A 144,179-nucleotide genomic window follows, 5' to 3' on the forward strand; every position below is an offset into this window, starting at 1 on the left:
ATAAATCTTCAAAAACTCATGTCAACCTTTTTCATTGTCGACCATAGCCATGTCAGTGTTTTGCATGTGCCATTTAATCCTGGGGCTGCTGCGAATTGCGGGGGGGGGGGTGCCGCGAATCGCAGGAGGGGGGTCGCAGGGGGGGTGCCGCCCCGAATTTCGGGAGGGGTCGTGGGGGGGTTCTTTTTGCAGCGAATCGCGGGAGGGGGGGTCACGGGGGGTGTTTTTGCTGCGAATCGCGGTAGGGGGGGTCGCGGGGGAGCGGGTGTTTTTGCTGCGAATCGCGGGAGGGGGGGGGGCGTGGGGGGGGGGAGGTTTTGCCGCAAATCGCGGGAGGGGGGCGCTCACCTGGTGGCTGTGGAGTAGCAGTGCTGGGCAACATGGGAAGGCAGTGGGTGTCTGGCACTGTCTGTGGGCTCACTGGGCTGGTTCTCTGTCACATACCTCCCAACATGACCATCTCCAGGAGGGACACAATGCTCTGTTTCTAGACTTCCCCTTAATGTATGATTGCCATCACCTGTTTTAAACAGGTTAATTTCTCAGAAAGGTGTTCAGCACAGATGAAGGCAATCACACATTAAGAGGAAAGTCCAGGAACAGAGCGTTATAGACACAGACACCCACTTTGAGTGACAGATGTAGCCAAATATATAGGAGATATGTGATTAGTGTCTTTGCGATGTGCGGTGGGATATACCGCAGTTGTTTGCTACATCATGCCCCAAAATCGGTCACCGTTGCAACTACAAAGGAGGTCACTGATAAAGGAAACGTTCTTTGTAATGTATTTTTTCACATAACAAAACTTCTGTGTCACTATTCTGCAGATACCACAAATATGATTGGAAGGGTAACTTCCATCATCTCTGTAACCCACAGCATGGCTGCTATGCAACTAGAAAAACCTCAGTAGATACATCCCATGTGGCTTCCGCCAGCCAAACCCTGTAAATTCAGCCTAGTTACATCAGTTTAAACATCCTGGCTGGCAGCCACCAGCAGATATGTAATTGCATGCACCAGCGTGCGGAATACACAACTCAGGGAGCTGAATGAAGCTACAGACGGGGCAGTGTGACTCACACAAACCTCCAGGTACCAGTGAGCAAGGGGAGGGAATATAGGGAGGAAATGTACAGGGGAGAGGCAAGGGAGGGGAGGGGAGCAGACCTATGAGAAAACTGACAGCCACATAGAAAAAAATAGTCTCTTACTATTTCCTTGACTTATCTATAAGGTTGGAGTTACAGGGCAAGAAAAGTTAACTTTGCAAAAGCTGTAGTGTGTGGATCTAATCTTCACCGGCAAGGTAAGCCTGAACTCTTATTCTACATAACCAGGGTAGAGGTACAAGTGCACTTACACGCTTGTTAGGTCTAGTGCAGTAATCACTGTGACTATGTCAGAACTCTCTGACTGTCACTGAGCAGCGATTCCTATCATTCCTAACCTGTCTTCCAGCAATCTACCTATCCATGTGTACGGTATGCTGGTTACCGCTCTGTGTATGCAGCACACTTGCGGTTACTCTGCTAACAGCAAGACTTGGATGACATTGCGGAACAGCTAATGATTTACTTTATTAAACACTTATTTTTTGTTTATTCGGCACGATCATGTTTTGCGGACTTGTACACTTTTTTCATTTGCTAATACTATCAGCAGAGACAGAACTCAGGGAGGCAATGGAGTCATCTGCCACCGGGACCCTGCTCCCAAGGGGGCACCTCTTCTTCCCTTCGAGTTAAATCCATTAATTGAAAGCCATTGATATTGCATTCTGTGGCTGAGTTCTGAAATATGTATGTTCTCTTTCCCGCTCTCCCTCTATCTCTCTCTGTATGTATAGATATATATTTCATAACAGACATATATAAATACATTTTCTATATACGGCTGCAGTAGACAATTGCTGGTATTATTATGCACAAATGTGTCTTTCTCCAACAGCAAGCCTTGGTACTGCATCTGTTGTGGAACTATAAGCCCCAGCATGCCCTACCAAACAAAAACAAGGCATTCAGTAGTTAAGCAACAGCCGAAGAGTCGCAATATATCTGCGCTTGTTGCATTTGTGCATCACAAATAGTAAGGGACGGTTATCGGTGAACCCGTTTACTCATAGGGGAAATTTATTAAGATGCGTATTCTACTTCACATTTGATGTTGCTATAGGCAACCAATCAGGTACTGTCTACTATCTTCTAGAGGATGCTAAATAAATAAGAAGTCGATTCTGATTGATTGCCCATAGCAACATCACATGTGAAGTAGAATACACATCTTAGTAAATTTCCCCCATAATCGGTGCCTAAAATGTAATTAAAATAAGACATCACTCATTATGTGGTTCTGATGCAGTACACAGTAAGAAAAACTCTTCTTAAAATGTTCTTCACCGGAACTAGGTCATGGGTTCAATTCCCACCATGGCTCTAGCTGTGCGGAGTTTGTATATTCTCCCCGTACATGCGTGGGTTTCCTCCGAGTACTCCGTTTTCCTCCCACAATCCAAAAATATACTGGTAGGTTAATTGGCTCCCAACAAAATTAACCCTAGAATGTCTGTGTGTGCGTGTACATGTGGTAGGGAATATAGATTGTAAGCTCCACTGGGGCAGGGACGGATGTGAATGTTCAAATATTCTCTGTAAAGCGCTGCGGAATATGTGTGCGATATATAAGAAACTGTTAATAAATAAAATAAACTACATGGAAGAATAATTACAGGGGTTTCATTGGTGCCGGTCATTAATATTGTAGCACCTTTCAAAGGACAGTGACCTCGCTGAATCTCTGGCATTGCACATTATACCGGTGACATTGAGCAGCAGCCACTGTAGCAACTTAAGCTGGAGGGTTAATATTTACATATTACACAGTCACATTGTGCTGTGTATACATGAGAGCAGAAATTCCCATGGATAAGACGAAGGAGGCGGAGGATCCTTCTTGTTGAAATGTTTTTTTTTTCCTGGCATCCGTGATAGGTTCGCTCTCAGTATGGTATAATCCGTACGCCTCCTTGTATACAATGCCTGGGTATGTGAAGGAAAAGCAAGCGCCTGAGCTTGTTTCACTAACATCTTGCATGATAAACAACTCCTGTTTCCCTTCCCTTGTACAACAGACACTGGAGCCATTGAACTTGCTCTCCCTTGGGTTTTTGCACAGCCCTGTGATAACAATTTAGAGGAAAAACTTTCACGCCCCCACTCATTAAACTTCAAAATTCCACTAGTCCCAAATATGGACAATCTGAGCGCGTGAGCCGAAAATAAAACTAGTTGCTTGTGCCTCGTCGTTAACCCTTTAGTTGCCCTCTGAGCGTTGGGAGGAGTATAAAACTGAACAGTGATGTAAAGACCAGTGTGTTCTTCTCAGACAGAATAATTATTGTCTGCTACAAGACTGCCTGTGTATGTATATGTATATATAATATATATATAAGTCACTAAAAACCATACCCTTCATCGCAGTTATACATACACTGGGTGATGCAGAACTCTGACCATGCGCATACCACCGTGACTTGCGTGGCTTTTTGCTGCACCTGCCATGAATATGCCCTTTGACAAGTATGGGCTAGGCAGCGTTATAAGCATTGCAATTGCACTTACAGTATATTTGTAACCAAAGTTGCAGAACTGAGGTGGGATGGGCTGGGGTGGGCTGGGTCTCATGTACCCAGTGTTCGGTGTATTCGCACATATATGCCCCTTGCAGACATTTGTGTAAGTGAAAATACTATTTTTTTAGGCTAATTTTAGCAGCTGGTGAAATATAGGTATAACCTTACAGGCTGTGAGTTTGGGGATAAACCAAAAACACAGTCTGCAGAAACCCCAGCGCTCTTTAATATAGCTCTAGTGGAATCAATTAGTAGTAGCTGCTGCAGTTCACACCTGTGGGGATTGCCTATACCCACAAAGTTTAGTACTAAAAAAGAAAAAAAGAAAGGAAGTGGTGTGCTCTGCGCTGCTAACTATGGGGTTTATTCTAGTTCATTCTTTCTGACAAAATCCTTCTTAGATGGACAAAACCATGTGCACTGCAGGGGGGGCAGATGTAACATGTGCAGAGAGAATTAGATTTGGGTAAGTTATTTTGTTTCTGTGCAGGGTAAATACTGACTGCATGATTTTACACTTCAATATAGATCTTTTGAAGAAAAACCCCACCCAAATCTAATTCTCTCTGCACAAGTTACATCTGCCCCACCCGCAGTGCACATGGTTTTGTCCATCTAAGAAGGATTTTGTCAGAAAGAATGGACTAGAATAACCCCCTATATATGGTTTGTAGAAATACAGATATTCAATAACCAACGTGCAAAGATGAAGCGGACACACTGCTTTAGAAAAGTATAAATTTTACTAGGTGATTCATCGCGCCCTACGGGCGCTCTTCACACCGTCGTAAGGGGCTGCGCCCCCTTAATTTGTGAACGTTTGTATATGAGAAATATGGTTAGAATTGTATGAAAGATGCCCTGTATTGCAACTTAGGTGTCCGCGAATCGCGGGAGGGGGGGTCGCGGAGGGTGCCGCGAATTGCAGGAGTGGGGGTCGCGGGGGGTGCCGCGAATTGCAGGAGGGGGGGTTGTGGAGGGTGGATGCTGCGAATCGCGGGAGGGGAGGGATTGCAGAGAATCGCGGAAGGGGGGTTACGGGGGCGGGGGTTGCGGCGAATCATGGTAGGGGGGGTCGCGGGGGGTGTGCCGTGAATCACGGGAGGGGGGGTCACGGGGTGGGGTGCCGAGAATCACGGGGGGGGTGTGTGTGTGCCGTGAATCGCGGGAGTGGGGGTTCCGGGGGGGTGTGACGCGAATCGCCACAAGAAAAAATCAACACAGAAAGGTCAACACATGTAAATGTTGACAAAGTGTGGCACTTCATTGGTGTCCATGTCGACACATGAGAATGAATATGAAAACATTCAAAAAATGAAAAACAAAACTTCAAAAACTCATGTCAACCTTTTTCATTGTCGACCATAGCCATGTCAGTGTTTTCCATGTGCAATTTAATTCTGGAGCTGCCGCGAATCGCGGGGGGGGTGCCGCAAATTGCGGGAGGGGGGGTCGCGGGGGTGGGTGCCGCGAATCGCGGGAGGGGGGGGTTACGGGGCGGGGGTTGCGGCGAATCATGGGAGGGGGGGTCGCGGGGGTGTGCCGTGAATCACGGGAGGGGGGGGTCACGGGGTGGGGTGCCGAGAATCGCGGGGGAGGTGTGTGTGTGTGTGCCGTGAATCGCGGGAGTGGGGGTTGTGGGGGGGGGTGTGGGGTGTGACGCAAATCGCCACAAGAAAAAATCAACACAGAAAGGTCAACACATGTAAATGTTGACATAAGTGTGGCACTTCATTGGTATCCATGTCGACACATGACAATGAATATGAAAAAATTAAAAAAATTAAAAATAAATCTTCAAAAACTCATGTCAACCTTTTTCATTGTCGACCATAGCCATGTCAGTGTTTTGCATGTGCCATTTAATCCTGGGGCTGCTGCGAATTGCGCGGGGGGGGGGGGGGTGCCACGAATCGCGGGAGGGGGGTCGCAGGGGGGGTGCCGCCCCGAATTGCGGGAGGGGTCGTGGGGGGGGGGGGTGTGACGCAAATCGCCACAAGAAAAAATCAACACAGAAAGGTCAACACATGTAAATGTTGACATAAGTGTGGCACTTCATTGGTATCCATGTCGACACATGAGAATGAATATGAAAATATTCAAAAAATGAAAAAAAAAAACTTCAAAAACTCATGTCAACCTTTTTCATTGTCGACCATAGCCATGTCAGTGTTTTCCATGTGCAATTTAATTCTGGAGCTGCCGCGAATCACGGGGGGGGTGCCGCGAATTGCGGGAGGGGGGGTCGCGGGGGTGGGTGCCGCGAATCGCGGGAGGGCGGGGTTCACAGGGGTTCCGGTGGGGGGTTGCCGCGAATTGCGGGAGGTGTGGGGTCACGGGGGTTGCCGCGAATCGCGGGAGGGGGGGTTGCGGGGGGGTGTGACGGGAATCGCCACAAGAAAAAATCAACACAGAAAGGTCAACAGATGTAAATGTTGACATAAGTGTGCCACTTCATTGGTGTCCATGTCGACACATGACAATGAATATGAAAAAATTAAAAAAATTAAAAATAAATCTTCAAAAACTCATGTCAACCTTTTTCATTGTCGACCATAGCCATGTCAGTGTTTTGCATGTGCCATTTAATCCTGGGGCTGCTGCGAATTGCGGGGGGGGGGTGCCGCGAATCGCAGGAGGGGGGTCGCAGGGGGGGTGCCGCCCCGAATTGCGGGAGGGGTCGTGGGGGGGTTCTTTTTGCAGCGAATCGCGGGAGGGGGGGTCACGGGGGGTGTTTTTGCTGCGAATCGCGGTAGGGGGGGTCGCGGGGGAGCGGGTGTTTTTGCTGCGAATCGCGGGAGGGGGGGGCGCGGGGGGGGGAGGTTTTGCCGCAAATCGCGGGAGGGGGGCGCTCACCTGGTGGCTGTGGAGTAGCAGTGCTGGGCAACATGGGAAGGCAGTGGGTGTCTGGCACTGTCTGTGGGCTCACTGGGCTGGTTCTCTGTCACATACCTCCCAACATGACCATCTCCAGGAGGGACACAATGCTCTGTTTCTAGACTTCCCCTTAATGTATGATTGCCATCACCTGTTTTAAACAGGTTAATTTCTCAGAAAGGTGTTCAGCACAGATGAAGGCAATCACACATTAAGAGGAAAGTCCAGGAACAGAGCGTTATAGACACAGACACCCACTTTGAGTGACAGATGTAGCCAAATATATAGGAGATAATTAAATGCATTAGATAAAAAACAGACAATTCATAAAAATAAGCATAAAAATAATTTTAGCAGCTGGTATAGGACAGGAAGGAGTCCATGCTGATAATGATGACTTGTAGTAGGTATCCGATGCCATCAGGTGTGGTTGGAAGAGGTATCGCTGCTGCTTATTTGACGCAGCAGTGATGCAGTAAATTTGGTATGCATTAGTGATTTGCACTGCATCCCAGACAGCAGCATCGGATCACCTGCGTCATCATAGCCCCGGCTGTTTGTCCGCCGCAGTTCCTACAAAGAGGCCATGAAATCTCATTTTTTTAAAAGGGGATCCTGGCCTTGGTGCTCCTCCAGAATGGAGTGGAGCTTGATTGACAGGCGACTAGCATTTGTGGGTGGCACCTGACCATTGGGAGGGAGATAGGGAAGTCAGCCCTGATCTCCTCATGGCCTTCGCAGCGCTGAGTGAGTCTAGACCTATTTGGTGGCTGCGAACAGGGGGAAATCCATTAGATGGGGAGTGATTGCAAATGGATTTCCCTCTATGTGCACAGCTGCAAGCGCATTCACAGCCCAGCGATCATGTCTGAATCATGTATAGAGGCCATTGCTACCTCCTCTCCACCTCCAAATGACAGCAGACGGCCAATCACTGACAGCCTGCAGCTGATCTTCTACCAAGATCACGGGACCCATACTACACATGTGCAAAGTACCAAACACATAAATCAGGTCACATACTGTATACAACATGTGCAAATAATACACAGCTTTTCTATGCCCACTTATTTTCAGCAATGTATGCCCAATTTTCTGCCAACTCCACATCGGCAGTATTATGCCCATCATTGCAAAAAAAAACCATCTGCCCCCTGCTTGGTATGTAGTTGAAATTTTAGTACTTAACACGTTTAATTTATTTATCATTTATTCACATTTATTATTGTTGCTATTTGAGTCCTATTGTTGCTACATGTCCTAGCTTTGTTGCTATTTGTATAAGTTTAGATTAAAGGTCCATACACACTGGGCAACTATGCCCAGCGTGTATGGACAGCGATGACCGCTGTCATCGCTGGGGGGGGGCGAAGCCACTCAGTGCATACACAGTGGGGGGAGGACGGCTTTGCATTATGTAGTGCTATGCAAAGCCATCCACAAACCCGCTCAACTGCTGGTAATACCAGCAGATGAGCGGCTTTCCCGGCGATGATGCGGGAGCGTGCAGCAGCGCTCACCGCTCATTGCCGGGCCATACACTCAAAACACCAAGTTTGAGCAGATTATAGCCTAGCAGAAATGGGCACAGTTGGCATTGAGGAATCTACACTCATACAAGTATAGGACCTCAGTTGTGCAAGTTGCAAAAGGCAACATCTTACAGAATAGGCTGTGAATAAGTAATGGCACACTAGCACAGTGGTGAGCAATGCTACTTCGTACAGAGTTGGTATATTCCCCATTATTCACCTAGTTTTCCACTTTTCTCCAGATTCTTTGTTTCCCACAGTCCAAAGTTAATCGGTGTCTGGCTAGAATCTGACCAGGTTTTGTGTTTGCGCCTTTGAAAGGTGAATTAGATTATAAGCTCCCAGGTCTGTTGCTGCACCGTGCAGCAGATTATGGTAATGTATGTATGCTGATCATACATGCAGCTGCAGACCCCCTTATATCAAAAGCTTTAACAATTAATATTGTGCTGGGAGGTAAACAAGAAATCCGATTAATTATGGATGCTATCTTTAGAATAATTAAAAATTGTTTTGTACATGATAAAATATCATCTAAAGCTGGCATGAATTATACATACAAATATAGTAATTAATTTGAAGAGACTGATGTCATTTGTTGGCAGAATAAGCAGAAGATATCTGGTAATTAGTGTACAGATAGGGGCTAATTCAGATAGCTGGAGCTATCACTGCTGCATAGTAATGCGGCAGGAGGCATCTATTAGAAGTTGATTGGTAGCAATACCTCCCAACCAGTGGCGGTTTTTACCTATGGGCTGCAGGGCTGCAGCCCCCCCAGGTAAAATTCACCACTGTTCTCTGCCTAAGTGAAGCCAGATGCAGTCTGTGATACTGCACTGCCTATTGGAAGTCCGACCTGCCAGGTACCCAAGGCAGTCCCATTGGGAGGGGTTCCCTCCCTCTAGGACGCCTCTAGGTTCCCTCCCTCTAGGACGCCTCTACATGGGTTGCTGATGATTGGCAGCCCATAAATATCGAGGACGATGCTGCACATGCACCGGACCTTTGACCCAGAATATGCCTCTGGGGGCTGCTGCAAAAGCAGCCCATAGAGGCTGGGGGCTGGCGCATGTGTAGTACTGAGGAAGCTACTGCGCATGCTTCGACCCCCGCGGCGGGAACCAGTACCGACGGCTGGAACAGGGACTCTGGGACTGTGATTGGTGGCGGTAGCAGCAGGGATGAACACAGCAGCAGTAGAGGGGGGCCTGCATCGTGGCAGCCCCCCTCCTCCGCAGAGGTAAGAGTCGGCACTGCTCCCAACTGTCCTGTTTGCCGCAGGAACGTCTAGGTTTTTGGCCAGCAGTGTCCTACGGCGGGGGGGATAGTTTGGAGTCCCTGCTGCCACAGGTTTGTCAGCGTGAATGTCATTTGCACGGCATCTCCAGTGCAGGGCGGGATCAGGGGGGGCAAAAACAGGGGACATGGCTACTCGGTAGCTTTGCCCCCTTTTTGGACCGGCAGGTCCAACTTTTAAAGATGCCAAAGTTGGAAAGTATGCAACAGTCCTGATTTTTGTGGGACAGTTATGATTTGTGACTGTCCCACTTTCCCACCCTTGGGCAGCAGTGTGTGGTGGACAAAACAGTGGGGAGACCCATACTTGCCTACCCTCCCGGAATGGCCGGGAGGGTCCGGCAAATCGGGTCACCCTCCCGGGAAGGTGGGCAAGTCTCCCGCATTTTCACTTCAGCCCCGGCTCCCCACTTCCCCGAGATATAAAACCCTGAATTCCGTGCATCCGCGGGGAGGGGGCAGGGCTAAAATGTCGATTTGCATAATTTCACGTCATTTTAGCCCCTCCCACCATCCATGAACCGGCAAATTTTTGCAGCTGCCAGTCATGGGGCGTGGCTTAGTGACGTCAGCCTCGCCCCACCCCCAAAACGTAGCCTCTTCCCACCCCCCTCTCACTCCTCTCTGGGCTTCTCGCGGAGAGAAGTTTTAAGAAGTCGGCAAGTATGGGGAGACCCGCTGTCCTTCGGGTGAATTGATGGTGTGCGCTCCACTGGTTTTGACCTCCAAGCGCTAGTACTGTATATTGATTTTTATAGCTTTTCATGTGCTAAGTAAACAGGAAATGGTGCAGATAAGAATGCTCATAGGAAATAAATGATAAAATGAGCCTCCTTTGAATATGACACAGATCTGCTTTGCTTTATAGTGATGGTATGGGTTTACTCTTTCATTTCATAACAACAGTCTGTATGATGATACAAGCTCAGCTGCAGACCCCGTCAAAACCAAAGCTTTAACTACTAATATAGTGCTGGGAGATAAACAAAAAATTTAAATAAATTATGGATGCTATCTTTAGAATAATTAAAAATTGTTTTGTACATGATAAAGTACCATCTAATACTGGCATGAAATATACATAAAAATAGAGTAATTCAATGATAGAGACTATCATTTGTTATCAGAAACACTAATTTGTGCAGATAAGAGCGCTCATAGGAAATATATGAAAAAATCAGCTGCCTTTGAACATGACACAGATCTACTCTGCTTTATGTGATGGGTTTGCTCTTCTATTCCAAACCACCAGTCTTTATGGTATCGCTGTGTTGTCAGGGTGAACTCATCATTGTCTGCTACCAGTAGTAACCTATGGCCAAAAAAAATGTGCTCCAACGTGGTTTCAGTTGTTAGACCCCTGTTATAGCTGCTGCGGCACCTCTTTGCTGACTAATTGGCTTAATGTAGATAAAGGCTACAGAGTAACTGCCAAGTGCTGAGGCTAAAGGCTGAGCTCATTGTGGGATTAAACTATGTGCTTTGATCTTTCGTCACAGGAACACTGCAAAGACAGGCAAGTTACGGGACCAAAGTAGGATATTCAGGGGTGGGGATCAGCTGACAGACAAAGTCCAGGTCGACAGTCATTAGGTCAACAGCAAAACGTCGACATGTACAAGTTCGACACGAGAAGTTTTTGGCTGTCAATGTGGACAAATGAGCATGTGTTAGTTAGTGCACCATATACCTCACATGGCTCAGTTTGGGCCACTACCATTCCAAAGTATGTAAAAAAAAATTATAGACACCCCCCTATTGTACAACCTATTGTGTAATGGTTAGCATGGTTAGCATTACTGCCGCACAGCACTGAGGTCATGGGTTGCATTCTCACCATGGCCCTACCTGTGCGGGGTTTGTATACTTTGTACATTTCCAAAATATACTGGTAGGTTAACTGGCTCCCAAAAAAAGGAACCCTAGTGTAAATAAAATTGAGTGAAAATGTATTTTGTGTATGCATGCAAATCAATTATTTAGGTCACAAACCCCCCCCCCAATGTAAAGGGGACTGGTGCACAACAAGAAATAAGAAGACCCATGTGCAGTGTCTAACTAGACCCCCTTATCTATATTTGGCAGTGCAATGTACTCTGAGAAGGGATGGCCATCGACCGTCGATGATTATACATCAATGGTTTATAGCCGATGTTGAATAGTTTTGCAATCAATGGGGGAGAACCGGATGGTTTCCCACCATTGATGTCAAGCTTAAACAAATAGTTTAGTTGGTACTTTCCTAGCACGGCGCCCGTCGGGTTGATCGCATGCCTTAAGTTCAAGGTACTTTTTCGATTTTCTGTCAATCCCTAGTTTATTTGCCGGTAAAAGAGAAAATCGCGTTGATCGTCCGACGCAATCAACGCGATTTTCCCATAGAGAATATTGTTAAATGATTTAGTTAAAATCGCGTTGATCGCGTCGGTCAACGCGATTTTACATAGGGAACAATGGGAAATGGGCCAATATGGCCAATTTCTCATTGTATATGGTTATAAAGTATGGTTAATGCCCCCCCATTGTTAATGCCACCCCACTCTTGACGCCAACCCGAAGCGTGGAGAGCGCAGCGAGTACGCATCCTCCGAACTTTTCATACCCTCACTATCCACGTCGGCGTGGAGTCGATCTTATAAAGTGTGGCGAGCGCAGCGAGCCACCGAGCCCGAAACGTGGCGCGCGCAGCGAGACCCGCTTGGTGCCGCGTATACCTGTGAAGTTATGCGCGTCCCCACGCGGGGCTCGCTGCGCTCGCCACGCTTTGGGCTCGGTGCCTCGCTGTGCTCGCCACGCTTTGGGCTCGATGCCTCGCTGTGCTTGCCACACTTTATAAAACCAACTCCACGCCGACGTGGATAGCGCTCGCCACGCTTCGGGTTGGCATCAATAGTGGGGTGGCCATTTCACCCATCAGGGGGGGTTTGCTATTAAAATGGAGGGTTTGGGACTTTTTACATTGAAATCAATGTAAAATTGGGTCTCAGGGACCATTTTACATTGATTCCAATGTAAACATCGCGTCGATCGCATCGCATACGATTTGGTTGGCATGTGATGTGATCGACGCGATTTTTCCAACCCGATCAATACTATCAAAATCGCGGGCGCCGTGCTAGGAAACAAGTACCGTTTAGTTTTGCTTTTTTCGTCAACGGGCCGGGAAACAAAGCATAGCTTCGCCCCCGACATCCATGAAGCCCTGCCCCCACAGGCCAATCATTTAAAGAAACTGGATGACCATCGATATGTAAAAACATTGATGGCCATCCATTGCATAGCAATACACTATCGACAGCCAGTTGCCATTGATGGCAACCATCAATGGCAAAGACAATGATGGTCATCGCTAACTCTGAGCACTAGGGTCAAGAGGAGACCCTAGAACTGTCCCAGAGTCTAGTGCTCACATGCAGATCTACGTGAAAATGGTAGCCCTAGTGGTTTCTACAGCACTGCTGCTGCCGATGCGGAACTCTGAGGGTAATTACTGAAGCAATGGGTTAAGGATGTACGGTGCGGCCAGGTGCCCGTATGCACCGCACACACTGCACACATTGTAGATATACCAGTGACAGGAAATGTGAAGGGATACTTCCTGTAAATCATGAACATTTGATGTTCAGGGATGATAACAGAGTACATGCATTTGTAAATACCGCCTAAAGTAATATTATCACACTGAGTAATAGATTTCCTCATACTTCATCATGGCGTGAGGTATGATCCCTGCCGTCCAGCTGTCACTCAGCCATATGAACAAGCAGCTGCAGGGAAACAAACATTTTCAAAGCATGAAGTCTGGTGAGCGCCACACATTTCATGTCACATGGTAACGAAGTAAATCGATCACCTGTTTGGCTGCATAATAAGAATTCCAGTTGTCAGAACCTATCTGCATTTTGGTAACTGCGGGTATTTAGCAGAACAGAAATAATAACTGTTGATTCATAGATTGCTCGAACCATATAAGCTCACACAACCCGACATAAGTGCCCTCATTACTTGCATGTCCCAGCATTCACACAAAAGCTTCAGACATCTCTGAAATGTTAGTCATGTACAATGGCCTGTTAAGTAAGAAGGTTGAAATGTAACAAAAAACTTCATTTACCATCATCATCTTTGGTTTTATAATGCACTTCACATTCCTCAACACAGGACAATCAGCATACAAATCACCCAAAAACAAAGGCAGCATAATACAGTAGTACAAATATACAGGTACAACTACAAGTGTAAATCATACAAGTACAATTACAAGTGTAAATCAAGTACAAGTACAATTACAAGTGTAAATCATACAAGTACAATTACAGGTGTACAGTTGCAATTGGTAGATATACAAATACAATTTCCATGAGCACAAATGAAACATAAAAGGTGTGGTGTGGAGTTAATTGTTTGCTAATTGTGAGTTTATGCCGTGTACATGCTCCAAAACTGAGGGCATGCTCTGTCCAGCAAGAAATGGCTCCCAAACTGTATACTCTTATTTTATTTATCCGAATAAATAGAAAAGGAACATTTTTAAAAACTGGTGTCAGTCTAATGCCCTGTACACACAGGGGGCTATACTGGTTGGTTCGCTCAGATGCGAATTCGCATCCTTGCAAGTCAACCAGATCCCGCCTTGCAAATGGTGGTACGCCGGCCCACTAGTCACACGGCTTGAACGTACGAATGGCATGGGAATGGATGTTTTACATACAGTAAACGTCCATTCGCAGCCTGCGGGGTAACACCCACATCATTCGATGGTCGCCGACCATCAAATGATGTGGAACATGCGCTCAAATCTATGGTTGCTCAGTGCAACCTTAGATGTGCGTACACATTCTGAGGGAAGTGGGCGGGCACCCGCATCATTGGGCCATTAGCATGAGAACACCCAGCATTCTCATGGGAACGCCCATGAAATGCTGGGGATTTCCATATGCTAATGACCCACCTGCCGCCCCCCGCCCTCCGTTTGTTCACCTTGGCCGCACGCACCACATGCGCAAACCACAAAAATCGGCCGCGTAGGAACGAATGCTGCCCTGCGAATGGACCTGAATAAGGTCCCCGGTGCAATCCTGACTAGTTTTCAATTAACTACGGTCAAAATTGAATTAAAATCAAAAAGACGTGAAACGGTTTTCAGCCGCATTAGATTCCTATTCAATCCCGTTGCATGGCCCTGCGGCATCTAAATCAAATAGAAAAATAGACTGTGCAGGCAAGACTATAAAACACGGATCTGTCAATCTAATGCTTGTGTCGACCGTCCAACCCTGTCGACCTTAGCAATGTCAACATTCAGTGGTCGACCCAATGCATATCGACCTAATGACCGTATTCCCCAGAGCCAGACAGGCCAATTGTCACTACTGGCAAATGCCAGAAGGGCCGATGATCAGGTGGGCTGATTTGTCCATCCAGGGCCTACTGGCATTGCCTACCGATTGGCACACAGAGAGAGCTGCTGGACTCGCGTCAATCGGATCCACTAGAGATTATCCATGTCCCTCACTCCTGCATGCCAGTATCATAGTATGTAACTGGGACGTGCGCATGCGACTTCAACGCGCGAGCGCCCAAACGCCAGGGCCGATTCGGAGGCCCAGTCCGTCCCTGGTATACCCTGGAAAATATCCTCCATTATGAAGTAAAACATGATTATCACATCTCTAACTGCTGAATGTTATTAAACAGGGACAGCAACATTTCTCTGTTGTAGAACTCAGCGCTCGTCTGGCAAGGTATTCTGCACTTGTAGTTCTACAGCAGCTGAAGACCCGCAGATTGCTGACCTCTGGATTAAGCATACTGTACTCTGGATTTCAGAAAATGAGATTTTACTATAAGTTTAACTAACGCATTCCATTAAGTGAGAGCAGGATCAATAGAGATGAAAGTCAATGTATGCATGCACCATACCTCCAGCATGCCATTACAGGCCTGGCCTAAAGGCGGAGGAGGTAACTGGGGAAACAGAGACTTGTGTTTTCTCATGGATTAATGTAATCACTAATTGCTCAATTTTGTGAGTCCTTCCACTCATTCCCTTGCTCAGTGTTACATATAATTGGCTCATAAACTTCCCCGAGCACATACTGTACATTTCACTCTTGCTGTGCCGAGCGGCGTCCTCTCTGCCAATTCCTAATTCCTTTAGTAACAATGGCTATTTTTGCATGAGCCACACAGAAAAGTGCCAACGTACTATTCCTCTGCCCTGCAGTCTGACTTCTTCCACTGTAACCTCCCACACACACGTCTCTGCCAGTAACAACTGCAGCCTCCCCTCTAGCACAATGTACAACGCTTATATAAACTTGTGCACACAGCTCAACTTTTTTTGGCAAATTGCTCTGTTATTGGAATGCACATTTACTGCATATACAAACGATGGGACATGGCCCCCTGTCATATGGTATAGTCAGACTGGGTGAATGCAGCATGCAGCACATCTGGCATAGTGATAATATATACCATTGTATGAGAACAGAGGAGGTAGGTTGGTGTGAATAAGTAGGTCGGTTTACAGGAGCATGAGAAAGAGAGGAGAAAGGAGCAAAAGAGACAACCTAAACTCACCCATGGGTGCCTGCTGGGGGAAAACAAACTCATTAAAGTGCTTATTTATGATTGGGGACCTCTGATAATTAAGTATCAAGTTGTGGCAGAAGTGAAACATGATTTGTGTTAGTGGACTTGATGAACTCCCAACATATCTGGTGCTGACCTTGGAACCCTGGAAAAGGGGTGGGGCATATTGGCAAGGGGGCAGGGACTTGTCACACCCATCACTGTGGGGGGGGGGGGGGGGGTGGCCAACACTCTCAGTAATGCTGGGCTTCCTCCAGGCTCTACCTGCTTTGTGAATAGATGCACTTGCATGAACTGAAGGCAACTGAGGTATTGGATGCACACTGCAGAGCCAGGAGAGGCAGATTTAATCTTGCCATAGGATAGAGTGTGGGTCAAGGAATCAAAGCAATCTGAAATTTGCTGAAATACTGTACGGTCACATCAGCTACCTAGTAATGATGGGCCATTTCTTACACAATATGGAAACCAGCATTTCTAAATGCATAATAGTCCCATAAGTGATCATCAGTTGGCCCATAAGGGTCATTTAAAAAATCATAAATTCTTTTACGTTCCGAATTGGCAGATAGGTTGAACTTGCCAAAAAGATAAAGATGGTAAATTGGGTAGAATAGAATGTAAGTACGGATTATGTGGGTGATTCAGACCCGCTAGTAGCGGGAGAATTTGCTCCCCTGACCGATTTTCAGGTTTCACACACACGCAAATATGTGCAAACCCTGGGAACGATTGGCTTTGGCGAGTTTCACACTAGGGGGTAAGCAGAGGGCGGCAGCAAGGAAATGGCCAGAGATTTATGGGCGAACCCCTGAGGATGTAGGCTCGTCGATGCCTGCTTGGATCATACGACTGATGACAAATGACGTGACGTCAGCTCCCGCCCTGAATTCGGCCGATAGTCCAGGCTTTCTTTTTCTTACTGAACAGTGGAAAAATCATTCGATGGTGAGCGACCATCGAAACTATTTGTCTCCCGTTCAGGTGCAAGCGAGCGAATGTGTATGCAAATGCATCAGCTCGCATGCCAGGGAACGGATTCGGCTGGTGGGAGGGGTGGACGTTTGGCGGGGCGGTGGCAGCGTTTTCTGAATCACCCCCTAGGTTCAAATGTGCACCTCGTATTTCACTGGAATATAAAATAATGGGATGATAGTGAAATAAAGCAGAGGAGAAGTAGACAAAGCTTCATTCTCAGTCCTCAGTTCTGACCTCACCATAGCGATTGTATTGTAATGGTCAGATTGTCTAGGTGTGCTGTCCTCACTATGGATACCATTTATCACTCAATATTTAGTATCACCCTAATGTATCAGGAGGGATACTCCGATCCCTGCTCCGATCCCTCCTGCACTGCCGCCAGCCGTATCCCCCATAGGGGGACAATACATTCAGGTGATTTTACAATGCGATCATAGGTGGTAATATTCCACCCTGATCGCATTGTAAATGTGATCCTTGATAAATGGGCCCCTATAACATATCTACTTGCGCATCTAGATGTGATAAATTTATATATGTATGTTGTTGGCTTTATTCCCATAATTTCTTCTCATTCAAAATGCCCCTGCTGGCAATTTTGTCAGCGTTTGTATCACTGATATGTTTTATCAAGGACAAAAACTAGATTAAGTTTGGTGTATTAAAATATTAAACAGATGTCAACTACATGGATGTGGGGAGTTTTTATGACGCACTGTTTTTTGTTTTCTAAGCAGCTCTTATTTGAATTTCGTTGCTATAGGTTTTTGATTTGATAAAAGCGCTATGATATAAAACACTAAATGATGTAACTACAAAGACAAATGATTAAAGAATAAAAGAATAAAAGTTTTAGGAAGAAAAGAACATGCGGAGTGAAGAGGCAAATGAGTGAACACCTGTGGAAATAAAACTTGTTCATGTTTACACTCCTTCTGAGGAGTTTTTGAAAGAGTCCCGGTTCCTGTACTTTCCCTATCTTACCCTTACTGAGCGGGATTCCTCAGACTTGCTGTCCGCTCAAGATAATGGATTTCTGCCGCTGGATGCGGTGGTGCTGGTGGGACGCGGTCTGATGACATCACCTTGATGTCTGTGGCACTTGGGTAAGGGAGATGAGGAGCAGGTCCAGGTGTAGATATTGGGAGTTTTCAGCTCCAACGCATTTCGTACCTCAAGGGTACTTTTTTCCTTGAAAGATAACTAGTTCCTGGTGTATAGGAGACAGACACTTATTAAGATGGACCAACATACACAGATTTAATTTGCCCAATATTGCTGTTAATGACATTGAAGCTAAGTAACTCTTTTGGGCATTTTATTTGTTAGCAGAGAAAAAACGGATGTACCACCATCTGCAATAGAATTCTTTATTTGCCAGTATTGATCAGGTTTCTCTCACCCTTATGTATAATTTAGTCTTACTTTCATGTCCATTCGAACCTCAGGGGATGCTATTGCAGATAACTTCCCAATCCAGCAATGATGTGTGTGTGTGTGTGTGCGTGTGGGTGTGGGTTTTAAAAGACAGCAAAATAAGAGGGTTATTCAGAGTTAATCACTATTGTGTAAATTCGCAGTCCTGCTGATTATCAAAAGACTGCGCATGCGAACAGACCAACGTTAGAGTGACTCCTGTCGTGATCTCCGCCAGCCATCAGCCCCCGCCACCCTGCCCCGTCCGCTCAGAATGGGGCGTGCACGCACGAGACGCTCGCATGCCCCATTCTCGGCAATGGACCACCCGAGCTTTTGAGACGCTGGTGCATCCGCTGGCCCGCTCACCGCCACCCTCCACCAGAGCTCGCTAGCTAATTAAATCTGGTGAATACAAGAGCGGCTCCATCTGTAAGTAATAACAATTAATAATATTCAATAGTCATTTGTGTTGCTCGATATTGAGCACAAAAAAATAAATATTATTCTGTGTTGTAAAATGTGTTCATCTAAGTAGTGGTTAAAACTGGGCCCTTGGGACACCACACATGTCACGCTTCCCAGGTCACCCAACAGTTGCACTTTGTATCACCACCAGTCACATTTTAAAAATCCACAGGGGACGTGGAAAACATGAACCGAGTTTGAGAACCTGTGATCTAGAGTTTACCGAGTTTGAGAACCTGTGAACTACAGTTTACCGAGTTTGAGAACCTGTGATCTAGAGTTTACCAAGTTTGAGAACCTGTGATCTAGAGTTTACTGTATCCCAGTGATTACTGCTCAGAGTGCACCAGTGCTGACTTCCAGTGGCAGATACTAGAGGTCTAATAGAACTTCTAGCGTCTGTCTCCTAGAAGGTGGCAATAGGCTGATCATGCTGCAACCTAGAGAACCCCCCCTCCCAGGAACCAGCTCTCTAGGTTGTAGCCTGATCAGGCCTTAGGACCATAATAAGCATGGCTACAAGTGAGCAGGTCTATGTGTACGCCAATTCAATTTATTGAAGGCAAACAGTGGGTGATCTCAGTTTAGCAATTATTCTGACTTTTTCTCTTATTGTCACTCCATTGATCTATAGACTATAACTTACCTATTGTTGCTTATTGCTATAATTAGGTTACCATAGCTGCATCAATAAGTAATTGCCTCTTTCCTAATATAACACATTTACTCTTATCTTCTCAAGGCAAGTTTAATAAAGTCATTTAACCTTGTGTATTACTGCAAAGCCTAAGCATTATTAATGACCTTGTGCCTATTATAAAGACTCTATTCAAACGGCTTGTAAGGATCACAATAAAGCAGCCCCTTTATCTTCTCTCTTGTACATTGTGATCCATTCAGGTTAATGGACAGTCACCAGCTTCCGTCTAATGCAGCTTTGTAACATATTTGTATCTTGCATCCAAAGTGTTTCCCTTTGACTGAACACAGGTCGCTCATAAGCGTCAATGCTTACCCATACCCTTCCTATGTTCCTTGATATGTGCTTGTTTGATTCCTCTGGGAAAATTGTATTTTCAGTAAGGATTTTCAGATAAAAGTACTTGTACAATCTACTGTAGCCAGGGCTTAAAATGTTCATGCAGAGGTGGGGAAACTCATTTCTCTATGCCACCTAATTACCCCCCTCTCCCCATTAGGCAGAGACAGTGCCAGCAGTAGGGTTTTTGGCATCCCCCTGCAAAGTAGAATGCTTTTCTGTGAGAATTACTGTGCAGGGCCAATGTAGAGGTAAACATGTTCCACCTCACCATTAGAGGTGGTGGAACTCAGTTCCACCCCGTTGTCCCTCACTTTAACCCCTGACTGTAGCCATGATCAGGGCTGCCATCTGGGGGGTGCTCTGGGTACAGCTGTCCCGGGCCCAGACTCTCAGAGAGTGAAGGGCTTGTGTCCCTTATTCTGCCCACTGCACCCCCACCCCACCCCCGACTGCCTCTGCGTTGTGCTGCCTGCACTCTTAGGCCCTTATTCAGAACTGATCGCAGTACAAATTTGTTCTCAAAATGGGCAAAACCATGTGCACTGCAGGTGGGGCAGATGTAACATGTGCAGAGAGAGTTACATTTGGGTGGGGTGTTTTGAAACTGAAATCTAAATTGCAGTGTAAAAATAATACAGCTAGTATTTACCCTGCACAGAAATAAAATAACTCACCCAAATCTATCTCTCTCTGCACATGTTAAATCTGCCCCACCTGGAGGGCACATGGTTTTGCCCATTTTGAGTACAAATTTGGGTACTCTTTACCTAGAACGGCACCCACGATTTTGATCTTAGGCATCGCAAGGTAAAAAATCACATCGGTCGCATTGCATGCGGCCAAAAAAATTGCATGCGATGCGACTGACGCGATTACCGCGATTTTACATAGGGAACAATGTTAAATGGCCCAATTGACCCGATTTTACATAGGGAACAATGTTAAATGGCCCACAGACCCCAAATAGCCACCCTGAAGTGTGAAATGTCCCCCCCAATTGTTAACGCCACCCCACGATCAACGTCAACCCGAAGCGTGGAGAGCGCAGCGAGCCCGCGAGGGGCGGCGATACGCGTCCTCCGACCTTTTCATACCCCCACTATCCACGTCGGCATGGAGTACCCGCGAGGGGAAGCGGATACCTTCACAGGTATCCGCGTCCCCTCGCGGGCTTCACAGGTATCCGCGTCCCCTCGCGGGGCTCGCTACGCTCGTCACGCTTCGGGCTCGGTGGCTCGCTGCGCTCGCCACACTTTCTATTCTCGACTCCACGCCGACGTGGATGGTGGGGGTATGAAAAGGCCGGAGGACGCGTACCGCCACCCCTCGCGGGCTTGCTGTGCTCGCCACGCTTCGGGTTGACGTTGATCGTGGGGTGGCGTTAACAATTGGGGGGGCCATTTCACACTTCAGGGTGGCTATTTGGGGTCTGTGGGCCATTTCACATTGTTCCCTATGTAAAATCGGGTCAATTGGGCCATTTAACATTGTTCCCTATGTAAAATCGCGGTAATCGCGTCGGTCGCATCGCATGCGATTTTTTGGCCGAATGCGATGCGACCGATGCGATTTACATTTTAACATGCATTTCTATGTAAAATCGCAGCCATCGCATCGGTCGCATCGCATGCCATTATAATGGCATGCGATGCCCGCGATGGGCGCCGTTCTAGGTAAAGAGTACCCAAATTTGTACTGCGATTAGATCTGAATAAGGGCCTTTATTTTATTTGCCACCACTCCCCAAGTCTGCACCATGTTGACAGTTTGTTTTTTTCTTTTATTTCGTGTTTCTCTTCCTTTTTGGAAGTTAAACAGTTTTCTCCTTTAATATCTGTCTCTGCTGTGTGTCTTTCTTTGACAGCCTCGTCATTGATATTCATTGACATTCCTAATGGCGCATGGCCTATGAGTTATGTATCACTGAGTGTAACATGCACTTGTGCGCGTCTCTTTGAATGGCCAAACAGTGCGGTTGTTAAAGTAATCAACTAATATATACGTTTAAGAAGGCAACGTGTATGAGTTTTGGCCATATTGACCAATACTGTTCTGGATATTGGGTTTGTTTTGCCTGTCTTTGTTCAAAGTGGCAGCTGTACATGTCCTACCTAGATGGTTAGGCTAGTAGAATAATATAAATTATGCCATCCAAAATTAGTCATTTGGAATTCAACATATTTTTGTCCATGTCATGATCTAGCCCATAACATTATTTATTAATGTCCTTTATTTATCTGGCGCAAAAAGAGATGTGCAGCGCCCAATTACAAGGTAAATAAACAAATAATCAAAACAGTAACTTACAGTTGAATACAACAGAGAACAAGTACAGGGTACATAACCATAGCAGGAAACTGCAGGATTTGGTGCCATCAAAGATGGATTAATAAGAGAAGAAAAAGCACATGAAGAAGGAGGGCCCTGCTCATTAGAGATTACATTCTAAAGGGGAGTGGCAAACAAACAGGGGTGACCATTCACCTACTGTAAATCGGGAAACTCCACCCCCTGCAACCAGGAGGCAGTTGGTGCTTAGTTATTTATGAACCAGACACCTATACACATTTCTAATGTACTCATTCAACGGTGTCACCTGATTACCAATAAATACACTGTTTTCTATTAAATAATAATAAAACACCATAAAATGCATTCATCACTGCTTTTAGGCCCCAAATGTATGTTGAATAAATAAAAAATACACAAACCTACATAAGCTTAGTTTGTTTACTAAGCCTTGGAGAGATAATGTGGACAGCAATAAAGTACTAACCAAACAGCTCCCAACTGTCATTTTTAACATGTCAGTTAGGAGCTGATTGGCTGCTACTTTATCTCCGTCTGCGTTCTCTCTTTCCAAAGCTTAGAACATCGACCTCACAGAGGTAATACTTGTCTGGATAAATGGATTCTTCTGTGATTAACGAGCAGGACGATCGATCACTGTTACCTCGGTGATTATGTGTTATTAGACCGTAAGATGTAATGTGGTTTTATCATTATGCAGAATACTGGACCACAAGTGACATAACTTAATACGATTTCCCTGGAATGCAGAACAACACATTTCAATGCACGGATTAATGCAAGACCACGGCGCTGAGGTTACTCAATGCTGAATGTTAATGGGAAACCAAACCTACTGAATAATAACAACTACTAACAATGTTACACTATCAAGATGTTACTACAGTTAATTAGTTTTCCAATTTGCATAACTTCACCTCTAACCCCTAAAGAGGTGCATAAAATCCTTTGCGTTACTGCTGTAGCTTATGTGACAGATTAAGACAAATGTATCTTGCTTCGTGCAGTTCAATTTTACGCTGCATTATGCTAACCTACAGTATATGACTCAACTGAACACTAGTTACTCCCCACATTTACTCAGCATGGCTAATAGGAAAGACAACATGTGGGTAGATTCATTAAATACCATCATGAAATATACTGAAGTATTCAAATGAGTAATAGAATGAATCATCATCTGGTTGGAGGGTTCATCCACGGGCCTGATTTTGCAGAACTGTGAGTTCCACATCCTGCTCCTTTATTTATCATCACAAAAAAATAAAATATAAAAAGTTATTAACCCTTTGGGTGCCAACCTCTCTGTGAGAAATAAGCAAAAAGTTGGTTAAAAATGCCAGCGTCGCTCACATTTGTTATATAAATTCAAATAAAAAATGCTGTGTAAATAAAGATTACTGTATGTGGGAAACTGAATAGGATGAGAGATTCACAAAGTGAGAGATTTGGTAAGAAATCTCCAGTTTTTATAAAGCGGCAATCATTTACACTGCAAAACCAGTTTGATTTTGAAGTGTAAATGATTGCTGATTAAAAAAAAAAATGGACATTTTCGGTACTTTCCTAGCACGGCGCCCATCTCATACCATCGCATATCGTATTTAGTGGTGTGCGATGCCTGCGATGCGATCTTCCCATTAAATTAACAGGAGTGCTTGTACAATGAAATATCGCATAGCATTGCATACCAGCAAATGGCATGCGATGCGATTTTTTATTGTACAAGCACCCTGATGGTTAAATGCACCTCCATTGCCAACGCCACCCCTACTATCAATGCCAACCTGAAGCGTGGCGAGTGCAGCGAGCCCGCGAGGGGCGGCGGTAAGCGTCCTCCGACCTTTTCATACCCCCACGTCGGCATGGAGTTGATTTTAGATAGTGTGGCAAGAGCAGAGAGCCCGAAGCGCGGCGAGCGCAGCGAGCCCCGCAAGGGGACGCGTAATACGAGCCCAAAGCATGGCGAGGGGATGCGGAATACATGTAATGTAATCCGTGTCCGCTCGCCACGCTTCGGGCTCGGTGGCTCGCTACGCTCACCACACTATCTAAACTCAACTCCACACCGACGTGGATAGTGGGGGTATGAAAAGGTCGGAGGACGTGTACCGCCACCCCTCGCAGGTTGGCGTTGGTAGTGGGGGTGGCGTTGACAATGGGGGGTCATTTAACATTGTAAGCACCCATCAGGGTGCTTGTACAATTAAAAATCGAATTGCATCGCATGCTGCTATATTGCACTTATATAGCGGCATGCACTTCGAGCAAAATTGGGGGCGCCGTGCTAGGAAACAAGTACCGACATTTCTTTCACTTTCTGATTCTCTTATCCTATTCATTTTCACCAACTATTTCCTATTTAAGGCAAATATTACAGGTCATTTTGATGAATAAAAAATGTCTGCTTGGCAATTTTCACATCAATTTTGACAAATTCACTTGGCACTCAAAGGGTTACTCAATTTCACAAAAAACGTCCACCTGTCAATCTCCCTGCGTATGGCCAGCACCTACTGTAAAAGACGGTGCTGGCTTTCATCACAGGGAGACTTTGCGCTTGTGCACCACAATCCCTGCAAATTCACAGCCCGGCAATGGGGTCTGAATCTGGCTCATAGTATCAGAGCCATAAGTGTGTGCAGGAGCAGGCAAAGAGGGTGCTGGAACAGTACACACACTTCTTCAATGTACCAAAGAACAAGATTGCTCCTTGATAATACAGATAGAGCCAGCCTTGTTATTGCCGCCAGCACACAAGGCGCTCCTATTGGCCGCCTAGTGGCACCTAGCAGCCAATCAAGAGTTGCTAGGCCTCTAGGCAGCCAATAGCGCTATTTGGGGGGTGAAGCCGTAGAAAGTAAACAAAGCTTTCTGCGGCTCTACTTAGTTTGTTCTTTATTCGCGACCTGTTGGTTGTATTTTTTGCCAAGTCCCCGGGATGCCTATATGGACCCAAAAGGAAGTGATCTACACCAGAGGACCCTGGTTTCCTTCCACAGGTACCAGATGGATGATAGATAACGGGTTATATTCAATTCCAGTCCGAACTTCCGTCTTGTTGAAAAGACGGCAGTTTCCAACTAGAATAGGTTGGAAGCAATTCCGACCTATTCAATTCTAGCTGATTTTTTTACGACAGGTAGGAATATTCTGACCTGATGGAAACCAGGTGAATTGGCGGAATAGCTGTCAATCCACATGCTGTTGTTGGAAACGGGGCCAAATCTGGTCAAAAGTTGATGCAAGTGAAAGGTCAAAATGGTTATAGTTGACACATGAAAAAAAGTTCAACTTGAGGGGCGAAATGTAATAGGGTGCGATTTTTAGACTAAAAAAAAATCGCACCAAATCGCACCTTTAAAAATCGCATTTTTTGCCGCGAATTCGCATATGTAATGAGATGCGAATTAGCGGCAAAAAATGCGATTTGCCGCGATTTGCCGCGATTTTTAGTCATGAAAATGTGCGCATTTTCAGTCATGAAAATGTGCGCATTTTCATAAATGCGATTTTGTTCCAAAAAAAAAAAGGAAAAAAAAAACGGCGTGGGGTCCCCCCTCCTAAGCATAACCAGCCCCGGGCTCATTGAGCCGGACCTGGTTCCAAAAATACGGGGGGACAAAAAGCATAGGGGTCCCCCGTATTTCTGAAACCAGCCCCGGACTCTTGGACCGGTCCTGGTTCCAAAAATACGGGGGACAAAAAATCTGGGGGTCCCCCGTATTTTGAAACCAGCACCGGGCTCCAACAGCCCGCGGTGTCATGCCACAGCCGGGGGACACTTTTTATACAAGGTCCCCCGGCCAAAACATGAGCACCGTGGCTGGTCAGCCTTGGACGGGGTACCTGGAGGAGTGGGGACCCCCCCAATAAAGGGGTCCCCCCCCCCCAGGCTTCACCCGTCCAGGGCTGAAGCCCGGGGCTGTCACCGGCGTCCGTGGCCAGTGGACGCCGGCCTGATAGGGTTAAATCCATCATACATATCATTACATTGCTTTTTACTGGCGAACTACAAGTGCCAGCAGACCTCCCCCGCATGCTGGGACTTGGAGAACCACAAGTCCCAGCATGCGGGGCATTAATGGGCCCGCTGGGACTTGTAGTCCACCTGTAAAAAGAATGTTTATAAAAAACACACACACAGAGAAGTACAAGTTTATTACACACACACACCTCAATTTTACACCAGCATACTTACCATTCCTGGATCCAGCGCTGGTCTGGCTGCTTCACAGCCGGCTCCCCCCGCACTGACAGGCAGCGGGGAGAAGCGGCTGTCTCCGTCGCTTCTAACAGCCTCTGTAGCGCTGTCCGAGTGCTACAGAGGCTGAGAGCGTGATTGGCTGAGCTACAGTATGCGTCTCCATGGAGACGCATAGCTCAGTCCTGATTGGCTGAGCTATGCGTCTCCATGGAGACGCATACTGTAGCTCAGCCAATCACGCTCTCAGCCTCTGTAGCACTCGGACAGCGCTACAGAGGCTGTTAGAAGCGACGGAGACAGCCGCTTCTCCCCGCTGCCTGTCAGTGCGGGGGGAGCCGGCTGTGAAGCAGCCAGACCAGCGCTGGATCCAGGAATGGTAAGTATGCTGGTGTAAAATTGAGGTGTGTGTGTGTAATAAACTTGTACTTCTCTGTGTGTGTGTTTTTTATAAACATTCTTTTTACAGGTGGACTACAAGTCCCAGCGGGCCCATTAATGCCCCGCATGCTGGGACTTGTGGTTCTCCAAGTCCCAGCATGCGGGGGAGGTCTGCTGGCACTTGTAGTTCGCCAGTAAAAAGCAATGTAATGATATGTATGATGGATTTAACCCTATCAGGCCGGCGTCCACTGGCCACGGACGCCGGTGACAGCCCCGGGCTTCAGCCCTGGACGGGTGAAGCCTGGGGGGGGGGACCCCTTTATTGGGGGGGTCCCCACTCCTCCAGGTACCCCGTCCAAGGCTGACCAGCCACGGTGCTCATGTTTTGGCCGGGGGACCTTGTATAAAAAGTGTCCCCCGGCTGTGGCATGACACCGCGGGCTGTTGGAGCCCGGTGCTGGTTTCAAAATACGGGGGACCCCCAGATTTTTTGTCCCCCGTATTTTTGGAACCAGGACCGGTCCAAGAGTCCGGGGCTGGTTTCAGAAATACGGGGGACCCCTATGCTTTTTGTCCCCCCGTATTTTTGGAACCAGGTCCGGCTCAATGAGCCCGGGGCTGGTTATGCTTAGGAGGGGGGACCCCACGCCGTTTTTTTTTTATAAAAACACTTTTACACATTTTTATTAACAGAACCATGCACAGATCTCAATGATCTGTGCATGGTTCTGTCAAATTCGCCTGTCAGAACCTGGTCTATTTTTTTTGCGATTTTTGGTAACATTTACCAAAAATCGCACCCTATTACATTTGCGAGTTGTATACTTTATAATGGGAAAACATCTGGATGCGAATTGAAATGTGACTAAAAATCGCACTTCTAAAAGTGCGATTTCGCGGTAAAAAGTGCGATTTTTTACCGCGATTTTCAACCTATTAAATGTGCGATTTTCGGAAAATGTGCGATTTCGGCCGTTTTTGACCAAAAATCGCACATGTCTAAAAAATCACACCCTATTACATTTCGCCCGAGGTTTTCTTTTCATTTTTTTTTTTTTCACTTTCTCATATTCTTCATTTAAAAAACATGGGCTCCGTTTGGGAATGGTATAAGTATTCCAAGCACAGCGAGGCACCCAGCCCAAAACATGGCAAGCCAAGCAGTATTTTAATTGTGCGCAGGTGTCGTAAAAAAATTCATGTCAACCTTTACATGTGTCAACCTTTTCCATGTCGGCCTTTTGGTGTCAGCCTAGACATTGTCATCCACACCTATGTAGAAGGATCTAGTAGAAAATACAGAAGCAGGGTAATAATGTGACACCCACACAGTGTGCTGTATCTGTGGCTGAATTCCGTTAAAAGTGTCCTTCCTGATATTGGCCCTTATTCTGATTGACGCGGACTTTACCGCATACTTTCGGATCGCGTCTTTACGGCGTCTGCGCATGCGTGGAGAACGCAACGCGCATGTGCCACGCCTTGACTCGGTACCAGTTCGGCCAAATCCCGTCCAGAACTGTTCACCGCTATCATTCGGGAAATAGGGGCGTATTATGGGCGTCATGCGGAATGACACATGGGCGTAGTTTCAAAGTGGGCAAAACGGGGCGGAAACATGGGCGGACACGGGGGAGTACACTTATGTTGGGGGGCGTACATTCGGAAACCACTCCGAATGCACGCGATCAAAAAGGGCAGAAATGTGCGGTGTCCACAAGTGTACTATTGCTTTGCGGACACCACTCGTTCATGCGGTAGGCGAACGTACGCCTAATGACTACAACCATTAACACCTGAACCCAATAGAATCTACTCCTTTACTCATTACTCACTAATAGGCCGCTTGTCAGTGCTTTAATTGAAACCATTGCTGCTTCAAGGAAACCTTTCTAGTCCCCCACATATGCTGTACTTGTCAGACACTTTCAAACTGCTAACAATGGACATGACAGAATATTAATACTATCAATACACATGTGTATTTGACATGTTCTCATGAAACCACACATTTTGGGTAAAGTAAACACATTTATTTATATTCATGTCACAGTCAATGCCAGTGTGATGCAATGACCATAAAATAATACATACAAACAATAAACAACATGGCAGGAATGCAGCAAAATAAATAATAATACAAAACAAATATAATTGCACACAGATGGACTCCAGCACCTCCTATGTGCCACTGCACATGCAGCCAGTGGGAAATGAGGAGGCTGCTGGCCCTTCTACAGCAGGGCAAGCTGCACCTGACCATTCAACAGCAGGGCACCCTACACCTGGCCCTTCTGCAGCAGGCCAACCTGCAGCTGGCTCATATGCACCATCAGCAGAATCATTTGGAACACAACCGGGGACTTCACAAGATAGTACCATGGCCATCACTTCAAGTACAGCTGACAGTAATGGCAGGCAAAAGAGGGCAACAGGGGAACCACAAAGGACATATGAAGCAAGGGCTCATCTGGTTACCCTCAGCACGTGATTGGACACAAGAAGCTGACACACACAGCACAATGGAAGATTTGGGAACACATAACGGCGGAGATTAATGCAGCCACAAGTTCATTTCCGACCACGTTTGGCCTTGGTAGGCTCCTTGGCCTGTGCAGCAGCTCTTCGTGGACGGCCAGATGCTGGGGCAGGTGGAGCAGATGATGTGGAGGGGTTGGCTGGTCTACCCCTCCTGCCAGCAGGGAGTGTTGCCGGTGGTAATGCACCAGAAACGGATGACATTAGGACCCTGTTGCTGGTAACCAGCTCCACCATAAGCTCATTATGGTGGAGGAGGAGATCATTTTGGCGGGTGGCTTGCTCGGCCAGCACCTGAGCACTTGCAGCCATGGCCTGATGTGACTCAGCCATGGCCTGCATGCTCGCAGCCATGGACTGCTGGGTGCTGACCAAGCTCGCCAGGATCTCCTCGGTCCTACGCACCCGTTCTGATGCCAAGTCTCCCTGCTGGTTGATGTCCCCAAGCACCTGGGCCAAGGCGGCCAAATCGGCTTGGGCCGATGCCTGCTGCTGCACAGGCCTACCTCTGGGGCCAGGTGGCACGGACTCCTCCACCTCCTGAGCAGAGTCGTCACCAAGCGGTGGGGTGTCTGTGGGAAAAGATAAACCCAATTAGGAGACATTCTACGATAATTACTTGCACAAGTTTATGGCATGACCAATATTTACCTTCCAGAAAAGACGCAAACACTTCAGCTGGGGCCTCGCTATCCATCGTGCTCACCCCCCTGATCTCCTCAACTGATATACAGCTCTCGGCCATCACCTCCAGGGGGGTGAGCTCTAGCCCTGATGGCATGGGCCCGGCCCCAGATGTCTGGCTGTGTTCCCACCGCTTGGTCATCTTCCTCTTCAGGTTGGTTTTGAAGTCCTGCCACCTGCAATGTAAGTTGACATATTAATACATGTCACTCCCAATGTTAGCTGTTGCAGCCATTGCTCTGTGCTACATATTACAACATGTGATTAATGTCCCATATATAATATTACATGCAACTATGATATCAACCGTTACAATACACATTCACAATCACCCTACTCTAACTCTCAACGAAATAACATGGCAATAATGTATGTGTATCGTAACAACCTCACGGCCCATTTGCTAAATGCATCTAAGCATCAATTCAATCATTACTTGGCTATTACTGGCCACATGTATCACAAAACAACTTGCCTCTTCTTCACATGGTCCGTCTCACGAACTTGTGGCGCTACTTCATTAATCTCTGCCGTTATCTGTTCCCAAATCTTCCATCTGCGTGTGTGTGTCAGCTTCTCCGATGGACACTCAATCCAATCACGTGCTCGGGGAACCAGGATGGCAAGCTCCTGTGCTTCATATGCCTTATTTCTTGTAGTTGGTTCCTCTGTTGCCCTGGCTCTCCCCTTGCCACGTCCTTGGCCACGCCCCCTGTCACGTGTCGCTGCACTTGAAGTGCTGGCCATGGTACTACCTTGTGAAGTCCCCGGTTGTGTTCCAAACAATTCTGCTGATGGTGCATATGAGCCAGCTGCAGGTTGGCCTGCTGCAGAAGGGCCAGGTGTAGGTTGCCCTGCTGTAGAATGGTCAGGTGCAGGTTCCCCTGCTGTAGAAGGGCCAGCAGCCTCCTCATTACCCACTGGCCGCATGTGCAGTGGCACATAGGTGGTGCTGGAGTCCATCTGGTCAAATAGTTGCTGCAGCACTGGGTCCACCTCTGGTTGTGATCCAGACATGTTAGCAACAACATTGTCACCTTCTAATACACCTTTATATACTGTTTGTGTATCCTGTTTGGCGGACATCAGCGGCAGCTGCGTTCCGTGCGTGTGCGTACGTCGCTGTTTTTTCGCGCCGCATACGGTGGCTGAAATTCCATTGTGTAAAACCTGGCGAAAGTTCGACATGAAATACTGGTCACCAATGCTAACATTGCATAGAATCTTCTGATACACCTGTGACTATTGCACAATACACATGCTATTTGCTAGCATGACATGACATTTGATTCATGACTACTGTGGTATTGTGGCGTTTTAGTGCAAGCTAAAAGTAGCCCAATCCCTTAGAGAATCCAGGCCACAAGTCATGCAATACTCATCTCTACTGTTATAGACCACACATGTGAGAGCCCTATAAATAGTGACTTCCTGCTAGAATCATTTGTCTCCAGATCTGGACTTGTCAGGGTCTAAGGTAAGCTCTTCCATGCTCCTTGTAGATATGATATCCATTAACAATGTAAGTGTATGAATGTATGCACCATTGCCTCACTGACTACAGATTGTTGGGCCAGCAAAGTGGGTGTATCATTATTGCAACATGTCACATGTTCACTATTTCACTCACAGGTCTTAAACCTGTGTGGGTTCATCTATTGCAGGACAACATGTCCCAGCAATAGATGAAATGTCTCATAGTACATGATGTCGGCAAAAAATGCTGACACCTTTATCTGTGTGTTTTGGACGGTGTGTATTGAGTTCATATTATTGTGTCATCATTAGAGAGTCAAATGGATCTGCGGGATTTCACGGGGCGGCCATCTATTGTACGTATTGAAGGCTACAAATCTATTTGTAGTGGGATATGCCCATTATGTGCATAGGTGCATCAGTATTTATGTTCATTTCTTTATAGGTTGCTGAAGCTATTATGCGCTACATGGAGAGGAGGCTAAGGGCACTTGCGGCTCTCCCCACTCGTCGGCCAAGGAGGCCAGGACGTGCTAGAATCTATCGCACACGGGTGACTCTGTTTGCTATGCCCGATGATGAGGTACTTACTAGGTACCGGTTACCGCCACATGTAATTCTGGATCTGCTCACCTTAATTCAGAGCGATCTGGAACCTCTACACGGGATCACGACAGCAATTCCGCCTCACACACAGCTGCTGGCGGTGTTGCATTTCTGCGCCTCAGGATCATTCCAACAAGTAGTGGCAGTACTTGCTGGAATATCTCAGCCGGCCTTCTGCCGAATCCTGAGGCGTGTGACGTCGGCCATGTTCAGGCGCAAGGGGCACTTCATGGCCATGACATTTGCCACCGAGACCCTGCGCAGAAGCCAGCAGGCCTTCCATCAAATTGCTGGCTTCCCTAATGTGATAGGGGCTGTGGATGGCACCCATGTACCATTTGTGCCTCCATCTCGAAGTGAGAAGATATATAGGAACCGCAAATTGTTCCACTCACTGAACGTGATGGTGGTATGTGGCCCATCCATGGAGATTCTCGCCTTCAACTCGAAGTTTCCCGGAAGTGCCCATGACTCTCATGTCATCCGACAAACCGGGATATGGCAAAGACTCCAAGAGCTGGAAGGCCGTGATGCGTGGGTTCTGGGTGACTCCGGTTACCCATGTACGCCCTCGCTACTTACGCCGTACAGCTACCCAGCACCGGGCCCACAGGAGGCATTCAATCGGGCGCATGTTGCCACCAGGCAAGTGGTGGAGCGCTCAATTGGCCTTTTAAAAGGTCGATTTAGAGTGCTCCACCGCACTGGTGGTGACTTACAATATGCGCCTGAAATGGTGTCGAGGATCGTGGGCCTGTGTATATTTTTCCACAACATTGCTGTGCGGCGTGAGATACCCTTTGATGAGTGGGAGGTACCATCTGAGCCGCAAGATCCGCCCATGCGCCCATCCCGCGCCCCTGAATGCCGGAGGGGATACCAGCTGCGGGACTCTGTGGCGCAAAGATACTTCAGGTACATGTTATCGAGTTGACAGAACACACCAATTATTGTAAAAATCACCTCTTCAAATAAGTACAGTGTGTTAGTTGTCAGTGTTACAACACGAAAATTAGCCAGCCTGCCCTCCTAATGGCAAAGAAATAGGAGATATTTATCATATGTGCTTAGTTTTGGGGGAAGTTAAATATAGGTGCTAATTATTATACCTTGTTCAAGGGATCTTATGTGTTTGTTATATCTTCATTATTGTAGTTGATACTATCCCTGATGACTGGTGAGTACATTGATTTATTCTGTAATGTGTTTGGGATTTTTTCATGTGTTGATGTCTGATTTGTTTGCAGATATATATATATATATATATATATATATATATATATATATATATATATATATATATATATATGATATTAGAATTCATTCACATGTTTCAACATTTCAAGGAGCAGGCAGCCAGGCAGGCAGGCAGGCAGGCAGGGCTGGTGTATAATGCTGGTCTCAGGATACCTGCAAGTGTGTGTATGTGTCTTTTACACATAAATGTACGCATACACATAGATGCATAGAGTAAATAATGCTAAGTACAGCTAGGCGTTGCTAAGCTATAGCACGCGTTGCTTGGCGGAGCGAGGCGTCATTGGATTTGCTAAGTGCATACACACTGTGTTTTATATATATCAGATTTGTTCATTGCCATACATCAACACTACTGTTTTGAAGGCATGCGAATTTGTCACCATTTGTGTTGGCGCAGAGACGCTGTTCATGTAAAGATGAACAATAAAGTTATTAACACAAATAACTGTGATCAACCAATGCCACCACCTGATTGGTTGATAGATGCCATTGTCAACATGGCGGAGACACGAAGGGCAGAACCCTTCACACATGCGGAGCTGAGGGTTCTTGTCTCCGTCATGGAGACAAGGCTGGGCCGTGCGGGGCCGTTTATCACAAACCGCCATAAGCGAAGGGCCTATGCTGCGGCAGGGCGCCGAATTTACGCCCGCACTCGGGTGCGGAGGTCCCTCGGGCAGCTTGAGAGGCGGTGGTCGGACCTCCGCAGGCGCCAGCCCCAGCTGCTCCATCAACTCAGGAGCGAAATTGCTGATTGTGAGTATTTTAGCTATGAAATTTCGCACTTACAACATAGCATATCATGAAACACATTTTATTGTTTATATAAGTGGGTGTCCATGGGTTTAAAAGTCCATAGACTGTTATGTGTGCTTCTTCCTGGTTAACATGCAGTCATGTGGCTTTTATATGTAATGCCATAGCATTGAGGATTCTGATGCATACAATGTGCCAGATCTAATATGTGTTACACATTGATAAATGCCTGGGTTGTAATGTGTGAACAAATTACTAACAATCACATAATAATTTACATGTCACAATTTGGAATCCATTAACAGTAAGGAGCTACTTTCCTGCATCGTTTGCCATCATTATCACCCTTCCATGTATGTATTGTTATGGATTAATACATGTGCCCCAATGACCCGACATTGACCATGATGTTTTTTTCTACCACACAGCACGAGCCCGAGCCCGACAGGCCCGTGAAGAGGCGGAGGCAGCCCTGGGCCAGGAGGAGGCCCAAGACCCGGAGGAGGAGGTGGCGGCAAGGGTGGAGGAGGAGGAAGTGGAGGAGGAGGAGATGGTGGTGGAGGAGGAGGAGGTGCGTGAGGAGGTGGTGGAGGAGGATGTGGAAGCGGAGTTGGTTGCGGAGGAGGAGGTGTTGGTGGCGGAGGAGGAGGTGGAGGAGGAGGTGGTGGTGGTGGTGGAGGAGGAGGAGGAGGTGGAGGAGGAGGAGGTGGAGGAGGAGTTGGAGGAGGAGGTTATTGTGGCAGAGGAGGTGCCGGAGGAGGGGGCTGAGGAGGCCACGGTTGCCCCGGAGGAGTCTGATGACGAGGGGGAGGAGGCGTGCCAGGCCCCGGAGTACCAGCAGATCGGTATGTTAACATAATGCATCATTAATGAAGTAGTTGTACTGGTATTTGTTATGTAGCACTGGTGATAACAAATTTTTGGCCCATACTATTCATATAGACCCCAAAGTGGGTAGCTACAGATACAGGTACGGCTTAGATGGGGTGTCCAAGGCATCCCTTTCATCCAGGACACCTCTGAATTACACAGGTTTGTGGGATGGGTTGGAGCTCCATTTTGACTGCCACATAACCGTTGTAGTTAAACAGGATCCTGGAGTAAAGGGATGAGTGGATCATTTGTGGATTAAATTCACCTGCTGCAAGTGTTGATTATGACCCATCAAATAGTGGAATCTATATTGTTGGTGAATGTTATTTCTAAACTATAGGATGTATGCTATAAATGGAGTATGGGCCGGCCTACCTTGGAATGGAGTCAGAAGTTGCCAGTGTCCCAGGAGCCTCCTCTACCTAAACACCCCCTGTAGTTCAGATTGTTTTTTTGCCCTCACAGAATTGTAGGTTGGTTTAGACAGAATTATGATTTTGAGGATGTGTACTGTGCATTCCTGACATTTGCATAACTCCCATGCCACGAACCATCACTGAACTTAGACTGAGCAGATTGTGACAAGTTCTTATTGACGGAGGCCATGACATGCTTGTCATTGGTTAGTCATGGGTGGGTTGTGACTGAGAAGAAACAATATGACTGTTATGTCTTCTGCAGAGTAAAGGGTAGAGGCCAAAAAAGACAGTATGTAGTAAATAAGTTAGCATGTATGTATATATGTATGTGTCATATCTATTTATCTATGTGTGTCTCTATCTCTCTACATAGATAGATATATATATATATACACACATGTCACCTAGCATTTGTGCAATTTATGTCGCAGTATGTGAAATGTATGCATGAATAACATGACTAATTTTTGCCCCTTTGACATGCCCACAGATGACACCACACCGGCAGATGAGGGGGTGCGTGGGGCCGTCCTGCGAGCGGAGCACCATTTGCGGCTCCTTCAAGCAGACCTGCAGGACATCCGTGATCTCCTGCTTTAAATTATTATTTGACATTTTTATTTTTATATGTTAATGGTGTTTGTAAATAAAATCTTTATGCAAGTTCACAGTTGTTGGTTTTATTTGCACTTTAAATAGTATATGTGTAGATTGTTTATAACCTTTTACCCAGGGTGTAATACAAACCATTGCACTTACATTGCTGTAAGGGTTAATGTGTGCAATGCATGTGTTAGGCATGCTTGTAAGGATATATTGGAATCTAATTGATTCCAATTCCAAATAAGCTGTTTTTTATGAGGATAGGTAATTGAATAAGTGGGTCATGTGATGTATTGCAGAAGATACTTCATAGTGAGTTTTTTGGCGTAAATACTCCGCTTACGGGCGGTAGCACCGCTTGCCTCCCGTTTGGATGCGGTATTTCCGAGCATACTCTGTAATACTCTGTAATACCGTGCAGAATCGGAGTGTTTCTCCCGCACACGCATGGTTTGTATGTCGTCCGTAAACACGCCCTGTTCTTAAAGAGTGAGTCCGTCCGAATGCGGAGGACACGTGGGCGTTTCTACGGACGACGGCCGCATGCGGCAAAACACCGTGGCGTGCGGACCGCTCCGTAAGAATGCGGGAATATCCGCACAGATCAGAATAAGGGCCATTGTTATCCTATCAAAGGACTCTGCACAAATACACACCCACACACAACACACTGCTGGGATTGTTGTACAAAAAGCATCAAAAATTCATGTTTATTCATCAGTGATATCTACATTTTGTCAACAAAAAATATTATTTTCAAATAAATTGCATGGCACAAATCTCATTTAGGTCACAAGACGATCTACTAAGACGCACAACATCATATGATGTTTGTTGGAGTCGGGCCTAGACATAATGCAGACTCGCTGTGACCTTGCAGCTGTGCAGAGAATATCAGAGTCGCTCAGACTCCCTATGGCAGAGAAGAGGAGATGATCGCTCCGGATTTCTCCACCTCTGCTCTATTGCACTATGTAGTACTATAGCTCAGATTAGGGATGAGAAAAATAGTGATGCCTTTAGAACAGTAAGGCAGTGGTTCCCAACCTGGGTGCCTCGGGATGTTTGCAATGGTGCCTCCGGTAGGGGGTCCACGACCAAAACTACTTATTTATACTCAAAAGTGATAGGAAAAAAACAGTCCTGGTAGCTGCCAATCATAAATGGTATGGACAATTAGAGCCACCGCTATGTTCCCCACCACATAACTGAACCTGAGGGGGACAGTTACGCACAAAACTTTATTTTTAAAATTTATCCAGAGGAACATTTTTAAATCGGGGTTCCTTGAAAAATGCTGATATTCTAGGACGCCCTGGTCCAGAAAGTTTTGGAACCACTGCAGAAAGGGGTTTCTTTACTAAGATGGGAGGTCTACTGAAGATGGGATGTTGCCCATAGCAACCAATCAGATTCTACCTCTTATTTATTTAGCACCTTCTAGAACAGGGCTGGGCAACACCAGCCCTCCAGATGTTAATGAACTACACATCCCAGGATGCTTTGCATTAGTTTTGCTATGTGGCCATGCTGAAACTGATGCAAGGCTTCCTGGGATGTGTAGTTCATTAACATCTGGAGGGCCGGTGTTGCCCAGCCCTGTTCTAGAAGATAATAGTCCTGATCGGTTGCCCATAGCAACATCCCATCCACCATAAAACTCCCATCTTAGTATATAAACCCCTAATTGGCAACTCGCAGATCACATACTGTAGTCCTGTAGATCTGATTCCACCCTGCTTACAGGGCCCACCTTAGCTCTTACAGCCCCCTACCATCCCCCGCTGAGGAACCTGAGGATTTCAGTGCTGTACAACTCCACACAGAAGCACCACAACCCTGTTTTTATCATTGATGGGGTGTGGCCAACATCCCCTAGCAGCTGGGCAGCCCCAGCTCCCTCCCTCCTCCCTGGACTGAAGCGATGCTGTGCACAGGAAATATTCAGTTTCTTGGCAGTTTCTCGCATAGAATAGCCTTCATTTCGAAGATTAAGAATAGTCTGTCGAGTTTCACATCAAAGTTCTCTTTTTCTGGCCATTTTGAGAGTAAAATCGAACCCACAAATGTGATACTCCAGATACTCAAATAGTTCAAATTAAGGCCAGTTTTATGGCTTCTTTAATGAGCAAACCCATTTTCAGCTGTGCTAACATAAATGCACAAGAATTTTCAAGGGTTTTCTATTCATCCAATAGTCAGTACCATGAAAACACTGGAGTGTTGGTTGCTGGAAATGGGCATCTATACACCTATGTAACTATTCCTAAAAAAAAAAAAAAACAGACGTTTGCAGCTTGTGTCATTTACCACATTAACAATGTATAGAGTATATTTCTGATTAATTGAATGTTATCTTCGTTGTAAAAAAACTGTGCTTTTCTATCAAAAATAAGGACATTTCTAAGTGACCCCAAGCTTTTGAATGGTAGTGTATGTCTTAAGGTAAATGCAAGATGGTTTTTTATTCCATAAAAAATGTCTCTCTAAAATCTCCCAGCTAACTCGCAGAAATCTCCACATTTCCAAAATCCTTCAGGCTCCTACATTTAGCCTAATGTGTTAACTTGTCCGAGGACAATGTTCGACAGCAGTGTGTGTGCTCACATGTGCCTGTGGTACATTGACCTTCTCTCAGCTCACCAGAGGTAGCCGTATCTCAGGGAGTCTATCACAGAGAATCATCACAGCCTTGGTAGCCCTCCAAATAGTGATTAATAATATAATAATGTCAATGCTCATGGAATAGACTACAGATATGGAAAATATAAAATCTGCAGAATGTTGTGTATAGGGTTCACCTAGCAATTACATCTACTACCATGGGAACTGATTGCAATCTTAACTGTTCTGTGCATGGGGCCCAGGAATAATGCTCAGTAGACATGCCAGGATATCTCACGCACAAACATATTTAAAAAATAATATCTAGATGACCTGTATATGTCTTTAAAAGCACAAGCACCATATTTGGGTTGTCAAACTGTGGACCTGACAAATGGTTCTGTTGCCCATAGCAACCAATTAGTCTCCATGGGTAATAGGGTTTGCTGGAGGTGCGAGAAGCCAGAGGCTCTCAGACTTTTTTTAAAAGCGGAAATCATTTACAAGGCATAGAAAACTCAGACCTTATTACATATGCACCAGCTGTACATTATAATGGTAGATTAAGGAGGTATTTAATCTCAGCTGCTATTTCCGACAGCGGAAATGCTGTTGTTTCCGACAGCATTGAAGACGCAGCGTGACAGAACGGATCCGACTTTAAAAACAATCGGATCCGTTTTTACAGACACGCCCCCTTTTTGGGACACGACAGGTGGAACCCAGAATTCAGGCGGAACGGGGCAGGATTCCGGGGAAGGATTCCGACTGTCTGAATGTTCCGACAGTCAGAATCCAGGATTAAATATCCCCCTAAATCTGAAGCAACACCTGGTACTTGTGTATTATCACGGTACCACGATTTGACGTCGCACAACATTTAATCGCATCGCATGCCATACACCCGATGCACACCGATGCGATTCGATTTTAAATTGTATAAACACCCTACACGATTTTAAATTGTATAAGCACCCTAATGGGTGCTTGCAATGTTAAATGCACCCCCACACCACCCCCAGTATGAACGCCAACCCAAATCGTGGCGAGCGCAGCTAGCCCGCGAGGGGCGGTGGTACGCGTACTCCGACCTTTTCATACCCCCACTATCCACGTCGGCATGGAGTTGATTCTATATAGTGTGGCGAGAGCAGCAAGCCACCGAGCCCGAAGCGTGGCGAGCGCGCTCGCTACACTATTTAAATCAACTCCGCCCCTCGCGGGCTCGCTGTGCTCGCCACGCTTCGAGTTCACGTTCATAGTAGGGGAGGCGTCGGGGTGCATTTAACATTGTAAGCCCCCATTAGGGTGCTTATACTATTTAAAATCGCATCGCATTGTATGGCATTGAATGCCGTATACAATGCTATACAATTTTAACATTGTATGACATCGGGGGAAATCTCGAAGCATCGCATCGCAACTCATCGCATCGCATACCATCGCATGCCTTATGGTCTGCGATGCGATGGGCGCCGTGATAATACACATGTACCCAACACCTCAACTTGTCCTAATTACAAAAATTGATACTGTATATTTCCCACATTGTTTCCCACAAAGATGCTCACTGTCTATCTCTTACAATTGCCTGCAATGTATGCAGCATGAGGTTACAGCGCAACATTGTGCTTAATTGGTTCTGCCGCAGTTATGTAGGAATAAGGAGACCCCTGGAAGGCTATAGCTTTGTATAGGTGGGGTGCACCAGATATCTGTAGGTAATAGAGCTTTAGGAATCCTGTAGCCCAGCTGTATACGCAGATCAGCAATCACAGCTGGCATGTCCTATGTACAGTATAAACTGTATATCTATGCGATTAAAATTCTTTCTTTCTGGTCTGTATTTCTGATGACACAAATGGAGCCGCCATATCCATCATGTTAAGTTTATATCTTAAGGTGCTCATACACTTGTGCTACTTTTCCCTTTGTCGAAGTCACACGTAATCCCCCCCCCCCCCCCCCCCACCTTTAGCCACCCAGGACCTTCCTGGGTCGCAGGAATGCATGTGATATATCGTATGCGGTACTTTGGCATATTATATATCACATGCAAGCCCAATCACTCATGTCTGCTCGGCTCAGATCCAACAGATCTCTGCAGGGCCGGACTGGCCATCTGGCAAATGCCAGAAGGGTCGATGGCCTTGTGGGCCGAATTTGTGCAGAAAGTTCTGAGAACTTCAGAACTTTCTGCATTATCGCTGACCCTGCTGCCACACCCCCGCGTCATTTACATATTGATGCCATGACGCTGCAGCGTCATGGCGTCATGATGCGCCCATTCCTGAGCCCGCTGCTGCGCCCCACATCCCCCGGTGTGTAGCCAGGACAGATACGGGATGTCCCGGCTGCAGACCAGCGTTGTACCACGTTCAGAGTATTAAAGATGGCGGAGCAGAAAGTTCGGGGGCCTGACCTCAGGCGGCGGGCAGACGGGAGGGATCGGTGAGGTAGAATGATGTCCGGACTGGCACACACTCGCTAGCGTGTTGGTACAGAGAAGGTATGTACTATATGAGTGAGGGCCCTGTGTCAGTCTGGCTGCTGTGTTCTTTGCTCTGGCCTGTGGGCGGCCATACGAGGAATGTACATCTGAAAGTGTGTATGCATGTTTGTAGTATTTTCTTAGTACTGTGCTTATGTTATGTACTCTTAGTGTTTCTCCTGGCTGATCTGGAGGATCCCTGTTGCCCATACAGCACCTGTGTAGCGTTCCTATGTCTTCCAGTATATCCCAACAACTAATGCCCACAAGGAATGTGTAATGGGCATTATGGTGTGTTCCATAATGTGTAATGGGCATAACAGTGTGTTCCATAATGTGTAATGGGCATTATGGTGTGTTCCATAATATGTAATGGGCATAACAGTGTGTTCCATAATGTGTAATGGGCATTATGGTGTGTTCCATTATGTGTAATGGGCATAACAGTGTGTTCCATAATGTGTAATGGGCATTATGGTGTGTTCCATAATGTGTAATGGGCATTATGGTGTGTTCCATAATGTGTAATGGGCATTATGGTGTGTTCCATAATGTGTAATGGTCATTACGGTGTGTTCCATAATGTGTAATGCCTCCTTTTTGTGATGCCACACCTCCTCTCCATGAGGCCAAGCCCCCTTTTCGTTGCGCGGCTTCGTCGCGCAAGGGTCCTGCCTGCTCCTGGTGGTCCTGTGTGCTCAAAATGCCAGGGCCGATTTCTGGTCCCAGTCCAGCCCTGGTTCTCTGATGCAGCCACTGCGACTAGCAGTCTCTGGTGGGATGCGCAAGGGACCGAGCATTGCATTGGACCTGCTGTCAATCTCATGCAATATGGATGCTTTTCATGCGATTTATCGCTACAATGGCATGAAAAGAGCCCAAGTAGCATGTGAATTGCTTAATGTATAGCAGGGATGTGCAGTCAGGGGAGGCAGGGGAGGCAGTGCTTCCCCTGTCAATTTGTTTTAAAATAATACAAAGAATATACCTATGACACATATTCTGTGTCATAAGTATTTTCTTTATATTATTTTACTAGTATGAATTATTTAACCTAGTTTGGGAGGCACGATAAGCGTGCCTCCCACACAGAACTGCAAGGGGATGAAGCGGGGGGCGGGGCTTGGGGCAGGGCTAAGCAGTGGTCTAAAAAATCCATTAAAAATAACACTAAAAGCGGCACTTCTAGAAGTGCCTAATTGACAGGGGCTGCTGTGATTGGACAGCAGATCCAGCTGCTGTCCAATCACAGCAGCCCCTGTCATTTAAGCCGACAGTGCCGCGTTTGCTCCCTATGCTGTGACCTGTGCCACTGCCGGCTCCCGAGTCCCAGTTCCCTGCCTGTGTGGCTGCTGCTCCCCCCTCCCCTGCCCCCTGCCCAGTGAGTATCATTTTTTTCGGGGGGGTACAGCGGGCGGGGACGGAGGTTTGCGGCAGGGGACGGATGCTGGCTGCTGCTGGAGGAGGGGGGCAGCGGGTGTCCGCGGCAGCCAGGAGGGGGGGGGTTGCGGTGCGGTGGTGGCTGTGACAGTGCCTCTCCGTTCACAGCCACCACCGCACGTCACTGATGTATAGGTGCCTTCAGGCTTCTGTACAAGGGTCAGATGCACTAAGCTTTGAAAGTGATAAAATGGATAGTGATAAACAACCAACCAATCAGCTCCTGCCTGACATTTTTCAAACACAGTCTGTGACATGGCATGTAGGGTCTGATAAGTGTCAGTTATTTCCCTTTCTTATGGACAATAAAATACATGCACATAATTTCACATATGCATTAAACATGTCTTTGTGAGTGCGCTGATTGCAAGCATAACAAATCTCAGGATACAGTGAGATTGCCACCTGCGTGCACCTGCATTAACAGTCACTGCTGTGTAACCACAGGCTTTATTTTTTTCATTTAAGGTTTCTCTGAACAATGGTCTATTACCTAAATGACTTGGCCTCTTGCTGAATGCTGTGCCATTACTTATACCTGTACCTACTCATTAAGGTCAATCATGCAGCATGCAGTGATTACTGGGCCAATTTCACCACCATCCCACTATACGGTACATTTTCTGAGTATATAGAAATAAAGGACCTGATTCAGTGCTGCTCGCTGGGCCACGAGTGCTCAGAGCCCAGCAAGCAGGTAAACACCACCCCACCAAATGCACGCCCCCGCACACACCACTCCTGTGCATGGCTGCGAACGTGTACGCAGCTATGCACACAGGGGGAAATCATTCACCATTGAGTACTTCGCCCCCTGCTCGCAGCACTGAGTAATCCAGGACTCGCTCAGCTTGGCGAAGGCCATGGAAAGAATGAGGCCGCTGATGACATCAAGCATTTCCCTCCCAACCACGCCACTGGACGATATTGCAAAAGATATTGATCAGAAGGGCCAGAATGAGCGATATCATTAGTAATATTGCTTAGTGCTTATGGGGCTTTAGTATTAGGGTTATAATGGGATGTGGGACCCCTCATGCCTGGGAGCAGGGAAAGGTCTGGCTGAGTACCTTTACTCTCCCGTGGAAGCAGGAAGTAAGATACTCATCCTATACTTCCTCCACAGGCAGGGAGGGGAGAAACACCGGCCCTAGTAGGTGGCTCTATTGATGGGGTTTGTAGCCCCTGAAGGATGAGACAGCGAAAAGCCTGGTTTGGTATCCATTCCCAAGGAGCGGTGAAACGCTGGGACTGAGTCGATTGCTCCCATTCCAGAGGTCCGTAGCCTCTGATGGGGAGTCAACGAAAAGCCCAGCTTAGTACCTTAACCTTGGGACGTGAGAAACATTGGGACTGAGTAGATTGCTCTATCTAGGGGGCATCAACCCTCAAGTGAGTCAATGGAAAAGCCTGGTGGAGTTTCCATTCCCATGCCAGGGGTTGGAAACACCCTAGGTAGGAGCGGAGAACCCACCCACCTTAACCCTTCTGGGGTTGAAGGACTCTCTGAGCTTCAGCGAGGAGGACACACCAATCCCTATTTTGCCCTCTTGGGCCTTTTTGCCGAGAGGGATTAGGGGAGTAACGGGGCCCTTCTCCTTTGGGAGAGGGTCCATACATACGTAAGCCCCCTATACATGATTTAGGTCACTGTACTGGATGTTTGGATCACCACCTCGGGCTCCAAGTAAAAAAAAATTTTTTGAGTTAGGGCTAGCATTAGGGTTACCATTAGAGTTAGGGCTAGCATTAGGTTACCATTAGAGTTAGGGCTAGCATTAGGGTTACCATTAGAGTTAGGGCTAGCATTAGGTCACCATTAGAGTTAGGGCTAGCATTAGGGTTACCATTAGAGTTAGGGCTAGCATTAGGCTACCATTAGAGTTAGGGCTAGCATTAGGGTTACCATTAGAGTTAGGACTAGCATTAGGTTACCATTAGAGTTAGGGCTAGCATTAGGTTACCATTAGAGTTAGGGCTAGCATTAGGGTTACCATTAGAGTTAGGGCTAGCATTAGGTTACCATTAGAATTAGGGCTAGCATTAGGGTTACCATTAGAGTTAGGGCTAGCAATAGGTTACCATTAGAGTTAGGGCTAGCATTAGGGTTACCATTAGAGTGAGGGCTAGCATTAGGGTTACCATTAGAGTTAGGGCTAGCATTAAGGTTACCATTAGAGTTAGGGCTAGCATTAGGTTAACATTAGAGTTAGGGCTAGCATTAGGGTTACCATTAGAGTTAGGGCTAGCATTAGGTTACCATTAGAGTTAGGGCTAGCAATAGGTTACCATTAGAGTTAGGGCTAGCATTAGGTTACCATTAGAGTTAGGGCTAGCATTAGGGTTACCATTAGAGTTAGGGCTAGCAATAGTTTACCATTAGAGTTAGGGCTAGCATTAGGGTTACCATTAGAGTTAGGGCTAGCATTAGGTTACCATTAGAGTTAGGGCTAGCATTAGGGTTACCATTAGAGTTAGGGCTAGCATTAGGGTTACCATTAGAGTTAGGGCTAGCAATAGTTTACCATTAGAGTTAGGGCTAGCATTAGGTTACCATTAGAATTAGGGCTAGCATTAGGGTTACCATAAGAGTTAGGGCTAGCAATAGGTTACCATTAGAGTTAGGGCTAGCATTAGGGTTACCATTAGAGTGAGGGCTAGCGTTAGGGTTACCATTAGAGTGAGGGCTAGCATTAAGGTTACCATTAGAGTTAGGGCTAGCATTAGGTTACCATTAGAGTTAGGGCTAGCATTAGGGTTACCATTAGAGTTAGGGCGAGCATTAGGGTTACCATTAGAGTTAGGGCTAGCATTAGGTTACCATTAGAGTTAGGGCTAGCATTAGGGTTACCATTAGAGTTAGGGCTAGCATTAGGTTACCATTAGAGTTAGGGCTAGCATTAGGGTTACCATTAGAGTTAGGGCTAGCATTAGGGTTACCATTAGAGTTAGGGCTAGCATTAGGGTTACCATTAGAGTTAGGGCTAGCAATAGTTTACCATTAGAGTTAGGGCTAGCATTAGGTTACTATTAGAGTTAGGGCTAGCATTAGGTTACCATTAGAATTAGGGCTAGCATTAGGGTTACCATTAGAGTTAGGGCTAGCAATAGGTTACCATTAGAGTTAGGGCTAGCATTAGGGTTACCATTAGAGTGAGGGCTAGCGTTAGGGTTACCATTAGAGTGAGGGCTAGCATTAAGGTTACCATTAGAGTTAGGGCTAGCATTAGGTTACCATTAGAGTTAGGGCTAGCATTAGGGTTACCATTAGAGTTAGGGCTAGCATTAGGTTACTATTAGAGTTAGGGCTAGCATTAGGTTACCATTAGAGTTAGGGCTAGCATTAGGTTACCATTAGAGTTAGGGCTAGCATTAGGTTACCATTAGAGTTAGGGCTAGCATTAGGGTTACCATTAGAGTTAGGGCTAGCATTAGGTTACCATTAGAGTTAGGGCTAGCAATAGGTTACCATTAGAGTTAGGGCTAGCATTAGGTTACCATTAGAGTTAGGGCTAGCATTAGGGTGACCATTAGAGTTAGGGCTAGCAATAGGTTATCATTAGAGTGAGGGCTAGCATTAGGTTACCATTAGAGTGAGGGCTAGCATTAGGTTACCATTAGAGTGAGGGCTAGCATTAGGGTTACCATTAGAGTTAGGGCTAGCATTAGGTTACCATTATAGTTAGGGCTAGCATTAGGTTACCATTAGAGTTAGGGCTAGCATTAGGGTTACCATTAGAGTGAGGGCTAGCATTAGGGTTACCATTAGCGTTAGGGCTAGCATTAGGTTACCATTAGAGTTAGGGCTAGCATTAGGTTACCATTAGAGTAAGGGTTAGCATTAGGGTTACTATTAGTTAGGGCTAGCAATAGGTTACCATTAGAGTGAGGGCTAGCATTAGGTTACTATTAGAGTTAGGGCTGGCATTAGGTTACAATTAGAGTTAGGGCTAGCATTAGGTTACTATTAGAGTGAGGGCTAGCATTAGGTTACCATTAGAGTTAGGGCTAGCATTAGGTTACCATTAGAGTTAGGGCTAGCATTAGGGTTACCATTAGAGTGAGGGCTAGCGTTAGGGTTACCATTAGAGTGAGGGCTAGCATTAGGTTACTATTAGAGTTAGGGCTAGCATTAGGTTACCATTAGAGTTAGGGCTATCATTAGGTTACTATTAGAGTTAGGGCTAGCATTAGGTTGCCATTAGAGTTAGGGCTAGCATTAGGGTTACCATTAGAGTTAGGGCTAGCATTAGGTTACCATTAGAGTTAGGGCTAGCAATAGGTTACCATTAGAGTTAGGGCTAGCATTAGGTTACCATTAGAGTTAGGGCTAGCATTAGGGTGACCATTAGAGTTAGGGCTAGCAATAGGTTATCATTAGAGTGAGGGCTAGCATTAGGTTACCATTAGAGTGAGGGCTAGCATTAGGTTACCATTAGAGTGAGGGCTAGCATTAGGGTTACCATTAGAGTTAGGGCTAGCATTAGGTTACCATTATAGTTAGGGCTAGCATTAGGTTACCATTAGAGTTAGGGCTAGCATTAGGGTTACCATTAGAGTGAGGGCTAGCATTAGGGTTACCATTAGCGTTAGGGCTAGCATTAGGTTACCATTAGAGTTAGGGCTAGCATTAGGTTACCATTAGAGTAAGGGTTAGCATTAGGGTTACTATTAGTTAGGGCTAGCAATAGGTTACCATTAGAGTGAGGGCTAGCATTAGGTTACTATTAGAGTTAGGGCTGGCATTAGGTTACCATTAGAGTTAGGGCTAGCATTAGGTTACTATTAGAGTGAGGGCTAGCATTAGGTTACCATTAGAGTTAGGGCTAGCATTAGGTTACCATTAGAGTTAGGGCTAGCATTAGGGTTACCATTAGAGTGAGGGCTAGCATTAGGTTACCATTAGAGTTAGGGCTAGCAATAAGGTTACCATTAGAGTAAGGGTTAGCATTAGGTTACTATTAGAGTGAGGGCTAGCATTAGGTTACCATTAGAGTTAGGGCTAGCATTAGGTTACCATTAGAGTTAGGGCTAGCATTAGGTTACCATTAGAGTAAGGGTTAGCATTAGCAGAGGCGTAGCGAGGGCGGTGCCGGCGGAGCACACGCTCCGGGCGCAGGATGACTGCATGGCGCCGGAGCTGTGCAATGGCACCGCCAGCTCGCTCGCCAGCCAGCTCCCCCGCCCGCCCACCCGCTAGCTTCCCCGGCGCGCCCGCCAGCTTGCTTCCCCACTCCGTCCGCTGCTGCTATGTAAAATTCACGCCGGGTCCCGCTGGACCGCTAGCCAATGGGCGCTTGCGGTCCAGCAGCCAATCAACTGATGGCTGCTGGACCGCGAGCGCCTAATGGCTAGCGGTCCAGCGGGAGATATGAATTTTACGTAGCCGCATTTCTCTCTCCCGGACACAGCGCAGAGAGCCGTGAGCGGGCGGCAGTGTGCACACTGGCAGGGGGGAGGAGAGGGGAGGGGTGCACACACACACACTGTCTCTGTCAGCACAGGCAGGGGGGGGGCGCCTGGCTGTAACTATGGTGTACTCCCACCCTCCACCCACCCTGCTGCACTCACCCTCCTAACCACATAACCCACCCACCCTGCTGCACCCACAAACCCACCCTAATGCAGCCACCCACCTACCCTGCTGCATCCTACTGCAGCCACCCACCGACCCTGCTGCATCCTACTGCAGCCACCCACCCACCCTGCTGCACCCACAAACCCACCCTACTGCAGCCACCCACCCACCCTGCTGCATCCTACTGCAGCCACCCACCCTGCTGCATCCTACTGCACTCACCCACCCACCCTGCTGCATCCTACTGCACCCGCCCACCCTGCTGCACCCTACTGCCCCCTTGGCATCGAGCATGAAGCCCCTTGGCATCGAGCATGAAGCCCCTTGGCATTGAGCATGAAGCCCCTGGCATTGAGGTAAGTGGCACTTATGTGTCAAATGTGTAATCGGCATTATGGTGTGTTGTATGTAATGGGCATTGCGGAGTGTTTTATAGTATGTAATGGGCATTACGGTGTGTTATATAGTATGTAATGGGCATTGCAGAGTGTTATATAGTATGTCGTGGGCATTGCAGAGTGTTATATAGTATGTCGTGGGCATTATGGTGTGTTATATAGTATGTCATGGGCATTACAGTGTGTTATATAGTATGTCATGGGCATTGCGGAGTGTTATATAGTATGTCATGGGCATTGCGGAGTGTTATATAGTATGTCATGGGCATTACGGTGTGTTATATAGTATGTCATGGGCATTGCGGAGTGTTATATAGTATGTCATGGGCATTGCGGAGTGTTATATAGTATGTCATGGACATTGCTGTGTGTTATATAGTATGTCATGGGCATTGCTGTGTGTTATATAGTATGTCATGGGCATTGCGGAGTGTTATATAGTATGTCATGGGCATTGCGGAGTGTTATATAGTATGTCATGGGCATTACGGTGTGTTATATAGTATGTCATGGGCATTGCGGAGTGTTATATAGTATGTCATGGGCATTGCGGTGTGTTATATAGTATGTCATGGGCATTGCGGAGTGTTATATAGTATGTCATGGGCATTACGGTGTGTTATATAGTATGTCATGGGCATTGCGGAGTGTTATATAGTATGTCATGGGCATTACGGTGTGTTATATAGTATGTCATGGGCATTACGGTGTGTTATATAGTATGTCATGGGCATTACGGTGTGTTATATAGTATGTCATGGGCATTGCGGTGTGTTATATAGTATGTCATGGGCATTGCGGAGTGTTATATAGTATGTCATGGGCATTGCGGAGTGTTATATAGTATGTCATGGGCATTGCGGAGTGTTATATAGTATGTCATGGGCATTACCGTGTGTTATATAGTATGTCATGGGCATTATGGTGTGTTATATAGTATGTCATGGGCATTATGGTGTGTTATATAGTATGTCATGGGCATTGCAGAGTGTTATATAGTATGTCATGGGCATTACGGTGTGTTATATAGTATGTCATGGGCATTACGGTGTGTTATATAGTATGTCATGGGCATTGCGGAGTGTTATATAGTATGTCATGGGCATTGCGGAGTGTTATATAGTATGTCATGGGCATTGCGGAGTGTTATATAGTATGTCATGGGCATTGCGGAGTGTTATATAGTATGTAGTGGGCATTGCGGAGTGTTATATAGTATGTAGTGGGCATTGCGGAGTGTTATATAGTATGTCATGGGCATTGCGGAGTGTTATATAGTATGTCATGGGCATTGCGGAGTGTTATATAGTATGTCATGGGCATTGCGGAGTGTTATATAGTATGTCATCGGCATTGCGGAGTGTTATATAGTATGTCATGGGCATTACGGTGTGTTATATAGTATGTCATGGGCATTGCGGAGTGTTATATAGTATGTCATGGGCATTGCGGAGTGTTATATAGTATGTCATGGACATTGCGGAGTGTTATATAGTATGTCATGGGCATTGCGGAGTGTTATATAGTATGTAGTGGGCATTGCGGAGTGTTATATAGTATGTCATGGGCATTGCGGAGTGTTATATAGTGTGTCATGGGCATTGCGGAGTGTTATATAGTATGTCATGGGCATTGCGGAGTGTTATATAGTATGTCATCGGCATTGCGGAGTGTTATATAGTATGTCATGGGCATTACGGTGTGTTATATAGTATGTCATGGGCATTGCGGAGTGTTATATAGTATGTCATCGGCATTGCGGAGTGTTATATAGTATGTCATGGGCATTGCGGAGTGTTATATAGTGTGTCATGGGCATTGCGGAGTGTTATATAGTATGTCATGGACATTGCGGAGTGTTATATAGTATGTCATGGGCATTGCGGAGTGTTATATAGTATGTAGTGGGCATTGCGGAGTGTTATATAGTATGTCATGGGCATTGCGGAGTGTTATATAGTGTGTCATGGGCATTGCGGAGTGTTATATAGTATGTCATGGGCATTGCGGAGTGTTATATAGTATGTCATCGGCATTGCGGTGTGTTATATAGTAGGTCATGGGCATTACGGTGTGTTATATAGTATGTCATGGGCATTGCGGAGTGTTATATAGTATGTCATCGGCATTGCGGAGTGTTATATAGTATGTCATGGGCATTGCAGAGTGTTATATAGTATGTCATGGGCATTGCGGTGTGTTATATAGTATGTCATGGGCATTGCAGAGTGTTATATAGTATATCATGGGCATTATGGTGTGTTATATAGTATATCATGGGCATTATGGTGTGTTATGTAGTATGTAATGGACATTATGGTGTGTTATATAGTATGTAATGGGCATTATGGTGTGTTATATAGTATGTTATGGGGATTACGGTGTTATATAGTATGTCATGGGCATTGCGGAATGTTATATAGTATGTCATGGACATTGCGGAATGTTATATAGTATGTCATGGACATTGCGGAATGTTATATAGTATGTCATGGGCATTGCGGAATGTTATATAGTATGCAATAGGCATCATGTGTGGGCTTATGTGTAATTGGAATTACAGAGTTCACTAAAATGTCCAATGGGCATTACGGTGTGTGGTATAATGTTGGTCCCTGCCCACTTTTCACTGTGCAGGAGCCTCACCTACTACAAAAATGGTGGGGGAGGGGGGCGCGAAACATGCCTTTGCTCCGGGCGCTGTGGCACCTAGCTACACCACTGAGCATTAGGGTTACCATTAGAGTTAGGGCTAGCATTAGGTTACCATTAGAGTGAGGGCTAGCATTAGGGTTACCATTAGAGTTAGGGCTAGCATTAGGTTACCATTAGAGTTAGGGCTAGCATTAGGTTACCATTAGAGTTAGGGCTAGCATTAGGTTACCATTAGAGTTAGGGCTAGCATTAGGTTACCATTAGAGTTAGGGCTAGCATTAGGTTACCATTAGAGTGAGGGTTAGCATTAGGTTACCATTAGAGTTAGGGCTAGCATTAGGGTTACCATTAGAGTGAGGGCTAGCATTAGGTTACCATTAGAGTGAGGGCTAGCATTAGGTTACCATTAGAGTTAGGGCTAGCATTAGGGTTACCATTAGAGTGAGGGTTAGCATTAGGTTACCATTAGAGTTAGGGCTAGCATTAGGTTACCATTAGAGTTAGGGCTAGCATTAGGTTACCATTAGAGTTAGGGCTAGCATTAGGTTACTATTAGAGTGAGGGCTAGCATTAGGGTTACCATTAGAGTGAGGGCTAGCATTAGGTTACCATTAGAGTGAGGGCTAGCATTAGGTTACCATTAGAGTTAGGGCTAGCATTAGGGTTACCATTAGAGTTAGGGCTAGCATTAGGGTTACCATTAGAGTTAGGGCTAGCATTTGGGTTACCATTAGAGTTAGGGCTAGCATTAGGGTTACCATTAGAGTTAGGGCTAGCATTAGGTCACCATTAGAGTGAGGGCTAGCATTAGGTTACCATTAGAGTGAGGGTTAGCATTAGGTTACCATTAGAGTTAGGGCTAGCATTAGGTTACCATTAGAGTTAGGGCTAGCATTAGGTTACCATTAGAGTTAGGGCTAGCATTAGGTTACTATTAGAGTTAGGGCTAGCATTAGGTTACCATTAGAGTTAGGGCTAGCATTAGAGTTACCATTAGAGTTAGGGCTAGCATTAGGTTACCATTAGAGTTAGGGCTAGCATTAGGTTACCATTAGAGTGAGGGTTAGCATTAGGTTACCATTAGAGTTAGGGCTAGCATTAGGGTTACCATTAGAGTGAGGGCTAGCATTAGGTTACCATTAGAGTGAGGGCTAGCATTAGGTTACCATTAGAGTTAGGGCTAGCATTAGGGTTACCATTAGAGTGAGGGTTAGCATTAGGTTACCATTAGAGTTAGGGCTAGCATTAGGTTACCATTAGAGTGAGGGCTAGCATTAGGTTACCATTAGAGTGAGGGTTAGCATTAGGTTACCATTAGAGTTAGGGCTAGCATTAGGGTTACCATTAGAGTGAGGGCTAGCATTAGGTTACCATTACAGTTAGGGCTAGCATTAGGTTACCATTAGAGTTAGGGCTAGCATTAGGTTACCCTTAGAGTTAGGGCTAGCATTAGGTTACCATTAGAGTTAGGGCTAGCATTAGGTTACCCTTAGAGTTAGGGCTAGCATTAGGTTACCATTAGAGTTAGGGCTAGCATTAGGGTTACCATTAGAGTTAGGTCTGGCATTAGCGATAGGGCTGGCATTAGAGTTAGGGCTGGCATTAGAGTTAGGGCTGGCATTAGGGTTAGGGTTAGTGTTAGGTTACCATTAGAGCATTTATAATAGAATCGTGCCACTAGGCCTCAAACTTCAAGAGGAAGTGGGTGGGATGTAGGGGGGGTGCCCATATTTCAGAGAGCTCGGGGGATACACATTTTCAAGTACAATACATACATCAGGATATATGCCAGCACTGGAGACAATGGGCGTGATGCCGGGATTGTACGAGGTGCTGATATTAAGGCAGTTCAGAAGATTTTTGCACATTAGCTGCGTATGGAATCCTCACTGCAAATACAAAAGTGTACACATATGAATCAGGCCTATAGACAATGAACTAGCAGAGGAAATGTAGGCGCTATACAACTATACAATTATACTGTTGTCTTTCCTTTGAACTCAGACAGCAGTAGATAATATTGTTGCTGCCTCCAGCTGAAGAATGCAGATGTAAAAGCTACATTCCAGGGCAGGGCTGAGGTTGTGAATCAGGCCGCTGCTTACACAATGATGTCCTCTCTGGTAGTTGGGACATAGTTTCATCTTTCAGTTTTGTTTGCTAAAGTATTTTCCCCTCAGTCCTCACTTCCCTGCTCTGTACAGGACAGTCGTCACTGGTTGGGAAATCCTTATTCCACCTCCGTAGCCTGCGGAGTTCATTACGTCTGCCTTAGCGCTATTATGTGTATACCTCAACATAAACTTGCAAAAGGTAGGGAGGTGTGTGTGTGTGTGTATGTGTGTGTGTGTGTGTGTGTGAGTGTGTGTGGCGGGGGGAGTGACCACAACTTGGCTATATCCCTAAACCAGAATATTATTTTTACCATTTTACTATAAAATTCTTGCTCTTGCCAATATAGAGTAGGAAGAGGTCAAGGGTGTTATATAGTCATAAAACACTTCCATACTGCCTAAATTATTTTTATCACCCCCAGTTTTTCACCCCCAGGGTAAAACACACCAACAAGGGGTGGCATTTTGCTTGGGATGCCTCCCGCCACTCTCCATGTGCATATTGGCATTTACTAACACTGTATGAATGAAAATTTAGCAAAGGACAGCTACAGCGTTAAAATTTGTCCTTTGCGATGATAGAACTTCTGGGTTTGGGACCTGGAGTCCTACAATCTGCACATGCGTCGAGTGATGCGCACCACAGGGGTTGCTGGGAGTTTGGACCCCTCACAGCAGGCAATAGAAGCCCATAGGGCGAACTGAAAGGCATTGCCCACTGCATTGAAGCCCCAGAATCCATCGCATTCCAGACTTGGGGCTAGATGTATCAAGCTTCAAAAAATGATAAAATGGAGAGTGATAAACAGCCGGCCAATCAGCTCCAACCTGTCATGTTACAGGCTGAGTTTGAAAAATGACAGGTAGGAGCTGATTGGCTGGCTGTTTATCACTCTCCACTTTATCACTTTTTGAAGCTTGATACATCTGGCCCTAGGTGCATATCCAAAATGTCGCCCACGCACTTACTAGTCCTGTGCGGCCGTGAGTGTATTCTTCCGTGGTTGCGTATTCCTCCACGGGCCTCCCTTGCGCTGTCTCACTTCCACCTGGTGCCATTTTCAGCAGTTGCCATAGTGAGTGTGAGCACACTGTACTGCTATGGCTACCTACTCTGCAGTAGGCGAGACAGAGGCAAGCACAAGACTTTTAGGAGGAGTTTATGTTTTTTTTTTTTTTGGTATATATATATATATGATGTATGATGAAATACTGTACCATAAAAATAAAAGTAATTGTAACGTTGTCTATATGCTGAGACTCTTGTGGGACTTTGTTGGATTGCCGCCACATTTGTAGGTGTATGTGGTGATGTTTAGTAGAACACATGAATCATAACTAGTGGGAGGAGTAATGAGTAGAGGGGAGGAGTTGGTATTAATGTTCAACCCACGCCCCTTAAATGTAAAGTCTAGATCTGCCACTGGCTGTGGCCATGGGTGACCAGACATTTGTGTCAGAGCTGTGATTACTCACAGTGCGTTCTCTGTATTGTGAAATGTTTTCACCTTGCTTTACATTCCAGTGAGCACATCCCAAGGCAGCACACCACACAACTGTACACCCTCCCATTACACCATATCTGAGATAGAATCCCGACAGCTAATATGTATTTATAGCATATATATATATATATATATATATATATATATATATACAGCCCTGCCTGTGTAGGCTAATATGTACAGATAGATTAGATAAGGGAGTTTTTCTGTGACATTTTCTGTGTGTTCCCTACATAAAGACACTGAACATTTGCCAGTCACTGTATATCTAATGTGCCAGTCACTGTATAGCTAACGTGGCAGTCTTTGTAAAGCTAACGTGCCAGTCACTGTATAACTAACGTGCCAGTCACTGTATAGCTAACGTGCCAGTCTCTGTATAGCTAACGTGCCAGTCACTGTATAGCTAAGGTGCCAGTCATTGTATAGCTAAAGTGCCAGTCACTGTATAGCTAACGTATAGCTAAGGTGCCAGTCACTGTATATCTAAGGTGCCAGTCACTGTATAGCTAAGGTGCCAGTCACTGTATAGCTAAGTCGCCAGTCACTGTATAGCTAAGGTGCCAGTCACTGTATATCTAAGGTGCCAGTCACTGTATAGCTAAGTCGCCAGTCACTGTATAGCTAAGGTGCCAGTCACTTGTATAGCTAACGTGCCAGTCACTGTATAACTAAGGTGCCAGTCACTGTATAACTAAGGTGCCAGTCACTGTATAGATAAGGTGCCAGTCACTTTTATAGGTAACCTGCCAGTCACTGTATAGCTACGGTGCCAGTCACTTTTATAGGTAATGTGCCAGTCACTGTATAGCTAAGGTGCCAATCACTTTTATAGGTAACCTGCCAGTCACTGTATAGCTAGGGTGCCAGTCACTTTTCAGTCACTGTATAGCTAAGGTGCCAGTCACTGTATAGATAACCTGCCAGTCACTGTATAAGGTGCCATTCACCGCTGAGGCAATTTTCATAGATACCACTTTTATATCACATATACAAATCGAGTGGCATTCATGGCAGTCTAGTAGAGTTAGCAAGACTTCCTGAGCCACCCGCTACCTGTCACCTAGCCAGATGATGACGCCTGGCTGAATCATGTCATAGTAGTCATGCCCCCCCCCCGCTGTGCAATGTCTGTAATCTTGGCACTGTATAGAAAAGGCCTGGCCACAATAATGGAATCATGGACTGGAAACCACGCCCCAGTACTATGACTAGTCACGCCTCCACCGCCTATAATGTGTCATGCCCCCTGTAATGTACCACACAGTTCTGCCCTGGATCCCCCCTCCGCCGAAGGGGACAGCTAGGAAGTTGTCAAGACACCCACACACACACACTCACTCACTCAGTACAGTGTCGGACTGGGGCATGAAGGGCCCACCAGTGTAATGCAGTGATAGGTGCCCTTACGGTTCTAGTTCATCGGCTCGCCTGTGTTCCCAGGGGAACAACCAGCATTTTCAGGGGCACGCCTACAAAACGATGAGCGTACCCCAACTCCGTGCCCCTGCCAGCCCCCCCTCCCTCCCCTAATCCTGTAAATACATTGGCAACTTTGATAGCCGCCGAAGGAGTTTGTACAGGGGCCCTGCACATTCGCAAATATGCACATGTGCAGAGCGGCACCAACCTGAATCAGGCCCTTACCACCAACTCTAAATGCTGTGTTGTAGTGTGAGTGTTTTATGCTGTGTGTTTGCAGCATCTACAGTAATTGCAGTCCGTCTGATGTTCTATAAATTCTAATAAAGGGACCTCTACTTTGACTTGTTTTACATTGATCCAATTAAATAACTATTTCAGTTGAACAGCAATTAAAATACAAAGACAAAGCAATTATTACTGACTGGGTTACAGGCAGCCTTGCCAGCGTTCGGTATTGCTCTTCACAGAAATTGATCAAACCTGTTTGAACCTTATTACCTAATCAAAACTTTGAGCGTATTATAGCAATAAATAACCCTCCAAGAAAAGCAGCCGTCTTCTGCTAACTTCCTAATTAAGCAAAGATAACAAGAAAAAGGCAACACTGTTACTTGGTATTGTTGATATTTAATACAAATATATGTGTGTATACTATGTGTATATGCAGTGGTGGCATTTGTGGGTTGTGGATCCAGGTGCAAAACTATAATTTGGGCCCCCATCCTCCAATCCAAGTTCACAATATGCAACACAGCAGTGGGTGACAGGGAGAGGCAGAGGGTAGCAGGGAGAGGCAGGGGGAGGCAGAGTGTGACGGGGAGAAGCAGAGGGTGTCAGGGAGAGGCAGAGTGTGACAAGGAAAAACAGTGGGTGAAAGGAAGAGGGTGACAAGGGCAGCAGTGGGTCCCTTAGTCCTCAGGGGCCCCTAGGCACTGCACCTGTTGCACCAATGGTAGTTCTGCCTCTGTGTTCATACCTGCAGGTGCTTGTACAGTTTGGCAATCCACTATGTAATGCTCTATTTGAGTTTAGCTGGGTATATACAGCAAAATAGTTGGCGACCAGCAGGGATTTGTGTGATCTACCAGAGATATGCATAATGTGTATCTATAGTTATATATTTATTTACTGTATTCTGATGAGTGAGTGTACCATAGTATAAATTATAGTATACACTGTAATCAAATATTCAAAGTTCAGCAGATGAAAAATACAGATTCAATTTTCAAAAGCTAAGGGGCCTATGTACTAAGAATTGCAACAGTGATAACGGGGCAGATGGGATGCAGTTAATTTGCCGGCGGTCGGGATTCCGGCGGTCGGAATCCCGACACTGGAATCCCGACCGCCGAAATCCCGAAACTTTCTCCCTCTGAGGGTGTCCACGACACCCATAGAGGGAGAATAAAATAGCGTGCCGAGCGTAGCGAGGCACCGGGCCCGCTGCGTGGCGAGCGCAGCGAGCCCGCAAGGGGGGGCGATCCATGTCCCCCCCTTGTCGGGATTTCGGCGGTCGGGATTCCAGTGTCGGGATTCCGACCGCCGGCAAATCGTATCGGATCCGGGCAGATGTATTAAGCCTGGTAAAAAGATAAAGTCGAAGGTAATAATGCACCAGCCAATCGGCTGTGTTTGAAGGTGATAATGCACCAGCCAATCAGCTGTGTTTGAAGGTGATAACGCACCAGTCAATCAGCTGTGTTTAAAAGGTGATAACGCTCCAGCCAATCAGCTGTGTTTTTCAAACTGGAACATTATCACCTTCAAACACAGCTGATTGGCTGGTGCATTATCACCTTCAATCAGCTGTGTTTGAAGGTGCTACCTTTCCAGTTACAAAAACACAGCTGATTTACTGGTGCTTTATCACCTTCCACTTTATCTTCACTTTATCTCTTCACCAGGCTTAATACATCTGCCCCAATGTTCTGTACATCACAGCTGGGATATTCATTTTTGTACATAATTAAGCTATATCCAAAATGTAACTAACATCGACCGCGGTCCCTGAGAGTTCTATCCCTGGGGTATCGGAGCAGACTTTCACCTCTTTGAAAGATTCCTCCTGAGAAACTGGCAATGCTTATATGTGCAGTGTTAGTTTCCAGAGGCTGTGAGAGAGGGATCACAAGATCCCTCCCCTGGGAGAATGCCGCTATTGGCATAAAGCAGAGTACACCTGAGTATAGCCTAAACCAATAGGGACCAACTCCACAGATTCACTTTTTGGAATTATGTACATAGAGGTAAGACTGTCTACAGAGCTGAATTAAGGCTTTGGGGGGCCTGGGTTACTTAAGAAAGGGGCCCTAAAAGTCTAAAATTATCATTGACTCCATCCGTGCCGTGATGTATATGCAACACATGGCTAGATTTCTATCTATCTATATATCTATCTACCTATATCTAAAAAGATGGAGGTGCACAATAGTGTAGTATTTTAGATATAATCACTTTTTAGTTCAGACAGAATAAAAGTTCACATAAGGATATGTGTTATAGAAATAACACAAAAAGTGCTTGGTTGGAATAAGTTAGAGTAGTTATCACCTAAGGTGAAATATCACCAGCAACTCCTGGAATCAGCACTTTGGTCCGGGCCTACTTCCGGGTTCATGACTTCACCGATAGTCAGTTGGCACCGCCCCTACGCATTTCTTCATTCAGGATGAAGTCATAGGTGACACAAGTAGCATTGCTTACTTCCTGCTAAGTGTTCTGGCATCTCAATGTTAGCATCACCTCTGCAGAATGCAAAGTTGCCTGTGAAAATAAGAGCTACAGGTGCTGACTAGGGTCAACTTACAAATTATAAATAAATAAATAAACAATTTTATAACCTCAAATGTAAAAAAATTAGAGATGTGCACCGGACACTTTTTCGCGTTTTGGGTTTTGGGTTTTGGGTTCTGATTACCTTCAGGTTTTGGGTTCTAATGGGTTTTGCCAAAACACCCCCTAAAGGTTTTGGGTTTTGGGTTCTGATTTTTTTGAAAAAAGCATAAAAATGGTTAACATTGCATAATTTAGGTGTTTTTTTGCTCCTATGCTATTATTAACCCCATCAGCTTTCTTCTCCACTCATTTACAGTCTATTCTGAAGACCTCACACCTCACAATATTGTTTTTAGGCCAAAATGTTGCACCGAGGTAGCTGGATGACTATGATAAGCAAGACAAATGGGCGGCACAAACACGTGGCCCATCTAGGAGTGGCACTGCAGTGGCAGATAGAAAAACTAGGCCCCAAAGAGCACATTATTCAAAAGAAAAAAAGAGGTGCAAGATGGAATTGTCCAAGGGCCCTCCCACCCAAACTAGGCCCCAAAGAGCACATCATTCAAAAGACAAAAAAGAGGTGCAAGATGGAATTGTCCTACGGCACTCCCACCCAAACTAGGCCCCAAAGAGCACATTATTCAAAAGACAAAAAAGAGGTGCAAGATGGAAGTGTCCAAGGGCACTCCCACCCAAACTAGGCCCCAAAGAGCACATTATTCAAAAGACAAAAAAGAGGTGCAAGATGGAAGTGTCCAAGGGCACTCCCACCCAAACTAGGCCCCAAAGAGCACATTATTCAAAAGACAAAAAAGAGGTGCAAGATGGAATTGTCCTACGGCACTCCCACCCAAACTAGGCCCCAAAGAGCACATTATTCAAAAGATAAAAAAGAGGTGCAAGATGGAAGTGTCCAAGGGCACTCCCACCCAAACTAGGCCCCAAAGAGCACATTATTCAAAAGACAAAAAAGAGGTGCAAGATGGAATTGTCCTACGGCACTCCCACCCAAACTAGGCCCCAAAGAGCACATTATTCAAAAGACAAAAAAGAGGTGCAAGATGGAATTGTCCTACGGCACTCCCACCCAAACTAGGCCCCAAAGAGCACATTATTCAAAAGACAAAAAAGAGGTGCAAGATGGAAGTGTCCAAGGGCACTCCCACCCAAACTAGGCCCCAAAGAGCACATTATTCAAAAGACAAAAAAGAGGTGCAAGATGGAATTGTCCTACGGCACTCCCACCCAAACTAGGCCCCAAAGAGCACATTATTCAAAAGACAAAAAAGAGGTGCAAGATGGAATTGTCCTTGGGCCCTCCCACCCACCCTTATGTTGTATAAACAGGACACGCACACTTTAACAAACCAATCATTTCAGCCACAGGGTCTGCCACACGACTGTGGCTGAAATGATTGGTTCGTTTGGGCCCCCACATCACAAGCTGCCATTTAATATGTCCCTGCACAAACTGGCTCTACAGAGGCAAAAGGTCGTCCTCATCCTCATCCAGCGATTCCTCACCACCATCAGTATCTTGTTCTTCCTCACCCTCACAGAGTATTAATTCGTCCCCGCTGGAATCCACCACCACAGGTTCCTGTGTACTTTGTGGACGCTGGTCTTTCTCGTAGAATTGATAATTCATTTTTATGAACATCATCTTCTCCACATTTTTTGGAAGCAACCTCCTACGCTTATTGCTGACAAGGTTCCCAGCTGCACTAAAAACTCTTTCGGAGTACACACTGGAGGAAGGGCAACTGAGGTAATATAGAGCCAGTTTGTACAGGGGCTTCCAAATTTCCTTTTTTTTCTGCCAGCATTGGTAAGGACTCTCTGACATGCCTACTTGGGTGCTGTCACCCATATAATCCTCCACCATTCTGTCAATGGTGATAGCATCATAGGCAGTGGAAGTAGACATGTCAGAAATTGTTGGAAGGTCCTTCAGCCCAGACCAAATGTCCAAACTTGGTCCTTTATCACCACCAGCGGGGGGTTTAGGAAATCGCAGTTGTTTCCTTGCAGAACCAGTTGCTGGAGAAAATGAAGGAGAAGGTGCTGCTGAGTCACTTTCCACTTCAGAAGATGACAGTTTTCTAACCAGCAGTTCTTTGCACTTCTGCAGGCTTGTGTCCGCCAGAAAGAGTGACACCACGTAGGCTTTAAACCGAGGATCGAGCACGGTGGCCAAAATGTACTCCTCTGATTTCAAAATTTGTACCACCCTCGAATCCTGGCAAAGCGTATGAAGGACTTCATCCACAAGTCCCACATGCTTAGAGGACTCGCTCCGTCTCAGCTCCTCCTTCACTTTCTCCAACTGTTTCTGCAAAAGCCTGATGAGGGGAATGACCTGACTCAAGCTGGCAGTGTCTGAACTGACTTCACGTGTGGCAAGTTCGAAGGGTTGGAGAATCTTGCACAACACTGAAATCATTCTCCACTGTGCTTGAGTCAGGTGCATACCCCCTCCTTTGCCTATGTCATAGGTGGATGTATAGGCTTGAATGGCCCTTTGCTGCTCCTCCATCCTCTGAAGCATATAGAGGGTTGAGTTCCACCGCGTTACGACCTCTTGCTTCAGCTGATGGAGGGGCAGGTTCAACAGTGTTTGCTGCTGCTCCAGTCTTTGGCATGCAGCCGCCGAATGACGAAAGTGGCCACAAATTTTTCGGGCCACCGAAAGAGTCCCCTGCACAGCTCTGTTGTCTCTTAGAAAACTCTGGACCACCAAATTTATCGTGTGAGCAAAACAGGGCACATGCTGGAATTTGCCCTGCTTTAATGCCCGCACGATATTGCAGGCATTGTCTGACACCACAAATCCCCAGGAGAGTCTAAGAGGGGTAAGCCATTGCCCAATGATTACCCTCAGTTTCTGTAAGAGGTTATCGGCGGTGTGCCTCTTACGGAAAGCGGTTACACACAACGTAGCCTGCCTAGGAAGGAGCTGGCATTTCCCAGGTCCTACTACTGGTGCTGCTGCTGTTGTTGCTGCTGGACAAGGTGATTCATCTACCCAGTGGGCTGTCACGGTCATGTAATCCCTAGTCTGCCCTTTTCCACTTGTCCACATGTCCGTTGTTAAGTGGACAGTGGGTATGACCGCATTTTTCAGGGCACTGAGAACACTTTTATGCACTTTACTGTACAGCTTCGGTATCGCCTGTCTAGCGAAGTGGAATCTTGACGGTATTTTGTAACGGGGACACACTAAGTCCATCAATCGTCTAAATCCTACTCCAGCAGTTATGGACACCGGAAGCACATCTAATACAATCAGATCTGCTAAGGCCTCAGTTACCCGCTTTGCCATTGGATGACTGCTGTCATACTTCATCTTCATGGCAAAGGACTGTTGGACAGTCAATTGCTTAGTGAAATAAGTGTTCCGACTTCCCCTCCGGGATGATGAATGACTCCCAGCAGCAACAGCAGCAGCGGCAGCAGTAGGAGGCGTAGCAATGCAGGATCCTCCAGAAGAATCCCGGATAGGAGAGGAGTCAGTCAGGCAAGTAACATGGCCTATAGGACTACTCCCAATCCTCATTGAGGAAGAAATTGACGAGGAGGGACTTTGCGGTGTAGTTGGGCACGTGGACACAACAGGACAAAGGGATTTAGTTGTCCCTGGACTGTGTACATTCTTAGCCACAGTTTCTGAACTAAACAGCAACTTATGAACGCTCTTCAAGTGACGTAGAAGGGAGGATGTCCCTAAGTGGGAAACGTCCTTACCCCTGCTTATTTGAGCTTTGCATAAGCTACATATGGCAAAACAATTGTTGGACGGTTTGGGATAAAAATAATTCCAGACCGAAGAGGTGGATTTATTGGTCTTCTGTCCAGGCATGGTGATGCCCTTTGGGATCTCACGGACAACAACTGTCTTGCCCGGTGCCTCATTTAAGCAAACCGCATCAGCATCGTCCTCCTCGTCAATTTCTCCCTCAGCACCAGCTTCATCAATATCCTCCTCCTGGTGTACAACACTGACACCTTCATTATCGACATCTGCAACTGCACTGTCTGTGATCCTTCCAGCACATGCAGAGGGTGTGCTGCGAATGCTGAAAGGAGCATCCTCTTCCCGTACAGTGATGGGAAGGTCAGGCATCGCAACCACCAACACCCTTGGACTCTCCACTGGGATTTGTGATACCATGTCTTCTTTGGAAGGCAGAGTTGTTTGCTGGATTTTTATTGGTGACACCTTAAATCTCTTAAATTTTAAAGTGGGAGAAGGAGGAGGAGGAGGACTTTGATCATCTTGTGAAGCTGAGCCACTAGTCATGAACATAGGCCATGGCCGTAGCCGTTCCTTGCCACTCCGCGTTGTAAATGGCACACTGGCAACTTTAAGTTTCTCCTCCAATGATTTGCTTTTTCTTTTTAAGGGCCTTTTACTCAACTTTGGCTTTTTGGATTTTACATGCCCTCTACTTTGACACTGGGCATCGGCCTTGGCAGACGACGTCGATGGCATTTCATCGCCTATGTCATGATGACTAGTGGCATCAGCTTCAGAAGCACGACGAAGTGGCTCCTCATCTTTTCCTTTTTTTTTTATCCTCCATATTTTGGATATCTAACGGTAGGCAGCGGTGTCAGCAAACTGGATACCGAGATATCAGCTGGTTGTTGTCACTATCCAGTGACAACAGCAGCAAGATACAAAAGTGGATATATATCAGTAACACAACAAGTGGCGTCAGCAAACCAGAGTTATGTACTGCGATATCTAACGGTAGGCAGCGGTGGCAGCAAACTGGATACCGAGATATCAGCTGGTTGTTGTCACTAGCCAGTGACAACAGCAGCAAGATACAATATTTATTTTGTGGATAGTTACACTGGTAGGTAACACAACAAGTGGCGTCAGCAAACCGGAGTTATTTACTGCGATATATGTAACGGCAGCGGTGGCAGCAAACTGGATACCCAGATATCAGCTGGTTGTTGTCACTAGCCAGTGACAACAGCAGCAAGATACAATATTTATTTTGTGGATACACTGGTAGGTAACACAACAAGTGGCGTCAGCAAACCGGAGTTATTTACTGCGATATATGTAACGGCAGCAGTGGCAGCAAACTGGATACCCAGATATCAGCTGGTTGTTGTCACTAGCCAGTGACAACAGCAGCAAGATACAAAAGTGGATACACTGGTAGGTAACACAACAAGTGGCGTCAGCAAACCGGAGTTATTTACTGCGATATATGTAACGGCAGCAGTGGCAGCAAACTGGATACCCAGATATCAGCTGGTTGTTGTCACTAGCCAGTGACAACAGCAGCAAGATACAATATTTATTTTGTGGATAGTTACACTGGTAGGTAACACAACAAGTGGCGTCAGCAAACCGGAGTTATTTACTGCGATATATGTAACGGCAGCAGTGGCAGCAAACTGGATACCCAGATATCAGCTGGTTGTTGTCACTAGCCAGTGACAACAGCAGCAAGATACAATATTTATTTTGTGGATACACTGGTAGGTAACACAACAAGTGGCGTCAGCAAACCGGAGTTATTTACTGCGATATATGTAACGGCAGCAGTGGCAGCAAACTGGATACCCAGATATCAGCTGGTTGTTGTCACTAGCCAGTGACAACAGCAGCAAGATACAAAAGTGGATACACTGGTAGGTAACACAACAAGTGGCGTCAGCAAACCGGAGTTATTTACTGCGATATATGTAACGGCAGCAGTGGCAGCAAACTGGATACCCAGATATCAGCTGGTTGTTGTCACTAGCCAGTGACAACAGCAGCAAGATACAATATTTATTTTGTGGATAGTTACACTGGTAGGTAACACAACAGGTGGCGTCAGCAAACCGGAGTTATTTACTGCGATATATGTAACGGCAGCGGTGGCAGCAAACTGGATACCCAGATATCAGCTGGTTGTTGTCACTAGCCAGTGACAACAGCAGCAAGATACAATATTTATTTTGTGGATACACTGGTAGGTAACACAACAAGTGGCGTCAGCAAACCGGAGTTATTTACTGCGATATATGTAACGGCAGCAGTGGCAGCAAACTGGATACCCAGATATCAGCTGGTTGTTGTCACTAGCCAGTGACAACAGCAGCAAGATACAAAAGTGGATACACTGGTAGGTAACACAACAAGTGGCGTCAGCAAACCGGAGTTATTTACTGCGATATATGTAACGGCAGCAGTGGCAGCAAACTGGATACCCAGATATCAGCTGGTTGTTGTCACTAGCCAGTGACAACAGCAGCAAGATACAATATTTATTTTGTGGATAGTTACACTGGTAGGTAACACAACAAGTGGCGTCAGCAAACCGGAGTTATTTACTGCGATATATGTAACGGCAGCAGTGGCAGCAAACTGGATACCCAGATATCAGCTGGTTGTTGTCACTAGCCAGTGACAACAGCAGCAAGATACAATATTTATTTTGTGGATACACTGGTAGGTAACACAACAAGTGGCGTCAGCAAACCGGAGTTATTTACTGCGATATATGTAACGGCAGCAGTGGCAGCAAACTGGATACCCAGATATCAGCTGGTTGTTGTCACTAGCCAGTGACAACAGCAGCAAGATACAAAAGTGGATACACTGGTAGGTAACACAACAAGTGGCGTCAGCAAACCAGAGTTATTTACTGCGATATATGTAACGGCAGCAGTGGCAGCAAACTGGATACCCAGATATCAGCTGGTTGTTGTCACTAGCCAGTGACAACAGCAGCAAGATACAATATTTATTTTGTGGATAGTTACACTGGTAGGTAACACAACAGGTGGCGTCAGCAAACCGGAGTTATTTACTGCGATATATGTAACGGCAGCGGTGGCAGCAAACTGGATACCCAGATATCAGCTGGTTGTTGTCACTAGCCAGTGACAACAGCAGCAAGATACAATATTTATTTTGTGGATAGTTACACTGGTAGGTAACACAACAAGTGGCGTCAGCAAACCGGAGTTATTTACTGCGATATATGTAACGGCAGCAGTGGCAGCAAACTGGATACCCAGATATCAGCTGGTTGTTGTCACTAGCCAGTGACAACAGCAGCAAGATACAATATTTATTTTGTGGATAGTTACACTGGTAGGTAACACAACAAGTGGCGTCAGCAAACCGGAGTTATTTACTGCGATATATGTAACGGCAGCGGTGGCAGCAAACTGGATACCCAGATATCAGCTGGTTGTTGTCACTAGCCAGTGACAACAGCAGCAAGATACAAAAGTGGATACACTGGTAGGTAACACAACAAGTGGCGTCAGCAAACCGGAGTTATTTACTGCGATATATGTAACGGCAGCAGTGGCAGCAAACTGGATACCCAGATATCAGCTGGTTGTTGTCACTAGCCAGTGACAACAGCAGCAAGATACAATATTTATTTTGTGGATAGTTACACTGGTAGGTAACACAACAAGTGGCGTCAGCAAACCGGAGTTATTTACTGCGATATATGTAACGGCAGCAGTGGCAGCAAACTGGATACCCAGATATCAGCTGGTTGTTGTCACTAGCCAGTGACAACAGCAGCAAGATACAATATTTATTTTGTGGATACACTGGTAGGTAACACAACAAGTGGCGTCAGCAAACCGGAGTTATTTACTGCGATATATGTAACGGCAGCAGTGGCAGCAAACTGGATACCCAGATATCAGCTGGTTGTTGTCACTAGCCAGTGACAACAGCAGCAAGATACAAAAGTGGATACACTGGTAGGTAACACAACAAGTGGCGTCAGCAAACCGGAGTTATTTACTGCGATATATGTAACGGCAGCAGTGGCAGCAAACTGGATACCCAGATATCAGCTGGTTGTTGTCACTAGCCAGTGACAACAGCAGCAAGATACAATATTTATTTTGTGGATAGTTACACTGGTAGGTAACACAACAGGTGGCGTCAGCAAACCGGAGTTATTTACTGCGATATATGTAACGGCAGCGGTGGCAGCAAACTGGATACCCAGATATCAGCTGGTTGTTGTCACTAGCCAGTGACAACAGCAGCAAGATACAATATTTATTTTGTGGATACACTGGTAGGTAACACAACAAGTGGCGTCAGCAAACCGGAGTTATTTACTGCGATATATGTAACGGCAGCAGTGGCAGCAAACTGGATACCCAGATATCAGCTGGTTGTTGTCACTAGCCAGTGACAACAGCAGCAAGATACAAAAGTGGATACACTGGTAGGTAACACAACAAGTGGCGTCAGCAAACCGGAGTTATTTACTGCGATATATGTAACGGCAGCAGTGGCAGCAAACTGGATACCCAGATATCAGCTGGTTGTTGTCACTAGCCAGTGACAACAGCAGCAAGATACAATATTTATTTTGTGGATAGTTACACTGGTAGGTAACACAACAAGTGGCGTCAGCAAACCGGAGTTATTTACTGCGATATATGTAACGGCAGCAGTGGCAGCAAACTGGATACCCAGATATCAGCTGGTTGTTGTCACTAGCCAGTGACAACAGCAGCAAGATACAATATTTATTTTGTGGATACACTGGTAGGTAACACAACAAGTGGCGTCAGCAAACCGGAGTTATTTACTGCGATATATGTAACGGCAGCAGTGGCAGCAAACTGGATACCCAGATATCAGCTGGTTGTTGTCACTAGCCAGTGACAACAGCAGCAAGATACAAAAGTGGATACACTGGTAGGTAACACAACAAGTGGCGTCAGCAAACCAGAGTTATTTACTGCGATATATGTAACGGCAGCAGTGGCAGCAAACTGGATACCCAGATATCAGCTGGTTGTTGTCACTAGCCAGTGACAACAGCAGCAAGATACAATATTTATTTTGTGGATAGTTACACTGGTAGGTAACACAACAGGTGGCGTCAGCAAACCGGAGTTATTTACTGCGATATATGTAACGGCAGCGGTGGCAGCAAACTGGATACCCAGATATCAGCTGGTTGTTGTCACTAGCCAGTGACAACAGCAGCAAGATACAATATTTATTTTGTGGATAGTTACACTGGTAGGTAACACAACAAGTGGCGTCAGCAAACCGGAGTTATTTACTGCGATATATGTAACGGCAGCAGTGGCAGCAAACTGGATACCCAGATATCAGCTGGTTGTTGTCACTAGCCAGTGACAACAGCAGCAAGATACAATATTTATTTTGTGGATAGTTACACTGGTAGGTAACACAACAAGTGGCGTCAGCAAACCGGAGTTATTTACTGCGATATATGTAACGGCAGCGGTGGCAGCAAACTGGATACCCAGATATCAGCTGGTTGTTGTCACTAGCCAGTGACAACAGCAGCAAGATACAATATTTATTTTGTGGATACACTGGTAGGTAACACAACAAGTGGCGTCAGCAAACCGGAGTTATTTACTGCGATATATGTAACGGCAGCAGTGGCAGCAAACTGGATACCCAGATATCAGCTGGTTGTTGTCACTAGCCAGTGACAACAGCAGCAAGATACAAAAGTGGATACACTGGTAGGTAACACAACAAGTGGCGTCAGCAAACCGGAGTTATTTACTGCGATATATGTAACGGCAGCAGTGGCAGCAAACTGGATACCCAGATATCAGCTGGTTGTTGTCACTAGCCAGTGACAACAGCAGCAAGATACAATATTTATTTTGTGGATAGTTACACTGGTAGGTAACACAACAGGTGGCGTCAGCAAACCGGAGTTATTTACTGCGATATATGTAACGGCAGCGGTGGCAGCAAACTGGATACCCAGATATCAGCTGGTTGTTGTCACTAGCCAGTGACAGCAGCAGCAAGATACAATATTTATTTTGTGGATAGTTACACTGGTAGGTAACACAACAGGTGGCGTCAGCAAACCGGAGTTATTTACTGCGATATATGTAACGGCAGCGGTGGCAGCAAACTGGATACCCAGATATCAGCTGGTTGTCACTAGCCAGTGACAACAGCAGCAAGATACAATATTTATTTTGTGGATAGTTACACTGGTAGGTAACACAACAAGTGGCGTCAGCAAACCGGAGTTATTTACTGCGATATATGTAACGGCAGCAGTGGCAGCAAACTGGATACCCAGATATCAGCTGGTTGTTGTCACTAGCCAGTGACAACAGCAGCAAGATACAATATTTATTTTGTGGATAGTTACACTGGTAGGTAACACAACAAGTGGCGTCAGCAAACCGGAGTTATTTACTGCGATATATGTAACGGCAGCAGTGGCAGCAAACTGGATACCCAGATATCAGCTGGTTGTCACTAGCCAGTGACAACAGCAGCAAGATACAATATTTATTTTGTGGATAGTTACACTGGTAGGTAACACAACAAGTGGCGTCAGCAAACCGGAGTTATTTACTGCGATATATGTAACGGCAGCGGTGGCAGCAAACTGGATACCCAGATATCAGCTGGTTGTCACTAGCCAGTGACAACAGCAGCAAGATACAATATTTATTTTGTGGATAGTTACACTGGTAGGTAACACAACAAGTGGCGTCAGCAAACCGGAGTTATTTACTGCGATATATGTAACGGCAGCGGTGGCAGCAAACTGGATACCCAGATATCAGCTGGTTGTCACTAGCCAGTGACAACAGCAGCAAGATACAATATTTATTTTGTGGATACACTGGTAGGTAACACAACAAGTGGCGTCAGCAAACCAGAGTTATTTACTGCGATATATGTAACGGCAGCGGTGGCAGCAAACTGGATACCCAGATATCAGCTGGTTGTTGTCACTAGCCAGTGACAACAGCAGCAAGATACAAAAGTGGATACACTGGTAGGTAACACAACAAGTGGCGTCAGCAAACCACAGTTAAAAATTTAATTACTGAGTCTGCGATATCTAACGGCAGCCAGTGGTGTCAGCAACAACAACAACTTAATTATTTTTTTTTATATTTTTATATATTTTTAATTTTTTTTTTATTTTTTTTTATATACTCTGAGAGGTAGGTACAAGGTAGTGGCACTGGCAACAACAGAGGTGACTGCCTGGTAGGTGTTTACAACCATATAACAGGTAGCCAGGCAGCACAAAAACCCTCTCTGGCAGCACAATAAAAATTATTAAACCCCCCTCTGTCTGTAGTATTCTGTAGCAGGCTAGCAGCAGCAGTGACACAATTAGAGATGAGCAGGCTATAGCAATATAGAAAGAAAACCCCCTCTGCGGCAGTACAATAAACCCCCCTCTGTCTGTAGTATTCTGTAGCAGCAGCAGTGACACAAATTACAGATGAGCAGGCTACAGCAATATAGAAAAAAAAATCACTCTCCAGCAGCACAATAAAAATGATTAAACCCCCTCTGTACTTGCAGCTCTTTAGCAGCAAGCAGCACAGTGACACACACAACGCTCCAGCAAACCCCCCTCACGGAGCAATAAATAAAACCCCCCTCTCTGGCAGCACTGCTGCCTGCTCTGCGTCGCCCCACAGAATGAAGATGGCGGCGGCGGGTCCCGGCTTTTATGTAATCCGGATCTCGCGAGAATCCGACGTCACCAATGTGACGTCGGGCCTCGATTTCGGCTCCGGGCCTGCGCGGGAGTCCGCGGACGTCCTGGATCCGGATTCGGATTCAGGACGTCCGTGCGGATCCGGATCTCGGAGATCCGGACCCGCTCATCACTAAAAAAAATAAAGTACATTTTCATGGTAATAATAAAGAAATGGTTACAAATTATTCCTCTACATAAGATGCACACATTTCACAGATCATGTCTCGTTCCCCAGGCAAGTTTAGAGTGAAAATGTCTGGTGATTGTGAGGGGAGAGGCCGCTTGATAGCTAATTAGTGTAATTGGATATTGGGATGATACAATTAAGAAAAAGACATTTAGAATAAAAAAATTGTTAACGGCACCAGAATATTAAATAAGAAGCACATGCTACATAGTTATGAAGTTAATTAAGCTGTTATATATACGTGTGCTGGGTAGACATTAGAAGATAAGAGGAGGCAGGAGCGGGGGACCATGATGAATTACTCAGTATGACCCCAGCTAACGATGTCCTCCGTCAGCCCGCTGAACATAACCCAGGAACACACTTCCAGACTGCAGTGATTTCTGTTCAGAACCGGGAAGAACCCTTGGTGCTCCATGAAGAAATACAACTAGGCCCCGCCATTCATCCCTCCTCTAGGGAATAGAGTAGGTTCAAGACTGTGGATTTTTTAAAATGTCCAGCCCGCTGCCTGTCCAAACACCTTCCCCGCTCTGCAGATAGGTGTGACAGCATTTAAAACTCCTGGGGAGTAAAAAATAAAAAACACATTCAGAAGAATGGGTGGCTGCTGATTGCTCTGCAGATAGGCACAGCTGGCGCACACCTAGTATTGGACCATATCGGATGCGATGCATCGCGGGTGCTAAAAGAATGTGACGCGGATGTCATGCACATGTTAATCGGGCTGATTTCACTCACTCCGCTGGAATCGGGTGCAATCAGGACCAAATCAAATAGTGTATGGGGGGCATTAGTAAATTTCCCCCTATGCGCGCAGTGAAAGATATTGTCGAACAATTTCCAGGGTCCGGGACAAATGATATTGTGCATACAAACTGAACGATATTACAAACGATCTAGCTAGAGTCTATAGCTTTTTGTGAGAGAAGTGAGCTGCATGCACGGACAACATAAAACCCAAATGAGCGACGAGCGGGAGCGTGCATTGTTCGTCATTCATTCATACTCACTACCAGATATTTTGAAAGATATTGTTCAGCGGGCCCAAAATTAATGATATCTTAAAATATGGCCCCGGGGTGTATGCACCTTAACCAATGCATATCTCAGGGGCGGATCAGCAATAGAAGCCACAGGGATGATTCCTGGTGGGCCGACGTACCTGTGGCCGGGAGAAAGTAGAGGGTGACAGACTGTTGATGCGGATGTGTTAGGAGAAAGAGGGTGGCATGCTGGTGTGGGTGTGTTAGGGGGTAGAAGGTTGCAGGCTGGCAATGTTGGCATGTAAGCAGGCCACTTTTTGGATATTTTTCCAGGGCCACTTTAATTCCCAATCCACTCATGCATATATGTCAATAGCACTCAGTATGGCTCTATATTACACAGAGAGCTGTAGCAAACATCAGTATTTAATTGCCAAGTTGTTCCTAGAACAGAGGATTATGGGGCATACATATGGGGTGATTTCAGCCCCATTTCTAAACGATCTGACTGACCACCCGGTGACAGCGGTGCGTGGTCCAGCACGTCGCTATCACCAGACTAGATTCATCTAGTCACAGGCAGTGACAGATTGCTCATCACTAGAGACAGGATTATATGCAACATAAAAAGCTTGAAATATGCATGCAAATATGCATGAAAAATACGTAAAATATGCATGAAAAGTGTTAAAATATGCTACATTAATTAATAAAAAAAGTCATTTTTAACTTATTTATTTAAAAATCAGCACACAATTAGTTGCAAATAAACCTCAAAAATAGGCCCACAGCATCTGCAGATGTCTAGTGCTGTACACAGGATTTTTTTTCTTCCTGGCTGCTACAGCAGACTGCAGCGTTCAAAGCTCTTCTTGCAACAACTACATGGACCCTCATCTTCAGCACCGATGGATCAAATGTCAGCATAGCGTGTGAGGGCGGCGCAGTGGAAGGCTTCCTCCGTGCGCCACATACTCACTGTGACATGGCATGTCCTCCGCGCCTAGTGATATCACAACCCTTCTGCCGGCCTCCTCTGCTGCAGAAGTCTGTCTCTTGGTGTAAAGTCCCAGGCCAGGGGCAGGCAAAGGTTCAGGAGCTCCGTAATGGCATCCGCCCTGACTGACTTTTATCAACATGGCTTGGCAGCCTAGAGCAGTGTCAGACATAGCGTATATCCAAGGATCCCCACACTGCGTACATATTGCCCCAGCCTGCACACTCTACCACTACCTGGCCAGCAGCAGCAGGGCAAAGCAGTGCTGTGACTCGCGCGTGGAAAGGGGGCAGGGCCTAAAATATGCACCATCACTAGATTTTAGGTAAAATATGCAATAACCAGTGAGAATGGGCAAAATATGCAAATGCATATGCAAATATGCAAATGCATATAATCCTGTCTCTACTCATCACAAAGCTCCTTGACCCCCCATAAGGTAGAAAAGTCAGGGTGCCTGTCTAGTGTGCCATAGGGGTAGCAACATTGTACAATCGCCAATCAGGGCAGCCATCAGAAATTGCAGGGGCCGGGACTACACCCCTATGTGAAGTAACACATTGTGACATATAGGTGGTGTGTTGCAGACCTACAGAAACAAGGGCTTGTTTCAAGAAGTCCTCCCTGTGCAATCTGGTGCAGCTCTTCAGTTATCGGTAGTAGGAGGTAAGGGCGTACCCCTCTTTCCGGGCCCAGGATTCCACTCCCCCTGATGGCAGCCCTGGTGGCGAAAGTCGTGCGCTCTTTTAATAGTGCAAAAAGGATGGATGATCTCTCAGTCTTCCTCCATTTAAAACCCAGCATCCATACATTTCCAGTAATCACTGTGTAACATTCATCCGTATAGACAAATAACTCATAAGGGGGCTTCTCATTCCCTTCAGCTAAGCCCGAAAAACTACATGCTGAAACGGTTTTTCCCAGGGCAATCTGCAGTAGCGCTACTCCCGGGACTAATCAAGGGTATTGTTTTAAAAGAAGTATTAGCTTTTTCTGGAGCGTGGTTTGGTTCCATTAAATAAACAAAAAGTCTTTAATTGGCAGAGTTATGGCTGTAACAAAGACACATTCCAGCTGGGGCATAAAGGCTGAGAGCAGTGGTTAGATGCCAGTGCTAACACAAACAGGATGTGCAGCGATGTCAGGCCCTGGCGAGACTGGCACATACTCTTACACAGGAAGCTGCTCATTACACAGTGTGCCCTGGAATCAGCTACATTTCTGATGTAGTTCTAAAAATAGCAGTAGAACATTAGTTTGTGGATGCAGTTTAGTTTTAGCAGTCGGTCTATACAATAAACGTGTAAATGTTAGCTGTGTATTAAACAAGAGATAAACAATTGTTATCTATCTGATCTTGTATTTAATTACAAGTTTAAAGTCCAATATTTAACGAGCTGTATATTTACATGGTTTCTTCACCTGTGTGCTATACATGTTTTAATGTACTCGTACAGATATATATAATGCATATTACACATTCTGTAGCACATATACAACCGCAAATAATAAATAAATTATTCAGAAGAGTCAAATGCCAGGTAAGATAATTAAAGGAATAAACTGCACAAGCAAAACAAACCAATACAGAGCGCTATACCCAGAAATACATGTACTGTAAATGTACACATTGATTTAAACCAGGGTTGCCTACCCTCCCGAAATGGGCAGGAGGCTCCCGAAATCGGGTCCGCCTCCCGGAAAGGTGGGCAACCCTTCCGGATACCAGAGGCCCCCATCCATATCTCCCTGGCCACATTGGTAAATTACCGCGATTCTCTGCTTTTTTTTTTGGGGGGGGGGGGGGGGTCCCTTGAAGACCCGCAAACTGCAGGATTTGCAGTACTGGGAGCTGAGCTTCTTGTCTCACTTGTCAGTCATAGGTAGGTGAGGACTAGATGAAAATCTGGTTGGCTACAATTCTACACAGTGTATGATCATCTTTGGTCAGGTGCAGTAATGCTGGTAATAGACACTATGAATATCAGTTCAATCTGCCTGATCCAAAAATATTGATTGGTTGGACATACTGGACTGCCCAGCATATCCCTCCAATCAGCTGTCATCTGCATCGAGCAGCATATTCCTCTACCATGGCCGATCGATGGACATTTCCCCTGTTCCTTCACAAGCCAAGGAAAGAGCGACGATATCAGGTGACATACACTGGGATCAATTTACAAAGATGGGAGTTCTGCTAAGTAGAATGTGATAGGTTGCTATGGGCAACATCTCATCTTCAATAGAACTCTACTGTGAGATATCTGTACTGTCAGATGAAATGTATACTGTTGTGATTGGCTTGATTCAGACCTGTTCACTGTGCGGCAAATTCGCAGCATGAGCGATTATCAGCCGACTGCGTTTGCGAACGGGACACTGTGCGCCTATGTGAGACATCCGTATGAAGACAGCCAGCGAGGGCTAGCCGTCATTGGTTGCTCGCTGGGTGATTGACACTTGATGACCACTTCCATCCAGTCTCAGATTAGTGGAAGCCTCAGAGCTACCTGTACTCACATTTGCATAGGCTGCAAACACCTTTCAGTGGTTTGGGTATTGTGTATGGTTTGGCGAGTGGATAGTGATTAGCAATCCATTTGCAATTCTCTTGCAATTTAGAATGGGGCCTTTCTCTTACTCTCTGGGCAGCAGCTTTCTCCTCGCAGGCCACTAATTAGTGGTTAAATCTGAATCAGACCCTTATTACAGTTTTTCCAGGTGCAAATTTCCACTTTCTAGCTGAATTTGCCCCCAGTTATAAATGCAGCCCATAGTAATCATGTGACTCCTGACACACACTGGTCATGCTAAACATAGGCAAACACATGGGGGGTTTCTGTTTGCCCAGAAACTGCCCTCCGCTTAGCAAGTGCCTTAAATTATGATGACAATAGCACTGGTATATAATATGATCAATAGCGCTGCCACCACATCATGCAGTGTAAGGGACAGAGCAGAGACATGCCCAGTGTACCAACTTCGTCTACCACATTTACTGTATGTGTGGATCTGAGCCCTCAAACATCGCCCTGGAACAGAGAGTAGTTGCCAGGAGGAAGAGACAGGAGCCTTACCATGAAGTGGGAGATTGTAAGCTTAGAAAGTGCAGTACTGGTTCTATTATGTTTGTGTATTTATTTATTATGCTATGTTGAACCTTTTCCTGACCACTGGGAGTGGGAGATTTTAGATCACATTTTGAATCCCCCCTCTAAAAATCCTGCGTTTGCCATTGAAAAAATAATATATATTTTTTTTATTCCTTCAGGGAGAAGACATAAATTTCAACTGGGTTGGATGTAACCTATAGAAATGGCCGCCCTCACGTGACAGCATTCGGTGGCATTACCATTGCATGGACCCCCCCAGCTAGTGCAGAGACACCCAGAGACCAGGAATATCGGACCTCCGTCTCTCGCCATGGAGCAAATAACTGCTTTTTTCCAAGGCATCTACGCCATGATGCTAAATAAACACGAGCAGGGAATTTACAACAGCGTCTGCCTGGGAGTACTTCTGGCCCTGCCATTACTCGTCCTGTTCATCGCTAGCATCATTTGTTGCCACTGCTGCTGTTGTCGGACCAGAAAAAGCAGTGCTATCAAACACCCACCGAGCAAGAAGAAGAAGAATAAAAATGAAGAAGAGGATTTCTGGATACCCAGCCCGCAGGCCAAGTCTATAATGTTGGAGAAGGTGCCTTCTCTCTCTGTATAGCTGTGAGACTTTGAAGACAATTAGACTGCAATCTCCTTATCTGTTACAGCTCAGCACGATGTGGGCATCGGGCGTTCTGATGTGTGTCACTGGCATCATGTGATGGGGACTACACAACTGTATCATGCATCTACTGCGTATATGACAGCCACCGCAGCTGCAGAGGGGCCCGGCAGAAGGACGAGCTGGTGATGGATGTCTGTCTAGTTTGGAAGCAGAGCTATGGTCTAAGCATGCTCATTGGAGCCCTGTGTGGGCTTTCAGTTCTACAATCAGATTGTATCTATTATCTTTTAGAAGGTTCTAAATACATATGAAGTAGATTCAGATTGGTTACTATGGGCAACATCCAATCTTTAATAGAAGTCCCATTTAAGTAAATAATGTCTCAAAGAGTTCTGGCTGATATGATTCATTCTAATATCAGCTCAACAAGTAGATGTGCATTGCCGTGCCAAAGCCCCAAAATAGCGTTAATTACACCTCTGCTTGGGTAATATCTTGAACTGATATAATTAAAAACCTAATGTCAAGGGGGTAACTACCATAGGTGCAAGGGGCGCAGCTGCTATGGGGCCCAGAGCTGAGGGGGGGGGGGGGGGGGCATCTTTACTGTCTAAGTAATATGTTTTACAAACATTTATCAGAATCAGTTGGTAAATGGGGGGCCCTTACAAACTTTTGCTATGGGGCCTACTGATATCTGGTTACGCCCTTACCTAATGTAATGTACTGAGAACTATATTCTAAAGACCTATACTTAGGAGGTTATTCTGGTTCACTCGCAAAAGCAAATCCCAACAAAGCCATGTGCTGAATTGCACATGGTGGGGCAGATTTAGAGAGAGTTAGATTTGGGAGGGTTTGTACTTCAAACTGATATCTATATTGCAGTGTAAAAATAAAGCAGCCAGTATTTACCACGCACAGAAACAATATAACACCCATATCTAACTCTCTCTGCACATGTTACATCAGCCCCACCTGCAGTACACATGGTTTTGTCCATTAGAGAATTTGCTTTTGCGAGTGAACCAGAATAAACCCCTTAGAATCTGCTGTTCAGTACAAGTATAAGTAATGGGTTACTTTTCAAACAAGTTTCTTCAGTTTCTAGAATGAAAACAGTGAACAGGGCACAACCAAAAGAGAAGAGTTTCCTGTGAAAAAGTACTTGTAGATTTATCAATGAGTGTTATCATACGCAACATTTTGCCATGTGTTTGAAAAATTACCGTTGGGACTTGATTTATTATATGCAATGAGTTTTGAAACTCGTCGTGTATAATAAAAACTCATTGCTAAATAATCTCCATCATTTTACAATGTATCGGTAATTTGTTCTATAATCTAACTAGGGGCGAGATGTACTGTACTAAGCCTTGAAAAGTGATAAAATGGAGAGTGATAACCCCCAATCTGCTCCTATTGATCATTTTTCAAACAGCCTGTAGCATGGCTGTTAGGAGCTGATTGGCTGGTGGTTTATCACTCTCAATTTTAGCACTTTTAAAGCTTAGTACATCTGGTTCTATTTGTTCTGTGCCGAAGGCAATCTTGCACTGGACAGTAGGGGACGATAAGACAGATTTGTCCAGGTAATACCGTACATCTTCAGTTCCTTGTGGGCCAACCATAGCTATTTAATAGCTGCTTGGTTTGGTGGATGTAAGCCTCTATGTCAGGCATGTCCAAACTGTGGCCCTCCAGCTGTTGTGACACTACAAATCCCAGCATGCCTTGCCACAGTTTTAGAATTCCCTAATAGCAAAACTGTGGCAAGGCCTGATGGGACTTGTAGTTTCACAACAGCTGGAGGGCCACAGTTTGAACATGCCTGCTCTATGTCATACCCTTGACAATCTGAATTATGCAGTAGATTGAAAGGAAACTCTTCTTTTGCTTTGTGTTAGATTTGTTTTCAGTGCTCCTGGTCTATGGTTCGGGTCAGAAATCAGGAACTTCCCAGAACTTAATTTATGAAGTTCTTCTTGTTAGTTCTAATAAAGTAACTTTATTTTATTTGTCCACAGCGTGCCTTATGCCTCGGCCTAGTCAGTTTATAGGCTGTAGTACTAGAGGCAGAGGCACGGCAGAGATATCTGCAATAAACTCCTTGCTTCAGTTCAGGTAACACGAGTGGTGTGGGGTCCCCATGGTGACCCCATCTTATTTGCTACACATGGAGACATAGCATTTAGCAATAATTGTTTAATGATTGTTTCATGAATAAATACATTGAAGGGGAGGGTCCTCGGTTCGCATAATGGGCTTGATTCAGATGCTGTTGGAGTTGCAGTTGCTTCCATGCAAGCAGCAGCTATAGCACTTATATGGTAATGCTGCGGGAGGCCTCTGGTATAAGTCGATGTCACCTACATCCATTACTGATCCAGGCTGCCTTCTAGGACAGAGCATGAGATCACATGCAACACCATTGGCCGGCTGCGTGACCTGTGGAGTCGTGCAAAGCCTGTTGCCACAGATCCAATAAAGAGGGCAGCAAATTCTGTCCTTGTCACTCCGAAACAGGTGACGCGTCCATGTAACGCAGCTGTCTGCCCACTCTGCCACTGAACCCAGGTAATGAGAATTAATATGCATCTACTGTCATACACCGGTCACTGCAGCAGATCACTCATGTAAACTGCCTACACATAATTTTATTTACAATACCTATAGACAAAGTTATATATACTATGTATACTGTATATAACACGCCATATACATGTAACTTAACCAGCACAACTGGGGACACTAAAGTTTCTCTTGACACGGTAATCACACTTACTGTAGTTCCACCTTGTGATGAAATAGTGCATTAAATTGAGCTATTCCCTTCATTATACTGTATCAGATGAATTTATTGAATGTGTGAAAATACACATCGGGCTACTTGCAGTGCTGTCTTCGGCTCTATGTGCCCGATTCAGGGCTGCTGGATATTGGACGACGGCACATGTGCACAGTATGCTATGCGCAAGCCGTCCGTGCGAAGACAGCCAGGGATGGTTAGTGATTGCTGGCTGTTCCCAGTATGATTGACACCTTGGAATTTGAATGTACGGGGTGGCATGAGGCAATGTTTTCCTGATCGCTGGGTTTTGAAGACTCGCAGCTCAACGATCAGGTCTGAATCGGGCCCTATGTGGTTTATTCAGAGATGCACGTAAACCTGATGCTTACGCACACCTCCGATGACTGTAGCTGGCACATGCGCAGATCTGGGAATGTTACATTGCTAGCAGTGCCCCAAGACTGACATGCTGCTGCTGGCTTTTGGTGATGAAGGCAGCAGTCATCTTCACTGGCTCCTACAGTGTGATGTCACCGGGCGTGTGGAGTAACCTCAGGGTTAGTCAAACATCGGATGTTCCTTCAGAGGGATCCAATGCTGTCAATTTGGATGCAGCAAGTGGATCACAGGAGCCGGCAGCTGGGGTCTATTTACCCAAGACGCCTCCTACGGCATAGCTTATTTAAGGTGCCGAAATCTGAAGAACGGAACCATTGGCTCTCTAATTGTTATGTAACTCGCAGAGGGCACAGGCGGCGATTCAGGAGTTGTACCCGCCCTTCATTTAATCATGTGTGTAAGAATGAATTTCAGTAGTGTATATAAGCATTTTTGTTAAACAGTAAAACCCATTCATTATACTTTATTTTAATATCAGTGTTGTAAATTAGTGTGTCACCATTTAGTCCCCAGGGAACCCAACAATACAGCTGTTATACATAATCCTTCAGATACAGAGGTGAATCAATTTAAACAGCTCCAAGTAGGATGTCTTGCAGTTCTTGTGTGCTCCCCTGAACAGTGTTGGACTAGCCCACCGGGATACATGGGAAATCCCCAGTGGGTCCACCCTCTCTTCTAGGGGTCAGGTTTCAGACTGTTCACTTAAATTATACATTATTACTCCATTAGAATTACCTGGTTTAGTAAGACCACGGATACATATTGGTGCTTGATTTCATGGTTGCAGCCCCTAGAAGCCAGGTAGGGGTGCCATAATAGGGGACTGGCTTCCCATGGGAAGTGCTTGCTCTACTTTTGCAGTTCAAACTAGCAGTCCTAGGGGGAGAGCATCTCCACACAGGAAAGCCTCTGTAACTGCTAGGCAGGCTCTGTGGGTGGCAGATTTCACTGGGCAGGTAAAATCCACCACTACTTCTATAGAAACTACTCCAAAATGCATCTAATGGTTATGGAAGTGTGAATGATGTCTGGCCACACCCCATATGGTAGCCTTAGCCATTGGCTGCCTCCACTGTATTCACTTGGTGGGTCCTTCATGCCCCAATGCAATACTGCCCCCCAGAGTCTAATTTGGGAAGCACTTATGTAACATAAGTTGTATTTGGCTTTAGTCTATTTGATTGTAAATAGTCACAGTTATTGCACTGAATATGCACTGAAATTAAAGCCAGAAAATGTACAACCTGCTTAATTCTGGATAGAGGAACTAAAGTATTAAAAATGTCAGCATAGATGTAACATTGTGTTATGTACTAATTGCAATGACTAAGGGCCCATTTCATAGTGGTATGCTATGCTTATGTGTTTGCAGTTGAGCAATTATCATCAGACTGCACATGTGCTGCGATAGCAGTTTGCATTTGTTGTCAATGGGGGAATTCAGACCTGATTGCTGGACTGCGAGATTTGAAGCCCAGCAGTCAGGTAAACGCCACCCCACAATCCCCCGCCCGACTATGTGCACGGCTGTGATCGCAGCCGGGCACATGAGGGGACAACCATTCAAATCCAATCACCATTGAATGGTTCCCCCTCTCGATTCAGCGCCGAATCTTGACTTGCTCAACGCTATGATGGCCATTGGGAGGATAGGTAATGCCTGTGTTTTTCAGGACACTCCCAGAAAATGCTGCGTTCCCGCCCCCAGAGTGTCAATCATCGCAGGTTCCCAACGCATGAACGAAGTCACAGCCCTGCTGATTATAGAATGACGCTGTGCTCATGCATGGTCATTGGATAGCCCTGCATATGAACCTGAATCAGGACCAATGTTCCATAACGTTTGCATTCACAGTGAGTCAATGTGTTCCCAATTGTTGCATATAAGCTAAGAATCAGCTGCGTGAACTGGGCTCTATGTCTTTGGTGTCTATGAAGAGAAATATGTTGTGGCCGATATTTGTCAAAACAAATGGAATATGCAGTATATATTACAAAGTATAAATGTAACACAATAAGACAGAACAACGTCAGTTGGTCCGATAGCGTTTGTGGATTTATTTTGCACTAGAATTTCCAGTCTGCAGCTAAAAGTATGAGAAAAAACAGCCAACAAAAATGTATTTATTTATATAAAATGACACTTAAAACTGTAATTCATTTCATTTCATAAAAATACCTAACTTTTATATATTATTGTGCTATTATGCTACTCTTCATTAATCTGTAAGGGTCATTCATTAAAGTGCACAAAGATTTTCTATTTTTAAAAACATCTGTTGAAGCCTTGGCAAGATTTTTCTAATAAAATAAACGTTACAAAAACAAAATGGAATCAAGATATTTTGTTATTTATAACAAAAGGGAGTAAACATAATATAATATTTATTTTTCCCTATTGTTCATTGTCTGATTTTAACCAGGTTGATGTTCTTGCAGAAACACGTGGGTTCATTTACATATATAATTTGCAGATTGTTATTTTTCAATAAACAAAGAAAAGTACAGGCTAAATCAAAATGATGTTCCCAACGTAGTTCATAGTATCGAAGGCATAAACAATAAGTACTGATGAAAAAATAAATTCATCAAGAGTGTAATCATGTTCCTCTCAAACTGTTTGTAGCATGCGGGGGTCAATTTCTGTGATGGCTGCTATGATGCATCAACCAGCGTCGCTGGAGTGGTGGTGGTACAAACACACAATCCTCAGGTGATAATCAGCAGTGTAAGTTACCGGGGGGGGGGGGGGGGGGGGGGGGGGGCGATGACACAATTGCACCCTGGTGCTTGCTGCCCATGCTGCCCATCCCGTACTAATCTTAATTGCAGGAAGGAAGCATATACTGTACATATGGAGCCACACTAAGGTTGTAAAGGGGGGAGTTGTTGTTTGTAATTGTGTATGGAGCCATTTTGTTGTATTGTTGGGGGTGTTTTTATATATGTCGTATGGAGTTGGAGGAGGTGTTTTGATGTATATATGATTGAATGGATATAAGAGAGGCAGTGTACTGTATGTATGCATATATGTACAGGTATGAGAGTGTCGGTGGGTGCATGTATGTATATATGAGGCCAGCAGTGTATTGCAGTATGTATGTATGTGAGCAGCAGTGTATGTACAGTATGTATGTATGTATGTATGAGAGCAGCAGTGTATGTACAGTATGTATGTATGTATGTATGAGAGCAGCAGTGTAGAAAAGTGGTGGTGTGAGCGTCAGGGTGTATATATGCAGGTATGTATGTATGTATGTATGTTTGTATGTATGTATGTATGTGAGTGCCAGAGTATGTATGTATGAAAGTGATGGTGTATGTATGAGAGCGCCGGTGCATGTATGTATGTACAGATGGGGCCGGGCTCATCTTTGCAGGGGATGGCGATGGCGTCGCCATCGCCATTCCCTGCTCCCGCGCCATCTGTGTGTCGGAAGGGGACGCGCGCGCACGAGGTGCGCGCGCGTCCCCTTCCGACGGTGCTGCCCTCGGTCGCCCGGTGCCCACACCACAGCCTCCTCGGGTCCCCCCAGCCCCCCTCGAGCGGGAGGCGGACAGTATTGCGTCCGCCTCGCCGGCCGGCCGCCCGGATACTGAGACGCGCGTGCGTGGGGGACGCACGCGCGTCTCAGTCAGATGGCGCGCCGTGTTGCTGGCGGATCGCCAGCAGCATGCTGCTGGCGATTCGCCAGCAAGCATAAGGCCTGCGCTACTGTATGTATGATAGTGGTGCTGTATTTATGTGTGTATATATATATATAAAGACAAAAATCCCCAAAAATTGCGCTGTTAAAATACAATATTAGGTGGTCGCTGTTGACACTCTATCCCCTACTAGTAGGGATAGAAAAACTAACTATACCAACAATAGTGTCTTCAGCGCCCCAACTTTGTAATGTCCAACATATATTTCAATAAAAATATTTCAATAAAAATATTGACAAAAAACAATTGTAGTGGTTCTTTTATAAGAAGCTTTTCTTTTTATTTTCAGTACATCTGACCAACACCCAACGTGTTTCGTCTCGTTAGAGACTTCATCAGGGGTACATGATCTTAGAATAAACAAAGTTTATTTGACCCTTCTGGGTCAGGAGATAAAGATAGCGCAAAAAAGAGAACCGTAGTTAGGGTCCAAATGTGACACCTCAGAAGACAGTAGGTGTTATAGAAACCTTCTTATAGTTTTAAGATGTTTAATTAATCAGATGTCTTTGACAATATATTTAAAAGCTTGAATGATGAACCTAATTAGGGCAAATTCAAATCTTGTCCCAATGGGTCCAAGAAAGGAAGATATTTTCTTTCTATTAAACCCTGTGTCAGAGGAATGGTGTGCACTCATTGGGATCCAGATTGCAATCACTACACCTTGACAAAGGGGCGCCTAATCCCCGAAACGTTGGTTATGCTGTGATCGTTTGAAATATATTTGAAAAATCCCCGACTGAGTGCCGCTGCTTGTTATTTCTAAAATCTCTCTCTCTCTCTCTCTCTCTCTCTCTCTATATATAGCAGCAGGAGAATCAGCCTGGCACTCCCGATATATAATAGGCAACTGCCGCGGGTGCTCAGTGGAAACAATTTGTAGTTTGCAGCTCGAACAAGCACTGTCACTCCAGCGGTCTTAGTGCAAAAAGGTCAAAATCACCCAATAAACTTTTGACCTTTTTGCACTAAGACCGCTGGAGTGACAGTGCTTGTTCGAGCTGCAAACTATATATATATATATATATATATATATATATATATATATATATATATATATATATATATATATATATATATATATATATATATAGGCATGGTATTGCCAGAATACAGAATAATAGCATCTTGGTCATTTAAAATTAGGTATTGCCCAAGGCTTTTTCTTTTGAGGATGGACTGCCGCTCATGGGCCTGTCCTTTGTCCATGCCCCCCAGGCTAAACTTTGCCAGCCAGCCCCTGCCTCCACCCCTTGCCAAAAGTCCCCCATCAGGATGTGGGTCTTTCCCTCGGCCCCACTGCCACACCTTCACTCATCCGGGGCAGCATTGAGCCCCAACAGTGCCACCGCTTCTTGCTGCTGGACAAGAGGGGGCTGCATGCAACCCCTGGCAAAGAGCATGTTACCACTGTCATGAAACCCATGGTAATGAGCATGAAGTAAGGTGTGGTATTATATGTAATTGACATTCCAGTGTTTGTTGAATGTGTAATGGGAATTACAGAGTTTGGTATATGTAATAGGCATTATGGCATGTGATATAATATGTAATGGGTGTGTGACATGTGTAATAGGCATTACGGTGTAGATTTTTGGTACGCACCTTTGGCTTGCACTGCCCCTATTTTTATTTTGTCTGGCTCCTACACTTTCATCCTGGCTCCTAGATTTTACATTTGTTTTCGTCAAGCCCTGGATGTACACTTATCGAGGACTGGGGCAGATGTAGGAAGCAGTGATAAGCATGGAGAAGTAAGTCGGTGAAGATGACGGATAAACAGCCCACGGATTTGCGATAACACATGGATTCGGAAAGTTATCCCAGATCCCCTGAAAAAGGGACCTTGTTCGTCTGAAAAAAAAAAAAGTGCTTGAATTGGCAGTTGTTTTGCATCTGCAAATGACTGCATCGTCTCTACCTAAGGAAATACCACTGCTGAGCTTTGCACCTCTTACAAAAAGGAAATGTTATTAGTGTACAATCACTAAACGACCACACCATATTTTAACTCATGGCTCACTTGCCAGCCAGAGCACTCTACGTATTTTCTTGATTTTAACACTTTGTTTACGATGCATAGTAATCCTGTGTATTTTTCTGTCGGATAAACAGAGGGGTTTAATCAACAGCAAGTAATCAAGTTCAATGAGGCGGGATATTTTATTACAAGGCATCTCATTTTAAGATTATTTTGGCCTGCGTGAGACGTTCAAGGTAAAGCCACATGCAGGGAACAGGATGCCCATTTTTTTTTTTAAAGGTTACAGCAAATTTATTTTCTTAACAAGTAGTGTGTATGCTGATTTCACACCTCATATCTCCTGAGAGCAATATAACCTACTCAAGGTGAAATTTTACATTTAATGAGCAACAGAATAAATTTTAACTCTGGAGGAAAAAAAAAAAATTATATATGATTATGTTTTAACAAGCAGTTTGAAATACTGCTTTAATCAGCTGCAAGTTATTGCAAGGTCTTTGGGCATTCACGATACTAAATTGCATTTTTAAAATTAATCTTTTACGCATCCCCCGTAGTAACTTAATAATAATGACATTTGTAAAATCAATAACATGCATGCACTCTGCTCTCCATTCATTTGTAATAGAAGCCATCAGGAATGTATTATCATTGAGCAGTGCAGCGTGAAATCTCAGGGCATTGCTGCATCCAGCCTGTATCATTTATATATCTCATCTGGATATTTCACTCAGCTAAAACTTTCAGAACTGTCTGTGAGGGGATCTTGTGGTAGAAGTAAATTGTGTTGCAAATCTTATTATCTGTGTGGCAATTGCTACGTAGAAGGGCCCGATTCAGTGATGGATCTGTATTGTGCGTGTTTAGATCTCGTGACTATCTTGTGAAGATAGTCACAGTGCACACTAAGACGCAGCATCATTGACATGTCGTTGGGCGCGGGGAAGGGGTGGTGATGGACAGCATTTCTGGCCATGCTGAAGTCAGTGACTGCAACCTTGGACATACAGTAGGCTGACTTGACCCATCCTGGGGCACCGACAGGTCGGCCGAGCCCCAGTAAAATGGAGGAGACACGGCTCCCCAGCTCAGCACATGGCACTGAGCAGCGTGTAGTGGGCTTGGGAGAGAGGAAGCGCTGCTGCGGCAGACTGGTTTCAAATCTGGCATCTGCAATGTATCTAATAACTACATCAATGGTTCCCAAACTTGGTCCTCGAGTACCACCAACAGTGCACATTTTCCAGGTCTCCTTGCTGATTCACAAGTAAAATAATTAGCTCCAAATATGTCGCTGTCTGCTGTGGTGTTTCCAACACAGGTTTGGTTTGCATATCAGTGCTGACATACAGACCACACTGTGCTAGAAACACTACAGCAGACAGCGACACCCCAGGCAGGGAAGAGGAACTGCATGGGTTTTCAAAGATAGCAGGTGCTAGAATGAACACTAGTCAGGATCTGACTGGGCGATCTGGACAACATCACCTCTTCATTTTTAGAACCTTCAGTAATGCCCCTTTCAGACCGCACTTTTAAAACGGTAAATTGCCGGTTTTTTACCGTTTTAAAACGGTAATGTGTGCGGTCTGAAAGGTCCAGTCCCACTTAACCGGTTAGAAAATGCCGTTTTTTCTAACCGGTTAAAATGCAGGGTCCTACCCGTTTCTGAACCGGTATTTTAGCGCAAAAATCGGCTCAGAAACGGTATTTAGGACCCAGCCAATGAGCTGGGTCCTAAATTCAGCACAGTGAATACTTAATGAGCGCTCATTAAGTATTCACAGCACTGGAGCCCCCCCCGCGCGTGTCGACACCCCCCGCGCGCGTGTCGACGGCCCTCCCGCGTGTCGGCGCCCCCCCCCCCCCCCCCCCCCGTGTCGACTTACCCCGTGACGGTATCTCCGTTGTGGTTCCCGGCACTGCAGCTCAGTATGCTCGGAAAGCACTTATGAAAAAAGTGTCTTTCAGAAAATGGCTGCCCCCCATACGGAAGACAGTTTTTTTAAACAGGGTTTCCTATGGGGCAGCCATTTTCTGGAAGACACTTTTTTCATAAGTGCTTTCCGAGCATACTGAGCTGCAGTCCACAACGGAGGTACCGGCACGGGGTAAGTCGACACGGGGGGGGGGGGCGACACGCGGGGTGGGGTGGGGGGGGGCGTCGACACGCGCGGGGGGCGTCGACATGCGTGGGGGGGCGTCGACATGCTCTCGGTCGACACGCGAGGGGGGGGGGGGAGCTGCACGGAGGGGAGGGCTGAAGGCTGCACTGGCTTTGACCCTGTATTTGGAAAGTTTCCAAAAACGGGTCTGCCAGTGTCAAAAAATCGGCACTTAAACGGTAATATACCTTTTAAGTGCTGCGGTGTGAAAGGGGTTTTATCTGGCAGACCCGTTTTTGGAAACGTTTCCAAATACAGGGTCAAAGCCAGTTATGCGGTCTGAAAGCAGCATTAGTTTACTCCTTAGAATACAGTATGTTGCTGGGATTAAATGCTTCATAACGCGCCTTCCCATTTGCATAGCGCAAGCTGCATCTATAGTTGCTGTAACTGCACATTCTGCTTCTAGGTCTTCCCACAGATTTATGGCGTATTGTGGCTTCACTAGGAAGCTGGTTAGCACGCCTGCACACCAATTTTTATATACAAATTTTTCAGAAAAGGAGACACCCCAATTTTCATATACATATAAGAGGGGGTGCTGTTCCCAGCAGTCAAGTTTTACAGTATTTTAAACAGGACAAGGAAAAGGGACTGCTCTTAAGGGGAACGCACTGAAAAAATAGAATCATAAAACGTAGCTTTTAATTTTTAAACATTAATAATCCCACAATGTATTTATTTGGGAATACAGCGAAAAGATAGAGGTTAAAATCAAACATACAGAACATATACACACTATGTGCTCAAAGATAGGAAAATGTGTGTTTAAAATTACACTTGAATCCTATCTGATAATGACTTGTTAAATTGTAGCCAATGATGTAATGTTGTACACATGAGAATTTTATATCCTTATTGAATGGGTCTCAGCTGCTCTTAAATGTGAGAATTTCTTATGCTCTCCCTCCTGTCGGCCAACCCTTAGTGGTTCATTTACACACCAAACTTAAGATCACACACAAAAAAAGGAGAAAATTTTTTTTATATATGTATGTGTATTATCATCGAATTATACTCTGTCTTGCACCTTTATTGGAGGACAGATAGTGTAGTGTTTAACTGTAGTCTTCTCAATATTTATCCTTTGGTGCCACCTAGTGGCAGTTTGGACAGAGATAACTGAAATTTTTATTGGTGGTCACAGGAGGATTTTTGCAAAACAGAAATATTACTATTGTATCTCCTTTTGTAGCAGCAGAACCAATTTTAAAGATCTTATAAGAGCAATAGATATCTGGGGTTACTCAGTGTATTTTAGGAGCGCCCTTATAGGTAGATTAAATTATAAACTGGGGTTTGAATTACCCCTTATTTGCTCAGGGCAATAGCCCAGACACACCTGTAAGGTGGTCTATACCTTGCTTCACCTCTGGTGTTGTCTATTGACACCTGGGTGAGCTAGTGGCGCCCCAATACATTAACATCATACATTTAACATTTTTAGGCTAACAAGCATATCAGATGGTAGGTGTTTAGCCAACGCAAGCGTTTCGCTGGTTTCAGCTTTTTCAAGGCCAACCAGTTTGTCCCAGCTGATCAATATTTATTTATCTCTCCCCCCAATGCGGTATCTGCGTTGGTGTCACGTGCAAGTGTGAGCCAACCGCCGCTCTGCGCTAATGACACTGACCCGCCTCCCTCGGGTGACGTACATCTTCATCTCACTTCCCTGTTGGGTCATGTGATCGGGTGGCCGCGTCACGTGGTCGGCGTCGCCGCACCAGGTGATCCGCGTCCCGTAGCACGTGATCCGTGAGGTCGGACGTCTTACTGACGTCCGCGTCATATGCGCCCTCACTTGGTCTCACATGTGGTCTAGTTTGACCAATCATGTGGGTTACAGTTCCGTACCCGGAAGTAATGTTAAGATTTTGGTCCATAGCCCCAGCCCTGGAACCAGCATGGGGTATGCCCTACTGTATGGATATGGTTATTAAACCTTCCTTTTTTAATCAGCGCCGTTAGTACAATGGTCCCTTTTCTCCATAATCTCACAGGCAATGCACATAGTGATTTTACATTGTGGTCTTTAGGGGTTTTATAACTAATTGAGTAGTCGATTTTATTATTTATCCATAACTCTACGTTGAAGATATATTGTATCTCCTGAATAGTACAGTAATCATATGTAGAGTGATAATGAAGAGTAATTGGCATACTGAGATGTGAGTCTGAAGAGACCTTATATATAAATATGTGCTCTGTAGGTGATAAGTGGTTCTTGTGCAGTGTATATATGTGATATACAATAAAAATAATAATGACAATAAAGTATTTCAAATGGGAATAATTTAGGAAGGGAAAAAGTGTAAGTGACAAACAAAAATTGATTACAAAAGTGATACACACTGTGTTAATAAAATTATGTGGAACTGTGCTGGGAAGGAAGGGAAAGGGAGGGAAGGGGATCAAGGGAATTATTAATGAATATCTAATAAGTGGGTATTGAGTGTTGCACCTTGGTATAAATAATATGGTGTGTGGCGAACAAAGGGAAAAAGAATTTCTAGAGTGTTGTACCTTATTATAAATGGTATAGTGTTTTGTGCATAAAGAAGGGAAGAAAAATAAATTTAGGAAAAATAAATAAATGAATGGAAAATAAAAACATTATATATGAATAAGAAAATTTATTTGAGAGAGAGGGGCTGTTAGTCTCACTGTAATGTGAGTTCAGTCCCATTAATATAGTTAGTCTTGTAATCTCAGGAGAAATACCTATCGGGCCACTTTGTAAAAATGGATATTATGAATAATAAAATAATATTCCTTTTATTCGCGTGAGGCTCTGAAGAGAACGGGATTTATCTATTTGAATTTGTGCGCACGTCCAGAATGATGATATGCAAGAGAGATGCAGGATGGTTTCTCATTAACTTGACAGATGTGTAAATCCTACTGATAATCTCTCCTCCTCTTTTCCTTTTAGGGTTTCCAGGGTTCGGGACTCGGGATTTGCCATCCAACGGTAAGTACACCATATTTGTTATGCCGATACGGTAACAGATTTGAGAAGAAGGATTTGTTATTGTCTTTATCCTTTGGAATGTCGTTTCTTCCTTTATTGGTAGAATATCCGAGGAGGTTTTTTTTAAAAACTAGTGTAGTCGGTCAAGTGTCAGATAATCTTAGCACCTTATCTGTTTGCTCATACAGATATGGTGGGGATCAAAAAGAGGGGAAAAAAGGGGGGGGGGGAAAGGTTCTTTGTTATATTCTTTGTATTAGTTACCCTCAAGGGGTTTAAGATACAATTAATTCCTTTATAGAAATAATCTATAAAGAATAGAAGATTAATTTTAGGGTTGGTGTGATCTGTCATGCCTCAGATCATCTCATCAGAGAAAGGGCACATAACTATTTGCCTCATTAAGTCCCTTTGGAAAAAGACTGTCCAGAAGATAAATCATTTTGGTCTCAAAACGTAAAAGCTGTTTGTCCAGATCACCGCCCCGTATGCCCAATTGAATGTGCCTCATTCCGAAGGCCATAAGGCCCTTGGGATCTCCATTGTGTTCACGTAGGAAATGCCTGGCGACGGAGGTGAGATTTTTGAATTTCTGAGAGTCTGCACGGGCATTCCTTATACTCCCTACATGCTCCAGAATACGCGTTTTCAAAGGTCTCGATGTTTTGCCCACGTATACCTTTCCACATGGGCACTCCAGATGGTATACGGTGCCCACAGTGGTACAGGTTATTAAACTTTGTATTTTCCAAATTTTAGAGTTTTTATCGGTGAAGTCTTCTTTAGGGACCATGAATTTACAGGCTTTGCAATGGCCACAGCTTTTAGAGCCTTTTCTGCTGGGTCTTGGTTCGCATATTTTGGATAGATGACTCTGGACCAAATGATCCTTGATGTTACGTGATCTTCTCCAGCACGTTTGTATTCTGGGAGGTAGAATGGCATTAAGATCCTTATCTACCTTTAGGATATCCCAGTGTTTCTGGAGAATGGAATTGATTTCCTTCCAATGTACGTTGAAGGTGCCTACAAAGCGAATCGAGTCAGTGTTGTCTTTTCTTCTCGGCTTCAAGAGGGTTTCACGGGGAAGGGCTTCAACCTGCTTTGTTGCCTTCTTCACCAGTCTGTTGCTGTACCCTCTTCTTTTAAAGCGATCTTGTAACTCTCGTTCCCGTATTTGAAAGACTTCTGGGTCTGAGACATTGCGTTTTATTCTCATCAATTCCCCTTTGGGGATGGCTCTAATGGTGGCGGGCAAATGGGAGCTCTCGGAATGAAGAATACTGTTTGTGGCAGTTTTTTTGCGATAAAGATCGGTCGAAATAATACCTTCATCGTTGATCCGAATTTTCAGATCCAAAAAACTGATCTCATTTTGGCTCATTTCAGAGGTGAGTTTCAGGTTTAAATTATTGTTGTTGAGAGTGGCTATGAATTCCTTTAGGTGCCCCAAATCACCTTCCCAAAGGAAAAGGACATCATCGATGTACCTGAAGTACATGAGAATGTTATCAGTATATTCCTCCATAGCCTCATGAAATACCATTTCCTTCTCCCACCACCCCAGGTAGAGGTTAGCATATGTGGGGGCACACGCCGTCCCCATTGCTGTCCCCCTAACCTGGAGGTAGTGGGATTCTTGGCATACAAAGAAATTCCGGGTAAGTATGAATTCCAACAGCTCAAGAATGAATTCATTGAAGTCAGAGCGGGTTCCCATATTTAGGAAATATCGGGCAGCCTGTACACCCAGATCATGGTTGATACTGGTGTACAGGCTTTCCACGTCACAGGACACCAGCCACACTCCAGGGTTGACTGAGATGTTCTGCAGTCTGTTTAACACGTCTGTAGTGTCTTTCACATAAGACGGTAATGCAGTTACGTGTTCCCTCAGATGTTGATCTACGTAAATGCTGGCCTTTTCTGTCAGGCTCCCCATACCCGACAGAATAGGTCTTCCCGGAGGTTTCTTCTCATTTTTGTGTATTTTGGGGAGCAAATACAGGGTGGGGGTCTTAGGTTTTTCCATTTTTAGGAATTCGAAGTCGTTTTTGGAGATGATGTTATTGGTGTAGGCTGTTTGTATGATCTTATTATATTGTGAGGTAAAGAGATTACTTGGATTAAAAATTAACCGTTTGTAACAGGTGGTGTCCTTTATGTGTTTATCCAGTTCTTCTAAATACATGGGTCTTGGCCAAAGGACTATATTACCACCCTTGTCTGATGCTTTCACAATTACATCACTCCATTTAGCTATTTCAGACAGAGCAGATCTTTCTTGCTTGCTGATGTTATCTCTTAAACCTCTTTTTCTCTTCATGAGGTCATCCAAGTCCTGGGATACCATTTCTTGGTAGATCTGTACAGCCGGACAGATTTTACTGTCAGGAAAGAAAGTAGATTTCTTTTTTATCTTGTTATTAATTGGGGTTGGGTTGAGGGGGATCTCCGATTCGATTTCATTTTCAAGGTCCTCCAGCATTTGAATGGCTAAAAGATCTTGTTCCGTAAGTGGAGGTTGTCCTGTTGATTCTTTTTCGCCATTATTTTCAAATGAGGTTTTTCTACTAAAGAATTTCCTCAGTAGGATTTTTCTCATAAAGAGTTGAAGGTCCTTTTCACATTCGAACCGGTCGAAATCAGAAGCTGGGGAGAAGGAGAGGCCCTTACTTAGAATTTTCTCCTGATCTTTAGTGAGTATTCTATCCGTCAGGTTAATAATTCGTAGGGCGTCTACATCCTCTCCTCCTGCCACTTCAGCTGTTATGTTTAATTCTGATATCTCCTCCTCTCCCTTGGATCCCCTTTCCAGTCCAGAGTGTCTCTTTTTCGTCTTCGACCTCCTCTTCCCCCTCCTGATCTTTCTCCAAATTCTTGTCTGGCCTGGTTTTGCCCTAAAAAAAACCTCCTGTGATCCCATTGGGAAGATTGGTTATCTGACAGATCCCCATCTGACGTCTCTATTTCAGAACTGCTGATGTTGGGCATGTTGGTGTTGTTTCTGAGTTGACGAGGTTTGGTGTTCCATCTAAAAACCTGATTTAGGGAATAATCTGTCTTATCCCTTTGGAATTTTCTCCGTTTTCTTTCAATTATCTCCTGTTCAAAAGTCTCAATTTCCTTCCTATACTTTTCATATCTCTTTAAGAAGGCTTCATTACTTTTGAAGTTCTTGAGCTTGTCTCCCAACTGTGTAATCTCCTGATTTAGTTGTGATAAAACAATATCATCATGTTTCATGAGGATTTGTATCAGGTTTTTTGAACAGTTGGAGAGTACTGCCTCCCATTCCTTCTTCAATTCCCCATTCGCTAATTCAAAAGCGGGGAACACTTTGGGTCTTAGACCCCTGGGGATGAGATTGTTTTTTAAGTAACTATCGAAAGTACTTCGATTCCAAGAGGTCTTACTTTGCCTCATGAGGGCTGTTTTTAGGGCAAACAGATCATCGGACCACCCTCCTGAGGCGGTATCCGTTATATCTTCTCTGTTGGAAAATAATGCATCAATATCATTTTTTAATTTGTCTCTTCTCTCTGCCAGATCTCTAGTGAGACTGAACTGAGACATGATGTTTATGTTTGATTTTTTCAGGATAATTAAATCCAATGAATGAATGGACGCTGGGACAAAAAGGTTGCACTAAGTAAATTCAAAATTTGTAACGTTTTCTTGGAGATAAATTTCTCGTGGGTGCTAGAAGTGCTGGAAAACTGAGTTTACAGGAAACTATGGCGTATTGTGGCTTCACTAGGAAGCTGGTTAGCACGCCTGCACACCAATTTTTATATACAAATTTTTCAGAAAAGGAGACACCCCAATTTTCATATACATATAAGAGGGGGTGCTGTTCCCAGCAGTCAAGTTTTACAGTATTTTAAACAGGACAAGGAAAAGGGACTGCTCTTAAGGGGAACGCACTGAAAAAATAGAATCATAAAACGTAGCTTTTAATTTTTAAACATTAATAATCCCACAATGTATTTATTTGGGAATACAGCGAAAAGATAGAGGTTAAAATCAAACATACAGAACATATACACACTATGTGCTCAAAGATAGGAAAATGTGTGTTTAAAATTACACTTGAATCCTATCTGATAATGACTTGTTAAATTGTAGCCAATGATGTAATGTTGTACACATGAGAATTTTATATCCTTATTGAATGGGTCTCAGCTGCTCTTAAATGTGAGAATTTCTTATGCTCTCCCTCCTGTCGGCCAACCCTTAGTGGTTCATTTACACACCAAACTTAAGATCACACACAAAAAAAGGAGAAAATTTTTTTTATATATGTATGTGTATTATCATCGAATTATACTCTGTCTTGCACCTTTATTGGAGGACAGATAGTGTAGTGTTTAACTGTAGTCTTCTCAATATTTATCCTTTGGTGCCACCTAGTGGCAGTTTGGACAGAGATAACTGAAATTTTTATTGGTGGTCACAGGAGGATTTTTGCAAAACAGAAATATTACTATTGTATCTCCTTTTGTAGCAGCAGAACCAATTTTAAAGATCTTATAAGAGCAATAGATATCTGGGGTTACTCAGTGTATTTTAGGAGCGCCCTTATAGGTAGATTAAATTATAAACTGGGGTTTGAATTACCCCTTATTTGCTCAGGGCAATAGCCCAGACACACCTGTAAGGTGGTCTATACCTTGCTTCACCTCTGGTGTTGTCTATTGACACCTGGGTGAGCTAGTGGCGCCCCAATACATTAACATCATACATTTAACATTTTTAGGCTAACAAGCATATCAGATGGTAGGTGTTTAGCCAACGCAAGCGTTTCGCTGGTTTCAGCTTTTTCAAGGCCAACCAGTTTGTCCCAGCTGATCAATATTTATTTATCTCTCCCCCCAATGCGGTATCTGCGTTGGTGTCACGTGCAAGTGTGAGCCAACCGCCGCTCTGCGCTAATGACACTGACCCGCCTCCCTCGGGTGACGTACATCTTCATCTCACTTCCCTGTTGGGTCATGTGATCGGGTGGCCGCGTCACGTGGTCGGCGTCGCCGCACCAGGTGATCCGCGTCCCGTAGCACGTGATCCGTGAGGTCGGACGTCTTACTGACGTCCGCGTCATATGCGCCCTCACTTGGTCTCACATGTGGTCTAGTTTGACCAATCATGTGGGTTACAGTTCCGTACCCGGAAGTAATGTTAAGATTTTGGTCCATAGCCCCAGCCCTGGAACCAGCATGGGGTATGCCCTACTGTATGGATATGGTTATTAAACCTTCCTTTTTTAATCAGCGCCGTTAGTACAATGGTCCCTTTTCTCCATAATCTCACAGGCAATGCACATAGTGATTTTACATTGTGGTCTTTAGGGGTTTTATAACTAATTGAGTAGTCGATTTTATTATTTATCCATAACTCTACGTTGAAGATATATTGTATCTCCTGAATAGTACAGTAATCATATGTAGAGTGATAATGAAGAGTAATTGGCATACTGAGATGTGAGTCTGAAGAGACCTTATATATAAATATGTGCTCTGTAGGTGATAAGTGGTTCTTGTGCAGTGTATATATGTGATATACAATAAAAATAATAATGACAATAAAGTATTTCAAATGGGAATAATTTAGGAAGGGAAAAAGTGTAAGTGACAAACAAAAATTGATTACAAAAGTGATACACACTGTGTTAATAAAATTATGTGGAACTGTGCTGGGAAGGAAGGGAAAGGGAGGGAAGGGGATCAAGGGAATTATTAATGAATATCTAATAAGTGGGTATTGAGTGTTGCACCTTGGTATAAATAATATGGTGTGTGGCGAACAAAGGGAAAAAGAATTTCTAGAGTGTTGTACCTTATTATAAATGGTATAGTGTTTTGTGCATAAAGAAGGGAAGAAAAATAAATTTAGGAAAAATAAATAAATGAATGGAAAATAAAAACATTATATATGAATAAGAAAATTTATTTGAGAGAGAGGGGCTGTTAGTCTCACTGTAATGTGAGTTCAGTCCCATTAATATAGTTAGTCTTGTAATCTCAGGAGAAATACCTATCGGGCCACTTTGTAAAAATGGATGTTATGAATAATAAAATAATATTCCTTTTATTCGCGTGAGGCTCTGAAGAGAACGGGATTTATCTATTTGAATTTGTGCGCACGTCCAGAATGATGATATGCAAGAGAGATGCAGGATGGTTTCTCATTAACTTGACAGATGTGTAAATCCTACTGATAATCTCTCCTCCTCTTTTCCTTTTAGGGTTTCCAGGGTTCGGGACTCGGGATTTGCCATCCAACGGTAAGTACACCATATTTGTTATGCCGATACGGTAACAGATTTGAGAAGAAGGATTTGTTATTGTCTTTATCCTTTGGAATGTCGTTTCTTCCTTTATTGGTAGAATATCCGAGGAGGTTTTTTTTAAAAACTAGTGTAGTCGGTCAAGTGTCAGATAATCTTAGCACCTTATCTGTTTGCTCATACAGATATGGTGGGGATCAAAAAGAGGGGAAAAAAGGGGGGGGGGAAAGGTTCTTTGTTATATTCTTTGTATTAGTTACCCTCAAGGGGTTTAAGATACAATTAATTCCTTTATAGAAATAATCTATAAAGAATAGAAGATTAATTTTAGGGTTGGTGTGATCTGTCATGCCTCAGATCATCTCATCAGAGAAAGGGCACATAACTATTTGCCTCATTAAGTCCCTTTGGAAAAAGACTGTCCAGAAGATAAATCATTTTGGTCTCAAAACGTAAAAGCTGTTTGTCCAGATCACCGCCCCGTATGCCCAATTGAATGTGCCTCATTCCGAAGGCCATAAGGCCCTTGGGATCTCCATTGTGTTCACGTAGGAAATGCCTGGCGACGGAGGTGAGATTTTTGAATTTCTGAGAGTCTGCACGGGCATTCCTTATACTCCCTACATGCTCCAGAATACGCGTTTTCAAAGGTCTCGATGTTTTGCCCACGTATACCTTTCCACATGGGCACTCCAGATGGTATACGGTGCCCACAGTGGTACAGGTTATTAAACTTTGTATTTTCCAAATTTTAGAGTTTTTATCGGTGAAGTCTTCTTTAGGGACCATGAATTTACAGGCTTTGCAATGGCCACAGCTTTTAGAGCCTTTTCTGCTGGGTCTTGGTTCGCATATTTTGGATAGATGACTCTGGACCAAATGATCCTTGATGTTACGTGATCTTCTCCAGCACGTTTGTATTCTGGGAGGTAGAATGGCATTAAGATCCTTATCTACCTTTAGGATATCCCAGTGTTTCTGGAGAATGGAATTGATTTCCTTCCAATGTACGTTGAAGGTGCCTACAAAGCGAATCGAGTCAGTGTTGTCTTTTCTTCTCGGCTTCAAGAGGGTTTCACGGGGAAGGGCTTCAACCTGCTTTGTTGCCTTCTTCACCAGTCTGTTGCTGTACCCTCTTCTTTTAAAGCGATCTTGTAACTCTCGTTCCCGTATTTGAAAGACTTCTGGGTCTGAGACATTGCGTTTTATTCTCATCAATTCCCCTTTGGGGATGGCTCTAATGGTGGCGGGCAAATGGGAGCTCTCGGAATGAAGAATACTGTTTGTGGCAGTTTTTTTGCGATAAAGATCGGTCGAAATAATACCTTCATCGTTGATCCGAATTTTCAGATCCAAAAAACTGATCTCATTTTGGCTCATTTCAGAGGTGAGTTTCAGGTTTAAATTATTGTTGTTGAGAGTGGCTATGAATTCCTTTAGGTGCCCCAAATCACCTTCCCAAAGGAAAAGGACATCATCGATGTACCTGAAGTACATGAGAATGTTATCAGTATATTCCTCCATAGCCTCATGAAATACCATTTCCTTCTCCCACCACCCCAGGTAGAGGTTAGCATATGTGGGGGCACACGCCGTCCCCATTGCTGTCCCCCTAACCTGGAGGTAGTGGGATTCTTGGCATACAAAGAAATTCCGGGTAAGTATGAATTCCAACAGCTCAAGAATGAATTCATTGAAGTCAGAGCGGGTTCCCATATTTAGGAAATATCGGGCAGCCTGTACACCCAGATCATGGTTGATACTGGTGTACAGGCTTTCCACGTCACAGGACACCAGCCACACTCCGGGGTTGACTGAGATGTTCTGCAGTCTGTTTAACACGTCTGTAGTGTCTTTCACATAAGACGGTAATGCAGTTACGTGTTCCCTCAGATGTTGATCTACGTAAATGCTGGCCTTTTCTGTCAGGCTCCCCATACCCGACAGAATAGGTCTTCCCGGAGGTTTCTTCTCATTTTTGTGTATTTTGGGGAGCAAATACAGGGTGGGGGTCTTAGGTTTTTCCATTTTTAGGAATTCGAAGTCGTTTTTGGAGATGATGTTATTGGTGTAGGCTGTTTGTATGATCTTATTATATTGTGAGGTAAAGAGATTACTTGGATTAAAAATTAACCGTTTGTAACAGGTGGTGTCCTTTATGTGTTTATCCAGTTCTTCTAAATACATGGGTCTTGGCCAAAGGACTATATTACCACCCTTGTCTGATGCTTTCACAATTACATCACTCCATTTAGCTATTTCAGACAGAGCAGATCTTTCTTGCTTGCTGATGTTATCTCTTAAACCTCTTTTTCTCTTCATGAGGTCATCCAAGTCCTGGGATACCATTTCTTGGTAGATCTGTACAGCCGGACAGATTTTACTGTCAGGAAAGAAAGTAGATTTCTTTTTTATCTTGTTATTAATTGGGGTTGGGTTGAGGGGGATCTCCGATTCGATTTCATTTTCAAGGTCCTCTAGCATTTGAATGGCTAAAAGATCTTGTTCCGTAAGTGGAGGTTGTCCTGTTGATTCTTTTTCGCCATTATTTTCAAATGAGGTTTTTCTACTAAAGAATTTCCTCAGTAGGATTTTTCTCATAAAGAGTTGAAGGTCCTTTTCACATTCGAACCGGTCGAAATCAGAAGCTGGGGAGAAGGAGAGGCCCTTACTTAGAATTTTCTCCTGATCTTTAGTGAGTATTCTATCCGTCAGGTTAATAATTCGTAGGGCGTCTACATCCTCTCCTCCTGCCACTTCAGCTGTTATGTTTAATTCTGATATCTCCTCCTCTCCCTTGGATCCCCTTTCCAGTCCAGAGTGTCTCTTTTTCGTCTTCGACCTCCTCTTCCCCCTCCTGATCTTTCTCCAAATTCTTGTCTGGCCTGGTTTTGCCCTAAAAAAACCCTCCTGTGATCCCATTGGGAAGATTGGTTATCTGACAGATCCCCATCTGACGTCTCTATTTCAGAACTGCTGATGTTGGGCATGTTGGTGTTGTTTCTGAGTTGACGAGGTTTGGTGTTCCATCTAAAAACCTGATTTAGGGAATAATCTGTCTTATCCCTTTGGAATTTTCTCCGTTTTCTTTCAATTATCTCCTGTTCAAAAGTCTCAATTTCCTTCCTATACTTTTCATATCTCTTTAAGAAGGCTTCATTACTTTTGAAGTTCTTGAGCTTGTCTCCCAACTGTGTAATCTCCTGATTTAGTTGTGATAAAACAATATCATCATGTTTCATGAGGATTTGTATCAGGTTTTTTGAACAGTTGGAGAGTACTGCCTCCCATTCCTTCTTCAATTCCCCATTCGCTAATTCAAAAGCGGGGAACACTTTGGGTCTTAGACCCCTGGGGATGAGATTGTTTTTTAAGTAACTATCGAAAGTACTTCGATTCCAAGAGGTCTTACTTTGCCTCATGAGGGCTGTTTTTAGGGCAAACAGATCATCGGACCACCCTCCTGAGGCGGTATCCGTTATATCTTCTCTGTTGGAAAATAATGCATCAATATCATTTTTTAATTTGTCTCTTCTCTCTGCCAGATCTCTAGTGAGACTGAACTGAGACATGATGTTTATGTTTGATTTTTTCAGGATAATTAAATCCAATGAATGAATGGACGCTGGGACAAAAAGGTTGCACTAAGTAAATTCAAAATTTGTAACGTTTTCTTGGAGATAAATTTCTCGTGGGTGCTAGAAGTGCTGGAAAACTGAGTTTACAGGAAACTATGGCGTATTGTGGCTTCACTAGGAAGCTGGTTAGCACGCCTGCACACCAATTTTTATATACAAATTTTTCAGAAAAGGAGACACCCCAATTTTCATATACATATAAGAGGGGGTGCTGTTCCCAGCAGTCAAGTTTTACAGTATTTTAAACAGGACAAGGAAAAGGGACTGCTCTTAAGGGGAACGCACTGAAAAAATAGAATCATAAAACGTAGCTTTTAATTTTTAAACATTAATAATCCCACAATGTATTTATTTGGGAATACAGCGAAAAGATAGAGGTTAAAATCAAACATACAGAACATATACACACTATGTGCTCAAAGATAGGAAAATGTGTGTTTAAAATTACACTTGAATCCTATCTGATAATGACTTGTTAAATTGTAGCCAATGATGTAATGTTGTACACATGAGAATTTTATATCCTTATTGAATGGGTCTCAGCTGCTCTTAAATGTGAGAATTTCTTATGCTCTCCCTCCTGTCGGCCAACCCTTAGTGGTTCATTTACACACCAAACTTAAGATCACACACAAAAAAAGGAGAAAATTTTTTTTATATATGTATGTGTATTATCATCGAATTATACTCTGTCTTGCACCTTTATTGGAGGACAGATAGTGTAGTGTTTAACTGTAGTCTTCTCAATATTTATCCTTTGGTGCCACCTAGTGGCAGTTTGGACAGAGATAACTGAAATTTTTATTGGTGGTCACAGGAGGATTTTTGCAAAACAGAAATATTACTATTGTATCTCCTTTTGTAGCAGCAGAACCAATTTTAAAGATCTTATAAGAGCAATAGATATCTGGGGTTACTCAGTGTATTTTAGGAGCGCCCTTATAGGTAGATTAAATTATAAACTGGGGTTTGAATTACCCCTTATTTGCTCAGGGCAATAGCCCAGACACACCTGTAAGGTGGTCTATACCTTGCTTCACCTCTGGTGTTGTCTATTGACACCTGGGTGAGCTAGTGGCGCCCCAATACATTAACATCATACATTTAACATTTTTAGGCTAACAAGCATATCAGATGGTAGGTGTTTAGCCAACGCAAGCGTTTCGCTGGTTTCAGCTTTTTCAAGGCCAACCAGTTTGTCCCAGCTGATCAATATTTATTTATCTCTCCCCCCAATGCGGTATCTGCGTTGGTGTCACGTGCAAGTGTGAGCCAACCGCCGCTCTGCGCTAATGACACTGACCCGCCTCCCTCGGGTGACGTACATCTTCATCTCACTTCCCTGTTGGGTCATGTGATCGGGTGGCCGCGTCACGTGGTCGGCGTCGCCGCACCAGGTGATCCGCGTCCCGTAGCACGTGATCCGTGAGGTCGGACGTCTTACTGACGTCCGCGTCATATGCGCCCTCACTTGGTCTCACATGTGGTCTAGTTTGACCAATCATGTGGGTTACAGTTCCGTACCCGGAAGTAATGTTAAGATTTTGGTCCATAGCCCCAGCCCTGGAACCAGCATGGGGTATGCCCTACTGTATGGATATGGTTATTAAACCTTCCTTTTTTAATCAGCGCCGTTAGTACAATGGTCCCTTTTCTCCATAATCTCACAGGCAATGCACATAGTGATTTTACATTGTGGTCTTTAGGGGTTTTATAACTAATTGAGTAGTCGATTTTATTATTTATCCATAACTCTACGTTGAAGATATATTGTATCTCCTGAATAGTACAGTAATCATATGTAGAGTGATAATGAAGAGTAATTGGCATACTGAGATGTGAGTCTGAAGAGACCTTATATATAAATATGTGCTCTGTAGGTGATAAGTGGTTCTTGTGCAGTGTATATATGTGATATACAATAAAAATAATAATGACAATAAAGTATTTCAAATGGGAATAATTTAGGAAGGGAAAAAGTGTAAGTGACAAACAAAAATTGATTACAAAAGTGATACACACTGTGTTAATAAAATTATGTGGAACTGTGCTGGGAAGGAAGGGAAAGGGAGGGAAGGGGATCAAGGGAATTATTAATGAATATCTAATAAGTGGGTATTGAGTGTTGCACCTTGGTATAAATAATATGGTGTGTGGCGAACAAAGGGAAAAAGAATTTCTAGAGTGTTGTACCTTATTATAAATGGTATAGTGTTTTGTGCATAAAGAAGGGAAGAAAAATAAATTTAGGAAAAATAAATAAATGAATGGAAAATAAAAACATTATATATGAATAAGAAAATTTATTTGAGAGAGAGGGGCTGTTAGTCTCACTGTAATGTGAGTTCAGTCCCATTAATATAGTTAGTCTTGTAATCTCAGGAGAAATACCTATCGGGCCACTTTGTAAAAATGGATGTTATGAATAATAAAATAATATTCCTTTTATTCGCGTGAGGCTCTGAAGAGAACGGGATTTATCTATTTGAATTTGTGCGCACGTCCAGAATGATGATATGCAAGAGAGATGCAGGATGGTTTCTCATTAACTTGACAGATGTGTAAATCCTACTGATAATCTCTCCTCCTCTTTTCCTTTTAGGGTTTCCAGGGTTCGGGACTCGGGATTTGCCATCCAACGGTAAGTACACCATATTTGTTATGCCGATACGGTAACAGATTTGAGAAGAAGGATTTGTTATTGTCTTTATCCTTTGGAATGTCGTTTCTTCCTTTATTGGTAGAATATCCGAGGAGGTTTTTTTTAAAAACTAGTGTAGTCGGTCAAGTGTCAGATAATCTTAGCACCTTATCTGTTTGCTCATACAGATATGGTGGGGATCAAAAAGAGGGGAAAAAAGGGGGGGGGGAAAGGTTCTTTGTTATATTCTTTGTATTAGTTACCCTCAAGGGGTTTAAGATACAATTAATTCCTTTATAGAAATAATCTATAAAGAATAGAAGATTAATTTTAGGGTTGGTGTGATCTGTCATGCCTCAGATCATCTCATCAGAGAAAGGGCACATAACTATTTGCCTCATTAAGTCCCTTTGGAAAAAGACTGTCCAGAAGATAAATCATTTTGGTCTCAAAACGTAAAAGCTGTTTGTCCAGATCACCGCCCCGTATGCCCAATTGAATGTGCCTCATTCCGAAGGCCATAAGGCCCTTGGGATCTCCATTGTGTTCACGTAGGAAATGCCTGGCGACGGAGGTGAGATTTTTGAATTTCTGAGAGTCTGCACGGGCATTCCTTATACTCCCTACATGCTCCAGAATACGCGTTTTCAAAGGTCTCGATGTTTTGCCCACGTATACCTTTCCACATGGGCACTCCAGATGGTATACGGTGCCCACAGTGGTACAGGTTATTAAACTTTGTATTTTCCAAATTTTAGAGTTTTTATCGGTGAAGTCTTCTTTAGGGACCATGAATTTACAGGCTTTGCAATGGCCACAGCTTTTAGAGCCTTTTCTGCTGGGTCTTGGTTCGCATATTTTGGATAGATGACTCTGGACCAAATGATCCTTGATGTTACGTGATCTTCTCCAGCACGTTTGTATTCTGGGAGGTAGAATGGCATTAAGATCCTTATCTACCTTTAGGATATCCCAGTGTTTCTGGAGAATGGAATTGATTTCCTTCCAATGTACGTTGAAGGTGCCTACAAAGCGAATCGAGTCAGTGTTGTCTTTTCTTCTCGGCTTCAAGAGGGTTTCACGGGGAAGGGCTTCAACCTGCTTTGTTGCCTTCTTCACCAGTCTGTTGCTGTACCCTCTTCTTTTAAAGCGATCTTGTAACTCTCGTTCCCGTATTTGAAAGACTTCTGGGTCTGAGACATTGCGTTTTATTCTCATCAATTCCCCTTTGGGGATGGCTCTAATGGTGGCGGGCAAATGGGAGCTCTCGGAATGAAGAATACTGTTTGTGGCAGTTTTTTTGCGATAAAGATCGGTCGAAATAATACCTTCATCGTTGATCCGAATTTTCAGATCCAAAAAACTGATCTCATTTTGGCTCATTTCAGAGGTGAGTTTCAGGTTTAAATTATTGTTGTTGAGAGTGGCTATGAATTCCTTTAGGTGCCCCAAATCACCTTCCCAAAGGAAAAGGACATCATCGATGTACCTGAAGTACATGAGAATGTTATCAGTATATTCCTCCATAGCCTCATGAAATACCATTTCCTTCTCCCACCACCCCAGGTAGAGGTTAGCATATGTGGGGGCACACGCCGTCCCCATTGCTGTCCCCCTAACCTGGAGGTAGTGGGATTCTTGGCATACAAAGAAATTCCGGGTAAGTATGAATTCCAACAGCTCAAGAATGAATTCATTGAAGTCAGAGCGGGTTCCCATATTTAGGAAATATCGGGCAGCCTGTACACCCAGATCATGGTTGATACTGGTGTACAGGCTTTCCACGTCACAGGACACCAGCCACACTCCGGGGTTGACTGAGATGTTCTGCAGTCTGTTTAACACGTCTGTAGTGTCTTTCACATAAGACGGTAATGCAGTTACGTGTTCCCTCAGATGTTGATCTACGTAAATGCTGGCCTTTTCTGTCAGGCTCCCCATACCCGACAGAATAGGTCTTCCCGGAGGTTTCTTCTCATTTTTGTGTATTTTGGGGAGCAAATACAGGGTGGGGGTCTTAGGTTTTTCCATTTTTAGGAATTCGAAGTCGTTTTTGGAGATGATGTTATTGGTGTAGGCTGTTTGTATGATCTTATTATATTGTGAGGTAAAGAGATTACTTGGATTAAAAATTAACCGTTTGTAACAGGTGGTGTCCTTTATGTGTTTATCCAGTTCTTCTAAATACATGGGTCTTGGCCAAAGGACTATATTACCACCCTTGTCTGATGCTTTCACAATTACATCACTCCATTTAGCTATTTCAGACAGAGCAGATCTTTCTTGCTTGCTGATGTTATCTCTTAAACCTCTTTTTCTCTTCATGAGGTCATCCAAGTCCTGGGATACCATTTCTTGGTAGATCTGTACAGCCGGACAGATTTTACTGTCAGGAAAGAAAGTAGATTTCTTTTTTATCTTGTTATTAATTGGGGTTGGGTTGAGGGGGATCTCCGATTCGATTTCATTTTCAAGGTCCTCCAGCATTTGAATGGCTAAAAGATCTTGTTCCGTAAGTGGAGGTTGTCCTGTTGATTCTTTTTCGCCATTATTTTCAAATGAGGTTTTTCTACTAAAGAATTTCCTCAGTAGGATTTTTCTCATAAAGAGTTGAAGGTCCTTTTCACATTCGAACCGGTCGAAATCAGAAGCTGGGGAGAAGGAGAGGCCCTTACTTAGAATTTTCTCCTGATCTTTAGTGAGTATTCTATCCGTCAGGTTAATAATTCGTAGGGCGTCTACATCCTCTCCTCCTGCCACTTCAGCTGTTATGTTTAATTCTGATATCTCCTCCTCTCCCTTGGATCCCCTTTCCAGTCCAGAGTGTCTCTTTTTCGTCTTCGACCTCCTCTTCCCCCTCCTGATCTTTCTCCAAATTCTTGTCTGGCCTGGTTTTGCCCTAAAAAAACCCTCCTGTGATCCCATTGGGAAGATTGGTTATCTGACAGATCCCCATCTGACGTCTCTATTTCAGAACTGCTGATGTTGGGCATGTTGGTGTTGTTTCTGAGTTGACGAGGTTTGGTGTTCCATCTAAAAACCTGATTTAGGGAATAATCTGTCTTATCCCTTTGGAATTTTCTCCGTTTTCTTTCAATTATCTCCTGTTCAAAAGTCTCAATTTCCTTCCTATACTTTTCATATCTCTTTAAGAAGGCTTCATTACTTTCGAAGTTCTTGAGCTTGTCTCCCAACTGTGTAATCTCCTGATTTAGTTGTGATAAAACAATATCATCATGTTTCATGAGGATTTGTATCAGGTTTTTTGAACAGTTGGAGAGTACTGCCTCCCATTCCTTCTTCAATTCCCCATTCGCTAATTCAAAAGCGGGGAACACTTTGGGTCTTAGACCCCTGGGGATGAGATTGTTTTTTAAGTAACTATCGAAAGTACTTCGATTCCAAGAGGTCTTACTTTGCCTCATGAGGGCTGTTTTTAGGGCAAACAGATCATCGGACCACCCTCCTGAGGCGGTATCCGTTATATCTTCTCTGTTGGAAAATAATGCATCAATATCATTTTTTAATTTGTCTCTTCTCTCTGCCAGATCTCTAGTGAGACTGAACTGAGACATGATGTTTATGTTTGATTTTTTCAGGATAATTAAATCCAATGAATGAATGGACGCTGGGACAAAAAGGTTGCACTAAGTAAATTCAAAATTTGTAACGTTTTCTTGGAGATAAATTTCTCGTGGGTGCTAGAAGTGCTGGAAAACTGAGTTTACAGGAAACTATGGCGTATTGTGGCTTCACTAGGAAGCTGGTTAGCACGCCTGCACACCAATTTTTATATACAAATTTTTCAGAAAAGGAGACACCCCAATTTTCATATACATATAAGAGGGGGTGCTGTTCCCAGCAGTCAAGTTTTACAGTATTTTAAACAGGACAAGGAAAAGGGACTGCTCTTAAGGGGAACGCACTGAAAAAATAGAATCATAAAACGTAGCTTTTAATTTTTAAACATTAATAATCCCACAATGTATTTATTTGGGAATACAGCGAAAAGATAGAGGTTAAAATCAAACATACAGAACATATACACACTATGTGCTCAAAGATAGGAAAATGTGTGTTTAAAATTACACTTGAATCCTATCTGATAATGACTTGTTAAATTGTAGCCAATGATGTAATGTTGTACACATGAGAATTTTATATCCTTATTGAATGGGTCTCAGCTGCTCTTAAATGTGAGAATTTCTTATGCTCTCCCTCCTGTCGGCCAACCCTTAGTGGTTCATTTACACACCAAACTTAAGATCACACACAAAAAAAGGAGAAAATTTTTTTTATATATGTATGTGTATTATCATCGAATTATACTCTGTCTTGCACCTTTATTGGAGGACAGATAGTGTAGTGTTTAACTGTAGTCTTCTCAATATTTATCCTTTGGTGCCACCTAGTGGCAGTTTGGACAGAGATAACTGAAATTTTTATTGGTGGTCACAGGAGGATTTTTGCAAAACAGAAATATTACTATTGTATCTCCTTTTGTAGCAGCAGAACCAATTTTAAAGATCTTATAAGAGCAATAGATATCTGGGGTTACTCAGTGTATTTTAGGAGCGCCCTTATAGGTAGATTAAATTATAAACTGGGGTTTGAATTACCCCTTATTTGCTCAGGGCAATAGCCCAGACACACCTGTAAGGTGGTCTATACCTTGCTTCACCTCTGGTGTTGTCTATTGACACCTGGGTGAGCTAGTGGCGCCCCAATACATTAACATCATACATTTAACATTTTTAGGCTAACAAGCATATCAGATGGTAGGTGTTTAGCCAACGCAAGCGTTTCGCTGGTTTCAGCTTTTTCAAGGCCAACCAGTTTGTCCCAGCTGATCAATATTTATTTATCTCTCCCCCCAATGCGGTATCTGCGTTGGTGTCACGTGCAAGTGTGAGCCAACCGCCGCTCTGCGCTAATGACACTGACCCGCCTCCCTCGGGTGACGTACATCTTCATCTCACTTCCCTGTTGGGTCATGTGATCGGGTGGCCGCGAATGAGGCACATTCAATTGGGCATACGGGGCGGTGATCTGGACAAACAGCTTTTACGTTTTGAGACCAAAATGATTTATCTTCTGGACAGTCTTTTTCCAAAGGGACTTAATGAGGCAAATAGTTATGTGCCCTTTCTCTGATGAGATGATCTGAGGCATGACAGATCACACCAACCCTAAAATTAATCTTCTATTCTTTATAGATTATTTCTATAAAGGAATTAATTGTATCTTAAACCCCTTGAGGGTAACTAATACAAAGAATATAACAAAGAACCTTCCCCCCCCCCTTTTTTCCCCTCTTTTTGATCCCCACCATATCTGTATGAGCAAACAGATAAGGTGCTAAGATTATCTGACACTTGACCGACTACACTAGTTTTTAAAAAAAACCTCCTCGGATATTCTACCAATAAAGGAAGAAACGACATTCCAAAGGATAAAGACAATAACAAATCCTTCTTCTCAAATCTGTTACCGTATCGGCATAACAAATATGGTGTACTTACCGTTGGATGGCAAATCCCGAGTCCCGAACCCTGGAAACCCTAAAAGGAAAAGAGGAGGAGAGATTATCAGTAGGATTTACACATCTGTCAAGTTAATGAGAAACCATCCTGCATCTCTCTTGCATATCATCATTCTGGACGTGCGCACAAATTCAAATAGATAAATCCCGTTCTCTTCAGAGCCTCACGCGAATAAAAGGAATATTATTTTATTATTCATAACATCCATTTTTACAAAGTGGCCCGATAGGTATTTCTCCTGAGATTACAAGACTAACTATATTAATGGGACTGAACTCACATTACAGTGAGACTAACAGCCCCTCTCTCTCAAATAAATTTTCTTATTCATATATAATGTTTTTATTTTCCATTCATTTATTTATTTTTCCTAAATTTATTTTTCTTCCCTTCTTTATGCACAAAACACTATACCATTTATAATAAGGTACAACACTCTAGAAATTCTTTTTCCCTTTGTTCGCCACACACCATATTATTTATACCAAGGTGCAACACTCAATACCCACTTATTAGATATTCATTAATAATTCCCTTGATCCCCTTCCCTCCCTTTCCCTTCCTTCCCAGCACAGTTCCACATAATTTTATTAACACAGTGTGTATCACTTTTGTAATCAATTTTTGTTTGTCACTTACACTTTTTCCCTTCCTAAATTATTCCCATTTGAAATACTTTATTGTCATTATTATTTTTATTGTATATCACATATATACACTGCACAAGAACCACTTATCACCTACAGAGCACATATTTATATATAAGGTCTCTTCAGACTCACATCTCAGTATGCCAATTACTCTTCATTATCACTCTACATATGATTACTGTACTATTCAGGAGATACAATATATCTTCAACGTAGAGTTATGGATAAATAATAAAATCGACTACTCAATTAGTTATAAAACCCCTAAAGACCACAATGTAAAATCACTATGTGCATTGCCTGTGAGATTATGGAGAAAAGGGACCATTGTACTAACGGCGCTGATTAAAAAAGGAAGGTTTAATAACCATATCCATACAGTAGGGCATACCCCATGCTGGTTCCAGGGCTGGGGCTATGGACCAAAATCTTAACATTACTTCCGGGTACGGAACTGTAACCCACATGATTGGTCAAACTAGACCACATGTGAGACCAAGTGAGGGCGCATATGACGCGGACGTCAGTAAGACGTCCGACCTCACGGATCACGTGCTACGGGACGCGGATCACCTGGTGCGGCGACGCCGACCACGTGACGCGGCCACCCGATCACATGACCCAACAGGGAAGTGAGATGAAGATGTACGTCACCCGAGGGAGGCGGGTCAGTGTCATTAGCGCAGAGCGGCGGTTGGCTCACACTTGCACGTGACACCAACGCAGATACCGCATTGGGGGGAGAGATAAATAAATATTGATCAGCTGGGACAAACTGGTTGGCCTTGAAAAAGCTGAAACCAGCGAAACGCTTGCGTTGGCTAAACACCTACCATCTGATATGCTTGTTAGCCTAAAAATGTTAAATGTATGATGTTAATGTATTGGGGCGCCACTAGCTCACCCAGGTGTCAATAGACAACACCAGAGGTGAAGCAAGGTATAGACCACCTTACAGGTGTGTCTGGGCTATTGCCCTGAGCAAATAAGGGGTAATTCAAACCCCAGTTTATAATTTAATCTACCTATAAGGGCGCTCCTAAAATACACTGAGTAACCCCAGATATCTATTGCTCTTATAAGATCTTTAAAATTGGTTCTGCTGCTACAAAAGGAGATACAATAGTAATATTTCTGTTTTGCAAAAATCCTCCTGTGACCACCAATAAAAATTTCAGTTATCTCTGTCCAAACTGCCACTAGGTGGCACCAAAGGATAAATATTGAGAAGACTACAGTTAAACACTACACTATCTGTCCTCCAATAAAGGTGCAAGACAGAGTATAATTCGATGATAATACACATACATATATAAAAAAAATTTTCTCCTTTTTTTGTGTGTGATCTTAAGTTTGGTGTGTAAATGAACCACTAAGGGTTGGCCGACAGGAGGGAGAGCATAAGAAATTCTCACATTTAAGAGCAGCTGAGACCCATTCAATAAGGATATAAAATTCTCATGTGTACAACATTACATCATTGGCTACAATTTAACAAGTCATTATCAGATAGGATTCAAGTGTAATTTTAAACACACATTTTCCTATCTTTGAGCACATAGTGTGTATATGTTCTGTATGTTTGATTTTAACCTCTATCTTTTCGCTGTATTCCCAAATAAATACATTGTGGGATTATTAATGTTTAAAAATTAAAAGCTACGTTTTATGATTCTATTTTTTCAGTGCGTTCCCCTTAAGAGCAGTCCCTTTTCCTTGTCCTGTTTAAAATACTTCCCACAGATTTACAAGATGGGCTTTTAATAAGAATCACTTTTGTATTCTGAATGATGGACTGACATGTTCCATGTAATTAAAATAAGCAAAGTGTGCTTAAATTGCTATAGCAGTGTATAATCATATAATGGGATGAGCTACAACATGACATGGGTTAGGCTGGTAGACCTTTTTGTATTTTGTGCAGTAACACTGAGATGTCTCACATGATAAATCACCGTCAGTGGAACCCAGCATACAAGACACAAGGCATTCAGTACATAGGCAGTTTCATCACTCTCAAAACAATATGCACAGCTCCGTACACACGGAGGGATTGGTCGCTGAGCGCTATATCACTCAACAGCCAAATTGCTGAGTGTCCCGTTTTCATCAGCAACCAGCAATGGTCGCTGATGAAAACAAGACACCGGGGAAGCCTCTGGTCGCTGGGAAGCCGCTGGTCGCAGGTGCAAGTTCCCGCTCTGGCATGTACTGGTGTCCGTCCATGCTCTTGGTCTCCACTTGCCCGACCCCCAGGTTGGGAATTGAAACGCGTTGGTAAGGCAGGTGGCGACCAAGAGTATGGACAATACCTGTACATGTGACACTGGGAACTTGCACCCATGTTTTGCCCCATGACACTGCACACAAGCGTTTTCAGAATTGCTGGCCAGGTCCACCGCTTCCGGTAGATTGTTATTTGTCCATTTTGGATTCCACAGCTGCATTTGCACATTTTTTTTTTAGTGAGCAGATTGTACTTCCCATATGGGGAGAGGGGGGTTGCCGGCGGTGGCAGTAGTTACGACTTTGAAGTCGTCAGCACATGTGCAGCCCAGCATGGTGTGTCATAAATGTAATTTATATTGAATTTCTGACAAAATATCGAAACTTTTTTGCTAAAATAAAACATTCCGTACTAAACCTCTCACTTTCCGTTGAAGTACTGTATATGTTATGTTTTTCCTATTGCGACACCTGTTATTATGAGCCTATTTCCCCAATATCACATTAGCACTCTCTCCTGTACGCTACCTACTTTATTTTTACATCCATCTTCCAGCCAACATTACCATAAAATGTGAATAAAGCTCCATTTTCTTTCTATTTCCATTTATTAACATCATTGCAAGCCATGGCGCTTTTAATGTGAGATAAAAAACAAATATGAGCCAACGGCACCAATGAAATGAAATCCTCAGTGACCAAATTATCATACAAAAGGGTACTATCTTCGCTGTGGCTACTGAATAGAAACAAATATCTCAAACCTGGTATTATTCCTGATGGTTTGCGTCTAGATCCACTTCTGTTTTTTTGTCCAGGATGTGACGTTAGTTGTTAGATGTCCTCACAGCGTTTTTTATTTTTATTTGTAATTTACTTAAGTGTAAGTTATTTTATTTTAGCTGGCCACAGATTTATATTACGTGGACCCAGTTCATGATTTGAAAAGTAAAAAAACAGAAGTCGTTCTAGCTGCAACTATTCAAGCCCCTTAACATAGCCATAGGCAGGGGTGTAGGGAGGGCGGAGCACGAGCTCCGGGCGCCGAAAGATTACACAAACTGTGCCGCCGGCTCCCCACTGTGCCGCTATTTTCAATTAAGTCACCCACTGGACCGCTAGCCAATAGGCGCTTGCAGTCCAACAGCCAATTAGAAGCAGCATTGGTGGCTGCTGGACTGCGAGTGCCTATTGTTGGCTAGAGGTCCAGCGGGAGACTTAATTGAAAATTGGCAAACTTGGTAACAAGCTATTTAGTCCCCCTTGGCAATGAGCTATTTTAGTCTCCCTTGGCAATGAGCTATTTCACTCTCCCTTGGCAAAGAGCTATTTCAGTCCCCCTTGGCAACGGGTATGAAGCCCCTTGGCATCGAGTATGAAGTTCCTAGCAATGAGCATAAAGGCAAGTGGCACTTATGTGTCAAATGTGTAATGGGCATTACGCTTTGTTATATAGTATGTAATGGGCATTATGGTTTGTTATATAGTATGTAATGGGCATCATTTGTGTCCTTATGTGTAATTGGCATTACGGCATGTGGCTTTATGTGTAATGGGTATTACTAAGTTTGCTAAAATGTGCAATGGGCATTACAGTGTGTGGTATGTTAGGCCGCGCCCCCTTTTTGCAGCATACTACAAATTGGGGGTGCCACATGCCCTTGCTCCAGGAACCGTGGAACCTAGCTAAACCACTGGCCATACGTAAAATATAAGTCTTTACATTTAACATCCACCAAATGGCACTACAAGAACCAGCACACCCTCCAAATGCTGGTCCCATCCATACTCATTAGAAAAGCAATATAAAATGGTAGCTGCTAAATCAATGTAATATAAGGATTATTATTACAGTACATTGACTTGATTTAGCAGCTACCATGTGCATGTAAGAGGTTATTCTAGACCAGTGGTTCTCAAACTTGGCCCTCAGGACCCCACACAGTCCACGGTTTCCAGGTCACCCGACAGGTGCCCTCATCACTGACTGACACATTTTAAAAAGATCCACAGGTGGAGCTAATTATTTCACTTGTTTCTGTGAGGAGACCTGCACCGTGTGGGGTCCTGAGGACCGACTTTGAGAACCTGTGTTCTAGACACAAAAAAATGGAAGATATTCCTTCAGCACACAGGAAAGAATCGGCAATCAGATTTGAGTGGACCTTGGTCCTCAATTCAGATATATTCACGTATGGGCTATTATTATGTAGCATAACAATATGGAATTATATGACCCAGAGTGGGAACTATTATCTTGTAGCATTGGGGACTGCCAGTAATAGAGATGCCTGGAACATGGCCTGGACGCTTTACCATATCTTTGCATATATATGCAACAGAGATATCTGTATTTTCTATTATTATATACTATATTATGTACTATTCAAATCTCATTAGTGATACTTTTCAGTGTGCTGGGGAAATTTATTTTTACCCTTTTTCTTGCCTAGAATAACCCATTCCTTTCATGCACCTGACAGAATATTAAATAGATTAAGCAGCTACCATTTCATATCACAATATAGTATAGTAAGCAGATTTTTTATGGAAATCTGTGCACATAGAGATGGAGCCCCTGTCATCCTTGGCGAGTGCCGGTGGACAGGGGCTACACTGAACTGGGACACGCATGCGTGTGCTGCGGGTCCCAACCCGCCTCCGCTTCAGGGAGACAGGCAGGGTTGGGGGGGGGGGTTGAGGCGGTGAGGGGGGACCGGCTGTTCACATCTCCTTTGTGGGGGAAGGGGACGGCAAATTTGTTTCTGCGGGATGAAACACATACCAATAGAGCAGGGATAGATATGACAGGCTGCCTCTGCCTCTCACCTCAGCTCAGCACATTTTTAAGGGATGGTATCCAGGAATATTAAGACCTTCATAGTTTACTCAGTATTAACTAGCATGGGTTCGTGAAAAATCGTTCATGCCAAACAAATTTACTAGGCTTCTATGAGGTCAGCAAAAACCTTGATAATGGAAAAGCTGTAGATGTGGTCTTCCTAGATTTTGCTAAAGCTTTTGATACAGTACCACACAAGAGGATGATAAATAAAATGGAGGGCCTGGGATTAGGGGCAAGTATCTGTAGGGAACTGGCTGTGTAATAGAGAGCAGAGAGTGGTTGTGAACATTGCTCTATCAAATACGATACCGGTACTAAGTGGAGTGCCACAGGGTTCGGTTCTAGGGCCCATCTTATTTAACATATTTATTAACTATATTGGGATGGGGTTACTCAGCAATGTATCCATCTTTGCTGACGACACAAAATTGAGCAGAGTTATTAAATCAACAGAGGATGTCGCAGCGCTTCAAAATGATTTTAACAATCTAGATGAGTGGGCAAAAAAGTGGAAGATGAGATTCAATGTGGATAAATGCCAGGTTATGCACCTTGGGAGACATAACCAGTGTGTTACTTATAACCTAAGCGGGGAGGCATTGGGTAATTCAGTACTTGAAAAGGATCTAGGTAGATGCAGGCGGAGGTTGCGTTCCTGCAGGAGACACACTTGACCCCACCTGAAATGCTGAAATTAAGCACTTTGGGATGGGATCAGTTGGAGGCATCCCCTTATAACTTGATATCTAGAGGCGTCAACATTTTGGTGACTAAACGCGCCCCGACCCCGATTCATAACACCATAACAGATCCTGAGGGTAGATGGGTACTTGTGGATGCCACCATACATTCAGATACACATTGTGTAACGTGTATGCCCTCAATGTGTTTTCCAAAGTGTTTTTTAAGAACCTTGTCACACTTTTGACTCCTTACCTTGATACCACGAGATTTTAATGTTGTGGCCTCCAATGTATCTGATGTCGTGCTTCCACTTGACTGACGTCTGGCGGGCGTGTAACCCCCTTGAATGAGAATTCTCATGTTTACCAGCCGCCCATAATACCCTTTCAAGGATTGACTATATTTTACTCTCCACACGGGCTTTCCCTCTGGTACAGGCTGCAGGAATAGAAACCATATCTATTTCAGACCATGTTGCGTGTTGGATTACCTTATCTACCACACAGGACAGGGGTTCATACATACACTGGTGTTTTCCCAGCCACCTAACCAATTCTACTAAATTTAAGTCCCTGTTAGAATCCACTTGGATGGACTATAAACATAACAATATCTCCACTGAAGCTGATGCTTCCGCCTTGTATTGGCAGGCCTCAAAACCTGTGCTCCCCATCTATCATCTATCTATCTATCCATCTATCTATCATCTATCTATCATCTATCTATCTACCATCTATCTATCCATCTATCTGGTCTATCATCTCCTATAACTCTCACCTACATAAAGAATGCACAACACACTACTTGGAAGCACAGACTGCACTAACTGAAACCTACCAAACCTATAAATTAGCACCTACAACCCCAAATAAAATAGCGTTTACCCAAGCCAAAATATTCTTTGATACCCTACTAACCAAACTAGAAAGTAGATTATCATTCCAGACGCATAGCAAGTATTATAGTATTATTGGTGGTAAATCCAACAGATTGATGATGAACCTCCTTCAGGGCCAACACCCCCCAACTATGATTGTCTCACTGAAAGATGACAGAGATGTAATGGTTCATGATGGACAGGGCATAACTTCCTTACTCCACAAATTTTACTCTACCCTATACATTCCTACCTCAGCTAATCAGACATAAAAAACTGCCTTCTGGTCTACAGTCACACTCCCTACCCTTGAAACGGATGAATGTACTTCCCTATTAGCAGATATCACTGAGGAGGAGGTGACTAGAGTAATCGGTCAACTCAAACCAGGTAAGGCACCTGGCCCAGACGGCATAACAAACGAATACTATAAGCTGCTAGGTCCTAAACTTGTGCCGCCCTTGGGTCCTAAACTTGTGCCGCCCTTGACAGCATTTCTTAACTCTCCTTAAAGGGGCTCCTCAACCTCCATACTTTAACTCGGCGCTTCTTAAGCTTTTGTTGAAGCCAGACAGAGACCCCACCCAGCCCTCTTCACACCGCCCAATTTCCCTCCTCATCACAGATCACAAAATATACACTAAAATCCTTGCAGACCGACTCAAACTATTGCTACCCAAAATCATCAATAAAGACCAGACAGGCTTTATATGGGGCAGGCACTCTGTGTTGATTGTACGGAAACTGCTCTCGGTGATGCAGTGGCACCAGACAACAACATCTCCTAGCCCACAAGGAATACTTTCCCTAGACACCGAAAAGGCCTTTGATATGGTCTCATGAGACCATCTCACTACCACACTCAATAAATTCCAGATCCCAGACCCTTTCATTGAAGTGATCACAAATTTATATGCCAACTCTTATCCCAAATCCTGGCCAATAACTATCTTTCCCCTCCTTTCCACATACTTAGAGGCACACACCAGGGTTGCCCACTTTCCCACTGCTCTTTGCCCTCGCGTTAGAGCCCTTGGCTGTGAAACTCAGGAGCTCCTCTTCAGTCCCAGGCATTAGTATTAGAGACAGAGAAGTCAAGCTTAGCATGTTTGCTGGCGACATGCCCTTATTCCTGTCAAACCCACCAGAGTCAATCCCAGCGGCCATGACTATTATTGACCAATTTGGATCCTTCTCGGGGTTTAAGGTCAATTATGAGAAATCACACATTCTGCCTTTGGCTTGGCCATCAGGTTATGTTGAGTCACATCTTGATCTATGAAAGTTTACAATCTGCTCCACTCCACTGAAATATCTAGGGATCATGATCCCCCTGCACCTAAACTCTCTGTATTCTGCTAATTTTAAGCCCATATCAGTCAATAAGAAAATTGTTGGAGAGGTGGGCAACCCCCCCTCTCTCCCTTTATGGTAGGGTGACTGTTATTAAAAGCGTAATATTCCCTAAATGATCCTGCCTATTGCAGATGCTACCCCTCTCCCTTTATAAATCAGATTCTTCCCAATACAATAAAATGGTGTCACAGTTTATATGGAATGGGAAGAAGCCAAGAATGCCTCTAGCTAGACTGCTCCTCCCTAAGTCGGAGGGAGGCTTTGGACTTCCTCATGTTCAGGTCTTCTCCCAGGCAGCCCTTTTCCGTTATGCAACAGATTGGCTTTTACACAGAGCACACTATACTAATGAAAGTTTAGAGAGAGCCCTCTTCTACCCATACTCACCCGTGGCCCTGCTTCATGCTCCACGCAGCAAACTCCCCTCAGAAATAACTTGCTTTTTAGAGAAACCTACAGAATGTGGACCACTAGACATAAAAGATTAGGCAGAAACACATCCAATACACCTCATGCACCATTTTGGGGGAACCCAGCTTTCACACTAGGGTTAGATAACCCACTGTTCCTAGAGTGGAGGCAGAGGGGCATTGCAGCCATCTGTGATAAATTTGACCCAGGAGGCACAATGATGTCTTTCACAAACTTAGCTGACAAATATCAACTACCCAGATCCCAATTTTACATGTATTTACAGGCGCGCCACTATGCCCAATCCCTGCCCCAACCCTTTGCTACCCCGGTCCCCTCAGACCCATTGTTGGCATTGATAGCCCCGCACAATGTCCTGGTATATAGAATCAGGAACCTATATCAGGTGCTGGTAATTCTCCCCAAAGATAAGTTGCTACAATCACTTGAAACTAAATGGAAAAAAGATATTCCCTCCCTTCCACCTCTGAACACTCTTTTAAAGAAACTTCCTAACACCCTTAAATGTCTTAAATCAGCGTCACTTCAGAAGACCCATCTGAAATTCCTCAACAGAGCCTACATATCGCAACAGCAGAGAAGTCATTTCATCCCAGACGATCTGGGGCTCTGTCCAAAATGTAAGGTGACTGGGGCCACATTATACCATAATTTCTGGGAATGCGGCCACATCAGGACTTTCTGGAGGAAACTGATGGGCTTCCTGAACACCTTATTTACCCTCCAACTTACATACGATCCCATCCCAACACTTTTCCTAAATTTCAAAACCTGGAGCTTGGGGCCTAACAAAAAGAAAATAATTTCACTTATTTCGCTAATACTGGTGCAAGCCAAAATATTAGTTTTAACACACTGGATACTCAAATCCAGTGGCAAACGCAGGATTTTCAGAAGGGGGTTTCCAGAGGGGCGGAGCAAAGCACTGACATGGACACTTAGGTGACCCAGTATATGCCGGGTCAGTTAAAGTATTATAGATAGACCAAATGTATATAAATAATACTAATAATAAAATATATATATATATACACATACAGGGGCGTCAACAGCATTGTATGACCCCTGGGCATAGCAATGTATTGGGGCCCCTACCGATCCTCCAGCGGTAGGGGTGGGGGAAGATTTGATGTCCCGCGGGTGGTAGGGGGTATTATATCAACCGCTCTGCATGTAGGGCCTGGATCAGTAATTTCCACTAATTACCCCTTTACTGCACAGATGGTGGAGATGGGGTGGGAGAAGGGGGCATTGGGCTAAATGAAGGGGCCCTGATACATAACTTCCAGGGTGGTAGAGGATGTTTAATACGCAGAGGAGGGGTGTATAGTGGAGTGGGCTTATTATTCATAATTTTCTGGTGGGGGGACACTTGCTTGACTGCAGATATCTCCAGTTCCCAGAAATAGGTTTCTTAGATTGGAATGGAAAAACTAGAGAATCCCACCTACCAAATGGTACTGGGCACTAGGGGATGAGAGTTCAGGAGGCAGAGCAATCTGCCAACTAAGATATAAAACTACATACCAGGTGTGTGGAGCTGGAGCAGTAACCAGCTGCTGGAAGGCTATCTCTGGTTCTGGGAACAGTAGAGACAAGCTGCCAGTGTCCCTCAAAGGGGGAGAGTCTCAGCTTTTGGAATATACCCTCAGAAAAACGCTAAGTCAGACAGAACCTGAAATATCTGACTGGGAATAACAATTAACAGGCTTGGATGGGGACCACTGCTTTGAAGTCAGATATCTCTGGTTCCCAAGGGCCGATTTTTACAATTCTTATATCCATGGAAAGAGGGGACCCTCAGCTTTCAGATGAGGGTCCTTAGACTCCTGGGGGGGTTTCTGGGTACTCAGAAACCCCCCCTGCGTGCGCTACTGAAATCCCCCCAACTTTAACTGAACTGAGAAATTCTCTTCTCAAAATACTGTTTTATGAACACCAGGCAACCTTATTAGACATTGAAAAAGGGGTGGTACGCTTTTATGCGAAATGGCATATATACATTAAGACACTTGATCCTGACACTGAATTGAAAACACCACTTGGTATCTGCTCCATCAAATGACCTCACTAATAATGACATATGTTACTAAAGATGACAATCTATCGTCTGTTCTCCCCGGTTTGTCTCCCCCCCCCCCCCTCTTTCCAATTCTTTTCCTCCCCTCCCCCTTTTATCCAATATAGAGGTAGTTCTGTTAATATTGAAATAGAGCATCTGCAGTCACTGTGGTACGAACAGTTAGCTAATCTTTAGCTATAGGTATTGCCTAAGATATAATCATATAATCATTTTGCTAACGGATGTTCTTCTTTGCTTATCACCACTGATATGTGTACCATGTGAAATTTGTTGTGCACTGTATTGAAGAAATAACCACATACGACTGCTGATTCTGCATAAAATAATCGTTTATTTATGTTTTATGTATTCATATTGACAAAACTCAAACTTGGAGTCCAAATAGATAACAAACTGGGGTGTAGTGCTCAATGTCACATAGCAACAAAAAAGGCCAACAGAATTCTAGCATGTATTAAAAGGGGTATGGATACTAGGGACTCCAAAGTAATTATGCCACTGTACAAGGCACTGGTTAGACCTCACCTCAAATACGGAGTACGGTACTCTTTACCTAGAAGGGCGCCCATCGCGACCATCGAATGCACTAAAAATCGGGTGCGACGCGATGCCCGCGATTTCCCATAGGGACCAATGTTAAAAATGAGATTGGACCCGATTTTAGTGTTCAATGCCTCAATGCCCGCGATTTTTACATAGGAAACAATGTTAAATGGGCCACAGAGCCCTAATAGTCACCGTGAACTCTGAAATGGCCCCCACAATTGTTAACGCCACCCCACGATCAACGTGAACCCGAAGCGTGGCGAGCGCAGCGGTACGCGTCCTCCGACCTTTTCATGCCCTACTATCCACGTCGGCGTGGAGTTGAGAATAGAATAGTGTGGCGAGCGCAGCGAGCCACCGAGGCCCGAAGCGTGGCGAGCGCAGCGAGCACCGCGAGGGGACGCGGATACCTTCACAGTTATACGCGTCCCCTCGCGGGCTTCACAGGTGTCCGTGGCGAAAAGCGGACACCTGTGAAGCCCGCGAAGGGACGCGTTTACCTGTGAAGGTATCCGCGTCCCCTCGCCACGCTTCGGGCCTCGGTGGCTCGCTGCGCTCGCCACACTATTCTATTCTCAACTCCACGCCGACGTGGATAGTAGGGCATGAAAAGGTCGGAGGACGCGTACCGCCGCCCCTCGCGGGCTCACGTTGATCGTGGGGTGGCGTTAACAATTGTGGGGGCCATTTCAGAGTTCACGGTCACTATTAGGGCTCTGTGGCCCATTTAACATTGATTCCTATGGCCAAATCGCGGGCATTGAGGCATTTAACATTAAAATCGCGGTCAATCACCGTTTTTAACATTGATCCCTATGGGAAAATCGCGGTCATCGCGGGCACCCGTTTTTAATGTACCCGCGATTTACCCGCGATGCCCGCAATTTTTTACCCCCAACGCCCACGATTCCAATCGCGGGCGCCCTTCTAGGTAAAGAGTACCCGGAGTACAATTCTGGGCCGCTTACTATAAAAAGGACATCATAGAATTAGAAAAAAATCCAAGAAAAAAGAAGAGCAACAAAGCTTATTAGGGGAATGGAGAATTTAAGCTACGACGAGAGATTGAGCACTTTGGGACTATTTACACTAGAGAAGAGACATTTAAGGGGGGACATGCTCAACATGTACAAATATATCAGGGGCCAATATAAGGAACTGTCAAGCACCCTTTTTTCTGCTAGAAAGGAATCTAGTACACAAGGGCACGAGTATAGATTAGAAGAAAAAAGATTTCATTCCCTTAGAAGAAAACATTTCTTTACGATCAGAGCAGTCAAACTTTGGAACTCTCTTCCTGGAGAAGTGGTGTTGGCGGACACAATAAATACGTTTAAAATAAGGTTGGACAAACATTTATTGGTTAAAAACATCCACGGGTACAAATAAGATTCATAATCTGTCTTTAATAATTTCAGAACATACTATACAACAAGGGATAAGCTATTAAAACCTAGGTTGAACTAGATGGACGCAAGTCTTTATTCAGCCTTATCTACTATGTAACTATGTACTGTAGCACACGGCACCGAGCAGCATGTGCTGAGCTGGGGAAAAAGGTTGTGCTGCGGCGGCAGCCTGTCATCTCCTTCCCGGCAATGGGAGGAGCTGGACCCGGGCCTCTCCATCAGACCAGGGCACCACTGACTATACAGCGCTATCACTGGAAGCATCACTGATAGCACCTCCAGCCATATCTGCAAGACGCCCCATGTTTTAGTCTTTTATATCACAAAATTCACATTTTCAGATAGAAACCAGTAAGGTAAAATACATTGTTCTTTGCTGACCTGATTTCCAGTGCTAAAAAGCAAAGGGTGAAATTTAATAGGACGAGATATTCAGAAAGTGAGAGATTTGGTAAGAAATCTCCAGTTTTTTTTAAAGCGGCAATCATTTACACTGCAAAATCAAACTGGTTTTGCAGTGTAAATGATTGCCGCTTTAAAAAAAACCTGCAGATTTCTTACTAAATCTCTCACTTTCTGAATCTCTCATCCTATTAAATGTCACCCAAAGTGTCACCTCCTCACTCCACTACACAAAGCTGAACCATCCACATCAGTTTCCTAATTGTATCTGATACAGGTCAAAATGCTGAGATTGCATTCATACAGTATTTTCAGCAGCTAAAGCACCAACCATGACCCAATAGATTTCTGCAGTTGTCAGTCACCTCCCTGCCTGTTCACTGAGAGACATGACAACTAGCTGCGGAGGAGTGGAAGAGATAATTGTGGACTTCTTTATTTAAGCGCATATATTGCATATATGTAATTCAGCTCTGTAATATCCGCCATTGTTACATTTTAATGTCAGTAATGCATTTACTTGCTCTTTATCAGAAACTCAGGGCCATTGTAATAATTTAGGTATTAAAAAAGCACTTTAGTGATGCTAGAAGTTAGCTTTTATGTTAACTAGTAACAATAAAAATAAATATTTCACTGTAGAGTTTAGCGGACACGAGTATGTCCATAAAATTTTACTGCCTCAATTATCTGAGCCAAAGAATGAATGTTATTTTTTTTATCTGTCAGCTCTGCAAATATAGACGCTTTATCCGCCCAGACATTAGGTTTCCTGCAGGATCCTCTCGCTCTTCTGCCGAGGGCTCATCACAAAGTGTGAATTATTCATAATTCCACTTACATAATGTTATCAGAAACTTGTGATGAAGAATGATATAGCTGGAGTTTAATACTGAATATTTATTTTCTGTGCATAAGATATTTAATCAGAGCAATTAAGGTTTAACGATAGATGCTGGATGTGATAAACAGGAGTGATGGGTGAAGGACTATGGCTGCATCAGGTGAAGGTGAGCTTTCGTGGTTGTTGCAATCAAACGGTTAAATTGGTTTTCTTGCCCTCTAAACGGGAAATATGGCTCCCGAGACAAAACTTCTACAGCGCATACGGACATTTTGCTGAGGCTTTATTAGCCACAACTGAAGCTCTGACAAGGGACTCCAGGAAGGTAATACCCCTCTCACATAGCAATTGCCAGGTCGCACCAGGAATTTGGACACTGGTCTGTCCTGAGAGCGACCAAGTATTTGGGGTGTTTAGCTCCCCGACTTATTGCTGGGTGTCTGGCGTCATCTGTGGGCGGTTGGAGCGGCTGCACGTCAGGCGGGGGAGGAGGCAGCACTGAGTTAGTGCACCTTACAGAATTCCCATATTAGTGCCATATAAGAGGGGAGGAGAGAGCTCTGTGGTGTGCACTCAGCTCCTATGCCTGCTGAGCGGCTCATACAATCGCCAACAGACATTTGAAATACAGTATGGCGCAGGCTAGTGGGCCAATTGGAGCTCGCAGTCCGGCAGCTAATCACTAACTACAGCTGGCAGGAGCCATATTTCATATGTCCGTCAGCCCAGGTTTGAGCCCCTCAGCAGCTGAGTGCACACCATGGCGGTGGGCGGAGAGTGGCCATGTGCTGCTACCCCCAGGATCTAGCACTCATGGCCGCAGCCTGATCAACCTATTGGTATATCAGGCCCTGGCACCCTCCCTGTGGTATAATTATTATATATCAGCCTCCTCCCAGTAATTGTATCAATATTTAACAGCCCCCTCACTGTAGTATTATTAATATTTAACAGCCCCCTCACTGTAAGTAATATTAACAGCCCCCTGGCCTCTAATTAAAATGTATGCCCCCCCCCCCCAGGGCCTGGGGTTCTTAAAACAGGGGGCCCTAAGGTAATGTGAACATCAATTTAGATAGTTCCTCCTTCTCTGCACATCTCCTTCTATTACCCCTGCAGCTCTCACTCCCTACATGACCCCCCCTCCCCATAACAGATTTACATGAGCCCCCCCCCTCCCCAGAACATAATAACATAACACCCCCCTCCCCAGTACACATTTACATGACAACCCCCCCAGCATACATTTACATGACACCACCAGCATACATTTACATGACACCCACCTCCCTCCCCAGCACATATAACATACCTGACACTGTGCTAGCTAGTGGCTAGCTTTAGAGCTGCTGCTGCAGGGTCTGCCCAGGCTCGTTGGCTCCTCCATTCCTGTGTGTGGCTGCTGGATTGTTGCCGAGGGGGGAGGAGCCGATATCATCATAGCAGATGGGGGAAAAGTGGGCGGTGCTGTGACTGCTCCGCCTCTGTCCAGACTCCACAGGGAGGGAAGATGCTGCTATGTGACACAGAGAAGCAGCGGGGATGAGAAAGGGGAAGGCCGCCGCCTCTGACACAGGCCATGCTGCGGCGCTGCTGCTGCTGCCGCCTGTGTTGTGTATGGCAGCAGGCCCCTGCTGACAATTGCCGCGACTGTCGGCTCAAACCCAGCATTCTCTGCTGCGCTTGGCCGCCGGAATCTGCGCTGCCTGTGCTGTGCTCCGGTCCTTTCCCAGAGGAGCACTGCGGGAATGGGTGCGGTAGACGTCACGCGTCATGAGGGGAGCCCGCCCGCCCGCACGTCCAGTCTGCGCTGACTCGCAATGTCTTGCTCTATAGCTCCAGCCTCCGTCAGCCCCAGAACTGCAGAGAGAAGCTGCAAGAGCACGTGCGCCACTACCGCAGAAGATGCTGAGGAATCGCCCAGAGACACAGCAGCGCCACCCAGCATCAGTGAGGAGTCTGCCTCTGCACACCGCCCAGACACTGAGGAGCCTGACAGACTCCATGCCACGGCAGTACCACCCAGATTCCGTGCGGCCACTGCAGCACCATCCAGCATCAGTGAGGAGTCTGCCTATGCACACCGCCCAGACACTGAGGAGCCTGACAGACGCCATGCCACGGCAGTACCACCCAGCATCAGTGAGGAGTCTGCCTATGCACACCGCCCAGACACTGAGGAGCCTGACAGACGCCATGCCACGGCAGTACCACCCAGATTCCGCGCGGCCACGGCAGTACCACCCAGCATCAGTGAGGAGTCTGCCTATGCACACCGCCCAGACACTGAGGAGCCTGACAGACTCCATGCCACGGCTGTACCACCCAGATTCCGTGCGGCCACTGCAGCACCACCCAGCATCAGTGAGGAGTCTGCCTATGCACACCGCCCAGACACTGAGGAGCTTGACAGACTCCATGCCACGGCAGAACCAGTACCACCCAGATTCCGCGCGGCCACTTCAGCACCACCCAGACACCGAGGAGTCTGCCTGACAACGCGGCACCATCCAGCATCAGTGAGGAGCCACCGGTGTGTTGCATTTTTTATATATATATATATATATTTTTTTTTTTTTAAATGAAGGATTTAGTGCAAGGCTAGGCTGGCCAAGTAGCAATATGCCAAATGCCAGAAGGGCCAGTCTGGTCGCAGAGGGATGGGTGGGGTGGCATGCAGTCATGCAGCATCAAATGCTCCATAGCCTCCAGCAAGAATACAGCCTCTAAAGGCCGAAACTGATGCAATGCTCTTTATCTACACAGGCCACCAGAATATGTAGTTACGGCTCTGCTTTGGTGTGCAAGAATGTGTCCTATCCCTAATGTAAGGGTGCTATGAATTGTTTCAGGGACGGAGGCCCTGAACTGGTGTCTTGCCTAGGGCCCCAGGAGGTCTAAATCTGGCTTAGGCTGACTCCCTTTAGTACAGGGATGGGGAACCTTTGGCCCTCCGGCTGTTGTAGAACTACACATCCCAGCATGCCTTGTTTTGCTATGTGACCATGCTGCAACTGTTGAAGGGCATGCTGGGACATGTAGTTCAACAATAGTTGGAGGGCTGATGGTTCCCCATCCCTGCATAGGATCAGGGACTTATCACCGTGTGTTTTTTTCCCAATCTCAGATCCATTTTCCTCTGATAACAGTTAACTCTAATTAGAAAGCACAATAATGTCCATCGGACATTGATTGCAAAATTCAGACATTTGTATCGTCCTAAAAAATCCCAGGCCTAATAGGATAGCACATAAAGGAAGAAATAATAGAAATGGTTAATGGCAGCTTGAAAATAAGAAAAATAGAATAATACAAAGTAGATTACATAAAAAAAAACATTTAATTTAAATTAACTGAAATGAGACACAAATGAAAGTAAATGATTAAAAAAAATACACTTTGTGTAAGTAATTCTAGTTCACAGGAGGAACTAATAAGAAAGCAGAGTAATCACCAACACTAGAAGCACAGACATTGGGAGGGTTATTATTTGTTTGCTTTAAACTAAAAGGCAGTAATTGCTATTACAGACGGCAGGTAGCACAGTAGCACATAGTAAAGTTGGAGTAAACAGAAAAATTACATTGTTTTGAAAATAACATGAATGTTCTAGAGTTGTATAAACGAGAGCTTAAGCCAAAACTTTTCCACAAAGTAACACGCCTGGGTGCAGGGCATGGCAGCAGCTGATATGATGGCAGGGGTTACATACGGTCGCCGGCGATCAGCATCACGGAGAAGAGAATCCCGACAGGGGAAGGTAAGTACACTAACCCTCCCCTTAACCTTCCCTTCTGGCAACCACAACCCCTCCCCCCAGCTGCCTGAACCTAACCCTACCCAATAGTGCTTAACCCCCCACACCCCACCGCGTAAACCTAATCCCCCCTCACCCGCTGCCTAACCCATTTCTAAGTGCCTGAACCCCATACCCACAGTCTAACCCTATCCTTCCCCTTTCTGGAACCATCTTGATCTTTGACATCCACAAAGACCTCACTAAATGTTTTGCGACCTACAATCTGCCCCGTAAACCTGATGCCCCTTTCCCACTGCAGGCTTTACACGTGTAAATGCCGTTTTTTTAGCCTTTTTAAACGGCTAGAGCTGCAGTGGGAAAGCTCCAGGTTGCTTTACACGGGTAACAAATACCGGTTTTTGTTACCCGTGTAAAAAGCAGTGTTTTTAACGTGTAAGAGCCGTTTTTTCGGCAGTGGGAAAGGGGTAGCCCTTTACACGTTAAAAAAAAAAACGGCTTGGGGTCCCCCCCCACTGCCGTAACCAGCACCAGGCTGAAGGAGCCGGGGCTGGTATTAAAAAAATCAGGAAACCCGACAAATAGGGGTTCCCTGATTTTTTTACAACCAGCCCCAGGCTCCAGGTCCGGGGCTGGTTCCCAAAATACGGGGGACAAAATGACTAGGGGTCCCCCGTATTTTAAGAACCAGCCCCAGGCACAACCAGCCAGCAGGGTAATGCCACAGCCGGGGGACACTTATGATATAAGTTCCCGCGGCCAAAGCATTAACCCTACCGACCAGTCAGCCTGGCCAGGGGCCCTGGGGGAGTGGGGACCCCCCCAATAAAGGGGTCCCCCCCCTCCAGGACTTACCTGACCAGGCTGAAGCCTGGTGCTGTCCTCGATGCCCCTGGGCGGTGGGCATCGAGCTGATGGTATGGTGTAAAAAATAGAATAAAAACCATTGTCTTTTACTGGTGAACTATGAGTCCCAGCAAGCCTCCCCCGCAAGCTGGGACTTGGAGAACCACAAGTCCCAGCCTGCGGGGCATTAAAGGGCCCGCTGGGTCTTGTAGTTCCACAGTAAAAGAAAGAGTTAAATAAACACACTGACACACGTGAAAAATAAAAGTTTAATACATACATAACACATACATACTGATACTTACCTATCTTGAGCCCGTAGGTAGCCCTGGTCCTGATGTCCTGGTCCGTGTCGGCGTCTGTATCCATGTCGGCATCCCTGTCGGCGTCGGCGTCGGCGGTCCGGAGTCCGAAGAAATCCATGGAGGAACCTGTGGAAGGAAACCATACTCACCTGTCCCAGCGCGACGTAGTCCAGGTAAGGTCTTTGCAAAAAAAACAAACCGAACACCCGAACCAAGCAAACAGGCAGAGAGCCGCACGGTGTGTTTACATCGTGCGGCTCCGCCCCCGAATGCCGCTATTGGCCGCCTTGCGGCCTAGCGGCCAATCAGGAGCCGCTAGGCCGCAAGGCGGCCAATAGCGGCATTCGAGAGGCGGAGCCGCACGATGTAAACAAACACACGTGCGTCTCCGTCAGTCCGGTCTGGTTTCGGGGTGTCGGTTTGTTTTTTTGCAAAGACCTTACCTGGACTACGTCGCGCTGGGACAGGTGAGTATGGTTTCCTTCCACAGCTTCCCAAATGGATTTCTTCGGACTCCGGACCGCCGACGCCGTCGCCGACAGGGATGCCGACATGGATACAGACGCCGACACGGACCAGGACATCAGGACCAGGGCTACCTACGGGCTCAAGATAGGTAAGTATCAGTATGTATGTGTTATGTATGTATTAAACTTTTATTTTTCACGTGTGTCAGTGTGTTTATTTAACTCTTTCTTTTACTGTGGAACTACAAGACCCAGCGGGCCCTTTAATGCCCCGCAGGCTGGGACTTGTGGTTCTCCAAGTCCCAGCTTGCGGGGGAGGCTTGCTGGGACTCATAGTTCACCAGTAAAAGACAATGGTTTTTATTCTATTTTTTACACCATACCATCAGCTCGATGCCCACCGCCCAGGGGCATCGAGGACAGCACCAGGCTTCAGCCTGGTCAGGTAAGTCCTGGAGGGGGGGGACCCCTTTATTGGGTGGGTCCCCACTCCCCCAGGGCCCCTGGCCAGGCTGACTGGTCGGTAGGGTTAATGCTTTGGCCGCGGGAACTTATATCATAAGTGTCCCCCGGCTGTGGCATTACCCTGCTGGCTGGTTGTGCCTGGGGCTGGTTCTTAAAATACGGGGGACCCCTAGTCATTTTGTCCCCCGTATTTTGGGAACCAGCCCCGGACCTGGAGCCTGGGGCTGGTTGTAAAAAATCAGGGAACCCCTATTTGTCGGGTTTCCTGATTTTTTATTACCAGCCCCGGCTCTTTCAGCCTGGTGCTGGTTACGGCAGTGGGGGGGACCCCACGCCGGTTTTTTTTTTTTAATTCTCCCCCCCCCTATCTTTACACTGCTTAAACAGGTTTTTAAACGGGTAAGTGGGAATGTGACAAAAACAGCTTTTAAACGGTAATTTACCGTTTAAAAGCTGCAGTGGGAAAGAGTCTTTATGGCTCTTACCCGTTTAAAGACCCGTTTAAAAAAAACGGGTCATTACCCGTGTAGGCAGTGGGAAAGCAGCATGAGTTAGCATATGGAAAGATACACATTACCCTACTTTTGACCCAAGCATTTTTAATTCTTGAATTGTTGTTACAGCAAGTGATCTGTGCAAGAGGAGTGATACTTGAAAAATATTTTTGGGATAGTCTTAAGGCCAATGTTAGCTCACTCCTTCTTAAAGGCCCCCATACAATTAGTAGTGTACATAATGCCTAAAGGAGTAGCGCCACTTACACACGTAATGCCCACAAGAGTAGCGCATATAGTGCAACAGCAGCCCCGCATACTCACATAGTGCAACAGTACAGCTGTTAACACAACGCCCACAGGAGTAGAGCTGCTTACACACATAATGCCCACAATAGGAGTGGCGCTTACATTCATAATGGCCACAATAGGAGTGCTGCCTCCGCGCATAATGCCAAAGTCTGAGTTCTGCTTACAAATAATGCCCACAGTAGGAGTGCTGCTTACACATAATGCCCACAGTCGGAGTGCTGCTTACACATAATGCCCACAGTAGGAGTGCTGCTTACACATAATGCCCACAGGGGTAGAGCTGCTTACGCACATAATACCCACAGTAGGAGTGCTGCTTACGCACATAATGCCCACAGTAGGAGTGCTGCCTACGCACATAATACCCACAGTAGGAGTGCTGCTTACGCACATAATGCCCACAGTAGGAGTGCTGCTTACACATAATGCCCACAGTAGGAGTGCTGCCTACGCACATAATACCCACAGTAGGAGTGCTGCTTACGCACATAATGCCCACAGTAGGAGTGCTGCCTACGCACATAATACCCACAGTAGGAGTGCTGCTTACGCACATAATGCCCACAGTAGGAGTGCTGCCTACGCACATAATTCCCAGAGTAGGAGTGCTGCCTACGCACATAATGCCTACAGTAGGAGTGCTGCCTATGCAGATAATGCCCACAGAAGGAGTGCTGCCTAAACACATAATGCCCACAGTAGGAGTGCTGCCTACGCACATAATGCCCACAGTAGGAGTGCTGCCTATGCACATAATGCCCACAGTAGGAGTGCTGCCTATGCACATAATGCCCAAAGGAGTGTGGCCTATCTCCTCCTTGGCTCCCGGAGCTCGCAATCGACTGGAGCCGCCCTCCCTATGCCACTGGCTGCAGGCAGGTCCAGACTCTGTAGAAAACTATCTTTGTAGAGTAATGCTTTTTTATATTTTAATAACTGTTTGGGGAGCTAGTTTATTTTTCAGTCACTGCCAAGGCCAGTGTAACAATTCAGTGGATGTTAGTGTTCCTTCTAGGAACAGTAGTGGGCAGGGCACTGCTGCACAGGGGCAGCGTAAGGGGGGCGGACCGGGCCCGCCAACGTCACTGTTGTGGGCGGTCCCGGGCTGCCAACGTCACAAATGGGGCATGCCCGGGTTATGCCGCCCCTCCGAAGTCTGCACTGCCGGAAGCACCTGGCATTGCCATCTATGGCGGAGCTGGGTTTTCCCGTGCACACTAGCGGGATCGGAGGCAGGCTCTGTTAGCGGGGTTCTAGAGGGGTAGGGCACATTTTGCCCATTAGAAATTGGGCAGGGCGCAGCGCCCCGCTAAAACAGCCTAGTGGAAACACTACATGTAGCTACAGCCCCAGGCCTCCACACAAAAATAGGCCCATCATTATGACAACATGAAAATAACCAGCAGCGTAGTTGGCCACACATTGGCCATAAATGCATTAAAACAATTTTTTTTTTCTTACAGCATGCAGTCATTTTTATTTTTATATATTTAGGGAGAAAATGGCATTGATAGTGTAGGTTTAGCACATGCCCATGCAGCTGTGATCACACCCACACAGCAAAGACCAAACTCCTACAACAATGACCACACCCACACAGCACTGGTCACAGCTCCTCCCCTTCTCAGTAAAGGCCTTGAACATTTTAGCCCCAGACCCATGATCGGGCATATATATATATTGGACCTGTTTGACATCCAGTCCGACACGTTCTATAGATAATACGTACAGCTCTCTCAGCCAATCAGAGGCTACCCATTCATTTGAAAGGGAGTTTTGAAATCTCCTGCCCACCTGCCGCTACCACAGCCGATTTACTGCATGTAAAAAATGGCACATCAAGTGCCAAATTGTAGAAGTTGGGGAAGTTGAAGGGGAGTCAGGTCTGGCTTGTCCCTCGACCGTCTTTTCGCATGGGCTTAGTGGACAGTTGGCCAAGGGTCCCATAGTCCTAGGGGCCCAGGCCAGCCCGTTCCATCCCCATCTGAAACAGGGAGTTGGGGACAGCCGGGCAGAGGTCGTGGGTAGTGGGGCAGAGAGCGGGTACAGCTGGGGAGAGAGCTTTGGGCAGCTATATTCAGAACAGGTCCATGGCTATTTCAAATGTCGCGCTGGATCACTAGCCAATCAGTGCTTGCGGTACGGAAGCCAATCAGGAGCAGCAGTGGTGGCTCCTAGTTGACTTCTGCATCGTAAGCTCCCATTATGGGGATACATCGGACCTGTGTGATGCGGAACTTTAATACAGCGCTGTATACTGCAGTGTTTTTGTCTGTAAATCTAATCAAATAAAAGTCACCGGAGAACTAATGTAGCAGTTTATCCTCGTGGTCAGGTAGAGTAGCACTGCAGACACCCAAGGAAGAGTTCTCTACAGCTTTCAGACACAGGACAATATTATATTACGTATCAGAGAGAAGTGCTCAGATGAGAAATGCAGTGATACTTCAAACACAATGACTCCTGCAAGCGGATACTGGGAAATTGAGGGATAATCACATTTTGACATTTCAAGAGGAAAAGATCTGCTATTCTCAGATCACTGGGGATATGACCGATAGTTTTTGTAAATTGTTTGTGACATCTTTAAAGGATTTACCACTATGTTTTAAAATGACTAAGTAAGAAAAATCAACATGTACTGAAAAAACTATATTAACGGAAAAGCCAGAAGATAAATCATGTGATAAGACATATTACAAATACAATAATCTAAAAGAGGCAGTAAACTTTCCCTTGTTCTGTCATATGAGAACAACTAGATCAATGTTACCACTAAGCCATGGGCTCTGGAAATTAAAGTATTGAAGAAATAATATGACTTAAATAACAAAAAATGTATATTTAACAAATGAAAAAATTATTCAAATAGTATTGTTCTACCGCGTTACCAGAAAAGCAGAATACACTGACCTACTTTGTGTCTATACAGCTTTTGCAACGGATGATTTGATTTGTTTTGGATTGTTGCTACAGTTTTATATTGTATATTGTTACTGCCCATTCAGTGTTCATATTACAAGGTACCATTCGGATTTAAGTGAGAATGGGCTCCTCCATAATAATTTAATAAGGAGTTGTGTTAAATCTTGCGCCAGGCCTAAATGCACTTACAGACAAACATACACACGCTCGCGCACACTTACACACAACGCTGCTACTGGTGTACGCATCCTGATTCTGTAGGAGAAGATACGGTTTCAGAAGGTGAGTAATTAATGACTAATTATGCTAATTGCAAACTTCCAATTACTAAATTTGTCCTGGGGGGCCTAAATAACACATGTGTCAGAGCAAGTCCCAGAGATTTTTCTAGGAAAAATCAGACTTTGGGGGTGTGTGAAAACACAAGCTGTGGTTTCTATAGAAAGTCCCATATACTGTAATTTATTCCTTTGATAGAATAGGAAAACGCTGCGCCACAATTGTTTTAAAATAATCTTTCATGCTCAATTTAAAACCCAAAACAAAGACTGGTCACCTGCGCAATGAGACTAGGTTTAGCATGTCCGGCCCTGCAGAAAGTATTCAAAGTAGCGCACCTTGTAAGTCGATTTGAGATTGAAGATATACTGTGCTCCAACCCCTTATATGCGTCTTGATAGGTGGATTTTTAAACAAGTTCCGAAGAGGGGTTTAGGTTCAGACACTACTAGGAGGGCTTAGCTGTATTGGTGGAGGTGGGGTTAGGCTGCAGGAGGGGGGATGGTTTAGGCACCAAGAAGGGGGGTTAGGGTTAGGATATGGGGCTTGGAGGTTAGGTTTTGGCAGTGGGGTACTGAGGTTAGGTTTAGGCACTAGTGGGGGAGGGGGTAAAGGTCAGGCCACAGGTGGGGAGGCTTAGGTACAGGCTGCAGGAATGGAAAGTTAGGGTTTGTAAGGATAAGCATACTGTATTTACCTGACCCATGATGTGATTCCCTCTTTGGGATGATGGCATTGGTATTTCTGGTCACCGGTCATCCGTGTATATCCCAATGGTAGTCCTGGGATCATAAATAGAACAGTGCAGCCTCCCGCTGCTGTATTGTTTCGATTGGATTAGTTAGAACTGTACTACTGGCAAAGCAACTGTACTACTGGCATGTCGCTCCAACCAGAAGACAACCCCGGAGTGTGGCTAGCAGCCAGTAGAGCAGTACAATACAGCAGCAGGATGCCGCACTACTACAGACGCTATCTTACCCACAGGCATAGACTTTCCTCTGGTACACAGACAAATGTTTCTTACATTTTTTTCATTATCTCATGTTTCATTAGAATATGTATTCACTAACCAATGAAGCAATCCATTGCATTTGGTGTATCTCTCATAATAAATGGTGTTTCTACACCACACCTATTAGTATGCTCAACGCGTGTTTCCAAATCCTCCCAACCAGACACGTCTAAGAGGTTGGAAACCCAGTATATCCATACACGATTCAATTAAACACCCCCCCTTATGACAACAACTGTTACTATAAATGACCAGTACTAGCTGCTGTGCATTATACATAAGTATGAGCGGGTTTCCTTTGGGTCCGCTTACTGTTTACGTGCTACTGTATTCATATATTAGATATGGAACATACCTGTAAGCTTTCTTACAGCCTGGGATAATGACCTGGAATACCTGCGACCATCAGAGGCCCAGTGATCCCCTTTGTGATGTACTCAGAATTATCTCCTTACCAATTGACTAACAACAAATTGGAGTAATTGGTTTGTCAGGACTTATTGATTTCCACTGAGGCTCAGTGAGTTTGAGTTGCCCTTACTCATTTTTTAGCATCAGCAGTTTTAATGGTTCAGTAGTTTTTCTCCGTTAAAGACAATATCCTTCATTTTCATCAAAATATCATTTTTCCTCCAGACTATTCAGATCTCATTCATTTCCATCCTGCTTGACAAGCCCGATATTCGTCATTTTCTAAGCTCCACACCAACTTTCTACAGGTAAATGATGATGTTATTTCTGAGAAGAAATTATATTCACATTATGGAGCCGATTCAGACTCATTCGCTCCGGACCGAATTTGTCCCGTGTCTGATGGTGGGGAGTTTGCGCATGTGCGCGAATATGGGCCCGCGCAAACCCCAGAGCAAACCGATTCAGCGAGTTTCACACTGGCCAAGCTGTTGGCTTCAACAGGGGAACACCCAGTGATTTATGGACGTCTCTATGTCTGCTGGGGGAGGGCGGCTGACGTCACATGACATCAGAGTGCCGCCCCCTTTTCGGCCATCAGCAGAGGAAAGAAAAGTCTGTTCAGACTGACTATTATTACCGAAGGGGAGAGAAAGATTTCTCTTCCCTTCAGCCACATGTGAGGGATTTGGGGGGGGGGCATTCGGTACTTAGTAGTAGTAGTACGTTTATTTATAAGGCGCCACAAAGTGTCCGCAGCGCCGTACATAGCAAACAAAAAAAAAAAATTACAAGGTAACGTACAGGGTGTGTAGAAAGATACAGTATAAATAGGGGTATAGCTGGTAGAACTAAAATCAGCATCAGTTCAGAAGTAGGTGTCAAAATAGTCAAGGAGACCGAAGATGAAGTAGAGGAAGGGAAGAACAGGACAGGAGCACAGGTGAGGTAATGAGGTAGGGTGAGTACGTGAGGAAGGAGGGCCCTGCTCATAAGAGTTAACATACTAAAAATAGGTGGGTGGACGAACGAAATACAATAGGATAAGTAGGAACGGAGGGGAACGGAGGCAGGATAGGAGGATCAAAAGAGGTTAGGAGGAGGGATAGGCTAGTCGAAAAAAGTGGGTTTTGAGGGAGCGCTTGAAGGAGGTAAGGGAATCAGATAGCCTGATGGGTGGCGGGAGGTTGTTCCAGTGCAGGGGGGCAGCGCGAGAGAAATCTTGGACACGGGAGTGGGAGGAGGTGATTAGGTGAGAGGTCAGTCGGCGGTCAGCGATGGAGCGAAGAGGACGGGAGGGAGTGTGGATAGAGATCAGTGAAGAGAGGTAGGGAGCTGTGGAGGAGGAGAGAGCCTTGTAGGTGGTGGTGAGGAGTTTAAAGAGAACTCGGAAAGAAATGGGGAGCCAGTGAAGAGATAAACAGAGGGGGGAGGCGGAGGTAGAGCGGCGGGAGAGGAAGATGAGCCTAGCAGCAGCGTTAAGAATGGATTGGAGAGGTGCGAGGCGGGTGAGAGGTAGCCCAGAGAGAAGGATGTTGCAGTAGTCAAGGCGGGAGATGACAAGAGAGTGAATGAGAATTTTGGTCGCGTCAGTGGAGAGGAATGGTCTGATGCGTGAGATGTTGCGTAGGTGAAAGCGGCAAGACTGTGAGAGAGCACGAATGTGGGGGGTGAAAGAGAGGGAGGAGTCAATGATGACACCGAGGCAGCGCGTTTGGTCGGTGGACGTGATCTCGGTTTCACCAATGCTGATGGAGATAGTGGGAGAAGAGGGGATGTTCGGGGGATGGAAGATTAGAAGTTCAGTTTTAGCCATGTTTAGTTTCAGGAAGCGTTGGGTCATCCAGGCTGAGATGGCCGTGAGGCATTCGGAGACCTTGGACAGAAGTGATGGGGATAAGTCGGGGGAGGAGAGATAGATTAGGGTATCATCAGCATAAAGGTGGTAATGAAAACCATAGGAGCTGATGAGGGTGCCCAGAGAGGTGGTGTAGAGGGAGAAGAGGAGAGGGCCAAGGACTGACCCTTGGGGAACACCGACTGGCTGGGGGGTAGTAGGAGAGGAGGAGCTCGGAGTGGAGACGGAGAAGGAGCGATCGGAGAGGTATGAGGTGAACCAGGAGAAGACCGTGCCAGTGAGGCCAAAGGAGCGGAGGGTGTTGAGCAGGAGAGGGTGGTCAACAGTGTCAAAGGCAGCCGACAGATCAAGCTGGATGAGGATAGAGAAGAGGCCTTTGGATTTAGCCGATAGTAGATCGTTAGTGACTTTGGTCAGGGCAGTTTCAGTGGAATGTAAAGGGCGGAACCCGGATTGGAGGGGGTCTAGAATGGAGTTAGCAGTAAGGTGGCTTAGGAGACGATTATAGGTCAGACGTTCTAGGAGTTTGGAGGCAAAAGGGAGGAGGGAGATGGGCCTGTAGTTGGATGGAGAGTTGGGGTCCAGATTTGTTTTTTTGAGAATTGGGGAGACAAGAGCGTGTTTGAAGGAGGAAGGGAAGATCCCAGAGGATAGGGAAAGATTAAAGAGGTGAGCCAGGTGAGAGCAGACTGATTGATCGCTAGCTGATGCACCCCACACACGCACAGTAATCGCATGTGATTGACATCAGGTCTGGGGCCAGATGCACTAAGCTTCAAAAGTGATAAAATGGAGAGTGATAAACAACAAACCAATCAGCTCCTACCTGCCATATCACAGATCGGGTTTGAAAAATGTCAGGCAGGAGCTGATTGGCTGGTTGTTTACACTTTTGAAGCTTAGTGCATCTGATGGGATGTACGGTCCTGTTCTCTTCAGAGCCTGAGGTCCGCACGGGCTGCAGGTAAACTGTATTGCAACCTGATACATCCCATGTAAAATTACTGCATTCGATGTATCTTATTGCATTCCTGCCGCATACCATACATATTGGGGGGGGGGGGGTATTTGCGTCTTCTCCCCTCGGAAAAATCACACAAGTGTATGGCCAGCTTTAGGCTTCTTCTCTTGCAGAAACTTCCACAATAGCTACTATGGCAGCACATTTACCTTGGGCCTCCTTTTTCTTCTTTCATTGTTTGTGGCTGCAGTCAGTGCAACCAACACTCCCCTTCTAATTCATACTGAGGCTTCTAGAGGAGGCCCTTAATAGTAACTATTGTAGCCTTGTGACAGTGCCACCACCTAAAATAAATGCCCTCAACCAAGAACCATTTTTCTCTCCTGTGTCCAGGCTCTCTGGTGAAATAGTACTGCCTCCTCATTCCTCACTGCAGGAAACCTGAGGCTTTATAGAGTCTGCCCCCCCCAGTGATGTACAGTAGGGCAACATACTGCAACGTCCCACGCCCCTCAGGGCTCAAGGCCCAAACCTCAGCTCCTATTTGTGGCTCTCCAGCTGCCTATATACTGTATGCAGGGTCCAGACTTCAGCCTGGCAATGCCTCTAGTGGCTGCAGGGGAGAAGGAGGCTACAGGTGTAGGTATCTCCAGTCCTTCATAAACTGCTATTGTCTAATAACCAGTTTGTTGGGAGTCTGCAGTAATCAGTGGGGAAACCAGTGCCATGTTAGACGCACAGAGAGGTATACATGACACTGTGCAATGTGTACATTATTCACCATGTAGCCAGGCTGCAAGGAAACTACAACTCGCAGGATTCACCGCTGTAGTATCCACTGGCCACTGTGTTTCTTTGAAGATGGTCTCCTCTAGGGTCGGCGATACCCCTAGGCAGCTTTAGGCCACTGAATGGCGTTCTTGTTCAGCCCAACATTTACATTAACTTTATTTTCAGCAATCAGGTAGCAGCCACCCGGCCCTCACCAGCGACAGCGTAAACACCGCTAGCTGCAAAATGAAGCTGGAAGCAGCATCATGGTGCAGTGCTTTCCCACCACCAGAAGCAGCAGCAACCTGTTTTTTTTTTTTAAGTTCTCCGTTCTGCTTTCTACATCTTTTTTAGGTGAACTGAAACTTGTACATATGCACTGCGCTGGGTCCCGCTTATTAGATATGCATGGAGCGGGACCAGCTCAGGGCACACTGCAGTGAATAAATGTGTGCTGCAGCCCTCCGTCCCACTCCGCAGCGGCCACCCTGTCCCCCTCCTGCCTATGCAGCACTGGGAGTAGCTGCTGTGTCGCCGTATTGTGCTATTTTCCTTGTCAGGGGCAGCGAGCCCCTCAGGCGTTGAATACGGTGACTGGTGGTCTGTCGGCGAATCCAGCTGACGGGAGAAGCACATCGCTCGCTGGCGAGACCATGACAGCCTACGCTGCCCCTGCGCTTGCCGGAGCATTGAATACATGCCTAAGTAGGAAAATAGGATTGTTTTTACACCATGATATTCTACACAAAACCACCAATTAATCAAATTAATTATTTTTTTTTTGCAATAAATACAAAACTCTTTTTGCTGATTTCAGGTCTGGCTTGTATCTATCTGAGGAGAAATCCTTGCCTCTCTGTTGTGGTGTGGACAAGGGAAAAAGCAGGAGAGACATTGACTAAGAGGCACTGTCGACGCACTGACAAGTGACATCATGTAACTACAGGCTTATGGGAATTCTGAATACGGTAACAGTATTATAAATGTATTTGAGGTACCACACAAATATACTGTCCCAACCTTCCAACATTGGGTCAGTTGGGAAGTATGTACTGTAGGCATCCACATGTACTAGCGTATTGTCCTTTTATAGCTTTATTCAGCCCCAGAGAATGGTGTATTTGTGCAAAACACCAACCCCTATATGAGATACCACCGCTACATATGGTAGGGTTTGAATACATCATTAAGACATGTATGTTTTCAGAAGCCAGAGAAAAAGATAATACCCTCTTTGAAATTATGAGGCCCTTAATTTACGTAACCTGCACTGTGGAAATACTAGATGAGGCATTGGGATGGGTATGGGTTCCCGGCACTGAAGATTCTGGTGCTCCTAATCCTGACTCTGGCATCCCGATGGCCACAATCCCAACAGGTGTTAAGTAAGTATTTAAAACTTCTACCTCCCCCTAACCCTTCATTCCCACAGCCTAACCCTACCTCCCCGCAGCAGCATAAACCTAACCCTCACTACTAGGGATGCCAATCCCAGGATTGGCCTCCCTAATAAAAAAAATATTACCCAGCCCCCAAATGTCACTATAAATGCCCCCCCCCCAAAATGTCACTATAAACCCCCCCTGCCCTGTCCTGTCACTTACGGCGATGGTGGTGACAGGCAGCAGCAGGAGGACGTCCGACCATCCCCAGTGGGAGGGCGGCTGGAAGCGGAGCGGCACAGCGCGCAAGAGGCCAAGCGTCCAGGTTCGGGACAGTGTGCTCTGCTGATAGGAATGGCAGCGGCCGGGCTTCGCAGCTTTACTTAATGTCAGGGGTCACACTGCACAGCCTGGGGGCCACCATGCCTATCAGCAGCACAGTACACTGTCCCGAACAGCGACAGACAGCCGGGCAGCACCTGAGCCATATACTAAGATGCTCAGTGCTGCCCGGCACGGGGTACTAATCCCGGGATTCAAATCCCGCTGATTTTAGGCCAAAATCCCTGGATCCCGCCGATCCCGGGATTGGCCTCCCTACTCACTACCCAACGCTTAACCCAACCCTCCCCATCCCGCAGCCTAACCGTAACCTACCTCTGATATTTATGTTGAGAATTATATCAACGGTATTTTGACAGGTGTCAGGATTCCGGCATTAGTCTTCCATCCACCGGTATACTAAAAGCCGGGCTACCAACTGCATCCCGAGGAATCAGGATAAGTAAGCCACTAATGTGATTTTCTGTCATTTCGAAGTCTACTGAGAAAAACAAGTTATAAGAGTATAGGTACTGTGCAGTTCATTAATGATATTGATTTGAAGATTTGATTATTAGCCCCAAAAGTACCAAATAGACTCAGCAGAGTGATCAACCACTCGGCCTGTCACCGTGTACAAGATGCTAATGCGGTGCCATTAATGCCAAATAGAATGAAATGCTGTGTTCTAGAGTACATTGGTTCTACCTACAAAATGGTCGCCTCCACTGTGAATAGCTGACTGGGACACTGTAAGCAGGTTCTCGTTTTCCAGTACAATTAGGTCTTTGCAGATGTAAATGTTCTGTTTTGTAAAATAAATGTATGGAACACACACCGGTAATGTTTCTTACTGCATTAGCTCAAAAGAAAATAGATTTGCATAAATAGGGGAGTAGGACGCCATAGAATTTATTGGTACAAGTGTGTGCCATGTCACAGTGATTCATATATCATTTTAGAATTAAGATAGCGTGCACCTGCTGCTTCCCTTTACTTAAAAAAACAAAACCTTTTTAACGATTCATAATGCATACTTTCATTAGCCATGTTTTTTTTAAAGGGATTATGCACAAATGGTGACATCTTGTGGCCATGTTTTGCATTGCAGTCATATTTGGCTCACCTGTCCTACTGCATTTGTCATACAGTACTTTTTAGTATTTTTTTTTAGGACCCCCTCGTTCCTTGCAGCTATAATTAATGAGACATATATCAAACAATGAATATTTCAGTGAACTTCAATATATGTTATGGATATGTCACACCATAAGAGATGTGATCATTAAATAAATGACGTCAATGTTATCTTGTCACACTAGGCCATTAGCAATGTTTATATAGATTCTGAAAATATTTATGCCTATTTTTAACTGTTAAAAGTCTCAAGTCCTTATGGACACTGGGGTTGTATAGCCACCCGGCCCATTGTGCTCTGTTAGGCTCACCATTTTCACCATGTACAACAAGGAAAGTACTGTATAATGTAGTGTTCCTTCTAGGAACCGGGGCGGGCAACATGGCCCCTTATGATGCAAGGGGGCAGCATAAGGGTCCATATCAGGGCCATAGTGTAATGATGTAGTGTGGAGTATAGGGGTATATAGTGTAGTGATGTAGTGTGTAGTATAGGGGGTATATAGTGTAGTGATTTAGTGTGTAGTTTAGGGGGTATATAGTGTAATGATGTAGTGTGGAGTATAGGGGTATATAGTGTAGTGATGTAGTGTGGAGTATAGGGGGTATATAGTGTAATGATGTAGTGTGGAGTATAGGGGTATATAGTGTAATGATGTAGTGTGTAGTATAGGGGGTTAATAGTGTAGTGTGGAGTATAGGGGGTATATAGTGTAGTGATGTAGTGTGGAGTATAGGGGGTATATAGTGTAGTGATGTAGTGTGGAGTATAGGGGGTAGATAGTATAATGATGTAGTGTGCAGTATAGGGGGTTAATAGTGTAGTGTGGAGTATAGGGGTATATAGTGTAGTGATGTAGTGTGAAGTATAGGGGTTATATAGTGTAATGATGTAGTGTGGAGTATAGGGGGTATGTAGTGTAGTGATGTAGTGTGGAGTATAGGAGGTATATAGTGTAGTGATGTAGTGTGGAGTATAGGGGTATATAGTGTAATGATGTAGTGTGTAGTATAGGGGGTTAATAGTGTAGTGTGGAGTATAGGGGGTATATAGTGTAGTGATGTAATGCAGAGTATAGGAGGCATATAGTGTAGTAATGCAGTGTGCAGTATAGAGTGAAGTGCTGTAGGTCGGAGTATAGGGGGTATATAGTGTAGTGTGGAGTATAGGGGGTATATAGTGTAGTGAAGTAATACAGAGTATAGGAGGCATATAGTGTAGTAATGCAATGTGGAGTATAGAAGGTATAGAGTGAAGTGTTGTAGTGCGGAGTATAGGGGGTATAGCGTTCACTCTAGGAGTGACAGCGGGCAGGACGCCGGGGGGCGGACCGGGATCGCCGACGTCACAGCTGGGGGCGTGCCCGGGCCGCCGACGTCATAAGAGGGGCGTATCCGGCCCGCCGACGTCATGAAAGGGGCATGCCCGGGCCGCCGCTGTCATGAAAGAGTCGTGCCCGGGCCGCCGCCATCATCAAAGGCCCCTCCGAAGCCACTGTGCTGCCGGGGAAGCGCCAGGCTTCCCCGTGAGGCTTTTTTAGCGGGGAGCTGCGAGAGGGGCAGGGCGCATTTTGCCCTTTAAAAATCGCTAAAACAGCCTAGCGGTATATAGTGTAGTGATCTAGAGCAGAGTTTAGAGGGTATATAGTGAATTGATGTAGTGCGGAGTATATAGGTAGTGTTCCCGATAGCCTGTTTGCTAGGAAAAATCGTGCCCTGCCCTTTTAGCAGCTGGCCGCCGTACGTCCCCTCCCCCCGTGTGGCGTCAATGCAAGCTTGGGGGAAGGATGCCCGCCCCCAACAGTGACAGCGGTGGTTGGGCCTCCCCTGAAATTGGTGGGCCTGCCCACATCAATTTTGTTCCCTGCCCCGCTACATGGACTGCGGCGGCTGGGCAGGACGGATCCGACCTGTGGGAGCCGCTGCCGGGGTAGCAACGGCTGCTCTTGGCCGCGGTCTGTAGCTGCCCTGTTGCTGTCCTGTGAACGCCCGCGGCCCCCACCCCATTGAGGCATCTCCTCTCCATCCCACCTGAGCTGACCTGGGACACATGGAGCACCCCCCCCCCCCCCCCAACTGAGAGCAGAAGTTGCCTTTTATGCCCTCTGCTCCAACCCCCTGGCATTGTGTAAGGTCAGGTGCACTTCTGGTGGCATTTAGTTTATAGGCAGGAGTACTAGGGTAATTACATGCAACAATGTGGCATAATATGTAATGAGCATAACAGTGTGCATCATAGTGTGTAATGGGCATAACAGTGTGCATCATAGTGTGTAATGGGCATAACAGTGTGCATCATATTGTGTAATGGGCATAACAGTGTGCATCATATTGTGTAATGGGCATAACAGTGTGGATTATATTGTGTAATGGGCATAATTGTGTGCAGCATATTGTGTAATGGGCATAACTGTATGCAGCATATCGAGTAATGGGCATCACGGTGTGCAGCATTTTGTGCAATGGGCAATACGATGTGCCACATTTTGTGCAATGGGCATTACGATGTGCCACATTTTGTGCAATGGGCATTACGATGTGCCGCATTTTGTGCAATGGGCATTACGATGTGCTGCATTTTGCGCAATGGGCATTACGATGTGCCGCATTTTGCGCAATGGGCATTACGATGTGCCGCATTTTGTGTAATTGGCATCACGGTGTGCTGCATTTTGTGTAATGGGCATCACGGTGTGCTGCATTTTGTGTAATGGGCATCACGGTGTGCAGCATTTTGTGTAATGGGCATCACGGTGTGCAGCATTTTGTGTAATGGGCATCACGGTGTGCAGCATTTTGTGTAATGGGCATCACGGTGTGCAGCATTTTGTGTAATGGGCATCACGGTGTGCAGCATTTTGTGTAATGGGAATCACGGTGTGCAGCATTTTGTGTAATGGGCATTACTTTGTGCGGCATTTTGTGTAATGGGAAATATAGTGTGTGCAGGATAATATGTAATGGGCATTACAGTGAACGGCATAATGTGGAATGGGCATTACTGGGAGCGGCATAATGTGTAGTGGGCATTGCGGTGTGTGGCATGATGTGTAGTGGGCATTACGGTGTGTGGCATAGTGTGTAAATGGACATTGTGGTGTTATTGGTATTATGTGGCCACCCCCTTCCCTATAAAGCCACATTACTAATTTTTGGTGCACCATCGGCGCACACTGTGCCTATATTTGCTTTAGGGATACTACATTTATTTCCAGCACAGGGCAACAAAATATCTAGTTACGACACTGAATGTGTGGTGGTCATATCTAACCACATGTACAGTATGTAGCCTGTAGCGTCCATTATATATAACTAGCCTGGTGTATAAGCTGCTGGTGGTGTGATTGCACTGTGTTAACAGCATCACACTGTACAACCGTGGTCACAGAAATAGAGTTACAGTATGTGAAGGATTAGGTAATGTCTGATGTAGTGGTAGATTGGCACCAGGCCAAAGTGATGGATAGGGGGTGTGTCATGAGGCCACACCCCTTTCTGTGGACATGTGCCCTCTTCCTGGGCAGCACCTTGCCCTAAAAAATTCATATAGTGAACACTGTATGGGGATATATAGTGTAGTGATGTAGTGCGCAGAATAGTGGCTATATAGTGTAGTGATGAGTAT

The 144,179-nt window shown here is 45.0% G+C and overlaps 1 protein-coding gene across 2 annotated transcripts; it reads left to right on the forward strand.

The window, feature by feature from the left end:
* Positions 1-991: 991 nt before the first annotated feature.
* KIAA0040 (KIAA0040 ortholog) lies at positions 992-76,944 on the forward strand. 2 transcript variants are annotated; one of them, XM_083157280.1, is made up of 2 exons: positions 992-1,098; positions 75,908-76,944. In XM_083157280.1, exon 2 carries the CDS (start codon positions 76,060-76,062, stop codon positions 76,354-76,356), a length of 297 nt encoding a protein of 98 aa, XP_083013406.1. In that variant the 5' UTR covers positions 992-1,098; positions 75,908-76,059; the 3' UTR covers positions 76,357-76,944. The 2 variants fall into 2 exon arrangements, with proteins under 2 accessions (XP_083013406.1, XP_083013405.1); XM_083157279.1 differs by lacking the exon at positions 992-1,098 and adding an exon at positions 1,155-1,312.
* Positions 76,945-144,179: the final 67,235 nt, after the last annotated feature.

This window comes from Crinia signifera, chromosome 8 (assembly GCF_055691185.1).
Source record: "Crinia signifera chromosome 8, ASM5569118v1, whole genome shotgun sequence".
NCBI classification, from domain to species: Eukaryota; Metazoa; Chordata; class Amphibia; order Anura; family Myobatrachidae; genus Crinia; species Crinia signifera.

Coding starts and splice junctions, on each gene's coding strand:
- KIAA0040 (XM_083157280.1), top strand. CDS start 76,060: ATGGAGCAAATAACTGCTTTTTTCCAAGGCATCTACGCCATGATGCTA.